Consider the following 141580-nt stretch of genomic DNA (forward strand, 5'->3'; position numbering starts at 1 on the left):
TGCTCATGTATGTGTGGGAAACCCCCAACATGCGTGGACAGCAGTGTCCATGCATGCCCACACCATCACTCCACGTGTCTGCATACACACTAATGGCCAGGAGGAAAGTGCTCAGCACATTTGATCATACATCTCAGATTGAGGGAGGCCATTCAGGAGAAAGAAAAGGAAGATTATGAGGCAGAAAGAGAAATGAAACCTAGAGGTTCTGCCCTGTCAGCATTAACTGGAATGTAAGAAATAGAATTTGGACAGACAGACAAACTCCTGACATCTGCCAACAGCTAAAATGTTCAAAGGGCTTCTAATTCTCTAGCTGGTGATTGAACTTGGGTGGGTTTACCTGAGTAAGAGTTCTCAGTCTTTCCATCCAGGAGTCCCAGGAGGCTTGGCACCCTGTGATGAATTTTCATGGCTGATCTGTAAAGCCAAAGTCCATGCATTCCTGCATCCACTCAGCTTCTCTTCTTGGAGGGTCTCTCCCTTTATTTGTGATACACTGTTTATCCCGAGACTGGTTTGGATGTTTTAGGGTGGGGATATTTATGTTTATACCAGAAATGATAATCGAAGACACAGAGACATGGACTCGGATAACATGGGAAAAAGAAATTGCCTTTGCAGGTGTTGCTAGCACTGCCAGAACAAGGGAAATTTGTTCTGCTGAGAGCTCTTATTATAATTCTTATTTTTCTCTTTTTTTAGGAGTTTTTGCTTGCTTCTTGGTTCATTTTATTTTGCTGGGGGTCAGGCATCAAGGTGAAGTTTACCTTTTCCGCACATCATTTCCAGGCTTTGGAAGATGCAAATGTACACACTCAGTGTGGGCCAGAATAGACCGTCACATGCTGATGCTATAGGGTGAGATGCTCTGAACTGAGCTGCAGTCACATCTTGGTTATTATCTTTTGACACTGACATCTATGGCCCTTCCAGATAAGAAAAGAGGAACATGGATAGGGCCAGTTTTAATAATCCATGACTCTAGGATGAGACAGTACCTAATGCCCTTTGCAGTTTTAACAGTTCATAATTCCTGCACATGAATCTTTCAGATGTGCTGCATGAGAAAACACCTGTATTCCAAAAAACAAGCCCTTGTCCTGCTGCTCTCTGTTCCTTTCTGTCCTCTGTGACTCCATGCATCCTCAGGTCTCCATGTAAGCCAGGCTTTTCCGGTCCACCTACAGCTGCCAAACTAGTCTGCATGTGTCTACTGTCTTCCCTGGAGGTCCCCCATCAGAGAACTTGTCACCCTGAGGTAATTATTCATTGAACTGCTTCTCTCCCCAGATACCCTGTGGTAGCTAATGGAATGAAAGCAGTTCCTGTCACTTTCTCATCTTTTTCCCTGGTCTATATATTCTCCTATGGGCTGGAGGTGTGGGGAAAGGTTTGGTGATGGCTGGACACTGAGCGGGCTTCTCCAACCCTCCTTGAAGAAGGCTGTGCCTGGTGGCTAATCTGTTTGCTTTGCTTTTGTGCCTTTTCTGAAGGTAGTGACTGCTCGGGCTTATCAAAGATCAGAGCTAAATGTGCTCTTAAAAGTTGCAAAATCAAACTCTTCACTATGTAGATGACGAAATTGAGACCCAGATTGGGGAAAGGCCTTGGTTAAGTTCACCAGCTAAAGAAGGAACCCAGCTGGCCCCAGAACCCAGGTTGTACCCACCATTCTGGGTAATTCCTGAAAAGAGAAATTGATTTAGCACCATTGATTCCTGCACTCCAGGATAATTTTGCAGCTGAAAAGAAGAGTTTCTTTTCTATTTCTAAATTCTGATATGCTTGGTGATTTGTACTAATAGCTTATTTGTTTCATGTGGCCTTTAATGCTCTACCTCATGTGAACCTGAGAACTATTTCTGAGGTGAACATGATCTCTCCCCTTTCCTGCATAATGAGGTCAGGATTATTGTGGCTTTCCTCCAGAGAACACAAAAGCAGTGACTGACAGAATGAGGTTTTCATTGTAAGCATAATGGTTTTTTTCCTGCCACACTTGCTTCCTTTTTTAATGTTGATTTTTAATCAAATGAGTAATACAGAAACACCCTTGGTATAACAATTAAAATGTTATAAAGCTAAAATCCTCTTTGACTACTACCCTCAAGCCCAGTCTGTTTCCTCTGATCAAGGAGATGCTGACACAGTGAGTTGAGTGTATGTCCTGTCAGGCACTTTTCTATACATTTACTTTTATATGTCTGTGCCCGCAAATCCTGAAAACTAGTTTATTTTTCTCTTAATGGTTTTGTATTTTAGGTGAAGTTTTGAAGTCTCCCTCTCTATGTGATGTTTTGAAGTCTCCTGTTTTCAGTAAGGCTTGGAGTTTTCACACAAATGGATACAAATCTGTCTAATTCTCTTATCCTTGTCCATGCGGTTCCTTGGAAGAACTGTGCCATAGGTAAGCCACTCCCCATATACACATATTCATTCCATCCCCACACATATGACACTGCTGGTAACATTTGCAAATATGTTTCCTTGTGCACGTGTGCTTTTCTAGAACAGATAACAAACCATAAAATTGCTCTGGCTTAGCTAGGTCATGTGCATGTCAATTAACCAAAACTGCCAAATTGCCCCAGAGTGTGGCTGTACTAATTCATACCCCATTTCACTCCAGGAGGCCCAGTCATTTCCTAGGCCTCTGCCAGGCCAATACTTGCTATATCAGTGTTCTAAATTTTTTCCAGTCTAGTAGGTTAAATTTACTGGCTGCTCATTTTTCCTTATCTATGAATGGGGGACTTAAATAGATACTCCTCCAAAGAAGATACACAAATGACCAATAAACAGATGAGAATAGGATCAACATCATTAGCCATTAGTGAAATACAAATCAAAACCAAGAGATATCACTTCACACCGACTAGAATGGCTATTTTTTTTTTTTTAAGGAGAGTAACAAGTGTTGGTGGGGATGTAGAACAACTGGAACCCTTGTACATTGGTGGTGGGAATATAAAATGGTGCATCCACGGAGGAAAATTACATGGTAGTTCCTCAAAAAGCTAAACATAGGATACCCCATGACCCGACAATTTCATCTCTGGTATAAAACTCCAAAATTCTTAAGCAGGGACTTTAACAGATACTGTACACCAGTGTTCATTGAAGCATTATCCACAATACCCAAACAGTGGGAAAAAAACCAAGTGTTATTCAACAGATGAATGGATAAATAAAACATGCTGTGTACATATAAAGCAATGTTATTCATCCAAAGAAAGGAATGGAGTTTTGATACATGCTACAACATGCATGAAACTTAAAACATTACAGTATGTGAAATAAGTCATATGTAAAAGGACAAATATTATATGATTTCATTTATATAAAATATCTAGAATAGGCAAATTCAGAGAGACAGAAGGTAGAATGGTGGTTGCCAGGGGCTGAGGGAAGAGGGAATGGGGAGTTATTGCCTAACAGTTACCAAGTTTCTGTTTGGGATGATGAAAAGAGTTTGGAAATAGATAATGTACATATTGTTGTACAATACTGTGAATGTAATTATACCATTGAATTATACAATAACATGGATAAAATGGAAAATTTTATGTTATATATATATTATGGCATTTTTTTTTAAGTTAGAATCCAGGTAGAAACCAGAGCATTTTTCATAGAGGCTTCATCATTTGGTGGAGGTGGAAAGCCCCCACTATAAACTAAGATATACAAGATGGATTTAAAATTCAAATAGAAAATAGCCCAGTTAATATTAACATAAACATTCAATGCATTGTCTACATTGCACATTCCTGATGTTCTAAAATCATGATTCAGGTTCAAAATGGTGCCCTTACCATGGTCCAAGATTCTCCATCATACTGGAAATCCAAAGAGGTGACTGGTACCAAAGACATAAATGAAAGGCAGGAAAGGACAGAAGATGATAACCATCAGCAGATGCACAGAAGCCACAGAGTGCCAGCATCACCTCAGAGTAATTTATGATGAAAAACAGAATGAAGCCAAAAGCCAAATCTCAGAGGTGTTCCAAGAAAATTGCCTGTGAACCAGGAGTGAGAGCTGAGAGTAAGAACCACAGACAAAGTGGGCAACGCCCTGGAGTTGACCATGGTAAACCACAGAAGAGCAAAATCAGGGCCAAGCACCGGGCCCAAAGATAAACAAAGGTAAAGCAGGGTCAGAGTTCAGAAGAGGCTGGTGATGCAGAGGGGTCAGGAGCTGGGATGGGTAATAGGAGAACTGTGGAACATGGGCATCGCAGCCACCCTAGAGTGTCTGTTGCCCCCTGCTTCAGAACTCCACCTGGGGAGGTTATAAAAAACACAGGTAACAGGACCCAATTCCATATTCATACACTCAGCATCTCCTGGAGGTTGGAACCAGGTATATGCATTTTTAATATGTTCTCAGATGGTTCTGAAGCTCCTTAGAGTATGAGAAATGTAGATAAGGGGACATTCCCACAGCCTCTTAGATAGACCACCAGTCCCTAGGTTCAACATTAGCTCACAGGATCAATCTTCATCGGGGGCATGCAGGTCCTGCCAGCAAGCTTTGATAAACACAGACTCTGAGCTTGTAGGGCTGGAGAGGGAGCTATGACAGCAGTGCCTCCTAGCGCCTACTAGTCATGGAGCACCCACCCCATGCCATGCTTTCCTGGCATTGCTACATTTAATGCTTACTTATGAGGAGAGTCCCATGATCAGTCCCACTTTATAGATGATGAAGCTGAGACTAACAGAAGCAAAGCAGTGTATCCTGGGCCTCCTGGAGCAGCTTCAGGTTCTGGGCCGGTTTGACTCCAAGACTCTTTGCATACACCGAGGTGTTACAAAATGTTTCAGACATCGTTTTAAAAAGTTGGGGGAAGAAAAATGTGGAAGATCAAAGAGGAGGTTGCAGTATTAGTTGATGGTGAGTCTTTGGTTAATGTAAAAAAATGTTTTTCACAGCAAGCCTAAGGCATTAATGGGGAAGCAAGACTCTGCTGTCTTTTCTTGATCCTCCAGCCAGAGGTATTATTAAGTTACATAATCTCTCTTTTTTTTTTAATCTCAGTGAAGAAGCGTCTGAGATTAAGTTTGGGAAGAGATTGAAAATCAAAGTTCAGAGGAATAGATTAAAATGATGCAAAGGCATCCTGAATCACGAGGGGAAAAAATGACAGGACTTTGTTGATGGAGCTGCTGAAGGAAGATAAGACACTGAAGGCATCTCAGAGGGAAAAGGGGCCTGGGTTGGGAAAGAGAACCGAGCAGAAGGAAGAGATAACCGGGTGGAGAGCAGAGATAAGAGGCAGGGTGAGGCAAGGCCAGGGAGGAAGACCAGACTGGATTTTCTAGTCTGGAGTCTGTCCAGGACTCTGCCTTTCTCTTTCTTGTTTGTCTCTCAGAATATATCTTAAAAGGGAGGAAGGAGGCCATCTTTGTAGTATATTTGTACTATATCTTAAATGTTCAATTCTGATACTCGGTCTCTGTGCCTGAAAACATAGTCACATTTGCTGGTAAATCTAACCTCTCATCTCTTCAAGACCGTGAGACCCAGGACCCGAGACCCTCTGGCATCATGTCCTTTACATGCCCCCCTACTCCCATTTCCAGCAAATTTGGAAAACTTAGCATTAGTCACAGAACTGGAAAAGATCAGTTTTCATACCACTCCTAAAGAAGGGCAATGCCAAAGGATGTTCAAACTACCACACATTTGCACTAATTTCACATGCTAGCAAGGTAATATTCAAAATCCTCCAAGCTTGGCTTCAATAGTACATGAACGGAGGACTTCCAGATGTTCAAGCTGGATTTAGAAAAGGCAGAGAAAGCAGAGATCAAATTGCCAACATCCATTGGATCTCAGAAAAGCAAGAGAATTCCAGAAAAACATCTACTTCTTCATTGGTTACACCAAAGCTTTTGACTGTGTAGATCACAACAAACTGGAAAATTCTTAAAGTGATGGGAATACCAGACCACCTTACCTGCCTCCTGAGAAACCTGTATGCAGGTCAAGAAGCAACAGTTAGAACCAGACATGGGACAACAGACTGGTTCAAAACTGGGAAAGGAGTATGTCAAGGCTGTATATTGATACCCTGCTTATTTAACTTATATGCAGAGTACATCCTTTGAAATGCCAGGCTAGATGAAACATAAGGTAGAATCAAGATTGCTGGGAGAAATATCAACAACCTCAGATATGCAGATGACACCACCCTTATGGCAGAAAGTGAAGAAGAACTAAAGAGCCTCTTGATGAAGATGAAAGTGGAGAGTGAAAAAGCTAGTTTAAATCTCAACATTCAAAAAATGAAAATCATGGCATCCCGTCCCATCACTTCATGGCAAATAGATGGGGAAACAATGGAAACAGTGGCAGACTTTACTTTCTTGGGCTCCAAAATTACTGCAGATGGTGACTGCAGCCATGAAATTAAAAGACACTTGCTCCTTGGAAGAAAAGCTATGACCAACCTAGAGAGCATATTAAAAAGCAGAGACATTACTTGAAATTGTGAGTACCAGATTGTTGGATGACATCCCTGACTGAATGGACATGAGTTTGAGCAAGCTCTGGGAGATGGTGATGGACAAGGAAGCCTGGTGTGCTGCAGTCCAATGGTGCCTCAAAGAGTTGGACACTACTGAACAACTGAACAGCAACAACTACAACAACAACCCATTTCCAGGTTGGTTTCAGACAGATGTAAGCAGAAAGAACACCTGATTTTACTGAGGTTATTAGGGGGAGACCTACGACTCCCAGCTGACTATCCTTCCCACCTCACACACTAGCATAATCCCTTGGAGGTCACCCCAGCACTTTGTGTGCCTGAAGGGGCCAGAGCACAGCACAGAACCTTCGGCTTTGGAGCTGCTCCACAGCTTGAGTCTCAGCTCGACTGCAGATGAGTTACCCTGTGTATCTGAGCTCCCATTTCCTCATCTCTCAAACAGGGATAAGACTGGAAGCTCCCTCACAGAGAGATTGATATAGTGAAACAAAATAATGCACGTACAGTGCTTAGGGCAGTGCCTGGCACACAGAAGTGCTCAAATCGTGTTCGTCTGACTGCTGGTCCTGTTAGTAGGTCCAAGCGCAAAGCTGGGTGCTCATGGCAGGAACCCCATGAAGATGATATTGACCCCCTGGGTTGAGGATGCTTGATTCTAGTTATATTTCATTCAACGTAGAGGGAACCAGGGGTGTCACTGGACCCCTCTGTGCTTTCCTTTCTCTCCTTTATAAAATGGAGCTATGCCCTTCCTCTGACAGACTGCTGTGTGTTTAAAAATGCTCGGGACAGTGTGAGACAGCATAGAAATACAGAAGTGGTCATTTCCATTACTCTGTCACTGCACTTTTACCAAGCTGACCACTGACTACTGAGCTTATCAAACTTCCTGTAGCTAAGAATTATTCAGTTCAGTTCAGTTCAGTAGCTCAGTTGTGTCTGGCTCTTTGCGACCCCAGGAAGCACGCCAGGCCTTCCTGTCCATCACCAACTCCTGGAGTTCACTCAAACTCAAGTCCATCGAGTCGGTGATGCCATCCAGCCATCTCATCCTCTGTCGTCCCCTTCTCTTCCTGCCCCCAATCCTTCCCAGCATCAGAGTCTTTTCCAATGAGTCAACTCTTCGCATGAGGTGGCCAAAGTACTGGAGTTTCAGCTTTAGCATCATTTCTTCCAAAGAAATCCCAGGGCTGATCTCCTTTAGGATGGACTGGTTGGATCTCCTTGCAGTCCAAGGGACTCTCAAGAGTCTTCTCCAACACCACAGTTCAAAAGCATCAATTCTTTGGTGCTCAGCTTTCTTCACAGTCCAACTCTCACGTCCATACATGACTACTGGAAAAACTAGTAAAAAGAGTTATTAGTTGCTATAATTTGCCTTCACCTTCTAAGGTGGAATGTTTGCTCCTTCCTGCATTGACCTGGATACTGACATCAAAGGCAGAGCTGCAAGGATGTGTGCAGGCAGAATTCCAAACTTTCATTCTTTTTTCTCTCATCATTCTTTTTGCTTCTCAGGTACATTAGAAATGATTCAAGTCTCTATATTATGCATTTAGCCTAATAAAGACAGAAATGGCTTTATAGACTATAAGCTGTCTGGAAATGAGGACTAGTTCATTCTTAGACCCCAGTACACAGTAGGGCCCTTGGCACGTAGGAGACATCCAGCATACTTTTGTCAGATGAATGAATGTGGTTGAAATCAAGATTGTTTACCCAACAGCCATTCCCAGTTTCTTCCATACAGACTGATCCTAAGTTTTGGCTGAATGGCAATGTGCACAGCCTGTAATGATTCTTGTAAAATAGTTCCAGGCAGCTCAGTCCCCCATGCTAAAGAATGGGTCTGTGACCCAATGAAATGAATGGGCAGTGAAATATATGGGGAAGTCTTATGGTTGATTCTAGGAAGTATTTCTCTTTTGGATAAAAGGTAAGTGTCATATTAGGGGAAAAGTCCCATTTCCCATCTTCTTTTTCCTTCCTGCTTGGGATGCTTTTGTGGATGCGTATACTAGAGCTGTGGCAGCCATCTTGGGACCAAGGAAAGTCAGAGAGACTCTAACACCTCATTGTCAACTAAAGAATGTCACTCCCCATCTGGCTCAATGAGGATTGAGTAACTGCTCCTCCAGCTTCTGTCCTTCAGCATAGCCAAAGGAAGTTCAGGGTGGAGATCAGGAATGAGGTGCTCTGTGTCTGGGGAAAAGGGCAGAACAGGCCTTCAGAGGGATATGTTCAGGAGAAAATTTTTGAACCAAGATTCTTGCATTTTCACATACTTAGAAAAGCACTAAAACCATTAACTAAGGTGTCTGTTCCCTGTGACTAGCAGTGACCTTCTACAGAGATGTGTGCTTGGTTGACAAATTCTTTCACCAAATTCACACATACATGGGACTCCCATTATGTTTAGGTACCAGAGGGCACAGGGTTGCCCTTTGACCAAGCTCCTTGTTCTGCACAAAGGTTTCCACTGAACCCTTCCTCCATGTTTGTCTTATCTTAGTGCTATCTCCTCATTGTCCCTCTCATATCTCTGAACAGATTAATGGCACCACCTTGTCCCCGCAGACATTCCTTCTCTGTTGATCTTTGAAGTTTTCTCATTATCACTTTCCACAGATCAAATATTATATCTTGGTTTTTAATTACTTTAATGGGTCTCATCCACAGCAGTTGGGACATTGAAGTCATTACCTTGTCTCCTCAGATCTTCCTGAGCAATCTTATTGATCATTTCTTGGAGCAAAATCACCTGGGGGTACTAGACCCATGTAAACTTGTAACTTAGCCAAGAGTTATCCTGATTAATTAGCAACATTGCTTTCTGGTGCAAAGCTGCCCTGCCTGTAGACTGTGCTGTGCTGCGTTTAGTCGCTCAGTTGTGTCCAACTCTTTGCAATCCCATGGACTATAGTCTGCCAGGCTCATCTGTCCATGAGGATTCTCCAGGCAAGAATACTGGAGTGGGTTGCCATGCCCTTCTCCAGGGCCCTATAGACTAGTGCTTTGCAAACATGGCTATATAGCAGAATTACCTGAGGTGTTTTCAAAACTCCTGAGGCCCAGGTCTCCTCCATGTCAATTAAACCAAGAGAGCAGAGGGAAATCCAGCTTCAGGATTTCTTTAAGTTCCCCACAAGATTCCAGTATACAGTCACATTTGAATATCAGTGCTTTAGACAAGTACTTCTTGATCTTTAATGTGCATGTGAAACAAGTACTCAAATCTGCACTTGTTTAAATGCAGATTCTGAGGGTCTGGGATTCCACTGATATTCTGCATTCCTGGTGAGCTCCAAGGTGATGACAATAGTTGTCTGAGGCCCACATTTTGCAGAGAAAGGGTCTTGAACCTAGATTTAGTAGTCTATACTAATGCTGGATCTGAAATTAAATTCCCCTTAGGTCCAACTGCAAAGTCACAGGAAAAAAGAAAATATATTGCCTGCAATAAAGCCAAGAGCAGGGGCACTGAATTGAAAAAGTCAGAAGAGTGTTGTTGATCTCCAATTTAGTTATGGACTTGGGTTGACAAATTAGCCCACTTTATGGGGGACTGAGGGAGGTTTTCAAATGCCAGGATTTTGAGTCTTAAAACTGGAACATGTTGGTCACCATAGTTAGAAGCAGCATTCCAAAGAGCAACAGCCAAGTTTTGCACTTCAGCGTCTGGTTCCTCTTTCTGGGAGGAGGAGGGAGTGCAATAGGGTCAAGTGTTGTTAGGAAAGACCGCTTAAGGAAAAGAAATGAGAGTTGCAGGCCCAACAAGAACTTAAAGAATGTGACTTCAAAAGAGTAAAGAATCACGCAGACCCAGATGGAATTAGAAAATTTCAAGGACAATATTATCACATGGCTGTAGAGATAAGTCTAGGGTACAAGGTTTAGGTTTCTGCTCTAGCATTCCTTTCCTGTGTTTTCTGGGGTAACTTATTCCCTGTCTCTGGGCCTCAACTTCAGGAGCTAAGAAATGGGTGTTGAGTCGAAGGATGTGAAGGGTCTTTCCTGCTCCCATACCCCCTAGCTCCTTATGCAACATGGATAATACTACCACTGCAGAAGTACATCTTTAGTGCAATTAGAAAATGAACCTTCTGATTTGGGAGCAACCATCTCCAGGGCTCCCCAGGCACCTCCACAACAGCATTAACATTTATCATATTCAGGAACACTTCCCTTTTCTGGCCTCTGATGTTCAGAGAGCCAAGAACTCATAGTGCTTTTTTCCCTTAAGACTGTAACATGTATACAAATCTAAATGAAACTCTATCTCAGATACAACTTTTTGGTTACAAGTGGCTTCTTCTTTCTGTTCTTGCTTCCACAACAGGGACCCACTTCTCAACATTTTTTCTTTAAATGGACAAAGAGTCTCCCCAGCTACCCATTGCAGGATTCCTGTTAACCTTTCATTAAGCTTGCTAACAGCTGGCTTCAGCTCTTTATAACTTAGTTCAGTACATTCCCATTTCAATGGGTCTCACCTGGCTTCATTAAGGTTACTGCCAGCTTCTCCACTAGCAGCTTCCTCCACAAATGCAAATAGACTCTGAGTAAATAATATGGGAGCAGGGGAAGACTAAATTATAAAGGGATTGGCATTGGAGAACCAGGGCCTCCCCTGTGGCTCAGTGGTAAAGAATCTGCCTGCCAATGCAGGACCTGGGCTCTATCCCTGGGTCTGGAAGATCTCCTGGAGAAGAATAATGTCATCCCAGTCGAGTATTCTTGCCTGGGAAAACCCATGGACAATGGTGCCTGGCAGGCTACAGTCCATGGGGCCACAAGAGTCAGACAGGCTTTAGCAACTAAACCACCACCACAGGGAAGTGATTCTCTCTTCTGGTCCCCCAACACAGTGGATACTAGGGAGTTGTTTATGCTGCTGCTGCTAAGTCGCTTCAGTCGTGTCCAACTCTGTGTGACCCCATAGACAGCAGCCCACTAGGCTCCTCTGTCCCGGGATTCTCCAGGCAAGAATACTGGAGTGGGTTGCCATTTTCTTCTCCAATGCATGAAAGTGAAAAGTGGAAGTGAAGTCTCTCAGTCGTGTCCGACTCTTAGCGACCCCATGGACTACAGCCTACCAGGCTCCTCCCAGGGAGTTGTTTATAGATGCTACCAATTCATCCTGATGGCACAGAGAGGGAAAGAAGAACCAGTACCCCAACTGCCTGCTCTGATCAAGGAGTCTCAGGGTAAGAATTCTGGATGTATTCATTCTTTATCCTGTGACTCCCACCCTCCACCCCCCTAGACCTTTGAATCTCACACTGGCTGCCTTGTTTCAGTTTGTGGCCATCCAGTTCGAGGATGTTATTTACTAAGTGTGGTGTGAGTGCCTGTAAGTAGACACACAACATTCCATGTCAGTTTAGGCCACTTCATTCCCACGTCTTCATTCCTCCATATCAGCTGCCTGGCCTCTGAGTTCCCCACTGCAGCCTGGGGCAGAGCCTAAGGGTGTTTCCTCTAAGTCCCCTTGTGTGGAAAATAGGAGACAGGAATCTCATATCTGCATTTGGAAGATTCCTCTGCCACAGCATGGAGGACAAATTGGAGAGGGAAAGGAGCTTAGTTGGTGAGTGTAGTTAGAAGCTACCCTAAGAATCCAGCAGAAAGTAATGTTAGCTTGACTGAGAGCTGATGACTCCACTGGAACCTTGGGCACCAGTTGCTGGAAACTCTGCCCCTACTCCCCACTCCACCTCTGTGGTCACGCCAATCATCCTGGGGCCCTGGTTACAGAAGAGTCTTTTCTTAACATTTCTACCCTCCTCTTAGGGATTATATGCAGCCAGAGTTCTCAAACTCTAAGACTCATCTTAATCACTTGTTAAAATACAGATCACTGGGCTCCAACCTGGGGTTTCTGAGTCAGTAGGTATGGATGGGCTTCTCAGGTGACTCAATGGTAAAGAACCTGCCTGCCAATGCAGAAGACATAAGAGACATGGGTTCAATCCCTGGGTCGGGAAGATCCCCTAAAGGAGGGTATGGCAACCCACTCCAGTATTCTTGTCTGGAGAATCCCATGGACAGAGGAGCCTAGCTGGCTACAATCATAGGGTCACAAAGAGTTGGACATGACTGAAGTGACTTGGCAGCAAACAAGGTGTGAGGTGGGGACAAGAATGTGTGCCTAACAAGTTCCATGTGATGCTCAGGCTGCTGGTCTGAAGTGCCCTGTTTGAGAACCACAGAGTGACAGCAGTGGTTCTCAGCCCTGGTTGCATGTTAGAACCACCTGGAGCATTAAAAATAAACAAATAAAATAAAATCAGATGTCCCGGCTACATTCAGACCAATCACAAAAGAATCTCCTAAAGGGTGGGACTCAGGAATTGACATTTAAAAAAAATTCTCTGGGTAATTACAGTGTTCAGCTAAGGTTGAGAGCTACTAGGCTGGAGGCTACTAGGAGGTTATTACTAGTTGTAAAACACTATGATTATGCATTTAAATGTTTATAAATCTGACCAAGGCATTTTAGAAACATACTTAGTAAAGACTGAAGATGGCCTCTTGCAAAGATACTCATTGAGCTGAGATGTTCAGTTTAGGGGGTATGATATTTGCTGTCATCTCTTCTAGTCAGACCCAAGTCGGTGGTGGTATTGGTGGCGGTTTGGGAAGGTGGGTCGGGAGCATGAGCTAAGTTAGGAATGGGGTTGTCTCATTAACCCACAAAATATTAAAACCTGACTGTCTGTACAAGGTCATCTAGTCCCACCCCATTTTCCAGATGGGGACACTGAAGCCCTGTACCTGATTCTAGATCCATAGCCCCCCAACCACCCATCCCCAGGTTCTAAATCTCAACTGAGCCTGCTGGTCATTTCCAGTATTTTGAGTTAACACAGAGCAGAAAGCCAAGCCTAATAAAGAAGCAACCCATGTGCTGCTAGTTATTTCCTTCACTTAGTCCAACCCTGCCTCTCCTGTTGGCACCAGGTGAGTGAGGCAGAAGGCTGGCTGCCCTGGGCAGGTGGTTCTCCAAGTGCTTGGGTGAGCGGGGGTGCTTTTATTAACTGCTCTATTTGTGTGAACTAACAATGGAAAAACTTAGAGGCTGTTGTGGATGGGTCATAAAACTGGTATTTTTTCCCCTCTCTTGAAGTAATGTCAAGAGAGTCAAAATATAAAGCATGGCTACCTGGAAAGACTGTGCGCCTATTTCATGAGTGTGTCTACTGCCCAAACATACCAGGAAGTATTTCTGGCAAATTTCTTTCAGCCCCAGCTGACTTTCCACATTTCTTCCTAGCCAGAGGCCTCTCACTGAGGTGCACATTCTTTCCTTCAGTCAATGACTGCTTGTTTTAACCTCTCTCCATGGTTCCTCATGCTACCGGCTCTGAAAGTGTTCAGTTCCCATGGACTGTACTTAGCGAAACTGATCTGGACTGCCTCACAGTCATAACCACGGCCGGCTCTCTATGAACATCCACATCATTCACCTTAGTGTACTCTGATGAACTCTTAGCTATTTCCAAAATTAAATTTCTCAAGCAAGAATTAAGTTGTGACAAAATATGAATGGAAAAATAATAGAAAATCGGGACCTTTTAGAGGTCAGTCAAAATGATGGTGTGATTCCTTTTTGTTTCATTCATTGCTGAGGACAGTCAATAACCCAGGGATGCTCACACCATACCCAGAGTGAGGCACTGAATTCTTAATGCTGGACATAAACAGAGATATAAAAGCAATATAAAGCAAAGTTAACAAGGGTAGGGAAGGGACCATAAATCATGTCCCATAAACAAGGCAGTTTGGAGAAACATGAGGTTTTCCTCTAGGTACCGGAAGCACTGCTACCAGGCAGTAGAGAGTTTAGACCTGTTCTTTGTAATCACAGAGTTCAAACAGGGCCAACAGGCAGATGCTATCTGGACACAGACCTTGTTTTAAATATTTCTAAGTCTCAAAAGCGCCCCGAGATTGAATAGACTTCCTTAGGTGTGGTAGTGGGTCCACTGTCACTAAAGGCATTCAAGTATACTGTGGAAGATAACTCAGCAGTGATGCTACATATATTAAACCATGAGACAGACAAAGTGTAGTCTCTAAAGTAACTTTCACTTGGGAAATTAAAGCATGACTGGATTCAGTTCAGTTCAGTTCAGTCAGTCGCTCAGTCGTGTCCGACTCTTTGCGACCCCGTGAATCGCAGCACGCCAGGCCTCCCTGTCCATCACCAACTCCCGGAGCTCACTCAGACTCACATCACACCAATGTGATAGGTGGGTGTTTGTTTTTTAAACAAAATCTTCCAAGATATATTTTGATGATTCACATGTCATACCCTCATCATCAATCCTAAGAAAAAGAGGTACATTACAGTGTGAAAAGACGATCTTCATCTTCTGTTCCACTGAGGACATTTTTTACTTTCTCCAACATTGTCTAGCCTGTAAAGAGAGAAGAGAGCCTGCTGATGAGAACACCAAGACCAGTAACCAATGGATGCTGCTAAATTACAAAATGACTAACCAAGGGCTGTTTGAGTTAAAATGGCCCAGAGTCCATCCAGTCCAAGCTTCTTATTTCACAGATGGCAAAACTGAGGCCACAGGAGATAAAGGGCATTTGCCAATCTAGTATAATAAGGGGATTTAAAGTTTCTGTATTAGCAAAACATAAAACCATGATCTTAATGTGTTTCTTTACCAGGAGAATCTCCAAGTATGACTTTGAAAAGTTACCTTGCTAACCCTCAATTTCCTTACTTATTAATATTTACTTGCTAATAGATACTGTGATATTGGTTAATTATTAAGAAAGCAAGGTCTTTATCACAGTTTATACCAAATCCTTTAATTTCTTTTATAAAAGGCTATGTAGCAGAACAGGTATGCAAAATCCCTTTCCAGAGAGTGTTCAAATTATTTTTTAAAAAAAGACAAAACAAAAAATCTGCTCCCATTGCCTAATTTGGTAGAGGAATTAAAACCCAGGAATGATACTGTACATGTTTTTTCATGTTCGATACCGTTAATGCTCCTTCAATGAACTCCAGTTTAACAATGACCTTTTGAAGTGAGTCACCCAGAGTTGAGCAAATAATGGGTAGAATGACACATCACCTTCCTTCTTTTGTGTGTCATACTTCTGTCAATAGAACCTGCCACTATATTTGCATTTTGGGCAAATACCACAGTGTTAACCAAGACAGGTTAATGTGAGCTGAATCCCCACATCTTTTTTTTTAACCTCTAAGACCACCTCTCCAACTCTGTATTTAATCAGAATGCAAGCCCAAGGCATTAAACCACTGAGTAGTGCTTAATCATTTGTACCAGCTTGTACAGTCATCACAGCAATCAGTCATGCAAGATGAATTACCTGGGTGTTTATGGAAACAATTGGTTTTCATGAATTTCCCTGAAAAGACAAGGCCATGTTGAAAGCAGAGTAGCTGTGCTTGTGTGAACGAAATGCTGGGGAAGCACAGAGCAACCTTATGAAGAGCAGAAGTGGTCCAAAGATGGGAACTTAAGAACTGGATTTGGCAGAGAAAGCCACTCCTTTCCAAGATCAGATGATTGCTTCTTTTGGCCCCTTAGTTCAGTTCAGTTCAGTTCAGTGGCTCAGTCATGTCCGACTCTTTGCGACCCCATGAATTACAGCACACCAGGCCTCCCTGTCCCTCACCAACTCCCAGAGTTCACTGAGGCTCACGTCCATCGAGTCAGTGATGCCATCCAGCCATCTCATCCTCTGTCGTCCCCTTCTCCTCCTGCCCCCAACCCCTCCCAGCATCAGAGTCTTTTCCAATGAGTCAACTCTTCACATGAGGTGGCCAAAGTACTGGAGTTTCATCTTTAGCATCATTCCTTCCAAAGAAATCCCTGGGCTGATCTCCTTCAGAATGGACTGGTTGGATCACCTTGCAGTCCAAGGGACTCTAAAAGTCTTCTCCAACACCACAGTACTGCCCATCAATTACAAAGTTGTCTCAATATTATAGACACTGGTGTTAAGCTGCTTTGGGGTAGCAGTCAGAATCTTAGTTCCCTGACAGGGATTGAATCCATGTCACCTGCAATGGGAGTGCAAGTCTTAATCACTGTACTATCAGGGAATATTCTTGATTTATTTGAATTCAAGTACTCACATGGGTTTTAGAACACTTCCTTTGCACATGTACCCAGAATTTCCCAAACTGTAACATGTGTTTGTATTGAGGGTTAATGGCAAATTTCCACTATGCTCCAAATTTCCCTCTACAATATTCACTAGGGACAAGTGTGGAGACAAGTTTCACTACTGTTGTTCAAACAGACTGAGATGGTTACTAGTAGTCAGAACTGCTCACTTACTACCAGCTTCTGTTAGTGACTACAGAACAATTTTTGCCCTCGTTTTTAAAGCACCATTTCACATGTTCAGAGATGTGGAGTGATTTGCTTAAGATCACATATCAGTGCAGAGAGAGCTGGGACTCACCCACAGGTTTCAGGAATATTATTAAACTGTGTCCATCCTGGGCTTCCCCAGTGGTGTCAGTTCAGTTCAGTCCCTCAGTCGTGTCCGACTCTCTGCGACCTCATGAATCGCAGCACACCAGGCCTCCCTGTCCATCACCAACTCCTGGAGTTCACCCAGATTCATGTCCGTTGAGTCACTGATGCCATCCAGCCATCTCATCCTCTGTCGTCCCCTTCTCCTCCTGCCCCCAACCCCTCCCAGCATCACAGTCTTTTCCAATGAGTCAACTCTTCGCATGAGGTGGCCAAAGTACTGGAGTTTCAGTTTTAGCATCATTCCTTCCAAAGAAATCCCAGGGCTGATCTCCTTCAGAATGGACTGGTTGGATCTCCTTGCAGTCCAAGGGACTCTCAAGAGTCTTCTCCAACACCACAGTTCAAAAGCATCAATTCTTTGGTGCTCAGCCTTCTTCACAGGCCAACTCTCACATCCATACAGGACCACAGGAAAAAACATAGCCTTGACTAGACGGACCTTTGTTGGCAAAGTAATGTCTCTGCTTTTGAATATGCTGTCTAGATTGATCATAACTTTCCTTCCAAGGAGTAAGCATCTTTTAATGTCGTGGTTGCAGTCACCATCTGCAGTGATTTTGGAGCCCCAAAAAATAAAGTCTGACACTGTTTCCACTGTTTCCCCATCTATTTCCCATGAAGTGATGGGACCAGATGCCATGATCTTTGTTTTCTGAATGTTGAGCTTTAAGCCAACTTTTTCACTCTCCACTTCCACTTTCATCAAGAGGCTTTTTAGTTCCTCTTCACTTTCTGCCATAAGGGTGGTATCATCTGCATATCTGAGGTTATTGATATTTCTCTCAGCAATCTTGATTCCAGCTTGTGCTTCTTCCAGCCCAGCGTTTCTCATGATGTACTCTGCATAGAAGTTAAATAAGCAGGGTTACAATATATAGCCTTGACATAGTCCTTTTCCTATTTGGAACCAGTCTGTTGTTCCATGTCCAGTTCTAACTGTTGCTTCCTGACCTGCATATAGATTTCTCAAAAGGCAGATCAGGTGGTCTGGTATCCCATCTCTTTCAAAATTTTCCACAGTTTATTGTGATCCACACATTCAAAGGCTTTGGTATAGTCAATAAAGCAGAAATAGATGTTTTTCTGGAACTCTCTTGCTTTTTCAATGATCCTGCAGATGTTGGCAATTTGATCTCTGGTTCCTCTGCCTTTTCTAAAACCAGCTTGAACATCAGGAAGTTCATGGTTCACATATTGCTGAAGCCTGGCTTGGAGAATTTTGAGCATTACTTTACTAGCGTGTGAGATGACTGCAATTGTGCCGTAGTTTGAGCATTCTTTGGCATTGCCTTTCTTTGGGATTGAAATGAAAACTGACCTTTTCCAGTCCTGTGGCCACTGATGAGTTTTCCAAATTTGCTGGCATATTGAGTGCAGCACTTTCACAGCATCATCATTCAGGATTTGAAAGAGCTCAATTGGAATTCCATCACCTCCTCGAGCTTTGTTCGTAGTGATGCTTTCTCAGGCCCACTTGACTTCACATTCCAGGATGTCTGGCTCTAGGTCAGTGATCACACCATCGTGATTATCTGGGTCGTGAAGATCTTTTTTGTACAGTTCTTCTGTGTATTCTTGCCATCTCTTCTTAATATCTTCTAGTGGTGTAGTAGTAACAAATCAGCCTGTTAATGCCAGAATCAAAAGACCCTGGGATTCAATTCCCAGGTCAAAAAGATTCACTGGACTAGGCAATGGCAACCCACTATAGTATTCTTGTTTGGAAAATCCCATGGACAGTGAAGCTTGGCTGGCTACTCTTCATGGGGCCAAGATGGAGTTTTCAGTGGATAAACTCAGGGGGGAATGCAAGAACCACCTGAAATTATATATGTGTGTGTATTACACACACACACACACACACACATACACATATATATATATATATATACACATACATATACATATACTATATATGTATATAGTGTGTATGTATCCACACATTTTTCTGTGGAAAAAGTCTAGAACTTCTGTTAGATTCTCTAAGATTTCTGCAAAGCCCCAAATAAGGAACCATAATTCAAACACAAACAACAGGAACAACCACAATTACAATTCTCATAGGTTTCCTACCCCCAGGTAAAGGCAGTCTGTTAGGGGAAAACGAACTCTTGTCCCTCTAAGTAGCTGGGAATTCAGATCATTCTGTCGAGCCTGTGGATTAATTTCATTTCTCACTAGGCTACAGGAATGTGTGGAATGGCCCCAAATTGCTCCTTATAGTCCTAGCTTCTCTCTTGGGTCCAAACCCTGAAGATAGCACGAGGAAACCCATCTCACTAAGTCATTTCCTAAATAAAATCCAGTGACATGAGATTAACTCCCTTATGATTATGCCTTATCCTCATTTTTACTGCCTCAATAACATCCCAAATCCTTTTTGTCTAGTCCTTTGCCCTCCCAGTCTTCTGGGTAGCAGTAGGTGGAGGTTAAAAGACCTCAGCTGGCAAGTGTAAGACTCATGGTTATGTACCAGCTCCACCATTGTATGCTTTATTTTTTTTTTTTAATTTTAGAATCTCAGGTTCTTGTTCTAGCCTTTTCTAAGTCTATTTCCTCAAAATCAACAATGGAGATGACAGTACATTTCTCACAGGGCTGTGACTTAGGAAATGCATGAGGACAATGCCTGGTCTGTACTTCCTGGTGGTGAATCAGAGCCCTCAGGCGGGACTCCCATCCCCTCTCCTCACTGCATCTCTGTTGATCTTCCTACTCACATACCTTAATTCTCAGGCCATGCTGGCTGGGGAGCAAGAGGCCACATCTACCAGCTCCCAGCTGAGTTGGTTCCTTCCAGGTTCAGTTCAGCCGCTCAGTCGTGTCCGACTCTTTGCAACCCCATGGACTGCAGCACACCAGGCCTACCTATTCATCACCAACTCCCTGGGAGCTTACTCAAACTCATGCCCATTGAGTTGGTGATGCCATCCAACCATCTCATCCTCTGTCATTCCCTTCTCCTCCCGCTTTCAATCTTTCCCAGCATCAGGGTCTTTTCCAATGAGTCAGCTCTTCACATCATGTACCAAACTATTGGAGTTTCAGCTTCAGCCTCAGTCCTTCCAATGAATATTCAGCACTGATTTCCTTTAGGATGGACTTGTTGGATCTCCTTGATGTTCAAGGGACTCTCAAGAGTGTCTTCCAAGACCATAGTTCAAAAGCATCAATTCTTCGGTGCTCAGCTTTCTTTATAGTCCAACTCTCATATCCATACATGACTACTGGAAAAACCATAGCTTTGACTAGAGCTTCCTTCCAAGTACAGAGACATTTTTTTGGTTTTATGGCTTTTTGTTTGTTTGTTTGTTTGTTTGTTTGTTTTACTGCTGATCACATCAGGGGAAAAATCAGTGATGAGTGGCAAACTTACTTTCACTTAGGGAAGTGAAAAAACCTTTTTAAAAAACATCATGGTAGTCATTCTTGACTCACTATTAGAATAAACTTGAGGTTCTGAAAGGTTTTAACTGACTCCTTTTTGCATGGCTCTACAGAACTCTCATTTACAGGTTTTGTTTCTCTGAGCGGACATCTTTAATCCTCTGATAGCCCTCAGATTTTTTTGTAATATTCACATCACTCAATGTAGAGGGCCTATACTCTATAATTTGGGCTTCCCAGGTAGTTCTAGTGGTAAGAACCTGCCTGCAGGAGACATTAAGAGACGCGGGTTCAATCCCTGGGTCAGGAATATCCCCTGGAGTAGGAAATGCCAACCCCACTCCAGTATTCTTGCATGGAGAATCCCATGGACAGAGAAGTCCATAGGGTCTCAGATTTGGACAGGACTGAAGCAAGTTAGCACACAGGCAGATTACCATTCTATAATTTAGGCTCAGAAATCAAGTTTTGCTTGAAAAAGAGCTGTGGTCAAATGTGTCATGCAAGGGCTTCCTGATGTGTATTATTTATTTTATAAGATATCTCCAAGTATAGATCGCCTGCTCCAGTGTCTTCCTCTGCTTTGAAGGTGTTTGGTCTGCAGACATCATCTGAAGAAACCCTACCTAGGCTGGCAAATCCTCACCTCCACTCTGTGGCTGCCTAAATGGAGCTCAGAGATGTGGAGTGACTTTCCCAAGATCACACAGCAAAGCAGAGGGAGAGCTGAGACTCATACTCATGTTTCAGAGGCTTTAAATTTGAGTCTATGGACTCCTGGGAGTGGTGTTGTCAGTGGGAAACTGATGCTAAATTGAGGCTCAGAAAAGGCCACCAAGTTCAGAGAGGGCTTACAGTTGGGGAGATTGCTGATCAGAGGCCAGTTCTCTTATTCCACATAGTTAACCTTTGTCCCAGGACTAGCAGCCTCTCTCTCTCTCAATAGAGCTCCCTGAGGGCAGATTTTCCTATTTGCTCCTCAAATATCAGCCTTCAGTTTTTCTCAGACCCAAGTTGGCTTATTATGCTCACCAACAGCAAGAAGTCCAGGCGGTAAATCATTTCAAATCCCACACATTCAAATACGCGTGAGGACTTGGCTGTCCACCGAGGAAAACTGGAAAAAAGTGAAACCTGCTCTGGTAATCATCAAATTTTCCTTTCTTGGTAATTGTTACAGTAGTTTTTTCTTGGTCCCAGGGTTGGATGGTGGGGGAGTGGAAATGGGGGACTTTTAGGAGCATTTGTTCCCTTACTATGTCTCTCTGTTTTATAAAACCAGCCCAAGCTTCACTCACGGTCCAGAGCAAGCTGGTTTTTCCAGCAAATCGAAGGATTCTCAGAGGGAAAAGTGGTTGGAGATGAGATTTTTATATCTTTATCTTGGCATTTCATTTGGATACATAGAAATAGGTTGCATGATACTTGGTAAAGGCCTTTCAAATCTATGATTCATTAAACATGGCTTAACTGGTTGCTTCTCTGTGCAGGGCCCAGACACACGAAAATGAGGAAGTCTTGACATCTCTCCTTAAAGGGGTTGAAGAGACAGGCTTGTCTACAGCAAACAACCATCCTGTGGGATTTATTTTGGGGTAGAGTTATGAAAAAGTGCCCTGGGGACCCCAAAAAAGGAGAGAAGGATTCTAAGTGGGAAAGGAGGGCCAGGATGTTTCTCTCAGAGATCCTTGAACTGATTCTTCATGGATGAGAACATTTCATTGAGCAGAGAGAACAAATAGGGAGAACAGCCTGAAAAGAAATAAAGGGACGGATAAGAGTGTAAAATCTTTGGTGATTGATTAAGAGCCTGGTTTAATCTAAGGGTGACTGGGGAGCTCGGAGTGGCCTCAGTTCTTAAAGGACTTCATTGATAGGCAGAAGAATTTAGATTTCATTCCAGGGTCTTAAGGAACCATTCATGTGTGTGGATTAGGAAATGGTATTTTCAGCTCTGTTTTAGGAAAAATTGCTCCTGTAAAGTCTATGGAAGGTACGTTGGAGGGGAGAGGATGGTAAACAATCTGCTTGCAATGCGGAAGACCCGGGTTGGAACCCTGGGTCGGGAAGATCTCCTGGAGAAGGGAATGGCTACCCACTCCAGTATTCTTGCTGGCAGAATACTATGGACAGAGGAGCCTGCTGGGCTTCAGCCCATGGAGTCCCAAGGAATTGGATAAGACTAAGTGACTAACACTTTCACTTTCCACAAGCCTCTATGCAGAGAGGCTCCCCAGGAGGTTCCTGCTATAATTCAGACAGGAGAGGAGTGTCTCAGCTAGAGTGACAGCAGCGGTAACAGCAGAGAAGGGACAGAGTCAGAGCCATTTAGGACTTGGAATTGTGAGGACCTGGTGGCTGGAGTAAGAAGGAAGAATGACTGAGTCTCTGTACTTGGGAGATTAGCTGATGTGATGGGTTCACTGGTAAAAGAACCCTGGGAGAAGAAGTGAAAATCATTTGGATGATCTTGAGTTTGAAGTGCTCCTGGATGATGTTTAGCAGGCAGTTGGAAATGTGGGGCTGAGTGGACTTTTGGATGCCTAAGTGGGGATTAGTGTCTGATGATCGGTACTTCCCTCTGATCAAATAATCATTACTATGATGATACAGTGTAAGTGTTGAATAGGGACTTGCCACTATACCAAAGCTTTCATAGTTATTACCTCATAGGGGAGAGTTCTGGGCTATCTATGTAATTGTGGGAGTCACTGATAATAAAAAACAATCACCGAGTGCTTTTTATAGGAAAGGCCTGGGCTTGATGCTTTTGAGGGCATTATCTTGTTGTGAGGCCTCATCCAAATGTTTGAGGAAGATTCTATTATTACATTCATAATAAAGGAGAAGAAACTGAGGTTTGCAGAAATTAAGACATTTGCCAGAATTAGAAAGGTGGCATTTCAAAGTGAACTCTCTTGATTGTACTGAGACCTGAAATAAGTTTTCCATACTGCCATGCCGGTCCTGGACGCACCATATAGGGTAAAAACTCTCTCTCCTTCACGTAGGAGGAGTTTGTGATGGAAGACTCAAAGAATAAAGAAGGTGGTCTTCTTCCCTCCTTTGATTATAAAAATGTCACCCATTAAGTACTTGGTGCAGCACAACACTCATCTGTCAGCTTATGAGTCTCACAAGCGTCCTATTCTTATAAATCACTTCTGATTTATCCCTTTTCCGCCTTTGGCTGAATTCTTTCTGTGCTATTTAGGGAACTGGAGCTCCTCAGAGCTCCCAGATCGCCACCTAGTGGTTTCAACTGGCAACCACATCTGACAGTAGATAAGGAGGTCGATGATGGGTCCTAGTAGGGCCAAGGGACTGCTGCTGCTGCTAAGTCACGTCAGTCGTATCCAACTCTGTGTGACCCCATAGACGGCAGCCCACCAGGCTCCCATCCCTGGGATTCTCCAAGCAAGAACACTGGAGTGGGTTGCCATTTCCTTCTCCGATGCATGAAAGTGAAAAGTGAAAGGGAAGTCGCTCAGTCGTGTCCGACTCTTCGCGACCCCATGGACTGTAGCCTACCAGGCTCCTCCGTCCATGGGATTTTCCAGGCAAGAGTACTGGAGTGGGGTGCCATTCCGGAGTCCAAAAGTTCTGGGAAGGACACTCTACCCTTGCTGCCAGTATTAAGCAGGCCGATCATCCCTGAATGATTTGGGACTCTGGGTACCTAAGTACAGACTATAGAAATGATTACTGGATGTGTAAAGACAGGGAACCAGGGGAACGGTGGCAATCAACGTGGGTTTCCACAGAAAGGTAGTATGGATATTTGGAGATGTAAAAGGGATCTTATGGTTGGCACATGTGACAAGGAGTGTGATATGTAAAGAGGAAGAAATTTTACCTTTTGGGCTGCTTCTGACAGGATTTGGCAATCTATACTCATCTTCCTAATTCTGCGAGTTTTCTTCTACATTTTGTGTGTATCCCTGTTAAAACTCAAGTCTGTAAACTTACATTTTTTAATTAATGCAGACATATTTTTAGCATCATCAACCTTAAGCATAATACTTTATCGTACCTGGGTTTTCTAAAAGTTAGTAAGTTAACTTTATATTTGTTGTAAAATTTGTCAGCAAGAAAATTAACCCCTTATTGTCAGACTTTTGCCAGTCTGATGTCCTTGAAGCACAACTATTGTCTGCTCCTAAATGGGAAAAACTAAGATAGATTTTTAAAAAGCTGTAAATTAAACAGTCAGGAATATGGGAAATCCAAGATGACCACTTGGCTTTTCCTGGCTCCCTGGCAAACCCCATTCTTCATTTAATGGGTTGAAGCCTTTTTTGGCTACAAGACTGGTATCCTCACAGTGAAAAGAGAATGATTAAAAATGTGTTTTTCACTTGAGGTATACTTTTGTATTTTTAGTAACCAAGGTACCTACCTTATTGGAAAAATTATACAGGCCTATGTGATCGATCTGGCAGTCTTATTTTGTGAACAGATTAATCTTAATTTGGCTATATTTGATAAAAATGAGAGTAATTTTAGAGAAAAAGATTGTTTTAATAGGTATAAAATTTTAGTTTTGCTACTTGAGGTATGTATCTACTGTCTAAAACTTACTTTTCAAATAGTTCTTTGTTACTATGTTATATTATTATAAAGCTTAAATGAGTTACTAAGAAGGTACTCTAAGCTTGTTTCTGAAGCTGGTCACTGATTCTAAGCTTGTTTCTGAAGCTGGTCTTTGGATTGTGACTAGATGCCCATAATCTATTCCCGGGGGATTATACATACTATCATTTAGAGGACTATGGCCAACCTAGATGAAAGGCCTCTTATCAGTTTTCTTAAGTATATGATATACAAGGAAACTGATGGGAATCATCTTCCAAGACTTACGGTCCTGCCTGCCTGCTAAGTCGCTTCAGTCGTGTCCAAATCTGTGCAATCCTGGGGACCATAGCCCAACAGGCTCCTCTGTCCATGGGGATTCTCCAGGCAAGAATACTGGTGTGGGTTGCCATGCCTTGCAGAGGATCTTCCCAACCCAGGGATCGAAACCAGGTCTCCCACATTGCAGGCAGATGCTTTACCAGCTGACCCACCAGGGAAGCTCAAGACTTAAGGTACTTCCTCCTAAGTACTTGAAGTGCCCAGCAGAGGATTTCCCAGTCTTCCCCTCCCTCCAACCCTTATAATTGCTGATCCTTTATTTTCAATTTTCAGCAAGACCAGTGTCTACTCACTGTCAACACCACTGGAACACCTTCTCTACTATTCCTTAGCAGCAATTTCTCAGGCAGTAACACCTGCTTGGGAGACCACTTTGGAAGGAACAACATCTAAAGTTGTAAGTACAAATCTTGATTAAATTACACAGGGGATTTTGACATGGGAAGGAAACTTGGATAGCTAACTACTGCTCGAGTGCACCCCGCTGCTGCAACAGGAGCTATCTTACAGGCGGAGCCCTTGCTCTAGCAGAGGCTATTATCCCAGGGGAAAACACACCCAAGGCTGAGGAACGACCTCCACTATCAGGAGCTCCTAGGTACCCCAAGTTACCCAAGGGACCCAATCCCAGCCTAGCTGGCTGAGAGCATACCAGAGTATGTTACCAACCAACTGCTCCTATGGTTCTTCCTCTGAGAGGACTTTCTCATAAAAATTAAGAAACAAATGTGTTTTCTTTGATGTCTGATCTAAGTCTGGCAGAGGATAAATTGAGAGGTGTTTCTGAGGACTCTGAAATTTTCACAAAGAAGCTTACCTGGGGGGAATCTCACCTGGGGGTATTTACAGATTTTATCCCACCGCTACTCTCCTAAGAAAGAACAGCACTCAGTACTGGCAGCCAGAGCCCATGCTGACCGAGTAGCAGCCCAAGCCCAAGAAGGCCATGCAGTGCATCAGGTGGAAAACAATGCTTTCCCTGAGGCAGATCCGCATTGGAGTCTCCAGATGAATTGTAATGATAGAAATAAGTAGGACCATAGGAGTAATTATTTATTAGTGGGTATGAAAAAGCTTATAGTGAAACCCATCAACTATGAAAAAAGTGAAAGAAGTCCAACAGGAACCAGAGGGAAATCCTGCAGTCTTTCAAGAGAGATTAGTGGAAGCTTTTAAATAGCACCCAAATGTGGATCCCTCCTCTCCTGAGGGACAGATCCTTTTGGCTATACATTTCATAACCCAGTCTGCCCCAGACTTCAGACGCAAAATTCAAAAAGCAACTGCTGGAAGGAGGAGGTCCTCAGACCTTTTGAGTGATTTGCTCCAGTTCTTATTTGGTTTTCAATAATAGGGATATGGCTGAAAAGGCTGAATGCATCCAGAGAAATACACAAAAGGCCCAAATGATGGCGGTGGTCCTGTCCACTCACGGACCATGAAAGGGAGGCCAGACTTCCTGGGTCATTTGACTGTGCAAGACCCATGGGTATCCAAAATCAGTGTGCCAGGTGTGAACAGAAGGGACACTCGAAGGAAGATTGTGATCAATGAGCTTTTAGAAAACATCCAGGACATTGAAAGAGAGAATGCCCCAGATGCCAGTGAGTGACAGGGGGCCCTTGGCTATTGACAGTTTCATAATCAGAAGACTGAGGTGGCCTGAAGCCAAAGGTGACTTTGCCTAGAGAGGCCATCTACATACCTAATGCCAAACTTCAGGTGGTCATTGATGCAGAAGGCCACTTAGTAGAATTTCTTAGAGATATTGGTGCCAACCTCCTTCTTAACCCAGAAGGTTAGAAATCTTAACAAACATAAGAAATATGTAATGGAAGTTTTCCTGAAACCCCTTTTGTACAACATCAATGGCCAGTTGTTTTTATATTCCTTTCTGTTTGCGCCTGATTGTCCTCTCTTTAATGGAAGGTGGTATGCTGGTTTAATTGCTAAGTTGTGTTTTACTCTTGCAACCCCATGACCCTTGCCGGATTCCTCTGTCCATGGGGTTTCCCAGGCAAGAATACTGGAGTGGGATGCCATTTCCTTCTCCAGGGGATCTTCCCAACCCAGGGATCAAACTCAGGTCTGCATTACAGGCGGATTCCTTAATGTCTGAGCCACCAGGCAAGTCCTATCTCTGTAGTGGAAGGGACTTAACTAAATTAGGGGCCACTCTGTTTCCTGAGGGACAAGGAAGCAACTCTATCACCAATTGATATTCATAGAAAATAAAGAACAGATTAACAGAGATAGAAGACTTAATAAACTCTGAAGTATAAAATATTAAGATAATGGGCCTAATCAAAAACAAACAGATTAAGGACTTAAATGACCCTTTTCCAGATTTAGAAATTTTTTTGGAAAAATGTTTTGGATCGCCAAATCATGGTTATAATCTCTTTTAATGCTAATTTCTTTTCATTTTTGTCTTTTGTAAATCCATCCTCCAAAGCTTAACGTCTAAGAGAGCTAAAAGGATGATACTAATTGGTTTATAATTCTTACCGCAGAAAAGAGACAGCCAGCCAGACATTTCACTCCTTCCTCAGGCAGGCCTACATCCCATCTCAGACAGAAGCAGTTAAAGACTCACTGTTAAAGACTCACTGTTACTTCTTACCCACTTTTAAGCATAAAATGGTAAACACTTGGAGTAGGAAATTATAGGGACAAAGTAAAGGGACATGATAGTGATTTAATAGTTAATCCCATGAGGTAATTATATGTAAAGAAAAAAGTAAGAGAGATCCCTGTAAGTTGATGATCATCCAAGAACAAAATGGAAAAATCCTGAAACAATGTGGGCTTGCTTGTCTCATAAAGCAGAGCAAGTCACTTAGCATCAAAGCCAGATCTGCTTGCCAAACAACAAATCCAAGCTAACTTGCTTAGCCATAAAACCATTTAACAGAAGCGTGAGACATGCCCTCAAACTGTAAAACAATAGTGGAAAATAGGGCTAAAACCTGCCCAGTGACATGAACAAGGTAATGACCCCTAGGACATGCTCTCTGCACACACACACACACACACACAAATAATTTATGGAAGGGTACATTTCAAAGTGAATGACCCTCACTGTTCTGAGACCTGAAATAATTTCTCCATAGTTCCATGACAGTCCCAGATGCACCATATAGGGCCAAAAACTCCCCTACCCAACTTGTAGGAGGAGTTAGTGATGGAAGACTCAAAGAAAGACAAAGAAGGTGGTTTTCTCCCCTCCTCTATCCTCCTTTGATGATAAAAATGTAACTCACTGAGTACTTGGGGTAGCACAACACTCACCTGCTGGATCTGATGTCTCACAAGCATTCTATTCTAATAAATCTCTTCTTTATCACTTTGCCTCTGGCTAATCCTTTCTTGGCAGAGAAGGCAATGGCACCCCACGCCAGTACTCCTGCCTGGAAGATCCCATGGACCGAGGATCGTGGTAGGCTGCAGTCCATGGGGTTGCTGAGGGTCGGACACGACTGAGCGACTTCACTTTCAATTTTCACTTTCATGCATTGGAGAAGGAAATGGCAACCCACTCCAGTGTTCTTGCCTGGAGAATCCCAGGGATGGGGGAGCCTGGTGGGCTGCCGTCTATGTGGTCACACAGAGTCGGACACAGCTGAAGTGACTTAGCAGCAGCAGCAGCAATCCTTTCTTGGAGCCCCCAAAACATCACCTAACTGTTTTGATTCTGATACGATATGGTTGGAAGACACACTAACCACTTTGCTTTCTCTTTCCTTCAGGACAACAGCGCCATGCATCCTTGGGTAGCCATCCTGGGCTTCCTACTCCTTCTGGCAGGTAAGTGAACAGGTGGGCTGTGCTTTGGAAGCCTGAGGATGGGGAGTGTAGGGGCTGTGTGAGTGATGAGGCAGAGTAGGTGTGCTAGGGCTTTGTCAGAAGGTAATGGGGTCAACAAATGAGCAAAGAACCAGGCTGAAGGCTAAAGCCAAAGAAAGTGCTTAAATGCTAAGAATTACAAAATCTGTGAGTGGGTTACAAGGCATGATGCTGTACAGTGTGGTTTATGCATTGCTTGTATTTAAACAACAACAACAAAATAAATGGAGGGGTGGGTAGGTAGATGGTTGTATATGCATGAACTGCTCATGTGTAGGTAGGAAACAGTAACAGCTGTTATCAGCGTGTAGAAGGGGATGAGAAGAAGAAATGGGGGTGAGTGGGGAAGGAAAGAGTCCTTTACTGTACCATTCTGTGCTTTTTGATTCCTTCAACTGTGGGCAACTATTTCTGTTAAAAATAAAATATTTTAATTTCCCTGCTTTTCCAGTTGTTAAGACTTTGTGTTTGCAATTCAGGGTTCCATCCCTGAATGGGTAACTAAGGTCCCACAGACCATGTCGTGTGGCCAAAATTTTTTTTTTAATAAATAAAATATTTTAATTAAAAATATTCTATGAGACAGGGGGAAATTTAGGAATACACATATCCTAAATTTTAAAACAATCTCTAGAATTGGGAATCTGAAGAAAGTATGTTTTAAAATTATACTTCTAGAACAAATTTTTATAGTGATACTGTATTACCTTTGTAATCCAAAAATGATACTAAGCAAAACTAAATATTACCAGAATTCCAATGAAAAAACTAGACTCTTATTTTATGTATCAATGAGTGTTTTATTCCCAGAGCATTTCCCAGACTTACAGCCCAGCCCCATGATTAGTCACTGAGTCTCAGATTCTTTTACAGACCACTCGGACTGCATTTGACAATGTAGGGATTTTTAAGTTGCTGACTCAGGAGAGAGGTGTTTTTGTTTGTTTGTTTTTTAAGAGGCAACATTTAGTATTTGACTGAATATTCTCCAATTTTTTGGTTTCACCTAGGTAAGTGAACTGTGCTCCATTGTACATTGCTCAAGAAGGGATCCTAGCTTGAATTTATCTGGTTGATCCTTAAGCCCATGATAAAGCCTCAGTTTCTCCTGAATGTATTATAAACTCATTTTCCTAAGAACTGATTTCTAAACAGCTTACAAGGCTTTGGCCTTCTAACCAATGATGCTTTAAGTAAAACTTTAACTCTGCTTTTTTTTAAAAATTTAATTAAGAGCAGGGTTATGAGGTGATTTAATTTGAAAGAGCTATTTAAAAACTTGAAGTAAAGACTTAAAATCAAAACTAAAAATGCAAAAGAGTTTTTAAAAGAGATTTCAACTGAAACAGTGACAATCAGGGGAGAAGAAAAGCTACATGTATGTATTACCTATTTAATAAGCAGATACATGTCAAAAATAGAAAGAAATACACACATATTCATGTATTACTGTAATACCATTTATTTCAAACCTTTTGGAGAGAAATTTGGTCTTATTACCAAGAGATTGAACATATTTCTGCCCTTTATAATGAAACTTTCTCTCAGAAATCTATCCTATTAGGAAGTAATTCTGAATACAGGAAAACATTTATATGATGTTTCATCTAGAAATATATCTAGTAAATGATAATGCTGCTAAAGAATATGTGAATGTAAAAAAATGCTCATACTAAGTTTTAAAAACTCAAGATGTTAGTCAGATGATTTCAAACCAAATAAGCTATATAAAGAAAAAAATGAAAGTAAAGTTAAAATATTGAGACCTCATGCTTTGGTTTCTCTTTATTTACAGATGGTGTAACATCTTACCGAGAAGTGATTGGAGTGGTAGGCCAGTCAGTCACGCTACCCTGCTTCTATGAAGGAAAAGTCACATCCATGTGCTGGGGCCAAGGGAAATGTTCTTGGATAGACTGCAGAAATACCATTATCAGTACTGATGGATACAAAATCACTGAACAGAAGAATGAACGTTATAAGCTCAAGGGAGATATTGGTAAAAGGGATGTTTCTTTGACCATAGAGAATGCAGTCCCTTCTGACAGTGGCTTGTATTGTTGCCGTATTCAGAAATGGCTTTTCAATGATAAACAAAGCATCATAAAGTTGACTATAAAGCCAGGTGAGCTTGTCTTCCTACTTACTTTGATCACTTGCTGTGAGTTTCCCTAGATAAAGAGGTTTCTATTTGATATTAACCTTTTTTTCCTTGATTAGGGAAAGAAGAGGCTCCTATAATCTTGTTTTCTAATAACTCTTCATAGGATAACTTGTATTTGTGTAGAATGAAGTGTTAACATTAACCTTGATTTAAGACCATAGGCTAGAGGAACTTCCCAGTCAGCAAAATATGACTTCTAAGGCATGCTTTAGGAGTGCTAATTGATTAATGAAAAAGCATTCACTGTTCCACACTGAGATATAGTGAACATTTTTATGGAGCTGAATTTATTCCAATTAAAAAACTTCCCTTTCCTCTGAGATTATTTCTTAGAAGATTTTTTAAATGTCCTTTCCTAACATTTTAGGAGTTATTGAGAATTTCACACGTATAAAATAGGTAATATAACGTCTGGTCAAGTATTTGTATGATTTGGCTTTCAGTTCAGTTCAGTTCAGTCACTCAGTCGTGTCCGACTCTTTGCGACCCCATGAATCGCAGCACGCCAGGCCTCCCTGTCCATCACCAACTCCAGGAGTTCACTCAGACTCATGTCCATCGAGTTGGTGATGCCATCCAGCCATCTCATCCTCTGTCGTCCCCTTTCCCTCCTGCCTCCAATCCCTTCCAGCTCAGAGTCTTTTCCAATGAGTCAGCTCTTCACATGAGGTGGCCAAAGTACTGGACTTTCAGTGTTAGCATCATTCCTTCCAAAGAACACCCAGGATTGATCTCCTTCAGAATGGACTGGTTGGATATCCTTGCAGTCCAAGGGATTCTCAAGAGTCTTCTCCAGCACCACAGTTCAAAAGCATCAATTCTTCAGCGCTCAGTCTGTTTCTTAGGAGCTACTATCTAGGTCCTAGTCATATACCACTGAAAAGACAAATGCAGCTTCAGGATCTAGACACCTTCCCCTTACTCACAGATGTTTATTTAGATACATAAGTATAATATACATGACTAGTTTTTATAAATTGTATGTCCATACCTCCCCAAATTTTGTCCTTTCAATGCAGCTGTTTTCTTGTTGTGACCATGTCTTCACTCACTCCTCAGTCAGAGATTCTAGTTGACCAATGATGTGAAGTCTGGGTTCATGGGAGATAAATGTTCATTTCTGCCTGAAGACAATTTCCTTGGTTGTATTGATTCACAGGCTCTTCTTTCCTGCAGTATGATGAACCCTTGCTTTCATGTTGATTTCTAGCTCCACCTATGACAACAGTGAGCCCCTATATCACTTCTGAAAGCACAAGCACCAGTACTACCAATATTCCAAGGACAACCTACACCACTCCTCCAACAATGAACACCACCATTCCAGAAGGGAACAGCACTACCACAGTAGTCATGGATACTCATATGACAACGGGGGCCTCTACCTCTGCTCTTCCAAAGCCAACACCCACAGACGACGTCAAGCCAGGTAAACAGTTGTGCTTCTGAGCCCAGAAGCCCTTAAAGGATTGGATATAGACCATCCTGGGCACAATGTTAAGGCTGAGGTATAGTCTAGAGTAAGGATTCTTCACAGGCTTCCATATCTGACTTTAGAGTTTGTGAACTCCTATCCCTGATAGCTCAGTTGGTAAAGAATCTGCCTGCAATGCAGGAGACCCTGGTTCGATTCCTTGGTTGGGAAGATCTGATGGAGAAGGGCTAGGCTTGCCACTCCAGTTTTCTTGGGCTTCCCTTATGGGTCAGCTGTGAAGAATCCGCCTGCATTGCAGGAGACCTGGGTTCGATCTCTGGCTTGGGAAGATGCCCTGGAGAAGGGAAAGGCTACCCACCCCAGTATTCTGGCCTGGAGAATTCCATGAACTGTATAGTCCATAGGGTCACTAAGAGTCAGACACGACTCAGCAACTCTCACTTTCAGTATACCTTGTTACGTTCATCTTTTGGAAGTACAAGCATATCAGAATGAAGGGGACTTGTGACTATCTCATTCTCAAAGGAATTCATTAATACAAAACAAGTCAGACCACTGATCTTGGACATCTAAGGAAAGGCAGACTTGGCTGAGTTGACATGTTGTTATGAAGGAAAAGTAGAAATGCCAAAACAAGGTCAGGTAAATGAGAATCTGTCCTTACAATGAGCTGTGAATAGAGATCACTTAATCCATTCTGAGGCCCAATTCAACACTTGAGGAGAAAGTTTCAGTGAAGATAATATTTATTCTGTTTCCTGAGTCAGGAACCAGCCTAACCACTTCTGAAGTATTAATCCACTGAATTCTTATGATAACCCTATGCACTGTAGGTGTGACTCAGGCCTACTTTATATTTGTGAAGACTGAGACACAGTGTCTAAGTTCATCATTGGGAATCACATGAATAGAAAATGGTTGAGTCTAGATTGTCCCATTAATTTGAATTTGGAGCCTCTCTGCATTCTATCCTGATCATAGAGCATGTATTTGAATGAATTTGGCCTGATCTGACATCTTCACTGGAAGCCCCTTTATACAATTGCCCTGTCTTTCCAGGGTGTCAAGGACTTACACAGTTTTGCTTCTAGCACTCTTTAATATATTTATGTAGCAGGAACTGTACTCATACTGTAATAAAGTAAACATCAGATTTAAGGACTGAAGAGATTTAAAATGCACACGTTTGTTTTTTCAATTCAGGGTCCAGAGTTTATACTTCAGATTTCTGTTAGATGAAAGTTTAGGTTTAATACAAATGGAGAATAATTTGACTTACGGGTGGGGAAATAGCTTGCCATTCAGAGGACCCGTTTATGATCAAATTTTCTATCTTTTGGATTAAAAAGATAGCTTTTACCTTTGGAGATTCCCAAAGCCTCCCCAACTCTTTGACACTTTGAAGTGACTCTGGAATCTGAGAAGTAACAGAAATATCACAACCTCTTAGCCAAAAACGTCTGATGGAACACAATGATTTCAATTCACTCACATTGAACCGTGTGTGTATTCAACTAGGAAGGATCTGAAGGACTGGACTTTGATCTGAGTTTGGAAGAGAGGACTTTAGGTTAAAACTGTGAATTTAGAGTCATGGAAGTTTATTAAAAAAAAAAAAAAGTTTTCTTCCGGGCAGCAAACACATTAGAGCATCTGTTGACTTTCTCAATATTGATTTACTTCTTAATAGTTTGTGTCTGCTGAGGTGCATGGATTAGTGCTCCTGGTTTGGGGAACACGTGTAAGTTATGGCCCTTGTTTAAAGCAGAGGTTCAGAAAGAAAGTCTTGGTGTATTTGTCCATAGGACCTCTGTGTGAATAGAACTCACTGAATATTACATGTATCCTGATAATTTCCCTCAAAGTCTGAGATTACAGTTGAACTTTACAGGGTAGAAAGGAGGAGAACACGGAAGAAGACCCACTGCAGGGGTATTTGTCCTTACATCCATTTCCTCTCTATGCTCTGCGACCCTGTCCATGCTGGTCACCTAAAATACTCCTGCACTGATTGGATGTAAAATCACACGAGCCCACCTGCTTCTTCCCCCCACTGTGTCCACAAATCTCTTCTCTATGTCTGTGTCTCTATTGCTGGCCTACAAATAGGTTCATCAGAGCCATTTTTCTACATTATCTTCTGATTAAAAAGAAATGTATTTTTTTAAATAAATAAACAAAAATTAAGTCATAGGAGCAGTGGAGAAAAGAAAGATGCCCACAAAGACCCAAACTAGAGAAAGAAGTTAAGCAAAAAAGGTCTTTCGCAGATTTAAGTTGAATACTCTGATCACCTGACTTTCTTCTTGCCCTGTTTTAGTTCCTAAAGTGAGCCACATCCTGTTGTAGATTTGAGCATTGGGGGGATCAAAACAAACAAAAGAGAAAACCAAAATGCTACTACCAGAAGCAGTGACTAAACAAAGCAATGAAAAATTCCACAAAAAACAAAGACTCCTAAGAACAAGAGTTAAAGGTGATTTTGAAATATGAAGTCCACAGTGAACTAGTGAATAGAAGACCAATTAGAAGCCATAAGGAAAGTCTAGGTGCTGGGAGCCGGCAAGAGGCAGTCCACTCATGGCAAAGGTCATGAGGAAGGAGGCTTGGCATACGAAAAGGCGGGATCGAGCCTCAGGAGTGCCCCTGGATATTCTCGAGCATCTACCCCCAAAAAACCAGAGTCTGCCTACTTAACTGCTTTCTGCTCTCACCTCTGACTTTACTGGGGGCTGTCCCCCACCACCATCTCACTCTCTCTGACAAAAAGTTAACTTACAGCTCCAATTAATAAAGTTCCTAGGCATTGGGAGTGTTTAAATACAAATCCCTCAGATAGCTCTCTAACTCGCCTGACAAGTTTACCCAGACTCCTACAGCTATGCATACGATTGTTTACAGTCTCCCAGCCTTGAGAGGCACCAGAAGCTTAAGATATTCAAATAGCTTAGAGCCTCTCAGAGAGTTAGAAACTGTCAGAATAAAACTAGTAAAAGATTTCGTTGATGAGCCAATGCTTGCTGCCAAGTTTCCACATCCCCTGTATTGTATCCTTGAATGTGTATTAATTAATATACTTGGTATGTAGAAAAAATAAGTAGTGGCCTTGGTGTTAGCAACTTTAGACCCTTAAGGTAATAAATTCTTTCCTTTGTTGTAAACCCACTGCACCTCTGCCCTATAGGAATGCAACTTTATCTAACACCTTCAGAGGATGGCACCAAACCTTAAAATAATTACTCTTAGAGAAAATAAGTCTTACGGTTGACAAATCTTTGTCAAGAGTCATAAAATGTTAATAGGCCTTCTGGCTAGAAGATGATGTAAATCACCTAAACCATTTGTATACGGTAAATTTGCAGGAAAGAAACCCTGGTTTTTGATAAGGATTAAAGACTGCTGACTTTGCATGATTTCACATCCCCTATTATCCTCTATGTGTAACTTAGGGTATAAAAGCCCCTGTTGAAAATAAAGCTATGGGCCTTGCTCACCAAAGCTTGGTCTCCCCATGTCATTCTTTCTTTTCACATTCCGGCTGAGTCTCCATCTGGAGCGTGGAGGTCCTCTGCGACTATTTATTTGCCTGGGCTTCTAAGACCCACTTGAGAAGGTGTCTAAGGTGGGGCACCTTCCGCTATTCGAGAGGGCACCTGCGACCTCCGTGGTCAGAGCTAACCTGGTGTCACAGGTTATATTGATTTTCCGCGTAAACCAAGCTACTCAGCCTCTTTTCTCCACTGAATTTTCCTACTGAGCTATCCTCATGCTATTACTCTTTATATCTCTAATTAATATTTAAATAAATCGCCAACGCCGTCTCTCCTTTGAATACCCTGGATCAGCCGGGGCTGGACCTCAGCATCCAGGTTTGGGAACTCTTGTTCAGGCAGCACCACTAACTTTCCTGGAAATTCTGCGGTGCTCTCAGAGGAAGGGATATAAGAATCTTATTAAGAGACAAATGGTCAACTTTGCAGATCAGATGAGATGTCTGATAGAAAATAAAGGAGAGATTTCAAGGAAGGAAAAAGGAAACATAGCCCTGAGAAATCCCAGTGAAGTTTTTTGGTGAGAAATGAAAGATGAGTTAAATAACACAGGATATCAGTGCTATGAACGGAGTGACCGGAGCACAACTGCAGAAGGAACCAGGGTGCCAGGAACATTGGTTTGTGACTCTTTACCAAGACTCAGACTTTGGACAGTACTTTGCCTTAATGTAACCTCAAGAACTTGGATATTCTCAGTTTATTTTCTGTGCTGGTTAATATGTGCATCTCTCTGGAAAGATGTGTAGATGGATAATTAGGAACTTGAATAAGGTCAGGAAATCCAGATTGGGGTTCTTGTGAAGGGAGTGTATTAGTGCCAGCTCCAAGGCCCTGCTCCACAAACATGAAATAGCACTGGTATGAACCCAAGTTTAACTGGGTGTCCTTCTTAACATGCATGATTGTAGGCTTTAGGGGACTTCTCAGAGTATAAAAAGTGAAATAATTCTGTCTATTGTTAAGCTCTCCACATCATCATTTAGAGCAGATTTATTAATAATAATAAAAGATCTATATGGCAGGGTAATGCATCATGGCCATCCTTGAATTTTTCTCTAAGAAAGTGTCAAAGAGTAATTCCTGATTTTTGTTTTGTTATTTTTGTTGGCAGTGGAAATTTTCCTATGCAAATTACACATGAATCTTCCTTTCTTGTCCCTCATTATGCCCCAAACTTTTCTTGTTCCAAACATTATGAGCTAAAAGGAAATATTTGTGAAATTAATGTTTCTTTGAGCACAGAGAGTGCAGTTCCTCTTGACAGTGGCTTGCATTGCTGCCGTTTTGAGAAGAAAGGGTAGTTCAATGACATCCTAGAGTTGTGTATTAAGACACGTGAGCTTGTATTTCTACTTACTTTGATCACTTGCTGGGAGCTTCCATGGTTTTTTGTTTGATATAACTTCTTCATTCATTAATAAGGAAAGAAGAGGTTCCTATAATCTTGTTTTCTAATCACTCTTGGGATAAAATAACTTTATCTACACAAATAACTGTATTTGTGTAGAATGAGGTGTTAACACTAAACTTGATTCAAGACCTTAAGCTAGAGGAACTTCCCAGCCAGAAAAGACTGCTATCTCCTAAAGCAGTCCTTCAGTAGTGCTAGCTGGTTCATGAAAAAACATTCACTGTTCCACACTGAGATATAGTAAACATTTTTATGGAGCTGAATTTATTCCACTTGAAGAACTGTCCTTTTCTCTGAGATTATTTCTTAATAGAAATTTTAAATATCCTTTCCTAACATTTTAGGACTTACAGAGAATTTCACATGTATAAAATAGGCAATATAATGTCTGGTCAAGTATTTGTATACTTTGGCTTTAACAGGGGCCAGTTCAGTCTTGTTGCAAATACACTGTATGGGCCTTTATACTATATAGTTTCACCTCTTCCATCTGCCTTGTCTTGGATTTTTTGAAGCACATTTCACACCATATCACTAAATTACTTCTTTAAAAATTAAAATGTGCTTATTGCAATATGAAAACACTTGCATATCAATAAATGTTCACTGGTACTTTTTAAGAATACTGTGAAATAAAAAAATCAGGGAAGTTTACATTTTTCTATCTTGATGTAGACATCCTACTTTTTCTTACCTCTTGATGAAAGGACAAGGTTCTTCAGGATTTCCTGGTTTCTGGTACTCTTTCCTAATGAATGTTCTCCCGCAAAAGTCTTCCATTGAAAATAGAACACTGTACCCAGGACGTCATAAGTTATGTCTCTTTTTTGCTTTCAATGAATTTGATATTGCAGTCTTCCAACTTTGTACTCTGTGTCCTTGATGAAGGCAAGTAAAATAAGGTCAATTCAGATGCAGAAGACACTGACTCTAGGGAAACTGCCTCTAGGAGTCAATTAATGGAAGCCAAAGAGGCTGACCATAGAGACGTGGAAAAGAGACAGCTTGTGAAGAGATCATTTTGGAGTTGTGATATTATATGATTGGTTTGTGAAGAGATCATTTTGGAGTTGTGATATTATATGATTGGTTTGTGAAGAGATCATTTTGGAGTTGTGATATTATATGATTGGTCTAGCTGAATATATTTTTAAATGACATAGAAGGAAATTAGGGAAATTTTGTAGTGCTCAGAAATCTTTAATACATGAATATTTACAAATTCACTGCCCCTGTCCAGAGGGAAACCAGTCTATAACTGAGCCAAAGTGACTTTCTGCCTCCAATCCAATTCTTTGCTTAAGTTTTCTTGCACTTTTGACAGGATGAACTTACTTTTCAACCTTCTGTTAAGGCTCTTCCTCAGCATCTTCTTCTACCCTTAGCTTCCTAGCTTCTTCCTCAGGAAATATTTACCACCAAGGAAGACAGTTAGTTAAAAAAGCCAAGTAGACTTCTTCCTTGTTATAGTCCTTTGGTCGGATTTTTTTTTGCTTGCTTCCTCTTTTTGTCTAGATTTTATTTCAAAAAGAATGGAGGGGATTTGGGTGTGCTTTTCATCAAAACCTCTGACTAAACTTTTAGACTTGGGTAGGCACGACAGAGGATGAGATGGCTGGATGGCATCACTGACTCGATGGATGTGAGTCTGGGTGAACTCTGGGAATTGGTGATGGACAGGGAGGCCTGGCATGCTTCGATTCATGGGGTCACAAAGTGTCAGACACGACTGAGCGACTGAACTGAACTGAGGCAAATTGTAGCTCTAGGACCAGATCAGATTGTAAAACAGGCTCACCAAAAGATTGATAAAGTTTTATTGAAACACAGACTCAGCTATTCACGTATATACTATTAATGGATATTTTCACACTGACAGATCAGAGCAGTTATCACTGAGATCACAGGACTCCCAAATACTAAAATATTTACTAATACCTTGTACATAAATACTTGTTGAAAAAAATTTTTGTTCTTGAGGGCAAAATTGGCTAGTTTCCAAATTAAGCTGCTTGAATTCCTCAAATGAGTGTTCACAGCAGTTGTCTCGTATTAAAGAGACTTGATGTTCTAATTTACATTTTGTAGAGTTGAAAACTGAGAATACCGCTTGTGGGCAAAATAGATGTCCCTTGAGGAAAAAAGTCCCCATTCTTGAGTCTACCCTATAACTTTGGCTCTTGTGCCAGGCACTGTGTTTTGACTCACTTCTAATTTCAGTTCTTCCTCTGGGTATCTCTGAGGACTTCAATAAGTAGTTTGGAATCCCACAGGATTTCTGATTCTGGAAAGCGCCAAAGTTATTACCTGTGGTTATTATCTCTCATGTAGAAAGGAACCTTAAAACATCTAGTCCACTTTCTAACCAAGTGCATAATGCATGTGTTATCTAGCATATGCTCTTGGTGTGACTTAATCTGCATTTAGGATGCAGGTCTTTTGGAAGGGTACTCATAACACTGACTGACTGAATGGCATTTCTTTGGTAAATAGTCTGTTTCTTAGGAGCTACTATTTAGGTCCTACCACTGAAAAGACAAATGCAGCTTCAGGATCTAGACATCTTCCCCTTACTCACAGATGTTTATTTAGATACATAAGCATAATATACATGACTAGTTTTTACAAATTGTTCAGCACAAATCCCAGGTATCATTGTTTTTATGTCCATACCTCCCCAAATTTTGTCCTTTCAATGCAGCTGTTTTCTTGTTGTGACCATGTCTTCACTCACTGCTCAGTCAGAGATTCTAGTTGACCAATGATGTGAAATCTGGGTTCATGGGAGATAAATGTTCATTTCTGCCTGAAGACAATTTCCTTGGTTGTATTGATTCACAGGCTCTTCTTTCCTGCAGTATGATGAACCCTTGCTTTCATGTTGATTTCTAGCTCCACCTATGACAACAGTGAGCCCCTATATCACTTCTGAAAGCACAAGCACCAGTACTACCAATATTCCAAGGACAACCTACACCACTCCTCCAACAATGAACACCACCATTCCAGAAGGGAACAGCACTACCACAGTAGTCACGGATACTCATATGACAACGGGGGCCTCTACCTCTGCTCTTCCAAAGCCAACACCCACAGACGACGTCAAGCCAGGTAAACAGTTGTGCTTCTGAGCCCAGAAGCCCTTAAAGGATTGGATATAGACCATCCTGGGCACAGTGTTAAGGCTGAGGTATAGTTTAGGGTAAGGATTCTTCACAGGCTTCCATATCTGACTTTAGAGTTTGTGAACTCCTATCCCTGATAGCTCAGTTGGTAAAGAATCTGCCTGCAATGCAGGAGACCCTGGTTCAATTCCTTGGTTGGGAAGATCTGATGGAGAAGGGCTAGGCTTGCCACTCCAGTTTTCTTGGGTTTGCCTTATGGGTCAGCTGTGAAGAATCCGCCTGCATTGCAGGAGACCTGGGTTCGATCTCTGGTTTGGGAAGATGCCCTGGAGAATGGACAGGCTACCCACCCCACTATTCTGGCCTGGAGAATTCCATGAACTGTATAGTCCATAGGGTCACAAAGAGTCAGTATGATTTAGCGACTCTCACTTTCAGTATACCTTGTTACATTCACCTTTTGGAAGTACAAGCATATCAGAATGAAGGGGACTTGTGACTCTTTATCTCATTCTCAAAGGAATTCATTAATACAAAACAAGTCAGACCACTGATCTTGGACATCTAAGGAAAGGCAGACTTGGCTGAGTTGACACGTTGTTATGAGGGAAAAGTACAAACAGCAAAACAAGGTCAGGTAAATGAGAATCTGTCCTTACAATGAGCTGTGAATAGAGATCACTTAATCCATTCTGAGGCCTAATCCAACACCTGAGGAGAAAATTTCAGTGAAGATAATATTTATTCTGTTTCCTGAGTCAGGAACCAGCCTAACCACTTCTGAAGTATTAATCCACTGAATTCTTATGATAACCCTATGCACTGTAGGTGTGACTCAGGCCTACTTTATATTTGTGAAGACTGAGACACAGTGTCTAAGTTCATCATTGGGAATCACATGAATAGAAAATGGTTGAGTCTAGATTGTCCCATTAATTTGAATTTGGAGCCTCTCTGCATTCTATCCTGATCATAGAGCATGTATTTGGATGAGTTTGGCCTGATCTGACATCTTCACTGGAAGCCCCTTTATACAATTGCCCTGTCTTTTCAGGGTGTCAAGGACTTACACAGTTTTGCTTCTAGCACTCTTTAATATATTTATGTAGCAGCAAATGTACTCATACTGTAATAAAGTAAACATCAGATTTAAAGACTGAAGAGATTTAAAATGCACACGTTTGTTTTTTCAATTCAGGGTCCAGAGTTTATACTTGAGATTTCTGTTAGATGAAAGTTTAGGTTTAATACAAATGGAGAATAATTTGACTTACGGGTGGGGAAATAGCTTGCCATTCAGAGGACCCGTTTATGATCAAATTTTCTATCTTTTGGATTAAAAAGATAGCTTTTACCTTTGGAGATTCCCAAAGCCTCCCCAACTCTTTGACACTTTGAAGTGACTCTGGAATCTGAGAAGTAACAGAAATATCACAACCTCTTAGCCAAAAACGTCTGATGGAACACAATGATTTCAATTCACTCACATTGAACCATGTGTGTATTCAACTAGGAAGGATCTGAAGGACTGGACTTTGATCTGAGTTTGGAAGAGAGGACTTTAGGTTAAAACTGTGGATTTAGAGTCATGAAAGTTTATTAAAAAAAAAAAAAAAAGTTTTCTTCCAGGCAGCAAACACATTAGAGCATCTGTTGACTTTCTCAATATTGATTTACTTCTTAATAGTTGGTGTCTGCTGAGGTGCATGGATTAGTGCTCCTGGTTTGGGGAACACGTGTAAGTTATGGCCCTTGTTCAAAGCAGAGGTTCAGAAAGAAAGTCTTGGTGTATTTGTCCATAGGACCTCTGTGTGAATAGAACTCACTGAATATTACATGTATCCTGATAATTTCCCTCAAAGTCTGAGATTACAGTTGAGCTTTACAGGGTAGAAAGGAGGAGAACACGGAAGAAGACCCACTGCAGGGGTATTTGTCCTTACATCCATTTCCTCTCTATGCTCTGCGACCCTGTCCATGCTGGTCACCTAAAATACTCCTGCACTGGTTGGATGTAAAATCATACGAGCCCACCTGCTCCTTCCCCCTGATGTCTCCACAAATCTCTTCTCTATGTCTGTGTTTCTATTCAGTTCAGTTCAGTTCAGTCACTCAGTCGTGTCTGACTCTGCGACCCCATGAATCGCAGCACACCACACCTCCCTGTCCATCACCAACTCCCGGAGTTCACTGAGATTCACGTCCATCCAGTCAGTGATGCCATCCAGCCATCTCATCCTCTGTCGTCCCCTTCTCCTCCTGCCCCCAATCCCTCCCAGCATCAGAGTCTTTTCCAATGAGTCAACTCTTCGCATGAGGTGGCCAAAGTGCTGGAGTTTCAGCTTTAGCACTATTCCTTCCAAAGAAATCCCAGGGCTGATCTCCTTCAGAATGGACTGGTTGGATCTCCTTGCAGTCCAAAAGACTCTCATGAGTCTTCTCCAACACCACAGTTCAAAAGCATCAATTCTTCGGCGCTCAGCCTTCTTCACAGTCCAACTCCCACATCCGTACATGACCACTGGAAAAACCATTGCTGGCCTACAAATAGGTTCATCAGAGCCATTTTTCTACATTATCTTCTGATTAAAAAGAGATGTAGTTTTTAAATAAATGAACAAAAATTAAGTCATAGGAGCAGTGGAGAAAAGAAAGATGCCCACAAAGGCCCAAACTAGAGAAAGAAGTTAAGCAAAAAAAGGTCTTTCGCAGATTTAAGTTGAATAAAGACTCTGATCACCTGACTTTCTCTTGCCCTGTTTTAGTTCCTAAAGTGAGCCACATCCTGTTGTAGAGTTGAGCACTGGGGGAAGCAAAACAAACAAAAGAGAAAACCAAAATGCTACTACCAGAAGCAATGACTAAACAAAGAAATAAAAAATTGCACAAAAAACAAAGACTGCTAAGAACAAGAGTAAAGGTGTTGAAATGTGAAGTCCATGGTGAGCAAGTGAAAAGAAGACCAATGAGAGGCAATAAGGAAAGTCCAGGTTTGGGAACTCTTGTTCAAGCAGCACCACTAACTTGCCTGGCAATGCTGCATTGCTCTCATAGGAAGGGATATAACAATCTTATTAAGAGACAGATGGTCAACTCTGCAGATCAGATGAGATGTCTGATAGAAAATAAAGGAGAGATTTCAAGGAAGGAAAAAGGAAACATAGCCCTGAGAAATCCCAGTGAAGTTTTTTGGTGAGAAATGAAAGATGAGTTAATAACACCGGATACCAGTCCTATGAAAGGGGTGACCAGAGCACAACTGCAGAAGGAACCAGGGTGCCAGGAACATTGGTTTGTGACTCTTTACCAAGACTCAGACTTTGGACAGTACTTTGCCTTAATGTAACCTCAAGAACTTGGATATTCTTAGTTTATTTTCTGTGCTGGTTAATATGTGCATCTCCCTGGAAGGATGTGTAGATGGATAATTAGGAACTTGAATAAGGTCAGGAAATCCAGACTGAGGTTCTTGTGAAGGTACTGGCTTAATGCCCGCTCCAAGGCCCTGCTCCACAAACTTTTAATAGCACTGGATGAATCCAAGATAACTGGGTGTCCTTCTTAACATGCACGATTGTAGGCTTTAGGGGAATTTTAAGTGTATAGAAAATGAAGTAATTCTGTCTCTTGTTAAGTTCCCTAGATCATCATCTAGAACAGATTTCTCCATGATAATGAAATATCTATATGTCAGGGCAATCACTCATGGCCATCCTTGAATTTTTCTCTAAGAAAGTGTAAAAGGGTAATTCCTGATTTTAGTTCTGTTATTTTTCTTGGTGGTGGAAATTTTCCTCCATAAAATTGAATCTCATTTTCCTGTTCCTGTCATTCCTGTAGCTTCTTCATCTTCTCCCACGCAGACTACAGGAACCCAGTCTACCTGCTCACATAAAACAAATGTAACGCACTCACCATGGTGCTCTTCCACAACAGGTAACTTCAGTTTCTTTTCAGAACAGCTGGGAGCTTTTAAATTTTGATAGATATTAGCACATATTCTGAATTAAGACAAGTCTGAATTGAGTGCCAGTACTGATTACTCCAATTAGCTATGCAACTAGAACAAATATCTTACCATCTTTGAATCTGTGTTTACCCTTTTGGAAAATGGATTGAATGTTACTTACTCTTACAAGGATTAACTGAAAAAAAAATCTTAGGGCACAGTTAAAATGTAAGTGATAGAGTGGCAATTATGATTATTACTTAGAATGTCTAGAAGTATGTTTAACTGAGTACATAGGAAACTTGTCTGACCTGAAAATATTCACAGGCATATCCATATTTTTCTAAATTAAATGAACCAGCTTTGTTTTCAACTTATTACTTGGCTCACTTCCCTGGACAGAGCCTTAAAAGTATTAAATCCAAAGTAAGCTGGTCCAGACCAAACTAGTCACCTGTTTATGTTTCCTCCAGAAACTACACAGAGCCATGAGGCTCCTCTGCTGCCTTGTCGAGCTTTCATTCCATGTGGGCCCTTTGAGATGGGTTGAGGACATGGACACCAGCATCACAGAGGCATGCCCCACTGAGATTCTGCTATTCCACCCCTTAAGTATTCCCTATTCTCCCTAGTTTGGGCAGGTCTATATTCTTTGGGATGTAAGATTTGTCTGTCTTTCCTGTGATGGAGAAAGGTAATGCTGAGTCCTGTCATCTTTCCCAGCTAACTCTGTTACCCATAGTGGTAAATTTGGGGAGTGCCACATGTGAACCCCTTTGTAATGCAGCATTGGCTTATGTGTCCTTGCACCTGTGAAGCATCCAAGCAAGGTTAGGCTTTGCAAGACTCCTCATGCATATGACTCATCAAGAGTTGCTAATTTGTAGCAGACACCAAGTATGGCCTACCTTTTGCCAATCATTCAAGGAAACTCTTAATTGAAAATGAACATGCAGTGGGATTCAGAATGCTGCTGCTGCCGCCAAGTCGCTTCAGTCATGTCCAACTCTATGTGACCCCATAGACGGCAACCCACCAGGCTCCACCGTCCCTGGGATTCTACAGGCAAGAACACTGGAGTAGGTTGCCATTTCCTTCTCCAGTGCATGAAAGTGAAAAGAGAAAGTGAAGTTGCTCAGTCGTGTCCGACTCCTAGTGACCCCATGGAGTGCAGCCTTCTAGGCTCCTCCGTCCATGGGATTTTCCAGGCAAGAGTACTAGAGTGGGTTGCCATTGCCTTCTCCAGGGACTCAGAATGGGACCAATTTAAATTGGGATTAGCTAATAGTTACATTTGGTTTTGAAAGTGGAATCCTTGGTGTGAACTCAAAATCAAAAAGAAAGCAGATTAAAATACAGGTAAGAGCAGTTGGAGCAATTGCAGCCAACACTTTTAGGCTAAGAGGAAGAACAAAGTAAGAAATGGGAAATCATTCTCTAAAATATGGCACTAAAACCTGGTCAAGTAGACTTGGCAGCATGGAACAGACATTGCAGCAGCTGTGTCCCCACGACTTCTGTGACTGCTGCCGTCTTGACAGCATCTCTGAGGCCCTTCAGGCAAATCCTCACAGTGCCCGAGTCACACTTCAGTGAATTAAAGCCTCCCAAAGCAAGCAGTGTTAGTCTGGAAGGAATTTTGGTCACCATATGGCCTGACACCTACCTTTTCAGACAAATGTGCCAATAAACTGTTGTACGTTATCTCACTTAATTCTTTCAGGGCAGGTTTACTTCTTGCCATTGCCAGACTGGGAAGGACCTTTAGTTCTGCTTTGGAGCCAAGCAGCTTCCAGTTCAACTGCCCGCCCATGGCAGATTCAAGTTGCACACCCATGGGCAAGTTATTTCATTCCTCACTGCAAGTTTGTAAGGAATGAAGGACAGGATATTTGAAAGTCCATTGCATGGTGTCCCCCCACTCCATTGCTCCTATTTTTCTAATATGCTATTAAGCACCTTACATGCATCATCTAATGTGACTACTTTCTGAAACAGGTACTATCAACAGCTTGCAGTTCAAGGTTACCCAAGTTAGAAAATTATACATTTACATGCATACATATGTAATGTACATGTAAAGGACCTTAATCAAGGTCATACTGGTAAGGGACATTGTCAACACTGAAGTCAAATTTTATCTGACTCAAATCCTTAGTGTTTTAAAACCACCCATTCTGTAGAGTGCTTAATATAGAACAGATACTCAGTAAAGAGAGAATTCTGTATTTGACCTATAGTTGCTTAGGAGGGTCAACAGTATATGTTCTGTGTGACAAAAGAGATATTTCAAAACACTATTAAAATCTGAATATTCAAAACTTTAAGACATAATATGTATATGGATACTACTTAAAACTTTAATATAAAAACACATTATATTACAGGATATTGTTATATTTATGATATATGTTATCTCAGCCCCAAGGCCAACATAGGATAACTATATACATATACATATAGTATATATATAAATATATACACACTATATACACTATATTTGTCTTGGGGGCTGACATAACATGTTTTTTATAGCACTTTTGGATCAATATCTGGGCACACTGGCGCATAATGGAGGAGCTGGATGCCACCTGTTTGGGATATCTTAGTGCATTTCACTCATATTTTAAATGTAAAACCAATGTAACATACATTTTGCACAGGGTAGTTCTGCTCTTTGGTACGCAATGGCTTCTGAGCACTCATTGGCAGTTTCTTAGCTGTTGTGAAAAATCTGACCACCTCCCTTAAATGGTAATTTTTAACCTAGCTCTGAGAATGGGCCACTATGACTCCTTGAAATTGTAGGTAAACTTTCTGTGAACCTGCACCTTTTTCCATAGAGACAAAAAAAGGTTTCATTATCTCCGCATGATAAAATGTGGAGAAGGCAATGGCACCCCACTCCAATACTCTTGCCTGGAAAATCCCATGGACGGAGGAGCCTGATGGGCTGCCGTCTATGGGGTCACACAGAGTTGGACACAACTGAAGCGACTTAGCATCAGCAGAAGCAGCATGATAAAATGGTTAAGACACACAGGTTGCAGGTTAAATTAATAAAAGTCATTGACTTGGTATAATTCCTGCAATGCCTACAGTATCTGGCCATATGATTATTCAACTTTTCTCATTCATACCAGATGACAATGTGAATACATTGGTGTTTGCAGTGAAAACTTAATATTTCTTTATAATTCTAATTAATTTTCCTTCTTGTTTAGCAGGTGGGAATCACACTGTGATAAAGTTTCCAAGTGCTGTTTGTTGTAGCATTCAAACTGTAAGCATATTCCTTTTTATTTTTTTATCTCTGTTCACTTGTATGTCTCCCTGGAAGCAAGTTACATTTAGAGATTATTATTTGTAAAGCTAGACTAGTCCACAGATTGATTCTTTGTAATCCATAAAACAAAGGAAGAAATGAATCTGACTCTTAAATAGGGATACTTTGTGTTCAGTCACTGGGTCATGTCTGACTCTTTGCAACCCTATGGACTATAACTTTCCAGGCTCCTCTGTCAATAGGATTATTCAGGCAAGAATACCGGAGTGGGTTGCCATTTCCTCCTCGAGGGGATTTTTCTGACCCAGAGATTAAACCCGCATCTTTTGAGTCTCCCGCACTGGCAGGCAGGTTCTTTAGCACTGATCCACCTGGGAAGCCCAGAGATGCTTTAATTAATTTAAAAAGTTTTATATAGATGCACTAGTTTGTTAGAAACACCTGAAAAATGGTGTACTCTACACACACACACACGACACAAACACATAAACACACCCACTACAGACTTTCTCCTGGCCAGAAAATTGGGGAAAAAAGAATGAATTAATTCAAGGATAGTGAGTAACATTACTACCAAGGAAGACTGTGATCCTTGTTAGAGAAATAACATGCCCTGAAGTGATGTGGTGGAATGGGAGCAATCCCAACTCAAAATTTTATGCCAGTGAAAGTGTGCTTGCTTAAATATATGCCCCTAAAATCTTTTTCCAAGTTAATTGTCCTTCTAGAGAGAAATTTTGAGGCCACTGCTAAGTCTTTCTATGTATAATCCTCCCCGTATGATGACTTATTCAGGTCCTAAGGTCTTGAACAACTTTGTGATTCTGTAGGATGTTCTCATACATTTTCACAGTTAGCTTGAGAGAAAAATCTAAGGAGTTCTAATCTCATGAAGTTCATCAAAGCCTCATCTTTGAAGAATTCTTTGAAGAATTTATTAATAGGTTGTTTTCTTTTGGCTCCCTTGGGTGAAACAACTTTCCTTTTATTGTGTGCAAATAACTCTTAGAAGCAATAAACAAAAAGAGTTTAGGTATGAAGTAATCCTGATCATAAGTGGTGAGTAATTGCAGCATGGCCATTGTAAAAGTCCAGCTCAAGAAAATGGGGTTATTTAGTATGAGGTCAAATGGCCTATGCTGCATACCTTAGTGACAATGCGAACACCACCACAAGATTTTAATCACTTTCACGGTATGGGCACTGACTGATCTGATGGATATGGACAGAATTTGTTTATGCCTGTTAAATAGCAGAACTGCCACCATGTAAGTGACTGTTGTATTGTTACATAGTCAGATTATGCTGGATTTAAAAAAGAAACAAATATACTAAATTATGAGATTCTTTCTACCTGCCAGACAGGTATGTGTAGCAGAAAGTAAAAGCTATATCTGGGCTTCCCTGGTGGCTCAGTGGTAAAGAATCCATCTGCCAATGTGGGAGACATGGGTTTGATGTGGGAAGATGTGCTGGAGAAGGAAAAGGCAACCCACTCCAGTATTCTTGCCTGGGAAATCCCTTGGACAGAAGAGCCTGGCGGGTATACTCCATGAGGTTGCAAAAGAGTTGGACTCGACTTAGTAACTAAACCACAACAACAACCAACAAGCAATATAGAAGCAAGTTCACAATAGGCTGTAGCAAAATCATGGGCTTTTTGGTGTCTTGACTTGAAGGTGTTGCAGTGTCTCCCAGGTGTCCTGAAAACCACACAGCATATATTCTGTCCCAGTACTAAATCAGTTTCCTGAACTCTACCTTAAGGAGAGAACTGAGCAAATATGTGAAGATGTATAAGAAAAGATGTTCATTGCTGCTATTTATAATCATGGAATGTTATAAACAACCTAAATATTCAATAATGAGATTAATTACTTAGTCAATTAAGCATGCCCTCTTATGCCCATTAACAATGTTGTCACCGCAGTGTATTTACTGACATGAGAAAATAGTATCAATTGTTAAGTGAAAAAACTAACTTTTAAAATAGTGTAGGGTTCTTTGACGGTCCAGTGGTTAAGACTGCACACTTTTTATATAGACGTCACAGGTTTGATCCCTGGTTGGGGTACTTAAATCCCACATGCTGTGTGATATGGCCAAATATATATATATATATATATATATATATACACACAAAAATAAATGAAATACTGTATATGCTGTAGTATATATTGAATATGGTCACTGTTTCTGTTAGTAGAAATATTGGAGAAATAAAATTCTAGAGGAGTATATTTAATGAAAAATGGTGATAGTGGCTTTTCTAGATGTTGGAATTATGATTGATTTTTGTTTTTCTCTCTGAGCCGCATATTCTAAAATGAACCTGAAAAGTTTATGTAACATATTTTTTTTAAATGAAGCAAAGCCTGCTTCCTGTCATCCCATATTCCATCCAACCACTTTACCACCAACAAGTAAGGTGATAACACAGCTTTTTCCTCCCAAGACACTGGCTATTCCCCCCTTTAAGCAAGGATAGCTCAGAGGCTAAGTCACCCTCCTCTGTATTCCTCATTTTGTTCATCAGGAACTACATAATGTACCTTTCCCAAGAACCTTATTTAATCTGCTAATGACAGAGAAACAGAGGTTCAAAGGGGTTAAATAGCTTTAGCAACTAAGTAAAAGTTAAGCTGAAATTCTGGCTCCAGAGTTTAAACTCTAACGCAGGAAGAGACTTCGGACTTAATCTTTTTCTCTGGTCTTCCACTCTTCTTCTGTTAAGATACCTTCCCTGCAGGACATCTTTAGGATTAGGATTAAGTTATATAAAGGGTCGAACATGATGCCTGGTGTATTTTGGGGTTTACCACAAGAGGTGATTCCTTATAAGCCACACCAGGAGGCTGAAATAAAACTGTATTTTTTCCAGTTGTGCAGAATTTTAATTGCTAAGCAGCACCATGTATATGAGCAGCTACTTCAAGTCTACTTATAAAGAAATATATAGAATCTTGAATTCTAGGTTAAAAAAAAAAGAATTCTCTAACAAAAGGCCAAATTCAATAACTGAGCACATAAATGTAATACCACCATATTAACTTATATATGAACAAAAATTGTTTTCTTTTCTTATATCATAAGAGGATTATATATGAAAATACCTTATTAATTTTTAAAAATATGTGTAATTTACATATAGTAAAGCAGACTCATTTGAAGATTATAGTTTGAATTTTGTCAAATGTATACACATCTGTAAATACTACACCAAGAAAGATATACAACATTTCTACCATTTCCAAATACATTTTGAATTTTAAATTGTCTTAGAATTTCCCCATATGGTTATAAATTCAGATCATTTGGTCTCACCCCTCATGATCCAGAACTAACCAAATATTAATAAAGATAAATGTGTCTGGGTACATCACTTTCAGAAATGTTTTCTATCCATAATTCTAACAAGATTTTTTTTTTTTTATCTGCTGATGTTTCATTACCCTGTGATGCTGGCACGTGATCCATGGATGATCGCCAACAAGGGAATCTACATTGGAATCTCTGTTATTGTCGTGGTATTATTGCTCATGCTTTTGGTGTTCATGATTAGCAAAAGTAAGTCACTCAGGACTGTGCCTACAGGGGTATTTTTGAGATAAGCTGCCTGTAGTCCTACATCTCACATGATTTCAATTTCACACAACTTACTTGATTATTTCCTTGTTCCTTTTTAATCTTAAAACTATTTTCCCATAAAGAGAAACATTATATTTGAATTCTCCATAGAAGAAATTAAATATGGAGAGTTAGCACTGGTTGGGTAGAGTTGGGATTTGGAAGTCAATAAACCAGTATAATATATAAGATCTTTTCACTCCTCTTTTTCTCATTCTCTCTAGAACCAACTTCTGTCCTTATAGGAGGTAAAATTGTTGAGGGTTTTACAGCACCCACTTAACAGAAGAAGCTCATGAGACTTTGGGAGAGTACATGATTTCAGAGCCAGGAGGAGAGCAAAGGATTTCACAAGAGTCCTCCGGTGCCTCCTGGTCTCCTTCCACCAGTTGTGTGTGTGTGTGTGTATAAAACCTGTCATCTGTGAGAGAAAACAATGACCCATTTTTATTACACTGAAATATGATCATATTAAAGTAAGCTAGGGCATATGGATGAATATACTAATCATAATAAACACAAGATACTTTACACCAAGGGGCTTATTTGACTCCTAGAGATTCAAGAAAAGTTAACCTGGAGTTATAAGAGAATGGTCCAGATTGATTTGTTTCTCCTTCTGTTTTAAAACATTCTTTCTGTTAAGTTAACTTTTTAAGGCTCTGATGTCCATATAGATTTTGTTCATATTAAAGTAATAACAGAAATAATATGCTTGTTTGATTAAAAAAAGAAATCTCATGAACTCTTTGGCTTACAAGCTTAATTTTCTCTTAATTTTCCCACAATTTAGGATCTCTTTGCCTGGGTAACAAGACGAGGCTACTATGGTAAGATTGAAAGATTTTTTGTCAATGCTTTTTGATATTCTTACTCTGATAAAAATGTGGGAAATTTCTTTGTTCCTATCCTCTTTTTCTTTTGAGCTCTCCATTTTATACTCTAGGATTCTGAAAAATCTAGTTTATTGAGCACCTCCACAGCTGTCCGACCTTCCAGTAATGATTTTAGCATCTCTATTTCCCTGAAATTGTGCCAGAATTGCTACAGAAAAGCACTTCTCACCGTACCTGTTAAAACAAGAGACTACGTTGCATTTTGTTTGATGCACCATTTGAATGAGTTGTTGGTTTGTTATTTGACTTCATTCAGTGCTTTGTTTATTGAATTCTTATTATATTCTCTGAAGAGATGAGAAGAATAGACAGAAACATATAAATGAATAAGCAGGGAACTTCCAGAACTTCCAGAGAAATACCATGGGGAATACAGAGACAGACAAGAGACTATGTGAGTGAGCCCCAAGGGAGCAGAAGGCAGCTCTGCAAAGATCTGGAGGAGGACAGCTCCAGGCTGAAGATGCACAAAGGCAGCGGCCTCCAATCCTCCATAGTGCGCAGCCTTGCCCTTTGTTCCACACCCAGCCTGCTCTGCTCTGCTAATTACATTAGCTGTGTGGCCTCATAGGCATTTGAATTTACAGTTGTGCAAATCTATCCCTCTGGCCAATGAAAAGTTAAATCCTCTTTGTATACATCCCTGTAGTCATTTTCCCAAACACCTGTAAAGGTGGGAACCCACTACCTACTTCCAAATCCAAATAGCCTGCTACGTCTGGTCCAGTTTAGGCTTTAAGCAAGGTCTTTCTTTGATAAAATCCATCCCTCTTAGGCTGCCATCCATTACTCCTAGTTTTCCTTCTTTGGATGTTTGTACACAGCCTTCCTTATGTATGAGTTAATCACATGATCCAGTCCACAGAACATGCCTTGAACAGTCCCCAGCATATTGCAAGTGTCCCATAAATGCTGACTTTTTATTGCAGGCATGCCCTTCACAGCAATAAACCTGTGAGACAGGCACTTGTATTAATCTCAGGTTTCAAATTGGAAAACAAGTTTAGAGATGTTAAGTGGCATCCAAGGTCACATCACACAGCAGGTAGAAGATTCCATCTTAGGTCTTTTAGAGTCCAAAACCCAGACTTTTAGGAGTTTTTGACTATCTGCTTCCAAGAATGGAAGAAAAGAAATACTCCCTATGGACCTAAAAGTATGAAAAATAGCATCCTGTTAGTTCATTTTTGTCCTTTCACTGTTAAGGTTTTTTTTAAGGTTCACTTTTTATCTCATAATTAGAAAAGAAAATATTTATTGAAGAAAATAATATATAATATAGACAAGCAACACAAAACAAAAAGGAAAATTTCCTAATAATTTTATTTTTGGAGGAGCTATATCACATTGACTTATTTTGAGCTACCAACACTTAAACTGCTTCCACAAATGTATAAGTAATTCATTTAAAGATCAGAGTTTAATGAAAATTCAGTGCCTTACATATTATTTCTGGGAAGGCTTAGGTAATTAAAATTGTGACTATATATACATCCTAAAAATGCAGCAATATCAAAACTCCACAAATGACCTTTTCATATACTTGATATGTGAGTGTACATGTTACAAAATCAAGTAACCCATGACTTTCTAATTTTCCACGTAAGACATGGTAAGATTTTTGACTCCATGATCCAGTGCAGATTTATGTGGAACAGTACTGTTTTATTATATCCAGTAGCTCTAATATTTTGTATACTTAGATATATATATTCACCTTAAGTACAAGATATAGACGACTAAATAGATTTAATTTAACCCTCACTAGTCTCAGTCCGCAGTTGGAAAAACACCAGCCAAACCAGTTCCTGACCATCTTTGAGAATGTGCATCCTAGTTTAATACTTTAATTTGAGGCCTGATACTAGTCTTCTTAGATTTTTCATTTTTTTATTCTGTTATATGAGTCTCTTGACAGATACCAATTTCAGGGTGTTTTTTTTTTTTTTTTTAATGACTGCTGAGGTTTTCCACCTCATTATTAAGACTTTCCTGCAACTTCATATTCACAACTCTGAAAGCTTTCATTCCATAGGCTGTGGAATTGGCATCTGGGAAATGCAAATACCTAGTCTTGCCTGAACATAAACAACTGTGCAGCTCATGCTTGAGGAGTGGTGCTTTTCTCTTACTTGTGTTATTCTTTCTGCAGTATGATTCCATTGAAAGATTCTCACATTGGAGCTTTGAAAAATGCAGCCATGAAGCCTGTCCGAGCAGAAGACAACATCTACGTTATGGATGAAGCTCTCTAAGTCACAGGTTGAGATCTGGTGGCCTTCTAAGGTCTTATGTCCTTCACTGTAGAAGACAGTGACCAGATATCACCATGTCAGAGTCCTTTCAAGCAGCAGGACAGTTTTTTGGTCAGGGTTTCCCATGGCATTCCAAGGAGTCAGGGATATTGGGTAGAGTGAGTCTAGCTCATCTGTGCACAGTCAACCTCTGTCACACAGTCCTAATTTTTTATACTAAAAGTGGCTCAATCTTTCTGGTCATTGGAGATCCCTCTCCAAAACATGAAATGTACTCTTTAGAACTGTACATTCTCTTTAGACCCTATGAATCCTGTTATCCCATCAAGAATTCTCATTGAGAAGACAGATAACACACTTCTACCTTGGTTAACAAACTGTCAAGAAATGAATACAGCTTAAAATCAGCAAACCCAGCTTGGGACTAAAGGACTTAACATGAAAGCATCTCATGATTCTTTTTTCTATTTAAGTGACTCCAAATGTTAGATTCCTGAGGACCTCAAGGGTTTCAAATCATGGGATTGTACTGATTTTTATTTACCCATTGGGAAAATAGAAATGAGTGTGATTTTGCCATTATAGGTAGATCTTGTTTCTCAGGGATCTGGAAATAGAAGGCATTAAGTGCTTTCCCTGGGACCAGAATGGTATTTTAGCAGTTAGAAGAAGATAAGGAAGTGAGTGGTCCACGGAGACACCAGGGGAAGAAACTCCATTGCCATGTGATTTACGCTGTTTCTGCTACATTGGTACTACAGTTCTAGGTGTTTATGTAGACAACTGGCAGGCTCTGATGGAATCTTAAGAATGTGGCAGGGCAGAAATAAATATAAGGGAAAAGGAGAGGGGCAGAGTAGCAAAAAAGGCTTTCTGCCTTAGAAAAGTGAGTTTGCAAATATAGTAGTGTTGTTTGAGAGTGTTAACCAGTTTCCACCAAAAGGCTAAATTGTCCTCAGACCACTTTTATTCTTAAAATTCTTTTGGAAGGATAAGGGGTCTTTTCTGTATTGAATCAATTCCCATGTTGTATCTTTTTCACATCTCAATTAAATTTTTGTTTTTTCCAGAAAAGTTAGCTGAAGACTAAAAGTAAGGATATTTTAGTCACTATGAAGCATTTCTACATGAACAGTTAAGAAGGCTGGAAAAGAATTTCGCTTTGAATAAACCCTGACATAACTCATGCTTGAGTTATTTAGGGGGTGTTCAGAGTTACTGACACCAAAGTGGTCCATGAGGGCTGGATGGTTGTTTTTGAAGGCAATGTCTTTCACACTTCTGTGGAATTCTCAGAAATTAATATGACTCTGAATAAACATTGTTTGGGCAAAGAAGATTGATAAACATTGTATACTAGCTTTCACAAATGGGACAGGACTGATAGAGTTTAAAAAATTATGTTCCAACTATGATGTTTGTTTCTTTAATTCAAGAGAATATGCATAACCATAGAGATCTGAAACTGATGCCCCAAATTGTAACTTGTCAGGAAAGCCCTAGCAACAGTGGGTGACATCCCTATGCGGCCAGGGCCCTGTTAGATGCTCAGCATCCTTCAGCCCTTGCCCTACCTACAGCCTCATGTTTATACCCGCTTTGTGTCTTGTGGACCTTTGAATTTACGATTCATGCTCTATTCTCCCTTTCCTTTCTGGAGTTTTATGATGGCACTTTACGGATTTGGAAATCTTCTTAGTGTTGTTTAATCCAGCATTTCCAAAATTTGTTTGAAACCCCTGAGCACAGTGACTCCGGGCATACCCAGTAGCGTTCTGTGGAACAAGACCTGGGGCGTGGGAGAAAGCAGGTGGTACTCAGAATTAGAGACAGAACTTGAGTTCTAATCCTAACTCACACCAGTAATATTTGGGTGACATTATGGTAAATCCTTCCTTATGCCTAAATTTTTAATATATTTTTAAACAAAGTGTAGTTAATTTACAATGTTGTGCTGATTTTTTTTTTTACACATATTAGAATTATTTCCACACACACATTGGTGTTCAGTGGTAATTCCAATGACATTTCTTTTTGGGAGAAAGATAAAAGTGAAAAACACTACAGAAATGCAAAGTTTTGTGTGTGTTTGTGTGAAGTCTGTAGTGATAGGAAGGAGATCTACGATCAGTGTTCAGAAAATAATTTCAATGGTGTTGCAAATCTCTTGGTATATGGTCCCTTTTTATTATTTTTTGAATTACATTTCTCTTTTGGAAAAGTCTATACTGGGTAATTTGGCTATTATCTTATACTGTAGAAAAATTTGTTTATAACTAAGGGGAAGAATGATTTATAAGGAGGGAAAGGGGGTATTTAGTTAATACTAAATTATTTTCTGTATATATACCAATCATATAGAAAATATTGACTTGCTTTTGATCTTTTGAGATGATGAGCTTACATTTTATACAGTTGATCTTGGGGCACTAGGAAACTGGTATATTAATAATTAAAATCATATATTTGAACTTAGAAAATTTTGTGCATCTTTAAAAAGTATTTTCACTAATGGCTATGAAGATAATTTTATGAGTACATGAAAGTGTGAGAGATTCCTCATTATGACTTTCATTCATATGTACACTCGTTAATTAAACACACTTTTGTTTTCATTTTGGAAACTGACTTGTTTTCTTATTTTCATCATTTACTTGAGGCCAGGCATCTTCAACTCCCTGTGAAGCTCTGGGCTTCACAGGACAAGGGCAAGTGGGACCAGAGTTGAGAGTCAAGGTGCTTGAACTCCTCTAGGTGCTGGGGATGGAGCAGGGAACAACCCTGACCTCCAGTTCCCAAGAAACTCCATTCAGTAGGAGGGAAACTGCAGCACGCTCAGTTCTGGTGCCGACGATGCTAAGGGAAGAACAGGTACACTGACCGAGCGGAACTCTTCAAACATGGCATTTGGGGCCAGCTAACCATTTGTGGGGGATTGCCAATTGCCTGGAGAATCCCAGGGATGGCGGAGCCTGGTGGGCTGCCATCTGTGGGGTTGCACAGAGTCGGACATGACTGAAATGACTAGCAGCAGCAGCAGCAGCAGCAGCCAAGTGGTGCTAGTGGTGAAAAATCTGCCTGCCAATGCAGGAGATTCAAGAGACATGGATTCAATCCCTGGGTTGGGAAGATCCCCTGGAGTAGGTAATGGCAACCCATTACAGTATTCTTTTTTTTTTTTTTTGTATAAGCTTTTTATTGAAGTATAATATGCAGAAAAGTACACAAGTCACAGGTGTAGTCTTATGAATTTTCAAAGAGCACACCCCATGTGACCAGCGCCCAGATGAAGAATCAAAACATTCTATGACATCAGAACTTTCCCCTGAACATCCTATGACATCAGAACTGCCCCATATGACCACTATGCTGATCCCTTTTTCTACAGATCCATTTTGCATCTATTTTACACTTAGGGAATCATACAAAAAGTATTCTTTCATGTAGAGCACCCCCCTGAAGTATTATATTTTTGTGAGATATATCCATGTTCAGTGTGGCTACAGTTTGTTCATTCTTCTTGCGGTACAGTACATCCATATGGCTGCAGGCCCTGTGAGAGACAGGCTGCCTGGGTGTCCTTCACCCTGACATTGGAAGGTGGCTGGGGGGATGAAGAGGATTTCTTCGGGTCCAGAAGGCCAGAGCCCCTGGCCTTGCTCTCTGTGGGGCCCTTAGAGGCTGCAGGAGGGCCCATGGGGCCTCAAGCACCAGGTGACTGATTGCAAGGAGCAACTCTGTGAAAGCCGGCGGAGCCACGGGCAGGACTGTTAGCACTGAGGTCCCCACGGTGACATTCTCATACAAGCTGACATTGTACAGTGGCTGGCTGAAGATGGGCCGGTTGTCATTCTCATTGATGAGGGTGATCTTCACCTTGGCATAGCCCACGTGGTCAGGCACACTCTCATTGGCAAAGAGGTCAAAGTCGTAGCGGTCCACAGTCTCATAGTCCAGGGGGATTGCCACTCGGATGCGAATGTCTGCTTTCCCTTGGACGGATGTCGGGGAGATGATGAAGTGGTGGGAGTTATTCCCCACCAGGTACACCTCGAACATGCTGTTCAGGCTCAGGTTCCTGTGCGAGCTTCTTCCCGAGGGCCACATGATGGACGTGAAGGAACACTGGAGCTTCGGAACGCCTCCAGAAGAAATGGAACTCACAGAGGTGGGCAGCAGAGTGAGGATAAGAAGAGCCCGGTGCGCAGGCCCGGGTGCCTTCCAGACCAAGGGAAGCAGAATTGGGGCCTGACATGGGCATCCCCCAAATGCAGCTCCTGGGTGTAGAGGGGCATGTACTGGCATTTCAGCCAGCAGTATGAGTCGACTGAGCAAACCGAGATGGCATTGCTGAGCATTCCAGGGCCGAATCTAAGAGAACACCAGCGGAAGTGGGCTGCCCCGAGAGAGGTTGTCTTAGGAATGAAGGGAAAATCCCATTACAGTATTCTTGCCTGGAAAATTCTACGGACGGAGGTGCCTGGCGAGCTACAGTCCATGGGGCCACAGAGAGTCAGACACAACTGAGCGACTAAGCACACACACACACAACCCATAGTGGGAGGGCTGTGCTGTGCACATTGGACTATTGTTAGCACTCCTGACCTCCACCCACTAGGGGGCACTCGTGTCGCCCCAGGTAGTGACAACTGCAAACGTCTGCAGACCTTCCCAACGTCTCCTGTGAGGCAGTGTCACCCTTGGTTAAAAAATGCTGGACAGAGGATGCCTGGAGGGTGTGGGGGTGTGGGGAACTGGTGTAGCTTTAGCTGGGTTGGTCAGGAGCTGCCTCTCAGAAAGTAGGGACTTTGAGTGAAACCCAAGGAATGTGTAGCTGGCCCCTGAGGGAAGAAATCCAGCAAGTGCAAAGGTGCTGAGGTAGGAAGAGCTTGTTTATTCAGAGGGAGAAAGTGAGGTGCGTTCTAGTGTGGCTGAGGCAGAGTAAATGAGGAAGATTGAAAAGAAATGAAGCTGGAGAATCATGTGCCATTTCAGGCGCTGATGCAAAGGGCTGTATGAATGTATCTGTTTGAGGAGAACCCCATTCTTGGAAATCAAAGCCTTTTGCTGTCAAGAGTTAAACCTGCAGATTACATTTTAACATTTACTAACCTGCTTGGTGATACTGTTCTAAGTTCAGATATAAAAATCCAGTTTGGTTGGGGTCACAGGAGAGGGTACCTAGGGTAAGGAAGGGGGTGGATCCTGGCATCGAGGGGCTTTTCAAAGCGCTGTGTGAGGGTGCCCAGGCCTAGGAAGAAGGCTCCTGAAAGAAGAGGTCCAAAGTTTGAATCACATGGGCCTGAAAGCAGCTGAACTCATTCTTTCTAGACTTACAGCTTGGAATCCGTGGAATGGAGCCGTTGCTGCCTTCAGCTAGTCCACGATGGATTTTTAAAATAGTTATGTGTTCTAAAAAAAATAAATAAATAAAATAGTTATGTGTTCTAATGTACATTTTTAGAAAATGATGCATCAAAACTATAATTTAGTGGTTTTTATAGTTTTTAGGATGACTAAAATTTTAAAGTTAACCTAAAACTACTTGAGTGAACAATGGCGAAAGGACAATGTGAGTATGGCAAAGGTTATGCAAATGTCTGAAGCCAGAGAGGCAATGAGTTAGATGAGGTGTCCCTACCTCCTGGGCTGTGAACCAGTTTGGTCCAAGGCCTCTTAGGAACAGGGCCACAGAGCAGGAGATGAGAGAGAAAAACTTCATCTGCTACTCCCCATTACTCCTCATAGATCACATTACAGCATGAACAATCCTTCCCACCCCATCCCTGGAAAATTTGTCTTCCAGGAAACAGGACCCTGGTGCCAAAACGGTTGGGGATTGCTAAATTAGATCAACCGGGAATTCATTAGAATACAGATTCCCAGGCTCTGCTCCTAGAGATTCTGATTCAGTAAGAAAGGAATTTATTTCATGTTTGTTTAAATTACAGAAGGTGACTTTAGAAGTAAAAATTTGACAGCAAAGGGTCTGAAAGAAAAGCTTTCTTTAGCAATGCATCTCCTTTCCCCCTTTTTCTCTTCTTTTCCCAAACTAGAAAATTCTTAACATGCATGGGCCCTGTTGAAAAGAACTTCAGTAGTAGAGTGGGTGTAGAGCTGATGACAGGGAAGGAGCCAGTTCAGTAACCAACCACAATGACAGCGATAAAAATAATCACATTCCTCTCCCAAAGAGTCTTCTCAAATTGAGTCTTCTCAATCCCCAACCTTTTTGGCACCAGGGTCCTGTTTCCTGGAAGACGAATTTTTCAGGGATGGGATGGGAAGGATTGTTCATGCACAAACTGTCTTTGTACAGTTGTATGTACTAAACTTATTCCTCTTGAGTTCCCACAAAAAGTAACCCTTCTCAAAGCCTCTTTGCTAGAAAAGCCAATAGAACTGGAAAGTCAGTGGAGGAGATTAATTTACACTTAAAATTATTTTTTCATTTCCACTCTTTCATTTTCTAAAAGGAATATTTTCAGAGCCCTTAGGTAGAAGGAAATTTAGTTATCATTTAGTACAGTCTCGTCATTTTATGGATGAGAAAGTAGGTGGAGAATATACTGTGTAGGTTTCATTCTAATCTTCGTTTTCTTTTTTGCTCTTGAGTTTAGATTGTTCCTTCTTGTATTATATAACTGTTCTTAAAAGGGTTGTTGCCTTAGTAACTCTGACTCACAATGACTTTCCTGGGGTTTTTCTAACAGAAACGTATCTTCTTTCTTAAAGACATGAGGTTCAAACCCATCAGGATTATTTCTATTTGAGAAATGAACTGTTCAACTCCCCTCACTTCATCCACTGCATTTTCCTGTAATTTTCGTCTTTTTTGTGTCACTATTCCTATTATAGAGGAAGAAATAGCCCTACTTCTACAGAGGCAAATTTTCCACTTGTGTTCCTTTCCGCATTTTGCTTCATAAATTTTAAAACATTAATCTATGTTAACTGAGTACAAAAGAGAAAGTACCAAGGATTCCCTGGCAATCAAGTGGTTAGAATTCAGTGCCTTCAGCATGCTGGCCAGGATTCAATCCATGCTGGGGAAAGATGACCCTGCAAGACAATCAGCAAGGCCAAAAATAAAAAAAAAAAAAGTAGCTAAGATGTGAACAGCAATTGCTAGCAATAATTGTCTAGAAAATATACAATATAAATTACATTAGCTATAGGAAGGTGGTGCTAGAGGTAAAGAATCCACCTGCCAATGCAGGAGACTCCAGAAACATGGGTTCAATCCCTGAGTTGGAAAATGGCAACACACTCCAGTATCACTGCCTGGAGAATTCCATGGAGAGAGGAGCCTGGTAGGCTACAGTCTGTGGGGCCGCAAGAGTCAGACACAAATAAGCGTCTGAGCACAGAGGAAGTATAAGGTAGTTATTAACCTAATTAAGGTTAAAATTACTCTCTTAGCAACTTTCAGATGTATGATACAATACTGTGAGCCTTTGTCACCATGTTGTACATTATATCCTCAGAACTGATTTATCTTACACCTGAAGTTTGGATCATCTGACCGCCTTTACCCATTTTGCACCCCCATCTTAACAGCATCTTTTTAAGTACTCAACAACTAAATCTAGAATTTTCGTGAAAGCTTAAAGTATAAAATAGTTTTAAACTTTTTTAAAGAAGACCAAAGTAAGTTGGAGAGTTTAGAGTTACCCTTCTTTATATTAAGTCCTGACACAAAGCTGTTATAATGAAGAATATATAAAAAAAAAAACAAAGACGAAGCCCCAGTGATTCAGAGTAAAGAGCATAGAACACACACACATTCACACACATTTACTTACCTGTCTAGTAATCTATATATTATATGATAAATTTTCATCACCAATCATTGAAGAAAGAATAGACACATCAGAAATTAGTGATAAAAATTGCTTCAGTTCAGTTCAGTTCAGTCACTCAGTCATGTCCGACTCTTTGCAACCCCATTAATTGCAGCACTCCAGGCCTCCCTGTCCATCACCAACTCCTGGAGTTCACCCAGACTCATGTCCATCGAGTCAGTGATGCCATCCAGCCATCTCATCCTCTGTCGTTCCCTTCTCCTCCTGCCTCCAATCCCTCCCAGCATCACAGTCTTTTCCAATGAGTCAACTCTTCACATGAGGTGGCCAAAGTACTGGAGTTTCAGCTTTAGCATCATTCCTTCCAAAGAACACCCAGGACAGATCTCCTTTAGAACGGACTGGTTGGATCTCCTTGCAGTCCAAGGGACTCTCAAGAGTCTTCTCCAACACCACAGTTCAAAAGCATCAATTCTTCAGAACTCAGCTTTCTTCACAGTCCAACTCTCACATCCATACATGGCTACTGGAAAAACCATAGCCTTGACTAGATGGACCTTTGTTGGAGAAAGTAATGTCTCTGCTTTTTAATATGCTATCTAGGTTGGTCATAACTTTCCTTCCAAGGAGTAAGCATCTTTTAATTTCATGGCTGCAGTCACCATTTGCAGTGATTCTGGAGCCCAAAAAAATAAAGTCTGACACTGTTTCCACTCTTTCCCCATCTATTTCCCATGAAGTGATGGGACCAGATGCCATGATCTTCGTTTTCTGAATGTTGAGCTTTAAGCCAACTTTTTCACTCTCCACTTTCACTTTGATCAAGAGGCTTTTTAGTTCCTCTTCACTTTCTGCCATAAGGGTGGTGTCATCTGCACATCTGAGGTTATTGATATTTCTCCCGGCAATCTTGATTCCAGTTTGTGCTTCTTCCAGCACAGTGTTTCCCTTGATGTACTCTGCATACAAGTTCAACAAGCATGGTGACAATATACAGCCTTGACGTACTCCTTTTCCTATTTGGAACCAGTCTGTTGTTCCATGTCCAGTTCTAACTGTTGCTTCCTGACCTGCATATAGGTTTCTCAGGAGGCAGGTCAGGTGGTCTGGTATTTCCATCTCTTTCAGAATTTTCCACAGTTTGTTGTGATCCACACAGTCAAAGACTTTGGCATAGTCAATAAAGCAGAAATAGATGTTTTTCTGAAACTCTCTTGCTTTTTCCATGATCCAGTGGATGTTGGCAATTTGATCTCTGGTTCCTCTGCCTTTTTTAAAAGCATCTTGAACTCTGGAAGTTCATAATTTACGTACTGCTGAAGCCTGGCTTGGAGAATTTTGAGCATTACTTTACTAGTGTGTGAGATGAGTGCAATTGTGCAGTAGTTTGAGCTTTCTTTGCATTGCCTTTCTTTGGGATTGAAAATTGACCTTTTCTAGTCCTGTGGCCACTGCTGAGTTTTCCAAATTTGCTGGCATATTGAGTGCAGCACTTTCACAGCATCATCTTTCAGGATTTGAACGAGCTCTACTGAAATTCCATCACCTCCACTAGCTTTGTTTGTAGTGATGCTTTCTAACGCCCACTTGACTTCACATTCCAGGATGTCTGGCTCTAGGTGAGTGATCACACCATCATGATTATCTGGGTCATTAATATGATACATTAAAGAAACTTTGTGGTAAGTGTGGAGATATAAAGAAAAATCTGAGAAGGCTTAAGGTAATATTGTGCCTTAAACTGCAAAATGAACTCGACTCTGCACCTGTGAAAAAATACACACATTCACACACAGAAAGAACATTTATTCATTCAACAAATACTCATTGAGCTCTTGCATGAAGACAAGAAAAAAAAAAATCACCAAAACCTCACCACATAGAAAGAACCATTTTTGACATTTTGTATACCTATGCTGTTTTCTCTACCTCCTTCTCATATTTCTGAATCTTTAACAAAATTTTACTTTTCTGCCAAAACACATTTTCCCTTTTGAATAATACCATTCCTAGTGCTATAAAACTGGCTTTTTCCCGTCCTAAAAATGACCCATTCTCTTCATCATCATTTGCCTTGTATTTCTTGTGTCAAGTCATCATCTTCAAATAATTTACTTTCACATTCACCTCTAAACTTAGGATGGTCATAATTTCTTCCAAGCTTCCATTTATTTTCTCAGAGGTCACCATCGGTTACTTAATTATAATCAACGGTTGTTTTCTCTGTTTAAAAAATCAGCATTTATTGTGTGTATGCCTTGATATGTAGCATGATGCCAAGATCTAGGTGCTAAGAATACAAGAAGATTTTAGTACAGTCCTTGTGTTCTGGGAGATCACACTCTGGTTGGAAAGTAGATGTGGAAATGGAAAATCTTATGTGATGTTCTAATTACAGAGATCAGATATGACCAGATTGCTACTGGAGCTCACGTGGGAACTTTGGGTGCAGGAGAACATTTTGGAGAAGATTCAGTCTGAGTGTTGAAGGGTGAAGCAGCTAAATAACGTTACGGAATTCTAGACAAGTAGCTCTCAAACATAGCTGCACATTTGGCTTGAAAAGTGCTAATGTGTAGGCTCCACCCCAGACCAATGAAATCACAATGTCTGGGGTAGAAGCTGGGCATGTATTTGAGGTTCCTCTTGTGATGTGAAGGTGTAGCCAGATCTGAGAACCACAGATCTAAGCTGATAGAGGAACACGAGCAAGGCTAAAGGACACAGAGTGGCAGGACATGTGGACAGTAAGTGTCAGAGCCTCTAATCCTGGACTGTCTTACTTCAGAGAATGTTTTAACCCCTCCTATTGCTGCTTCCACATGACCGCAGTGATGTTAGGACATGTGACATTATGCTGCAGTGAAACAGTTTAGTGGTTTAGGATAATACAGTTGTGTTTGTATTGCTGTTTGCTTCCATGGAGGATCATAGTGGAGGGGTTCCTGCTTGACCTCATTCTTGTCCTGGGGCCCAAGCTTGTGAAGCTTTCACAGTTTCTAACCAGTTTCTCTGTCAGGGGAGGGAAAATAGTGAGTTGTACGCCAGTTTTCACAGACTTCTATTGTCTATTAGGAATACTGGGGTAGCTTCAAGGGGTGCACACGCATGGTCTCTTGTCTTTGAGGACTGCTCTACTAAACAAGGTGTTATTTGTTGCTCAACTAACATCTTTTTTTTCTCCTATTAGAACTCTAATACTTATTCAGAAAGCTAGCGTATTCCATCCCTTGATCAGAGACCCTAAGTTCCTATCCCAGTTTCAGGGGATGTCCCTGCTTGGTCTAAACCTGTCATAGACATCTCATAGGTTGGATTAGAGAATGGACTGGTAAACTTGTTCTAGATAAGAAGTGACAGAGGAAACCTGCTTAGAAGGTCTTCCTCTCCCCAATGGAAGTCACAAAACAATGATGGGAAACTGCTCTGACTCTCCTTTCCCCTTCCAAACGATGAACTTGATGTCCAGAAGTACCTCAGCCCTGTTGTAACAATATGGTAGCAAATCAATAGAGTGGAACATAAGGAAAAGAGCCTGGGTCCTTGGTATTTTTTAATCTATAGGTTGCCTGTATCCAGATCTCTTGTTGTGAGAGGAAAACCCCCTGTGTGTTTAGGCTTCTGTGAATTGGATTCTCTGTTGCTCACATTTGAATGGATCCTTAAGTGACTTGACTGACTATTTTGGTGACAGACATAAATAAATTCATATTTGTGGTAGAGTTCTTAGTCATTGCTGGTTGACCTCAACCACTTCTGAAGAACTACACCCCATTCATAGCCCTCATTGCTCAAAATACAAATGGAATGATTGTATTCTACCCAGTGGGGTCTTTCTTCTCATGGTCATGAATGACCCTGAGGTTCTAACCACAGAGCTGCCAATGAACTATAACCTGAGGTCTGCCATGGGAAATAAGTACTGGAGAGACTGGGGTCCTCATTAAGGGCTATGGCATTTGTAATTGAGAGAATGGGTCACTGAGCTCAGATTGCTGAGGTGAGGGTCTCAGAGAGGACTTGGGGGCTGGGATGTGTGATGTGGACCAGGAGCAAGCTGAGACTATGAGAAAACTGATGATGAGGAGTGGTTCAGAGAGGAGCAGGAAGAAAAGAGCAGAGCAAATGATGCCTTGAAGATTCCTGATGGGGTAGTGATTCCTGATAATGAGGGCCCTCGTCAGGAGTCACCTTTTTCCTGGGACAGTATGAGTGAACCACTGTCCTTGTCCTCAAGTAAGCTGTAACTAATACACTAGAGAGCAAAAGCTATTTGTGAGTTAAACTTTTAACTTATCCAATCCCTCTTTCTTTGCATACATAGTATAAAAGGTAATAATACTTCTTACAGGTTTGTAGTTGGGATTATTTGTGAACAACACAGTACTTGGCACATAGTGGCAGCTGGGTGAATATTACTTCCTTTCCATTTCCCTAATAATTATGGCTGTATGGAGCTAGAAAGGACCACTTGGAAGAAAGACACAAGCAGAGGCTTGACCACATGTATCAGGTTTTGGATGGATGGTAAATTAGTGATCTTTCCCTTGACTTTCATTTCCAAGATTCATGATTCTCCATGCCTCTGAACTAGCCTCTCCTAGTCAACCAGTGTATTTTTTTACCGTATACTAGTCTCTACAAAAGAATGTTTGTAAAGTTAAAAAAAAAATTAAATTAAAAAAAAAGAAAAAAAAGAATGGATTATTGATTGTACTCAGATGCTGGACTGGATAATTCCACAAAGGAAAGGCTTTTGAGCAGGCAGTGACAAGATACACACTGCAACAGGTCACTCTGTTTTCTGTGCTCTTCCAACATTATTAGAATAGCAGCTACTTGAATAATAATTACCACTTGTGAGGTATTCACTATTTGCCTGGTAATCTGTCAAATGCTTTTCAAGGACCTTGTCATTTAGTACGCATAGCAATCCAAGATGTAGCTACTATTATCTGCATTTTGTAGAGGGGTTATTGTGCACAGAGAGGTTAAGTAATTTGCTCATATCCACACAGCTCATGTGTGGTCAAGATGGAATCCAGGCAGACTGATTTTTCACCCCATAGGAAATCACAGAAAGTACAGAAGCGATGCAAGGGTCACAGATAAAAGGAAGCTTGCCGAGGGGATCCTCATGGTTGATGATAAGCAGGAGAGGATACTCTTCTCCTCTTATTAAAAGAGCCCATAAAAACAGGCCCCTTCTCAGGTTAAAGTCATTTCCTGATCTCAAGAGTCATAGACTGTATAAGTTGGAAGATATTTAGAGATCTTACAACTAGTCAGTTATTAAAAATTCTCCTAAATGTGAGATTCTCTTTTTTTTTTAAATAAGATATACTCTCAGGTTCAATTATAATATTCAAAATATAGAAATCAATAATACTTCAATTAAAGGAAAAAATGATGAGTTCCTCTATGCTCCCCCGACACTGTCCATACCACTTCATAGGGCTTTTCAGGCCTTGGTGTCCTGACCCTAGCCTGTGTTCCAGTCTCCTCACTTGGCACTTCCACTTCTTCTGATTTCAAGTCCAACCATAGTGACAAACGCACACCCATCACTTGTAATACTTGGACCGCTACATGATCTCATTATTGGCCTACCTGTATCTCTGTTTTATATTTTTAGCTCTTTTTTTTTGTAGAAAACATTTAAGTTCTACTTTTATTTTTAAATAGTATAGTACAGGTATTGAATGGTTTAAATAATATTACAAACACCTGAAAATCTGAAATTCTTTAGTTAGTCTGAGGTGCCTTGCAGCTATTACCACTGATAAGCTCCTCCTTCTACCTCAATTTTTTTCTACCCCACCCAAGTCCTCTCCAATGTCCTTTTGGTCTAGACTTAGGAAGTGTTCTTGACTCTCTCCTTCACCTTTAAGACTAGGCTAGGATTCTTTCCTACCACCCCCAGTGTTCTTTCCTTTCCCCGTCTCATCTTATCACAACGTGCTCTGTTGTTAACTTGCTTGTCTCCCACTAGGAAGCACTAGTCTGTGAGCTTATTGAAGACAGGAATGGCTAGGGTAACTCTGCAGCCTGGCACAAAGCAGGAACTCAATATATGGTTCAGAGGTTGAGAATTCTTTACTGTTGAGACAAGATAGTAAATATTTTCAGCTGTGCAGGCCATGTTTTATATGTTGAATTTACTCAACTGTGTGCACAGGCTTAGATGCATCACGACATGTGGGATCTTCCCGGCCTAGGGATCAAACCTGTCTCCTGCATTGGCAGGTGGATTGTTTACCACTCAGTCACCAAGGGAAACCCTGGACCTTCTTCATCTTTGATGACCTTGAATGTTTTCAGAAACATTTATCAGATGCTTTGTAGAACACCCCTCAATTTGGTGGTGTCTGATGGTGTGTTCTAGGGAGAGACTGCAGAAATAAAGCTCCATTTACCTCACATCTCTCAAATGTCAACATGACTTACCTCTGTTGACATTGATCTTGACCATCTGCCTCTGGCAGTGTTTGCCAGGTTTCTCCACTTAAAAGTTAGTGTGTTTTTCTCCCTCTTCTTGAAGCACTTTTTGGGAAGAAAATCACTGTACCCAGCCCACATTTGAGGAGGAGGGGAGTTTTGCTTCACGTCTTGAGGAGGGAGTCTTTACATCAATTATTTGGTACTCTTCTGTGTAGAAGATTCGTCTCTTCTCCCCCACATATGCATTGATTCAATTATTTATCAATATGGACTCATAGTACACATTGCCTACTTTGGGTTATAATGCAGTACTACTTTATTTTGTTGTTCAGATTAGTCCAGTTCTGGTCACTGGGAACTCTTCCTGTTGTCTCCTTTGTCCCTTTAATAATCCTATTGTTAAATTATGGATTTTTTTTTTTTTTTAACATTTCCTACTTCCTAGTGCTGCAAGATGCTCTGGAAACTTTTAATATTTTTTTTCCTTATGTCTGAAATTCTTACATTTCATGATAACATACTATTCTTGTGCAGTTCTTTTTATTCATCCAGGCTTCCCTCATAGCTCAGTTGGTAAAAATCCACCTGCAATGCAGGAGACCCTGGTTTAATTTCTGGGTTGGGAAGACCCACTGGAGAAGGGATAGGCTACCCACTCCAGTATTCTGGCCTGGAGAATTCCATGGACTATACAGTCCATGGGGTCGCAAAGAGTCAGACTTGACTGAGTGACTTTCACTTTCACCTTTTATTCATGAAATTTAGCATTTGGTTGGCCATCCCAGTCTATAGGCTCATGTCTTTTGGGTATTAGAATTAGGAAAAATATTTCTTTAACAATTTCCTCTTCTGTATTTTCTATTTTAATATTTGGAACACCCCTAGCCATTTGGCTTTATAGATGGGTTATATTTTCTAGAAAATTTCCTTTATTTTTCAAACGTTCCATAAAATTTGGGGATAGGTATAAACTTTTTAATTTCTAAGAGTTCTTTCTTTTTCTAAGTTAATTTTTTCTTTTTTCTTTTTAAAATTTACTTTTAATTGGATGACAACTGCTTTATAATGTTGTGTTGGCCTCTGCCATATACCAGTGTTAATCAGTCATATACACACATGCTCCTCCCTCTTGAGCCTCTTCCCCACTTGCCATCCCACCCTTCTAGGTTGTCACCGAAGACAGGTTTGACTTCCCTGTGTTATACATCGTTTTCCCACTAGCAATCTATTTTACATATGGTGTTGAACACGTCTACTCTCTCAATTTATCCCACTCTCTCTTTCTCTTGAAGTGTTCACAAGACTGTTCTTTATATCTGGATCTCTATTCCTGCCCCTCAGATAGGTTCCTCAGTACCATTTTTCTAGGTTCTGTGCATTTGCATTAATATACGCTATTTGTTTTTCTTTTTCTGACTTAATTTCAGTCTGTATAACTGGCTCTAGTTTACAGTCTCTCTGCTCCTTCTCTTTTTCTCTTGGATGAGACTAGTTTTGGGTTGTTTATTTGTCTGCTTGGTTTCTTCTACTCCCTCTGTTATTTTTTAATCTTTTCCATACTGAGTATTTTCCTGAAAAGTCTGGAGACCCTTGGTTGTCTGTTCGTATCTTAAAGTGACAAACACTAATTAGGATGGATGCATGCATGGCTGAGATTCGTGCTCTGATGACTTTATTGAAGTGAAATTGGATGATATTGTTGGGGGACACAGAAATCTCAGTATCTTTGAGTGTTTTATTCAAACCATTCAGTTTATTCAGAGAATACATTCCACAGGTTCCTGGAAATGGGGTGGGAAAGGATACCACAGTTTAGTGAGCATTCAGCGGAAAGGTTTTCTCGGAATCACTCTATTACCATCCTTTCCTCCCTGTTCTGGCTTCTCTGAGTCTAAACTTCACCCAAGATTTATATTTTCACTAATCTTTCGGTGTGAGAAATTTCAAGAGTTAAGGTTCATTTGTTTGGTTACAATCAAAAGAGATTTTTTTTAAAAACCCTGGAACTTTTGTGCATTTTTATCCAATAACAAAGAAAAGCAATGTGAAAGAATGCTCAAACTACCATACAATTGTAGTCATTTCGTGTGCTAGCAAAGTAATACTGAAAATCCTTCAAGTTATGCTTCAACAGTACATGACCGAGAACTTCCAGATGTCCAAGCTGGATTTCAAAAAAGCAGAGGAACTAGAAATGAAATTGACAACATCCATTGGATCATAGAAAAAACAAGGGAAATTGAGAAAACCATATACTTCTGCTTCATTGACTACACTAAAGCCTATGACTGTCTGGATCACAAACTGGGAAAAATTCTTAAAGAGATGGGAATACCAGATCACCTTACCTGCTTTCTGAGAAACCTGTATGCAGGTCAAGAAGCAACAGTTAGAACCATACATGGAACAACAGACTGGACCAAAATTGGGAAAGGAATACATCAAGGCTGTATATTGTCACCCTGCTTATTTAACTTACATGCAGAGTACATCGTGTGAAATGTTGGGCTGGATTAAGCACAAGCTGCAATCAAGATTGCCAGGAGAAATATCAACAACCATATATATGCAGATGTTACCACTCTAATGGCAGAAAGTGAAGAGGAACAAAAGAGCCTCCGTTCAAATCAGTTCAGTTCAGTCACTCAGTCGTGTCTGACTCTTTGCAACCCCATGAAAGGCAGCACGCCAGGCCTCCCTGTCCATCACCAACACCTGGAGTTCACCCAAACTCATGCGCATTGAGTCGGTGATGCCATCCAGCCATCTCATCCTCTGTCGTTCCCTTCTCCTCCTGCCCTCAATCCTTCCCCGCATCAGGGTCTTTTCAAATGAGTCAGCTCTTTGCATCAGGTGGCCAAAGTATTGGAGTTTCAGCTTCAACATCAGTCCTTCCAATGAACACCCAGGACTGATCTCCTTTAGAATGGACTGATTGGATCTCCTTGCAGTCCAAGGGACTCTCAAGAGTCTTCTCCAACACCATAGTTCCAAAGCATCAATTCTTCGTCACTCAGCTTTCTTTATAGTCCAACTCTCACATCCATACATGACTACTGGAAAAACCATAGACTTAACTAGATGGACCTTTGTTGGCAAAGTAATGTCTCTGCTTTTTAATATGCTGTCTAGCTTGGTCAACACTTTCCTTCCAAGGAAAGAGCCTCTTGATGAGCGTGAAAGAGGAGAGTGAAAAACTTGGCTTAAAACTCAACATTCAAAACATGAAGATCATGGCATCCCATCCCATCACTTCATGGCAAATAAATGCGGGAAAAGTGGTAGATTTTCTTTTGGGGGGCTCCAAAAACCACTGCAGATGGTGACTGCAGCCATGAATATAAAGACACTAGCTCCTTGGAAGAAGCTATGACAAAAGTAGCCAGTGTATTAAAAAGCAGAGACATAATTTTGCCAACAAAGATTCATATAGTCAAAGCTATGGTTTTTCTAGTAGTTATGTACAGATGTAAGAGTTGGACCATAAAGAAGCCTGAGCACCGAAGAATGGATGCTTTCAAATTCTGGTGCTGGAGAAGACTGGTTTGCTGTTGCTAGACAAAAAAGATATCAAACCTGTCAATCCTAGAGGAAATCAACCTTGAAAATTTATTAGAAGGACTAACACTGAAGCTGAATCTCCAATACTTTGGCTACCTAATGTAAGAGCTGACTCATTAGAAAAGACCCTGATGCCAGGAAAGACTGAGGGCAGGAGGAGAAGGGAATGACAAAGGATGAGCTAGTTGATTGGTATTACTAATTCAATGGACATGAGTTTGAGCAAACTCTGGGTGATAGTGAAGGACAGGAAAGCCTGGCATGCTGCAGTCCATGGGATCACAAAGAGTCTGACATGACTTAGCAGCTGAACAAATTCCTTCTCTATAGCTAGATAGGAGCTGCCACTGATACACTTGGTCTCATGGTGCATTGCCCTAAGGGTCACAGATCAAAGGAATGTATAGTGATTAAAATAAGGAGCTTTGGGATCAGAAAGTCTTGGCTTGAGTTCTGTTTCTGAAATTTTTGCTATGAATGCCAATTACTTGGATCTCTTAAGCATTAGCTTCTGCATCTGTTAAATGAGAAAACAGTATTATCTCTTTCTTAGGGTTGTGAGAATTAAATAATACTTCTATATCATGTATTAGAGTGCCAGGCATGTAATTAAGCATTCAATAACTAATGATGATGAGATAAATATGCTTTAGAAAACACATCTGGTTGGTGAGCATTGATTTGATTCTTCATCTAACTGATGCTGTGGTCCTGGATATATTGTTGAATCCACAGAATCCAGAGGGTTAGAAATATCATGAGATTTAAGCCCTGAAATCTGGTTCATGAATTATATTGTGTGCTCTTCCCCATCAAGCTGTTTCACTAAGAAATGGTGGAAATGGGCCCAGACCTTGGGCTTATTTGTTACCTGAGGCTGCCTGGTAGCTATCACCACATGCTTCGTCTATTGAACCTCTTCTTTCTTTGCTCAAAAAACTCTTATGGTGTTTTTGGCTTATGGGATGGTTGATGGCAGCTGTGCTTTTATTTCTCTATTAGCAGGTCAAAGGGCCCAAGGGCCTGGGTAAGGGAGAACTCAGGATGATAGCAGACCCAAATTCCCAACTAGCTTCCTTTTGGTTGTCGTGAGGAGTCTGTGTGTGAACTCCTGCTACTGGGGAGAGTTAATTGCATTTGAGTGTGAATTGCATAGTAGCCAGGAAGACCATGGCTGATGCAGTTTACGAGTGTGCACATACACAGCTCAGATTCTCATGTACATGTGGAAACCCACTACATGAGTGGACAAGTGCATGTCCACACCACCACTCCACGTGTCTGTTACACATAATAATAATCAGAAGAAAATTGCTTAGCACATTTCATCATATATCCCAGATTGAGGAAGGCCATTCAGGATGGGGAAAGGGAAGATAATGAGGCAAAAAGAGAAATGAAACTTCAAGGACCTGCCCTGTCAGCATTAACAGGGGTGTAAGAAATGGAATCTGGACAGACAAACAGACTCCTGGGGCCTGCCAACAGCCAAAATGTTCAAAAGGCCTCGGATTCTCTGGCTGGTAATTGAACTCAGGCAGCTTTGTCTGAGTAAGAGTTCTCAGTCCTCCCATCAGGAGTCCCTGGAGGTTTGGCTCCCTGTGATGAATTTCCATGGATGATCTGTACAGCAGAAGCTCAGTGCACTCCTGTATCCACTCACTTTCTGTACTTTGGAGCCACTCCCTCTCTTTGTGACACAGGGTTTTTCCTGAGACTTGCTGGAAATTTTCAGTTCAGTTCAGTTAAGTCACTCAGTCATGTCTGACTCTTTGCCAACCCCATGGACTACAGCATTCCAGGCCTCTCTGTCCACCACCAACTACAGGAGTTTAATCAGACTCATGTCCATTAAGTCAGTGATGCCATCCACCATCTCATCCTTTGTCGTCCCCTTCTCCTCACACCTTCAATCTTCCCCAGCATCAAGATCTTTTCCAACGAGTCAGCTCTTCACATCAGGCGGCCAAAGTATTGGAGTTTGAGCTTCAGCATCAGTCCTTCCAATGAATATTCAAGACTGACTTCCTTTAGGATGGACTGGCTGGATCTCCTTGCAGTCCAAGGGACTCTCAAGAGTCTTCTCCAACACCACAGTTCAAAAGCATCAATTCTTCGGTGCTCAGCTTTCTTTATAGTCCAACTCTCACACCCATACATGACTACTGGAAAAACCATAGCTTTGACTAGATGGACCTTTGTTGGCAAAATGATGTCTCTGCTTTTTAATATGCTTTCTTGGTTGGTCATAAATTTTCTTCCAAGGAGCAAGCATCTTTAAATTTCATGGTTGCAGTCACCATCTGCAGTGATTTTGGAGCCCCCCAAAATAAAGTCTGTCACTGCTTCCACTTTTTCTCCATCTATTTACCATGAAGTGATGGGACCAGATGCCATGATCTTAGTTTTCTGACTGTTGAGTTTTAAGCCAACTTTTTCACTCTCCTCTTTCACTTTCATCAAGAGGCTTTTAGTTCTTCTTAACTTTGTGCCATAATGTTGGTGTTATCTGCATATCTGAGGTTATTAATATTTCCCCCGGCAATCTTGATTCCAGCTTGTGCTTCATCCAGCCCAGTGTTTCTCATGATGTACTATGCATATAAGTTAAATAAGCAGGGTGACAACATACAGCCTTGACGTACTCCTTTTCCTATTTGGAACCAGTCTGTTGTTCCATGTCCAGTTCTAACTGTTGCTTCCTGACCTGCATACAGAATTCTCAGGAGGCAGGTCAGGTGGTCTGGAATTCCCATCTCATTAAGAATTTTCTACAGTTTGCTGTGATCCACGGAGTCAAAGGATTTAGCATAGTCAATAAAGCAGAAGTAGATGTTTTTCTGAAACTCTCTTGCTTTTTTGATGATCCAGCAGATGTTGGCAGTTTGATCTCTGGTTCCTCTGTCTTTTCTAAATCCAGCTTGAACATCTGGAAGTTCATGCTTCATGTACTGTTGAAACCTGGCTTGGAGAATTTTGAGAATTACTTTGCTAGCATGTGAGATCAGTGCAACTGTGTGGCAGTTTGAGCATTCTTTGGCATTGCCTTTCTTGGGATTGGAATGAAAACTGACCTTACAGTCCTGGGGCACTGTTGAGTTTTCCAAATTTGCTGGCATATTGAGTGCAGCACTTTCACAGCTTCATCTTTTAGGATTTGAATGAGCTCTACTGGAATTCCATCACCTCCACTAGCTTTGTTTGTAATGATGCTTCCTAAGGCCCACTTGACTTCACATTCCAGGATGTCTGGCTCTAGGTGAGTGATCACACCATCACAATTATCTGGGTTATGCCCAGATAAATTTATCTGGGAATTTTAGGGTGGTGATATTTATGTTCATACCAGAAATGGTAATTTAAGACACAGGGATAAGGGGTCAGATAACATGGAGAAAAGACATGTCTTTTGCAGGTATTACTAGCAGAGTGTTCTAGCAGAGGAATTTGTTCTGCTAAGAGCTCTTACTATAATCTTTATTTTCTCTTTATTTATAGGAATTTTTGTTTGCTTCTTGGTTTGTTTTATTTTCCCAGAGGTCAGGATTCAAGGTGAGCTTTATGTTTTCTTTTGGACAACACAAATGTACACACTCAGTGTGGACCGGTACAGACCCTCACATCCTGATGCTATAGGGCAGGATACTCTGAGCTGAGCTGAAGTCACATCTTGGTTATTGTCCTTTGATGACTATGGCCCTTCCAGGTAAGAAAGGAGGGACCTGGATAGGACCAGTTTTAACAATCCATGATCCTAGGACTAGACAGTATCTAATGTCTCTTGCGGTTTAAGCAGTTCATAGTTTCTGCATATGAATCTTTCAGATGTGCTGTGTGAGAAAACACCTGTATTCCAAGAAAAATTAGCCTTTGTCCTACTGTTCTCTCTGCCTTTCTTTCCTCTATAACTCTATGCATCCTGAGGTTTCCACCTAAGTCAGGCTTTTCCTGACCACCCATAGTCTCCAGACTGGTTTAAATGTTTCTGCTGTAAGTTTCTGTCCTCCCTGGAGTATCCCACTTTAAAGAACTTGTTGCCCCATAGTAATTACTCCTTTAACTACCTCTCTTCCAAGACACCCTATGGGAGTTAATAGAATGAAAGAAGTTCTTGTCACTTTCTTTACCATTGTTTTTCCTGGTCTATATACTGTTCTTGAGCTGGAGGCGTGAAGGATTTGGTGATGCAGATAGTTGCTATGGCCGCCTTTCCCGCTATTGGCTGGATACTGATTAAATGGGAGTCTCCAACCCTACCTGAAGAAGGCAGCACCTAGTTGATGACTGTTTTTATTTGGTGCCTTTTCTAAAAGATGGGTTTTGCCAGTGACTACTCGGACTCATCAAGCATCAGAGGTGAGAGTGCTCTTTAATGATGTCAAGTTAGCCAGCACCAGGGACTGAGGATTCTTGGTCTCTCTCCCTAATGGGACTGGCATCTCAGGAGGCAAGGTCTTGCTAGCCATATGTGTAATAAGCTTCTCAGGTGAGTCTCATACACTCTAAAATTTAAGAAGAACTGATGTGAATGCTTTCAGTAAGAGAACTTTCATAAGCATTAGTGTACTTTTCCCTCAAAGCAACTTTGTGAGATAGAAGGTATTATTTGGATTCAATGAAGATAAATGATGCCAATCCAAGTCTTTGCTTTTCATGCCTGATATAACCAGCTACTAATATTATTTTATAAAATATTGGTTGACTTCAATACTCTATGACATCTTCAATACTCTATGAGTTCTAAGCTCAGTTGAAACTAATGATAAGTTTCTGGTCCATTAGAGTTAATGGAGATTTGGCATATTTAAGAAAGAGTGGTATATGTAGTGATGCTAATTCAGATGTTTAGGGAGTGAGTGGTTTTGACATGAATCAATCTTTAATATCTGAAAGAGACTACATTTTCACCGTATATTATATAGTCTTTGAGCTTGCTTTTTTTAGATTTTGATTTTTATTGTTGAAAGAACACCAAGAATAAGTTCAACTGTCTTCACACGTTATCAACTATAAAATAAACTATGGTAACTATGGGTACAATATGTGCAGCAAATTACTAGAGCTTATTCATCTTGCTTAACTTAAATATTATGTTTAGACTCACTTTGGAGAAGGCAATGGCACCCCACTCCAGTACTCTTGCCTGGAGAACCCCATGGACGGAGTAGCCTGGTAGGCTGCAGTCCATGGGGTTGTTAAGAGTCAGACAGGACTGAGTGACTTCACTTTCACTTTTCACTTTCATGCATTGGAGAAGGAAATGGCAACCCACTCCAGTGTTCTTGCCTGGAGAATCCCAGGGCTGGCAGAGCATGGTGGGCTGCTGTCTATAGGGTCGTACAGAGTCAGACACTACTGAAGCGACTTAGCAGCAGCAGCAGACTCACTTTTAATGGGCTTGCTCATTTACTCATTATTGTTGTGTTTAATACTTACTATCTACAGGACACTGTGGTAGGTATTAAATTAGTAGCAGAGAACAACATAAATTCCAGCTTTTTGCTCATGGAGCTTACAGTGTAGTAGGAGAAACAGACATTACATAATAACTTGTCACTTTCAAAGATTACTCTAGCCACTCTGTGAAGAATCAGTTGGATAGGCCAAGACTAGAATTAAGAAACCCAATTTTCATGAACATTTAAAGGTCCAAGTTGTGGACCAGATGAGGCAGCTAAAACACAGAGAAATGGAGGGTTGTCAGCTATATCTGTGGTGTTTCCCTCTTCCTCCTTTTCCACTTGGTACTGGACATATCTTCTATTGGTTACAGCCCCTACAATCACTCACACAACAACCACCCACTGCCCAACCGCCACTACCACCACTGCTGAGATGATGCCCACAGCTGTGTTTCCAACAACATACATGACTACACCTGACCTCACAACCACAAAACCACTTCAGATGAGAGCTGCACTCGCAGCCATGGCCTCCACATGCTTTCTGACAAGCTCCCTTCCTGAGGAAGACATGACACTGCTGACCCTTGAGCCTTCCACCGAAGGGCCCCTTCTCCCCGGAGGTACCTGGCTCACCTGGCCGTTTGTTTCCTTCTGCTGTTCAGATGTACCTTGAATCCCTTGGAAGAAGTTTCTCCTACTGAATGGGGCAGCTCAGCAACTTGCTCTAGGGTCTATGCGTGTACGTATATGTGTACGGGTTTGCCAGGGCTGTCATAACAAACACCACGGGCTGGGCAGCTTAAACAACAAAAGTTTACTTCCCACAATTCTGGAAGCAGGAAGTCTGAAACCAAGGGGTCAGCAGGGTTGGTTTCTTCAGAGGCCTTTCTCCTTGATGTCTGCCTTCTCCCTGTGTCTTCACGTAATCTTTCTCCTTTGTGTGTCTTTGTTCTAATTTCCTTTTTTGTGAGAACATCAGTCATATTCAAGTAGAGCCCATCCATATAATATCATTTTTACCTTAGTTATCCCTTTTAATGTGCAGTCTCCAAATATAGTCACATCCAAGGTCCTAGGTGTCAGGGCTTGAACAAATGAATTTGTGGGTGGGGGCCACACAATTCATCCTGCAACTCTGTGTGTCTGTATGTGCGTAATTTAAATTAAATTGTTGTCATTAAATTGTTCTTTTACATTACTCTATGGTTTCCTTTTGTTTGTTGCTATTTATTTTTAACCTTTGTACTTTTGAAAAGTCAGCATTTTGGGTTCTCCAATTGACCTCCCTCCAGGAGACTTGGAGACACTTAGTAAAGAACCAGGAAATGTTACCCTGGGTCAGAAGAGTTCCATCCTGCCAGGGCTCAACTGTTTACTTAGGCATTAGAGGAAAGACCTCTAGATGCCTTAAAATATCCCTTGATGAACTGATTCTACTTGTCTTTTTTCTTCCTTCTTTTCTTTCTCTCCCTCCCCTTCTCTCCCTCTGTCTCTCTCTGTTCTTCCTCTGTCCCTCCCTTCCTCCTGAAACCTTCTTAATACTGTATCTTGGAACTCTCACTGAGTCACTAGCTCCATTAATCATAGGGACTTATCAGAGTTCCCACCATCTTTCAACCTCTGATTCTGAGGTAAGATTTTCAGAAAAGAATCATGAGACAGCTTGAAGCCTTAGGCATTTTGGCTGCCTCAATAAGGCCTGGATTAATTTAAACAACTTTATAGTATTGAATTGGCTAATTCCATTATACTATGAGTAGTGACCTAAGGTCCATGAACCCTAAGACAATTTTTATATGTAAATTTTATTCCTTTGGTCTTTAAAAGCATCATCTTAGAATACAACATTTGTAGTTTTTCACCTAGATTCTAAAAATTACTTAAAATCATTGGAAAAAAAAAAGTAAACATAGAAGAGTAAAAAGACAACAATAAAAATAGTTCCAAATCCTACCACTCAGCACAAATACTTCTTTTTAACTGCCTAGCCATGAAATTAAAAGACGCTTACTCCTTGGAAGGAAAGTTATGACCAACCTCGATAGCATATTCAAAAGCAGAGACATTACTTTGCCAACAAAGGTTCGTCTAGTCAAGGCTATGGTTTTTCCTATGGTCATGTATGGATGTGAGAGTTGGACTGTGAAGAAGGCTGAGCACCGAATAATTGATGCTTTTGAACTGTGGTGTTGGAGAAGACTCTTGAGAGTCCCGTGGACTGTAAGGAGATCCAACCAGTCCATTCTGAAGGAGATCAGCCCTGGGATTTCTTTGGAAGGAATGATGCTGAAGCTGAAACTCCAGTACTTTGGCCACCTCATGCAAAGAGTTCACTCATTGGAATAGACTGTGATGCTGGGAGGGATTGGAGGCAGGAGGAGAAGGGGACGACAGAGGATGAGATGGCTGGATGGCATCACTGACTCGATGGACATGAGTCTGGGTGAACTCCGGGAGTTGGTGATGGACAGGGAGGCCTGGCGTGCTGCGATTCATGGGGTCGCAAAGAGTCGGACGTGACTGAGCAACTGATCTGATCAAACTTTTCTCTCATCCAGAATCAGAACGTGTCCTCCCTAGGACCTCTCAGAGAAGCACAGAGGCGATTTCAGGAGACACTGCCTTGCTCACATCCAAGATACGGGTAGGTGGTTCTCTTTCTTTCCTCTCCCCGTAGATTGAGGGGGAAACACTGAACAGAGTGTTATCAAATCAGATGACTAGAGATGACTGTTGGGTCCTGTGAGGTGAAGCCCACCTGGGACACACCGGTGTCAAGACTGTGTTTGCGGCTTATTCCTCCCTGTGGATTTTAGAGGGTAAGAGAGACCACTGACCTTGATTTCTTTGTGCAGTTCTCCATGGTAGATCATCTTTAGAATACTTGCCTGTCCACTCTAGGCTGGATGGAGCTCGGCTATCTCATCCCATTTCCAGATACGCTGGTCTTCTTCCTTGAAGTCCCAGAGGGTGACCTCACTAGGCCCCTTGACTCCGTACAGTGGAGGCAGTGTTCTTTCATTCATTTGTCCTCTCCTCCCTCTACCAGACTTCTTTAGGTGTATACTAGGGCCCAGGGGCAGAGAATATCCAAATACTTTACATCCTTGGAGGTGCTAGAGGGCTGCCTGGGTTTGATTATCAGCTGCTACTGCTTTTCCCTCGGGGTCTCTGGCCTCTGTTGCGTAACCTCAAGCACGTAAAATTTAGATGAGTGCCTGGCTAGCTAGTAGACACACAAAAGGTAATTGCTACCTTAGTGAAGTTTATAATTAAGAAGAGGAAAACAGACTTCTATGAGGTAAATAAATCAATGCTTGTGAGAGTAGAATGTAGGGGACAGTAAAATAGAATGGTTCATGCGTGTGTTCCAGTGTCCACTTCATGATGCCTCGTCTCTGCTGTGTGATTTTGGCAAAGTTCCTTAATCTCTCTGGGCCTTGGCTTCCTCACTGGTCAAACGGGAATAATGAAACCCCAATCCTTATCTCTTTCTGGGGATTAAATGAGACAGTGCATGTAGATCACATAGAACAGTGTCTGCCATGTACTAAATAAAAGGTTTACTCAGTAAACCTTTGCTCTTCTTCTTCTTCTTCTTTTTTTTTTTTAATGACAGAAATCAGTTTAGGGCAATTGTGGGGCCCCCCAGATAGGAATACAGGCATTTACCTAAGTTTGTTTTCTCCTTTTCTTTTTTTCCCCCCAGTGTCTAAAGTTTGGGTTCTTCAGTTGAAATCCCAGACTTTGATGCAGGAAGTGTAGGACTTGGTGATTTTTGAGTCAGGAGTTAGGGGGACTGTGCTGCTGTGAGGGATTTGCCTTTGGCCATGGGAACAGTCTGTCATCTGCCTGCTTGTCTAGAATTCTGCTCTTTGGGGAGCACTGTGGTCACGGCCTACATCCCCCTGCAAGCTGGGATGAGATTGAAACAGGCTAAAAGCATCAGTGCTGGTTCCTTCCCGTCTCTGCTCATTTCTGAAACCAGTCTTGGGATCTAAAGCTAGGACTGCTAGTAGGAAAAACCCACATTCGTCTTTCAAAATGTTAGTAATTTATTTTAAATTATACAGACAGTTCAAAAATGTATTTTTGTTAGAGATAAAGTTTTTTTAATGTAGAAATAGTGTGCTATTTGATTCCCTTCTTTAATCTCAGTTCCTCCCCAGATTAATGATTGATATTAGTTGAAGGTGATCACTGTTCAGATCTTTTCCTAGTCTCTTATGTATGGAGTTATAGAAATATACAGCATTATGTATAAAGTTTTGAAATATACTGTCAGCCTTCTGCATGTTTGTTCACCTAACATTATACACTGGACCACTTTCTTTACTGGCCCATGTAGATCTTCATCACTATGTTAAATTGTTGTGTAGTCTTTTGTGCTTCCCTGGTGGCTCAGCAATAAGGAATCCACCTGCAATGCAGGAAACACAGGAGACACAGTTTCGATCCCTGGGTCAGGAAGATCCCCTGGAGGAGAAAATGGGTTGCCATTTCCAGTATTCTTGCTGGGAAAAATCCCATGGATAGAGGAGCCTGGCGGGCTACAGTCCAAGGGGTCGCAAAGAGTCAGACAGGACTGAGCAACTGGGCAGGCATGCTGCCTCACCCAAGCCATATATATATATTTTTTTTTTTTTTACTATGAATACTTATAGTATCCATTGCCCATTGAGGGGCACTTAGTTGTTCCAAAGCTTCATTCTTAAACAATCTGCACTGAGCATCCTTGTAGGTATCTCTTTAAGTGATTAAGCAAGTGTCTCTCTAGCTAGAGCAATGACAAAGAAGGAGAAATGCTAGGTTCAAAGAAATGTGTGCTTTTAAATTTAGTATCTTTTATAAAATTTTTCTCCTGATAATTTCATTTCACTTGATAAACCCTGGGAGAGAAAACACTTGTGACCATACCCGTAGGTGGCACTGTTGAAGAGGAGGTGTCTTGGTCCCTTTGTGACATCTACTCAACCAGGGTTTACTGAGCACAGATCATGTGCTGGTGTGGGGTCAACTGTTCTTAGGGGCCATGCCATTCAATCCCTCTTAGCAATGCTTCTATCTCTCTTTGACATCTTTCTCAAGGTTGCATAGCTCTTGGTTGCCAGACCCAGGAAGTCTTGCTCTGATTCCATACTTTTAGATATTATTTTATTTTCCCTTATCTTCCAGTCTGAAATAAAACATCATGTTTTTGTCATTGACCTTCTTTACCCTATGGTATTTGTAATGAAACATTTATAATCCATACTGAGGATTTAGGTAGATGTTAGAATGGCACCCTACTCCAGTACCCTTGCCTGGAAAATCCCATGGATGGAGGAGCCTGGAAGGCTGCAGTCCATGGGGTCACTGAGAGTCGGACACGACTGAGCAACTTCACTTTCACTTTTCACTTTCATGCATTGGAGAAGGAAATGGCAACCCACTCCAGTATTCTTGCCTGGAGAATCCCAGGGACGGGGGAGCCTGGTGGGCTGCCGTCTATGGGGTCACACAGAGTCGGACACGACTGAAGTGACTTAGCAGCAGTAGCAGTAGCTGTTGTATAAGGGTTTTAACATGTATTCTCTTATTTACATCTCACAAAGACCTTCTCATTTCAGTTCAGTTCAGTTCAGTCACTCAGTCGTGTCTGACTCTTTGTGACCCCATGAATCGCAGCACACCAGGCCTCCCTGTCCATCACCAGCTCCCGGAGTTCACTCAAACTCACGTCCATCGTCATGCCATCCAGCCATCTCATTCTCTGTCGTCCCCTTCTCCTCCTGCCCCCAATCCCTCCCAGCATCAGTCTTTTCCAGTGAGTCAACTCTTCGCATGAAGTAGCCAAAGTACTGGAGTTTCAGCTTTAGCATCATTCCTTCCAAACAACACCCAGGGCTGATCTCCTTTGGAATGGACTGGTTGGATCTCCTTGCAGTCCAAGGGACTCTCAAGACCTTCTAGCCAGGTACAAATATTATTCCCACTTTACAAGTAAAGATATGGAGGATCAAAGAGTTTATTAGAGAAGCTAACACATACTGAAGTCTGTCTTTGTTTCAACATTATACATTTTATGTGTATTAGCTCATTTGGTTTTTCACAAAATATTATGAGATATATATCATTATCACTTACATTTTAGAATCCATAAGGGTTATACAACTTGTCTGGTAGATAACAGACCTTGATTTAACTCTGTCTGCTCAATTCTGGTGCCATTCTGACATCATGCCACAGGGCCCCTGCCCCATCTACCTGCTGGAACCACTTATTGAATAAAACTTCTTCATTTGCATAAAAATGCTTTCAACCTATTCAGAGAACCTGCATGCCTCTGTGGGATTTTTCTTACCTTGGCTAAATATTCCCAATTCCTTCCTAGTTTCTTCCTTTAGTTTTTGGGTGGCAAGTGGATGGTTGAAGGCCACTTTAAACATAAACACACACACACACACACACACACACACACAATTGTGTAAGTATAAAAGTCTAGAACTCTTATTAGATTCTCCAAGAATTCTGCAAAGCCCCAAATGATTAGGAACTGAGTTCAAACACAAACAGCAATAACAACAACACAATTAACATTCTCATAGGTTTCCTAGACCCAGGTAAATGCAGTCTGTTAGGGGAATATGAACTGTTACACCTCAGTTAGATGGGAACTCAGATCATTCCATTGAGCCTGAGGATTAATTTCATTTCTCATTTGGCCACAGGAATGTGTGAAATGGTCCCAAATTGTTTCCTACAGACCCAACATCTCTACTGAGTCAGGAGCCTGAAGCCAGCATGAGGAGACGCACACGACTAAGTCATTTCCTAAACAAAATCCAGTGGCCTGAGATTAAATTCCCTGTGTTTATGCCTCAGGCTCACTTTTACTACCTCAATAACATCCCAAATCCTTTTTTTCTTGTCCTTTTCCCTCCCAGTCTTCTGGTAACACTGCTGCTGCTGCTGCTGCTAAGTCACTTCAGTTGTGTCTGACTCTATGTGACCCCAGAGACGGCAGCCCACCAGGCTCCCCCGTCCCTGGGATTCTCCAGGCAAGAACACTGGAGTGGGTTGCCATTTCCTTCCCCAATGCATGAAAGTGAAAAGTGAAAGTGAAGTCGCTCAGTCGTGTCCAACTCCTAGCAACCCCATGGACTGCAGCCTACCAGGCTCCTCCATCCGTGGGATTTTCCAGGCAGGAGTACTGGAGTGGGGTGCCATTGCTTTCTTTGTCTGGTAGCACTAGGCAGAGGTTAAAATACCTTTGCTGGGAAATATAAGTCTCAGCTCCACCATTGTATGCCTTATTTTTTCTTTTAAAATCTCAAGTTCTTGTTCTAAACTTTTCTAAATTTCTTTCCTCAAAATGTACCATGGAGATGACAGTACATGTTTCACAGGGCTGTTGACTTAAGAAACACATGAGGACGGTCCTGGTCCATAATTCCTGGTGGTGAATCAGAGCCCTCATGCGGGACTCCCATCCCCTCTCCTCACTGCATCTCTGCTGCTCTTCCTATGCACACACCTTCATTCTCAGGCCAGGCTGGCTGGGGAGCAAGAGGCCACATCTACCAGCTCCCAGCTGACTTGGTTCCTTCCAAGTATAGAGACATTTTTTGGTTTTATGATTTTTTTTTTCACTGTTCATCACACCAGGGGAACAGCTGATGAGTGGCAAAATTACAAACTTGGAAAAGTGACAAAAATTAAAAACAAAAAAATCTCATGGTAGTCTTACTTGACTCACTATTAGAATAAGTCTGAGATTATGAAAGCTCCACTGACTCCTTTTTACATGGCTCTACAGAACTCTCAGTTTCGTTTCTTTCTAGGTTTTTTCCCTCCGGATGGACATCTTTAATATTCTGATGCCTCTCAGTTGTTTTTTCCTGCTCATATCACTCAGTAGAGAGGCTCCATTCTATGATTTAGGCTCAAAAGTTGTGTGTGTGTGTGTGTTTTAAAGAGCTGTGGTCACGTATGCCATGCAAGGGCTTCCTGACTTGTATTATTTATTTTATAAGACATCTCCAAGTATGGATCTCCTGCTGCAGGGCCCTCCTCTACTCTGAATGTGTTTGGTCTGCAGACACCATCTGAAGAAACTCTACCTAGGTAGGCAAATCCTTACCTCCACTCTGTGGCTGCCTAGAAAGGGAGCTCAGAGACATGGTGTGACTTTCCCAAGATCACACAGCAAAGCAGAGGGAGAGCTGAGACTTGTTCCTCGGTTTCAGATGCTTTAAATTTGGGCCCATAGACCCCTGAGGGTGATGTTTTCAGTAAAAAACTGATATTAAATTGAGGCCCAGAAAAGGCCAGTGGGGTGAGAGAGGGCTTGCAGCGAGTCAGGGAGATTGCTGAGCCCAGAGGCCAGTGCTTCTGATCCCATGTGCAGTTACTGTTGTCCCATGACTGGCAGCAACTATCTCTCAGGAGAGCTCCCGGAGGGCAGGTTTTCCTATTTGATCCTCAAGTATCAGGATTCACTTCTTCTCAGCCCTGAATTGGATCATAATTCTCACCAACAATATGAAGTCCAAGCAGTTTTTAATGTACCCCAAATGTGCATGAGGACTTGGCTGTCAACCCAGGAACACTGAAAATAAAGTGAACACGGAAATGAAGTGAACATTGTTCTGATAATAATCACATTTTTCTTTCCTTGAGGTTCTTCAGTTCAGTTTAGTTAAGTTGCTCAGTCATGTCCGACTCTTTGCCACCCCATGAACTGCAGCACACCAGGCCTCCCTGTCCATCACCAACTCCCCGAGTCCACCCAAACTCATGTCCATTGAATCATTGATGCCATCCAACCATCTCATCCTCTGTTGTCCCCTTCTCCTCCTGTCCTCAATCTTTCCCAGCATCAGAGTCTTTTCAAATGAGTCAGCTCTTCGCATCAGGTGGCCAAAGTAATGGGGTTTCAGCTTCAACATCAGTCCTACCAATGAACACCTAGGACTGATCTGCTTTAGAATGGACTGGTTGGATCTCCTAGAATTCCAAGGGACTCTCAAGAGTCTTGTCCAACACCACAGTGCAAAAGCAACAATTCTCCAGCACTCAGCTTTCTTTATAGTCCAACTCTCACATCCATACATGACCACTGGAATAACCATAGCCTTGACTAGGTGGACCTTTCTTGACAAAGCAACGTCTCTGCTTTTTAATATGCAATCTAGGTTGGTCATAACTTTCCTTTCAAGGAGTAAGCGTCTTTTAATTTCATGGCTGCAGTCACCATCTGCAGTGATTTTGGAGCCCAGAAAAATATAGTCAGCCACTGTTTTCACTGTTTCCCCATCTATTTGCCATAAAGTGATGGGACCGGATGCCATGATCTTCGTTTTCTGAATGTTGAGCTTTAAGCCAACTTTTTCACTCTCCTCTTTCACTTTCATCAAGACATTCTTTAGTTCTTCTTCACTTTCTGCCATAAGGTTGGTGTCATCTGTATATCTGAGGTTATTGATATTTCTCCCGGAAATCTTGATTCCAACTTATGGTTCCTCCAGCCCAGCATTTCTCATGATGTACTCTGCATATAAGTTAAATAAGCAGGGTGACAATATACAGCCTTGATGTACTCCTTTTCCTATTTGGAATCAGTCTGTTTTTCCATGTCCAGTTCTAATTGTTGCTTCCTGACCTGCATACAGGTTTCTCAAGAGGCAGGTCAGGTGGTCTGGTATTCCCATCTCATTAAGAATTTTCCACAGTTTGTTGTGATCCACATAGTCAAAGGCTTTGGCATAGTCAATAAAGCAGAAATAGATGTTTTTCTGGAACTTCTTGCTTTTTCGATGATCCAGCGGATGTTGGCAATTTGATCTCTTGTTCCTCTGCCTTTTCTAAAACCAGCTTGAACATCTGAAAGTCCACAATTCATGTATTGCTAAAGCCTGGCTTGGAGAATTTTGAGCATTACTTTCTAGTGTGTGAGATGAGTGCAATTGTGCAATAATTTGAGCATTCTTTGGCATTGTCTTTCTTTGGGATTGGAGTGAAAACTGACCTTTTCCAATCCTGTGGCCACTGTTGAGTTTTCCAAATTTGCTGGCATATTGAGTGCAATACTTTCAAAGCATCATCTTCCAGGATTTGAAATAGCTCACCTGGAATTCCATCACCTCCACTAGCTTTGTTTGTAATGATGCTTCCTAAGGCCCACTTGACTTCACATTCCAGGATGTCTGGCTCTAGGTCAGTGATCACACCATCGTGATTATCTGGGTCATGAAGATCTTTTTGTACAGTTCTTCTGTGTATTCTTGCCACCTCTTCTTAATATCTTCTGCTTCTGTAAGGTTCATACCATTTCTGTCCTTTATCGAGCCCATCTTTGCATGAAATGTTCCCTTGGTATCTCTGATTATCTTGAAGTGATCTCTAGTCTTTTCCATTCTATTGTTTGCTTCTGTTTCTTTGCATTGATTGCTGAGGAAGGCTTTCTTATCTCTCCTTGCTATTCACTGGAACTCTGCATTCAAATGGGTATATCTTTCCTTTTCTCCTTTCCTTTTCACTTCCCTTCTTTTCACAGCTATTTGTAAGGCCTCCTCAGGTACCCATTTTGCTTTTTTGCATTTCTTTTTCTTGGGGATGGTCTTGATTCCTGTCTCCTGTACAATGTCACAAACCTCCATTCATAGTTCATCAGGCACTCTGTTACAATAGGTTTTTCTTGGTCTCAGGGTTGGATGGTGGAAAAGTGGGCATGGGGAACTTTTAGGAACATTTGTTCTCTTACCGTATCTCTCTGTTTTACAAAATCAGATGAAGCTCCATGGTCTGAGCAAGCTGGCCTTTCCCTCAAATCAAGGGATTCTTAGAGGGAAAAGTGGTTGGAGATGAGATTTTATATCTTTTTCTTGGGACTTCATTTGGATACATAGAAATATGTAACATGATACTTGGTAAATGCCTTCTGAATCTATGATTCATTAAGCATGGCTTACCTGGTTGCTTCTCTATTCAGGGACCACAACATATCAAAATGAGGAAATCTTAACCTCTGTCCATAAAGGTGTGGGATACACAGGCTTGGGTTGAGCAAATAACCACTCAGTGGGCTTTGTTTTGAGGTAGAAGTGTGAAGAAGTGCCCTGGGGACCCAAAGGAAGGAGAGAAGGATTCTAACTGGGAAAGGAGGGCCAGGATGATTTATCTCAAAGATCCTTGAATTGGCTCTTCATGGATGAGAGCATTTCATTGAGCAGAGTGAACAGGCAGGGATAACAGTCTGAACAGGGATAGGGTGACTTATAGGAGCATGGAATCTCTGTGATTGTTTAAGAGTCTAGTTTAATCTAATGGAGATAGGAAGCTAGAAGTAGCCTAGGTTCTTAAAGGCTTTGATTGATGGAATGAGGAATTTAGATTTGACCCCAGGGTCCTAAGAAACTGTTCATGTGTTTGGAGAAGGGAATGGCACTTTCATCTCTGTTTTTTGGAAATATTGTGCTGGCAAGACTGTGGAAGCTGTATTGGAGGGGAGTACACCTGGAGGCAGAGAGGCTCCCCAGGAGGCTCCTGCTGTTGTTATTCAGACAGGAGAGGAGTGTGTCAGCTAGAATGATGGCAGCAGTAACAGTGAGAAGGGACAGAGTCAGAGCCATTTAGGACTTGGAATTGAGAGGAGCTGGTGACTGGGGTAAGAAGGAAGTATGACTGATTCTCTGTACTTGGGATTGTAGGTGATGTGATGGGTTCACTGGTAAAGGAACCCCAGAAGGAAGAATGAAAATTATCTGGGTGATCTTGAGTTTGAAGTAAGTGCCCCTGGGTGATGTCTAACAGGAAGTTGGAAATGTGGGGCTGGGTGGACCTACAGATGCCTCGGTGGGGATTGGTGTCTGATCACTGGCACCTCCCTCTGATTAAAATAATCATTACTGTGATGATACAGTGTAAGTGCTGAATAAGGACTTGCCACTATACCAAAGCTTTCATATGTATCATCTCATAGGGGAGCATTTTGGGCTATTGATATTATTCTTGGAGTCATTGATAATAAACAATAGTTACTGAGTGTTTATTATAGGAAAGGGCTTGGTTTGATGCTTTCAGAGCATTATCTTATTGTGAACCCTTGTCCAAATGTTTGGGGTGATTCTATTATTACGTTCATTATAAAGGAGAAGAAACTGATATTTGTGAGATTAAAACATTTGCCGGAGTTGGATATGTGACATTTCAGACTGAACAACCCTCATTGTCCTGAGACCTGGACTAATTTTTCCGTAATCCCATGACAGTGCCGGATGCACCATACAGGATCAAATATCCTCCCATCCAAGAAGACTAACAGTGAAAAAGAAGGTGGTCTTCTCCCCTCTCCTTCTTCCTTTGATTATACAAATGTAACCCACTAAGTACTTGAGGCAGCACAATGCTCACCTGTCTCCTTGTAAGTCTTACAAGCATCCTATTTTAATGGATCACTTCTCATCTATCACTCCTCAGGCTCTGGCTCAATTTTTTCTGCACTGAGGCATAAGGAACCTGAGGTATTTGGAACCCCTGGAAAGCCATCTAGTGGTGTCCAACCTGATACCATCTGCCTGGGAGCATACAAACCAGTCAACCTTCACTTTCCTTCAGGCCAGTAGCATCATGCACCCTTGGGTAGCTATCCTGGGCCTCCTACTCCTTCTGACAGGTAGGTGCACAGGTGGGCTGTGCTTTGGAAGCCCTGAGGATGGGGGAATATAATGGGTATGTAGGTATGGTCGAGCAGGGTAGATTTCTAGGGCATTGTTTAAAAATAATGGGGTCAAGTAGTGAGCAAGAACAAGGCTGAAACCTTAAGCCAAAGAAATTGCTTAAACACTAAGAATTATAAAATCAATAGCTAGAGGAACAAGGCATGATACAGCACACATGCATCTGCTGCCATTTGTGTTGTTCATGTGTATGCATGAACTTCTCACGTGTATGTAGTAAACAGCAACCATTGTTATCATGGCATGGAAGGGAAGGGAAGAAGGAATGGGGACGGATGGGAAGGAGACGAGTCTTTTATTGTACCATTCTGTGCTTTTTGACTTTTTTTTAACCATATTCAACAATTTCTTTAAAAAGAAAATATTTTACCTTCTCTCTTTTCTAGTTTTCCAGGCTTAAGACTCCATGCTTCCAATGTAGTGGGTGTGGGTTCCATCCCTCTTTGGGGAACTAAGATTCCCCATCTGTGCTGTATGGGAAATTTTTTTCTTAATAGATAAAATATTTTAATTCAAAACATTCTATGAGAGAGGGGAGAAAATTAGTGATAGATATATCCTAAAATTTAAAAACAATCTTTACAGGTGGAATATGAGTAAAAGTACAATTTAAAATTATATTTCTATAACAAATTTTTAAAATTAATATGTATTAGCTTTGTGATCCCAAAATGATATTAAGCACAATTAAATATTATCAGAATTCCAGTGAAGAAAATACTCTTATACTATGTAACAATGAGTGTCTTATTCCCAAAGTACTTCCCAGACTCATAGCCCAGTCCTAACTATGAAAAGTGAAAGTGAAAGTGAAGTTGCTCAGTGGTGTCAGACTCTTTGCGACTCCATGGACTGTAGCCTACCAGGATCCTCCATCCGTCCATGGGATTTTCCAGGCAAGAGTACTGAAGTGGGTTGCCACTTCCTTCTCCAGGGGATCTTCCTGACCCAGGGATCAAACCCATGTCTCCCACATTGTAGGCAGACTCTTTTTACCGTCTGAGCCACCAGGGAAGTCCTGACTATGATTAGCTGTTAAGTCTCATATTTCTTTTAGGAACTTTTTGCCAATGCACGGTTTTTAAGCCAGTGCCACAGGTAAGAGTTTTCCTGCCTGTTTGTTCCTAAGAGGCAAAATTTAGTATTTTACTGAATATTCTCTAATTTTTTGGTTTTGTCTGGGTAAGTGGACTGTGATTAATTGCACATAGCTCTAGAAAGGATCCTTGCTTGATTTTTTTGGAATGACCCTAAAGCCCATAAGACTCGATTTCTCCTAAAAGTATTATAAACTCATTTTCCTAAAAACTGACTTCTAAAGAGTTTACAAGACTTCTGCCTTCTAGTCAATGATGTTTAATAAAATATTAGACCTGTTTTTTAAAATTTAAATAAGAAAGGGTATTATGAAGTGACTATGTTCAATGGCCACTGGAAAATTCAAATAAAAATTGAAAATCAAAACTTTGAATGCAATAGAGTTTTTAAACCAGATTTCAGTTAAGGCAGTGATTGAATCTAGGAGAAAGGAAAAGACACCAGTGTGTTTTATATATTTAATAAATGGATACCTGTCAAATACAGGATGAATATCCACATACTCATGCATTACTAGATGTCATTTGTTTCAATCAAATCTTTTGGAGAAAAGTTTGATCATATTCACCAAAAAGGCTGAACATAGATCTGACCTTTGTCCTGATATTTTCTCTAGAAAAATCTGTCCTATTGGGAAGCATAGGACATTTTCATCAATCGAGAAAAATGTTTATATGATCTTTCATCTTCAATCATATCTAGTAAATAGTGATGCTGCTGAAGAACATGTTAACATGGAAATTTGCTTATACTAAATTCTAAAAACTCAAGATACAGTCATATAGTTTCAAACCAAATAAGCTATATGAAAAAAATTAAAATTATTAAAATTAGAATATTGAGACCTCATATTCTCACGCTCTGGTTTCTCTTTATTTACAGATGGTGTAACCTCTTACCATCAAGTGACTGGAGTAGCGGGTCAGTCTGTCAGGCTACCCTTCTCATATACTGGAGAAATCACAACTGCATGCTGGGGCCCAGGGGCATGTTCTTTGCTGAGCTGCGGAAGTAACATTATCTGAACTGATGGATACAAAGTCATAGTTCAGACAGACAGACGTTACCAGCTAAAAGGAAATATTGGTGAAAGGGATTTGTCTTTGACCATAGAGAATACTGTCCCATCTGACAGTGGCTTGTATTGCTGCCGTATTGAGAAAAGAGGGTGGTTCAATGATATAAAAATCATTCAAGAGTTGAATATAAGGCCAGGTGAGTTTGTCTTCCTACTTTTTTTAATCACTTACTCTAGGTTCCCAGAGATAAGACTTTCTGTTTGGTATTAACTTCCTCTTCCTTTAATAGGGAAACAGGAGGTTCTTATAGTTTTGTTTTCTAATAACTCTTCAGTAGAATAACTTGTATTTGTGTAGAGTAGAATATTAAAACTAATTTTGATTCAGGGTCATAGGCTAGAGGATCTTTCCAGTCAGCATCTCCTAAAGCAGTGCTTCAGGAGTTCTAGTTGCTTAATGAAAATGCACTCTGAGGTATAGTGAACATTGCTATGGAGCTAAATTTATTCCACTTGAAGAACTGCTCTTTTCTCTAGATCATATCTTAAAATAATTTTTAAATGTTCTTTCTAAACCTTTTAAGACTTATAAAGAATTTCACATGTATAAAATAGATACTTTGACAACAGTCAACATAGTCTTGTTGTGTATACATTGTTCAGTTCAATTCAGTAGCTCAGTCATGTTCAACTCTTTGCCACCCCATGGACTGCAACACACCAGGCCCCCCTGTCTATCACCAACTCCAGGAGTTTATGCAAACTCATTTTCATTGAGTCGGTGATGCCATCCAACCATCTCATCCTCTGTTGTCCCCTTTTCCTCCCACCTTCAATACTTCCCAGCATCAGGGTCTTTTCAAATGAGTTAACTTTTCACATCAGGTGGCCAAAGTATTAGAGTTTCAGCTTCAGCATCAGTCCTTCCAATGAATATTCAGGATTGATTTCCTTTAGGATGGACTGGTTGGATCCCCTTGAAGTCCAAGAGATTCTCAAGAGTCTTTTCCAACACCACAGTTCAAAAGCATCAGTTCTTCAGTGCTCAGCTTTCTTTACAGTCCAACTCACATCCATACATGACTACTGGAAAAACCATAGCTTTGACTAGATGGACCTTTGCTGGCAAAGTAATGTCTCTGCTTTTTAATATGCTGTCTCAATTGGTCATACATTTTCTTCCAAAGAGCAAGTGTCTTATAATTTCATGCATGACTGCAGTCACCATCTGCAGTGATTTTGGAGCCCAAAAAAATAAAGTCTGTCATTGTTTCCACTATTTCCCCATCTATTTGCCATAAAGTGATGGGACCAGATGCCTTGATCTTAGTTTTCTGAATGTTGAGTTTTAAGACAACTTTTTCACTCTCCTCTTTTACTTTCATCAAGAGGCTCTTTAGTTCTTCTTGGCTTTCTGCCGTAAGGGTGGTGTCATCTGCATTTCTGAGGTTATTGATATTTCTCCTGGCAATCTTGATTCTAGCTTGTGCTTCCTCCAGTCCAGCATTTCTGATGATGTATTCTGCATATAAGTTAAATAAGCAGGGTAACAATATATAGCCTTGATGTACTCCTTTTCCTATTTGGAACCAGTCTGTTGTTCCATGTCCAGTTCTAACTGTTGCTTCCTGACTTGAATACAGATTTCTATTGTTTGCCTCTATTTCTTTGCATTGATCGCTGAGGAAGGCTTTCTTATCTCTCCTTGCTATTCTTTGGAATTCTGCATCCAAGTGGGTATATCTTTCCATTACTCCTTTGCTTTTTGCTTCTCTTCTTTTCTCAGCTATTTGTAAGGTCTCCTCAGACAACCATTTTGCCTTTTTGAATTTTTTTTCCCTTGGGGATGTCTTGATCCCTGCCTCCTGTATAATGTTACAAACTTCCATCCATAGTTCTTCAGGCACTCTGTCTATCAGATCTAATCCCTTGAATCTATTTCTCACTGCCATTTATAATCATAAGGGATTTGATTTAGGTCATACCTGAATGGTCTAGTGGTTTTCCTTACTTTCTTCAATTTAAGTCTGAATTTGGCACTAAGGAGTTCATGATCTGAGCCACAGTCAGCTCCCAGTCTTGTTTTTGCTGACTGTATAGAGCTTCTCCATTTTTGGCTGCAAAGAATATAATCAATCTGATTTCAGTATTGACCGTCTGGTGATGTCCATGTGTAGAGTGTTGTTGGAAGAGGGTGTTTGCTATGATCAGTGTGTTCTCTTGGCAAAACTCAATTAGCCTTTGCCCTGCTTTATTCTGTACTCCAAGGCCAAATTTGCCTGTTACTCCAGGTATTTCTTGACTTCCTACTTTTGCATTCCAATCCCCTATAATGAAAAGGACATCTTTTTGGGGTGTTAGTTCTAGAAGGTCTTGTCAGTATTCATAGAACCGTTCAGCTTCAGCTTCTTCAGCATTACTGGTCAGGGTATAGACTTGGATTACTGTGGTATTGAATGGTTTGCCTTGGAAATTAACAGAGATCATTCTGTTGTTTTTGAGATTGCATCCAAGTACTGCATTTTGGACTCTGTTGTTGACTATGATGGGTACTCTATTTCTTCTAAGGGATGCCTGCCCGCAGTAGTAGATATAATGGTCATCTGAGTTAAATTCACCCATTCCAGTCCATTTCAGTTTGCTGATTCCTAAAGTGTTGACGTTCACTTGTGCCATCTCCTGTTTGACCACTTCCAATTTGCCGATTCATGGACCTATCATTCCAGGTTCCTATGCAATATTGCTCTTTACAGAGTCATAGTTTACTTCCATCACCAGTCATATCCACAATGGATGTTGTTTTTGCTTTGGCTCCATCTCTTCATTTTTTCTGGAGTTATTTCTCCACTTTCTCCAGTAGCATATTGAGCACCTACTGACCTTGGGAGTTCTTTCAGTGTCCTTCTTTTTGCCTTTTCATTTTGTTCATGGGGTTCTCATGGAAAGAATATTGAAGTGGTTTGCCATCCCCTTCTCCACTGGACCACGTTTTGTCAGAACTCTCCACCATGACCCGTCCGTCTTGGGTGGCCCTACATGGCATGGCTCATAGTTTCATTGAATTAGACAAGGTTGTGGTCCATGTGATCAGATTGGTTAGTTTTCTGTGACTGTGGTTTCCAGTTTGTCTGCCGTCTGATGGAGAAGGATAAGAGGCTTATGGAAGCTTCCTGATGGGAGAGACTGACTGAGGCAAAACTGGGTCTTGTTCTGATGGGCGGGGCCATGTTCAGTAAATCTTTAATCCAATTTTCTGTTGATGTTGTTGGCTGTGTTCCATCTCTGTTAATTACCTGGGGCAAACTACGGTGGAGGTAATGAAGATAATGGTGACCTCCTTCAAAAGGTCCCTTGCATACACTGCTATACTCAGTGCCCCCAGCCCTGCAGCAGGCCACCACCAACCCACGCCTCTCCTGGAGACTCCTGGATACTCACTGGCAAGTCTGGGTCAGTCTCTTGTGGGTCACTGCTCCTTTCTCCTGGGTCCTGGTGTGTACAAGGTTCTGTTTGAGCCCTCAAAACAAGAGTCTATTTCCCAGTCCTGTGTAAGTCTGGCAGCTCTATGGTGGGGTTAATGGCGACCTCCTCCAAGACAGCTTATGCCAAACCCAGGTCTGCTGCCCCCAGAGTCCCTGCCCCTGCGGCAGCCCACTGCTGACCCATACCTCTACAGGAGATACTCAAACACAGTTTTGTCTCTGTCTCTGTGGGGTCTCTGGGTCCTGGTGCACACAAGGTTTGTTTGAACCCTCTGAGTGTCCCTGGTGGGTATGGGGTTTGATTCTAAATGAGATTTCACCCCCCTACCATCTTGCTCAGGCTTCTCCTTTGCCCTTGAACATGGGGTATCTCCTCAAAGTCACTCCAGTGCCATGCAGCCGCTGCTCCAGCACCTACCATCTTGATGGACTTCTCTGCCCTTGGAAGTGGGGTATCTCCCCAAAGTTGCTCCAGCACCACACAGCCTCCGCTCTACTTGAGTGGGTAGACTTTCCCTTCTCCAGGGGATCTTCCCAACCCAGGGATCAAACCCAAGTTTCCCATATTGCAGGTGGATTCTTTACCAGCTGAGCCACAATATATGAGCGTATATAGTTTCACCCCTCCCCTCTGCTCTGTCTTGGATTTTTTGAAACATGTTTCACCCCTGATCATTAAATTGCTAGTTTTAAATTTAAAATAGCCTTATCGCTCTATGAGAACATTTGCATCTCAATAGCTGTTGACCTGTGGCTTTTAAAAATTTCATGAAATTCAAAAAACTGGGAAGTTTACATTTTTCCATCTTGAGGTAGATATTCTAATTTTCCTTACTGTTTGATGAAAGGATCAAGTTCTTCAGGATTTCCTAGTTTCTGGTGCTCTTTCCTAATAAATGTTCTCCCACTAAGGTCTTCCATTGACAACAGAACCCAATGCCCCTGGCCTTCTTGAGCTATGTCTCTTGTTTAATTTAAAGGAGCTTGATATTACATTACAACCTTCCATCTTTTGTACTTGGCTTGTGTCCTTGAAGGAAAGTAAAATAAGGTCAACTTTGATACAGCAAATAGCTGACTCTGAGGAAAGTACATCTAGGAAGTAATTTAAGGAAAATAGGCTGGTGCTAGAGACATAAGTTTTGAACTGTGGTGCTGGAGAAGACTCTTGAGAGTCCCTTGGACTGCAAGGAGATCCAACCAGTCCATTCTGAAGGAGATCAGCCCTGGGATTTCTTTGGAAGGAATGATGCTAAAGCTGAAACTCCAGTACTTTGGCCACCTCATGCGAAGAGTTGACTCATTGGAAAAGACTGATGCTGGGAGGGATTGGGGGCAGGAGGAGAAGGGGACAACAGAGGATGAGATGGCTGGATGGCATCACTGACTCGATGGATGTGAGTCTGAGTGAACTCCGGGAGTTGGTGATGGACAGGGAGGTCTGGCGTGCTGCAATTCATGGGGTAGCAAAGAGTCGGACACGACTGAGTGACTGAACTGAACTGAACTGAGAGACATAGGTAAGGAGGTTGCATGTGGAGAAGAGATTTTTTTTTAGAGTTGTAAAATTGTATGATTGGTCTGGCTGAATATTTTTTCAACGATACAGAAAAAAATTAGTAGGGGACTTTTATCATGTTTAATAGATGAATATTTAAAGTCACTGCCCTGTACAGCAGGAAACTGGTCCATAACTGAGCCAAAGTGATTCCACCTCCAATTCAATTCTTTGCTTAAATTTTCTGTACTTTTCACAGAATGAGCTTACTTTCCAACCTTCTGTTAGGGCTGTTCCTCAGCATCTTCTTCTACCCTTAGCTTCCTAGCTTCTTCCTCAGGAAATATTTACAACCAAGGAAGACACACAGTTAAACAAGCCAATTCAGTTTCCTCCTTGTTATAGTCCTTTATCGGATTTTTTGCTTACTTCCTTTTTTTTTGTCTAGATTTGATTTCTGACTGAACAGAGGGGATTGAGATTGCTCTCTTTGTCAAAACCTCTGACTACACTGTTGGACCAGAGTCAGCAAACTATAGCTCCAGGGCCAGGTCAGATTATAAAACAGGCTCACCAACAGCTTTATAAATAAAGTTTTATTGGAACATAGCCACATCCATTTGTTTACATTGTGTCTACGGTTGTTTTCACACTGACAGATTAGAGCAATTACCACCAAGATCTCAGGACCCCCCAAAGCCTAAAATTTACTAATGCCTTATACATAATAGAACTCACAAATACCTGTTGAAAAACAGTTTTTCTTTTTTAAGGCAAAAATTAACTAGTATCCAAATTAAGTTGACTCAAATCCCTCAAAATAGTTTTCACACCAATTTCCCCCTATTTAAGTGACTTGAGGTTCCAATTCATAGTTAGTAGAGTTGAAATTTAAGAATACTTCTGTGCAAAAAAATGCTTGGTGAGAAAAAAAAGTACTTATTTTTTATTCAACCCTACAATTTCTGCTTTTGTGTCAGGCACTGTGTTTTGTTTTAATTTTAGTTCCAATTCTTTCTTGGGTAACTCTGAGGACTTCAGTAAGTGGTTTGGAATCCTATACCATTTCAGACTCTGGAAAGAGTCAAAGTTATTACCTGTTGTTATTATCTCTTAGGTAGAAAAGAACTTTAAAGCATCCAGTCTCTCTTCTAACCAGATTCAAAATGCATTTGTGTTATTGAGTATATGTTAATGGTTTAAATTAATCTGTGTTTAAGATGTGGTTCTGTGACTTCCCTGGTGGTTCAGATAGTAAAGCATCTGTCTACAATGTGGGAGACCCAGGTTCGATCCCTGGGTCAGGAAGTTCCCTGGAGAAGGAAATGGCAACCCACTCCAGCATGGATGGAGGAGCCTGGTGTCCATGGGGTCACAAAGAGTCGGACACGACTGAGCGACTTCACTTTCACTTTCTGTTGGGAAAGTACCTCTAGGACTGATCAAACTGAATGCTGTTTATCTGGTAAATATTTTGGTTCTTGGGAACTACTATTTAGGTCCTAGGTGTACACCACTGAGAGGGTAAAGATGGTTTCAGGTTCTAGACATTTTCTCTTTCTCACAGATGTTTTTGAAGATACATAGATTTGGTATGCATGACTAGTCTTTACAAAGTGCTTCAATACAAATCCCATATGTCAGTTTTCCTTTCAACACCTCCTAAAATTTCATCCTTTCAATGCAGCTGTTTCCTTGCTGTGACCATGTCTTCACTCCCTGCTTGTCACAGATTCTAGCTGACCAATGATGAGAATTTGGAGTTCATGGGCAATAAACACAGAGTTCTACCTGGGGACAGTCTCCTTGGTCATGTTGTTGAACAGACCCAGCACATGGCTCTTGTTACCTGCAGCTTATTGAATCCTTGCTTTCATGTTAATTTCTAGCTCCAGCTACAACAACAACAACCACTACTCCAACAACTGCCACCACTACCACTACTCAAAGAACAGGAGCCACCACTACTACTACTCAAAGAAAAGTGACCATGACTGCTACACCTCGAAGAGAAACAACCGAGGCTAGTACTCCAACAACAACAGAAACTAATCAGACAAAAACTACTACTTCAACAACCACCGTCACCAGTACTCCAACGGCAACCACCACTATTCCAAAAACGACCACCAGTACTACTCCAGTAACAACTGCCACCACTGCTTCAACAATCACGATGATCACCACTGTTCCAACGACAATGAAGGCTTCTACCTCTGCTCTTCCGATGGCAACACCCACAGAGGACTTCCAGCCAGGTAAACAGATGTGCTTCTGATCCTTTAGGCTTTAAAGGAGAGGGTATTGACTATGCAAAGCACTGTGTTAAGTCAGATGTACAATCTACAGTAAGGATTCTTAACAGGCCTCCAAACCTAGCTCTACAGAGTCTGTGAATCCCCTGTCCCCTGTTATATTCATCTTTTATATCTATAAGCATTTACAGAGTGAAGGAGACCTAAGGCTTTTTATCAGACTCTCAAGAAATTCATTAATACAAAAAAAAAAAAAACAACCCAGATCACTGATCTTGGACATCTAAGGAGAATGGCTCATTTGAACACAGAATTGTGAGGGAAAAATAAGGATGCCAGAACAGAGCCTGGTGAATGAGATTCTGCCCTTTCAAGGAGCTCTGAATAGAGATCATTTATTCATTTTAAAGCCTAACCCAACACATGAGGATAAGATTTCAGTGAAGTTAATGCTTACTCTGTTTCCTGTGTCAGGAAATGTGCTAACTGCTTTACAACTATTAAGCCACTTAATTTTTATGACAACCCTACCCATTGTCAGTGTGAGTCAATCCTACTTTATATTCCTGAGGACTGAGGCACGGAGTCTGAGTTCATCGTTGTTTCTGTTCATTCATATGAATGGAAAACGGTTGGGTCTAGATTGTGCCCTTAATTTGAATGTTGGCCTTTGCTGCATTCTATACTGAACATAGAGTTTCTGTTCGGATGAGTTTGTTCTGATCTGACATCCTCACTGGAAAAGCTTTCATACAATTACCCTGCTTTTTCAGGGTGTCAGTGACTGACACATTTTTCTTCTAACCTCCTTTGTTCATGTATCAGAGGAATGCCATTTATACTGATGACAAAGTAAATATCAGATTTAAGTATTATGCAATTTAGAATGCAGACATTTGTTTTTTTCCAATTCAGGCTACAGTGTTCATACTTCAAATTTCTGTTAGATAATAGTTTAGGTTTAATATAAATGGAGAATATTTTTGAATTATAGGTGGGGAAATAACTTCTCATTTTGTGGACATGTTTGGGTTCAAACTTTCTCTCTTTAGGATTAAAAAGATAACTTTTATGTGGAGATTCTCAAAGCCTCCACAACCCTTTGGCACTTTGAAGTGGCTCTGGAACTGAAGAGAAACAGAAATATCACAAACTCTCAGCCAAAATGTCTGAGGGAACACATTGATTTCCCTTCACGCCTGTTGATCCATGTGTGTATTCAGTGAGGAGGGATCTGAAGGATTTTCTTCAAGTTGAATTTGGAAGGAGGTCTTTAGGTTGAAAGTGGGATTTTTACAGCCATAAAAGTTTGCAAGAAAAATGCACTAGAGCAACTGTTGACTTTTTCAATATTGATTTAGCTTAATAGTTTGTGCCTGCTGAGGTGGATGGATTAGAGCTCCTGTTTTGAGGGACATGTGTAAGTTATGGCCTTTGTTTAAAGCAGAAGTTCAGAAGGAAAGTGTTGGTGCATATGATCGTGTGACCTCCTAGGGGTAGTATTAGTTGAGTCTTATACATGTCCTGATAGTTTCCTAGTGAGTTTGAGTTTAGAGTTGAACTTTACAATACAGAAAGGATGTTAGCACTGGAACAGATCTATAGCACGGGCATTTGTATTTACACTCATTCCCTCTCTGTGTTCTGTGCCCCTGTCCATGCTAGTCACCTAGAGTACTCCTGAACTGCTTGGAAGTAAAGTCCTAGGAGAACAGGAGAACAGAAAAATGCCCACAAAGACCAAAACTACAGATAGAAGTTAAGATCAATAGGTCTTCTGCACAGATTTAAGTTGAATAAAGACTGTGATCTTTTGATTTTCTTTTATTGTCCTGTTCTTAATTCCTAAAGAGAGCCATATCCTGCTACAAATTTGAGCATTAGACAAAAGCAAAACCAAAAAAAAGAAAATAAATACACCACCAACAACAATGACCAAAAATCTCCCATAAAAACAAAAATTTTCACAGAAAACAAAAGATAGCTCAGAACAAGAGAACAGGTAATGTTGAAATGTGAAGTCCATGGTGAGAAAGTGGAAAGAAGACTAATGAGAGGCAATAGGGAAAGCCTAGGTTTGGGAACTCTTGTTCAGTCAGCACCACTGCCTTGCTCTAAAATTCTGTGATGCTCTCAGAGGAGGGGATATAAAAAAATCTTATTAAGAGGCAACTGGTCAACTCTGCAGGTCAGATGAGATGTTTGATAGAAAGTAAAGGAGAGATTTCAAGAAAGGAAAAAGGAAACATAGACCCAAGAATTCTCAGTAAAGCTTTCTGGTGAGAAATAGAAGATGAGTCAGATAACATCTGAAATCAGTCTTATGAAAGGAGTGATCAAAACACAACTGCATAAGGAGCCAGGGTACCAGGAACATTGCTTTGAGGCTTATTACCAAGACTCAGACAGTGGACAGTACTGACTCCATAAAGTGACTTCAAGAAATTGAATAATCTCAGTATGTTTTCTGTGCTGGTCAATGTGTACATCTCCCTGGAAAGATGTAGATGGGTAATTAGGAACTTGAATAAAGTCAGGAAATCAAGATCGGGGTTCTTGTGAACAAGGTGGGTTAGTGCCAGCCCCAAAGCCATGCTCCGCAGAATTGAAATGTCATTGGTATGAATAAAAGTTTGGTATGAATAAAGACTTAATTGAGTGTCCTATATAAGATGGCCTGTTGATAGGTTTTAAGAAGATACTAAGAGTATAAAAGAAGAAATGATTCTGTCTATTGATAAGCGCTTCAGATCATTATCTAGGTAATATTTATTCATGATAATGAAATACATATATGGCAGGGTAATGTCTCAAGGCCATCCTTGAATACTTCTCTAAGAAAGAGTCAAAGGGTAATTCCAAATTTTAGTTTTGTTTGCTATTTTTTTCTGGAGTTGGAAAATTTCCTCCACGAATTGAACAACATTCTTTCATTCTTATCATTTCAGTACCTTCTCCAACGCAGGCTGCAGAAACCAAGCCTACCATACCATATGAAACAAATAAAACTTGCTCACCATCATACTCTTGCTCAACAGGTAACTTTGTTTTCTTTCCTGAAAGCCTGGGAGCTTTCAAATTTTGATAAATGTTAGCACACTGTTAAGAGCACATATTCTGTAATAACACAGGTCTGACTTGAGTACCTACAAAGGCTACTCCAATTAGCTATACGACTTAAACAAATGTCTTACCCTCTTTGAATCTGTGTTTATCTTTTGTAAAATGGATGGAATTTTACTGATGTAGAATTCTTTCAAGGATTAAATTAGCTAAAGATTGGAACATAGTTAAATGGTAGTGATACATAGAGTGGCACCTATGACTGTCACTTAGCATGTCCAGAAATATGCACACCTGAGCCACATAGCTAGCTTGTAAGATTTGGGAACATCCACATGTGTATCTGCATTTCTCTAAATTAAATGAACCAGCCTTTTCTTTAAACTTATTAGTAGGTTTAATCCCCTGGACAGAGCCTTAAAAAGCTTAAATCCAAATTAACCTGGCCCAGACCAGACTAGTCACTTGTTTATGTTTCTCCTAAACTCCAGAAACTACATAGAAAGAACCACAAGGCCCTCCCGCTGCCTTGTTAAGCTTTCATTTCACATGGATACTTTGAGATGGGTTGAGAACATGGACAGGAGAACCAAAGAGTCATGCCCTCCTAGGATTGGGCTATTCCACCAGAAAAGTCTCCCTGCTCTCCCCAATTTTGGAAAATCCATATTCTTTCCAGATGTAAGATTTGTCTTGTCTTTCCTGTGATAGCGAAAGGTGATGCTGAATCCTGTCATCTTTCCCAGCTAACTTGCTACCTGTGGTGGTAACTTTGGGGATGTGGCACATGCTGAACTCCTTTGCAATGCAGAGCTGGCTTATGTGTCCTTGTGCCTGTGAAGCATTCAAACAAGGTCAGGCTTTTCAAGACTCCTTGTGCATATGACTCATCATGCTCAGGAGCTGCCAATCTGTAGCAGACCCCCAGTATGGCCTACCTTTTGCCAATCATCCCTGGAAGCTGGTTAATAGAAAATGGACCTGCAGTAGGATGCACAGAGGGACAAATTCCACTGGGAATCAATCTTTAAAATATGTCATTAAAACCTGGTCAAGGTAGAGATTTTCAGAATGGATCAGACATTGGAACAGCTGTGTCCCCACAATTTCTGTGACTGCTGCCATCTTGGCAGTGTCTCTGAGGTTCTCCAGCCAAATCCTCACAATGCCCAAGTCAGACTTCAGTGGGTTAAAGCCTCACAAAACAAAGAATTTTAGTATGGAAGGAATTTTGGTCATCATATGGCCTGCCACCCACCTTTTGACAGACAGATGTACCAGCAAACTGTCACTTGTTGTGGTTGTTCATTAGCTACGTCATGTCTGATTCTTTGTGGCCCCATAGTCTGCAACATGCCAGGTTTCCCTGCCCTTCACTGTCTCTTGGAGTTTGCTCAAATTCATGTTCATTGAGTTAGTGATGCCATCCAACCATCTCATCCTTTATCACCTGCTTTTCCTTTTGCCTTCAGTCTTTATCAGCATCAGGGGCTTTTCCAGTGAGCTGGCTCTTCACATCAGGTGGCCAAAGTCCTTCCAATTGGAAGGAGCTTTAGTCCTTCCAATGAATAGTCAAGATTGATTTCCTTTAGGATTGTCTGGTTTGACCTCCTTGTAATCCAAGGGACTCTCAAGAGTCTTCTCCAGCACCACAGTTCAAAAGCATCAATTCTTCAGTGCTAGTTTTATGGTCCAATTGTCACATGCATACATGACTACTGAAAAAAAACCATAGCTTTGACTCTACTCACCTTTGTCAGCAAAGAGATGTTCTGCTTTTTAATCTGCTGTCTAGGTTGGTCATAGCTTTTCTTCCAAGGAGCAAATATCTTTTAATTTCATGGCTGCAGTGACCATCCACAGTGATTTTGCAGCCCAAGAAAATAAAATCTGTCATTACTTCCCTTTTTTCCCCTTCTATTTGCCATGAGGTAATGGAACTGTATGCCATGAGCTTAGTTTTTCAAGTGTTGAATATCAAGCCACCTTTTCGATCTCCTCCTTCACCATTATCAAGAGGTTCTTTAGTTCCTTTTCACTTTCTGCCATTAGAGTGGTATCATCTACATATCCAAGGTTGTTGCATTTCCCCTGGCAATCTTGATTCCAGCTTGTGATTCATCCAGTCTGGCAGTTTACATGATTTACTCTGCACACAAGTTAAATAAGCAGGATGACAATATGTAGCCTTGTCATACTCCTTGTCCAGTTCTAACTGTTGCTTCTTGACCAGCATACACATTTCTCAGGAGACAGATAAGGTAGTCTAGTACTCCTGTGTCTTTAAGAATTTTCCACAATTTGTTGTGATCTATACAATCAAATAAGTCAAGAAGATCAAACCAATCAATCCTAAAGGAAATCAAACCTGAATATTCATTGGAAGGACTGATGCTAAAGCTGAAACTCCAATACTTTCGCCACCTGATGTGAAAAGCTGATTCACTGGAAAAGACCCTGATGCTGTGAAAGATTGAGGGCAAGATGAGAAGGAGACAGCAGAGGGCGAGATGGTTGGATAACATCACTGACTCGATGGACATGCGTTTGAGCAAACTTTGGGAAATAGTGAAGGACAGGGAAGCCTGACATGCTGCAGTCCATGGGGTCACAAAGAGTCAGATATGACTTAGTGACTGAACAATAACAACATAATCAAAAGCTTAGCATAGTCAATGAAGCAGAAATAGATGTTTTTCTGGAATTACTTTGTTTTATCCATGATCTACCTAATGTTGGCAATTTGATCTCTGGTTCCTCTGTCTTTTCTAAACCTAGCTTGAACGTCTGGAAGTTCTCAGTTCATGTACTGCTGAAGCCTAGCTTAAGGATTTTGAACATAACCTTGTTAGCGTATGGAAGGGTTATCCAAGTCATTAAGACCTTTTTGTATCATTCTTCTTTTGTATCATTCATCATTCTTGCCAACTCTTTTTAATCTCTTATGCTTCTGTCAGGTCCTTACCATTTCTGTCCTTTATCATGCGCATTCTTGAATGAAATGGAGAAAGGGAAGACATACCCAACTGAAAGGAAAAGATATATCCAACTAATTATAGAGTTCCAGGAGAGATAAGAAGGCCTTCTTAAACGAACAATGCAAAGAAAACTGTCATACATTATCTCATTTAATTCTTTTGGGGCACATTTATTTCTTGCCTTTGCCAGACTAAGGAGCCTGTTTAGTACTGTTTTGGAGACAGACAGTCTTCAGTTCAACTGCTAGTTACTAGCTGTGCACCCATGGGCAAGATGTTGCATTCCTCACTGCAAGTTTGTGAGGAATGAAAAATAAGATGTTTGGAAAGTCCATTGCATGGTGTCTCTCCCCACATTGTTCCTATTTTTATATAATAACAATAGTAATAGCTGATATTTGTCTAACATGGTGTTAAGCACCTTATAAGCATCATCTAATACGACTGCTTTATGAGATGGGTGCTATCAACAGCTTGTAGTTCTAATGCTTACCTTAGCTAGAAACATAAATATATACATTTATGTGTATGCAAAGGACCTTGATCAAGGTCACATTGTTGAGGGACATTGTCAACATTGAAGTCAAGTTTTATCTTGCTCAAGTCCATGCTGCTTTTACAAAATTACCCATTCTATACCTGAAACACTTACCTAAGGTTATAATACAAGTCATGCACAAAGCCTAGACTATAGCTATTGTCTTTGGCTCTCCAAGAAGTACTGTCAGAATAATTAAAATGTAAACACAATATGTAAAGTGTAAAACTTTAGAGGGGATACGATGGATTCATTTTCACTGCCATTGCAAAATGACATGACAAAAGTTTTGTCAGTAGTTAAGGACTTTCTAAGACCTTCAGTGTTTTCATTGGATGAGAAAGTAACTTGTGTAGAGGTTATGAACTGAAGCTCTTGTCCTGTTCTGTAGTTGGAAACTTAGAACCATTTCAGGACTACTTCCTCAGCTGTAAAATAGGATTAAGAAAATTGGTATAAGAATATAAAGGTCTTGGTATATAATAGATACTCAGTAAAGAAAGAATCCTGTGTCTGACCTATATGTCAGATAGATTGCTTAGAAAGGTCAACAGTATATGTTCTGTGTAACAAAAGGCATATTTCAAAACACTATTAAAATTTGAACATTCAAAACTTTAAAGCATAATATTCTTTTATATCAAGATTTCAGGTACATAGCATCCTTGTGTGTGTGTGTGTGTGTGTGTATGTCTGTATGTCTGTATGTGTTAGTTGCTCAGTTGTGTCCAGCTGTTTGTGACCCCATGGACTGTCCCACCAGGTTCCTGTGTCTGTGGAATTCTCCAGGCAAGAATACTGGAGTGGGTTGCCATTCCCTTCTCCCAGGGATTATCCTGACCTGGGAGTTGAATCCAGGTCTCCTGCATTGCAGGCAGATTCTTTATTATCTGAGCCATCAGGGAAGCCCATATAGTATCCTTAGAAATTCTGCATATATCCTCATATTACATTAGCTTTGGGGCTGATGTAACATATTTTCTAAAGCTGTTTTGGATCAATATCTGGGCATACTGGCACATAATGTATGAGTTGGATGCCACCTGTTTGGGATATCTTAATGCATTTCACTCACATTTTAAATGTAAAGCCAATGTAACATCTGTTTTGAAAAGGGTGGTTCTGCTGTTTGGTGTGCAGTGGCCTCTGAGCACTCACTGGCAGTTTCATAGCTGTTATAAAAAAAACTGATTACCTACCTTAAGTGGTCATCTTTAACCTAGTTCTGAGAATGGGCCACTATAACTTCTTGAAAATTGTAGGTAAACATTCTGTGAACATATACTTGTTTCCACAGATAGAAAAAAAAAGGGGGTCCATTTTGGAAGGGTGGGTGATGAAAATGGTTAAGAAGTGTAGGTTACAGGTTAAATTAAATAATGTTAGTTATTTGATTTAACTCCTGCAGTGCCTACAGCATTTGGGCATATGATTATTCAAGTTTTTATTCATTACCAGAAAGCAATGTGAATGTATTTGGTGTTTGCAATGAAAAGTCAGTATTTTTATAATTCTAATAAATTTTCCTTCTTGTGGAACAGATGGAATGACACTGTGACAGAGTCTCCAGATCCCCTTTGGCGTAGCTATCAAGTTGTAAGCATACTCCTTCCTACTTCATTAGCCTGATTCACTTATATGTTTCCTTGGAAATAAGTTACATTAGAGAGTATTATTATAAGTCTTGTTCACAGTTGATTATTTCTAATTCATAAAATAAAGGAAGAAAAGAATTTGACTCTTAAATAGGGATGTTTTCATTAATTTAAAAAAATTATATAGATGCAATATTTTGTTAGAAATATCCAAAAAGTGATATTATACTCCACACAAACACTCTACAAAATGTCTCCTGGCCATAAAATTAGAAAAAAAAAGAGTGAATTAATTCAAAGAGTGAATTAACATTACATATCAAGAAAGACTTTGATAATCATTAGAGAAATAGCATGCCTTGGATTGACGTGGTGGAATGGGGGCCATCCCAACCAAAACTATTACGGAAATCAAAGTGTGCTTGCTTAAACTTAGGCCCCCTAAGATCTTTTTCCAACCCAACTGTCCTCCTATTGAGAAATTTTGAGGCCACTGCTGAGTCTTTGTATATGTAATCCTCCCCATTTGTTGCTGGTGTTTAGTCACTAAGTTTTGTCCGATTCTTTGCAACCCCATGGATGGTAACCTGCAGGCTCCTCTGTCCATGAAATTTTCCAAGCCAGAATATTGGGGTGGGTTGCCATTTCCTTCTCTGGAGAATCTTCCACACCCAGAGATCAAACCCATGTCTTCTGTTTGGCAGGCGGATTCTTTACTAATGAGCCACTTATGAAGCCCTGATCCTCCCCATATGATGACTTTTTAAGGTCCTAAGGTCTTGAACAACTTTGTGATTCTGTAGGATATTCTCATACATAGTTTGAGAAAAAATATAAGGAGCTGTAGTCTCATGATGTTCATTAAAGTCTGATCTTTGTAAGTTAGAAGAATTTATCAATAGACTCTTTTCTTTTGTCTCACTTGGTTAAAAAACTTTTCTTTTTACTATGTGCAAGTAACTCTTAGAAGCAACAAACAAAAAGAGTTTAGGCATGAGAGTAATCCTGATTGCAAGTGGTGAGAGAGTGTAACATGGCCATTGTAAGAGAAAGTCAAGCTCAGAAAAAGTGGAGTTATTTAGTGTTATTTAGTATCAATAGCTTTATGTTGCATACCTTAGTGACAATGATGACACTACCATACAGGAATGATATGAAAGATTTTAGCCACTCTCACCAATCAGCTATGGGCACTGATTGATCTGATGAATATGGATAGAATTTGTTTATATCTATTAAATAGCAGGACTGCCACTGTGTAAATGACTGTAACATTGTTATACAGTTAGATTTATGCTGGATTAAAAAAAAAATAAATATTCTGAATGGTGGGATTTTTTTTTTACCTTTAGGACAGGTATGTTTAGCAACAAGTAGAATCATTACAGAAGCAAGTCCACAATAGGCAGTAGCAAAATCGTGGGCTTTTTGTGTCTTGACTCTGAAGATGTCACAGTGTCTCCCAGGTATCCTGAAAACCAAGGAGCATATATTTTGTCCTAGTAGTAAGTCATTCTCCTGAACTCCACTTTAAAGAGAGAATTGAACAAATACATGAAGATGTATAAGAAAAGATGTTCTTTGCTGCTCTGCATAATCATAAAAATGTTTCAAATAATCTTAATACTCAATAATAGGGATTAATTAGTCAATTAAACATGCCCATATATTGCCATTAACAATGTTGGCACCGCAGTGTACTTACTGACATGAAAAGAAAATGTCAATTGATAAGTGAAAAACTAACTTTTAAAATAATGTAAGGACTTCCCTGGAAGCCCAGTGGGTAAGACTCCACACTTCCAATGCGGGGGTTCACAGGTTCCATCCCTGGCTGAGGAACTAAGATCCCACAGATGGTGCAGTACAGCCAAACAAATGTGTGTGTGTATATATATATGTATATATATATGTGTGTGTGTGTATATATATATATAAATAAATATATAAATATCAGAACTAAAAAAATGTGTCAAACTTACATGAGAAAAAACATTTTTTGTTTTAATATCATAAGAATAGTATATACAGAAATACCTTATTCATTTTTAAAAGTATTTGTAATTTACATATTATAAAACAGGCTCATTTGAAATGAAATGTACAGTTTGAGTTTTGACAAATGTATACACCTTTATAAATACCATCACAAGCAAGATATACATTTCCACCACCCCAAATGTATTTGAATTTTAAATTGTCTTAGAATTTCACCATATGATTATAACTTCAGATCATTTGGTCTCAACCCCTCATGATAACAAACTAGCCAAATGTTAATAAATATATCTGGGTAATTTATTTTAGGAAGTGTGTTCTATGCATAATTCTAATAATATGGTTTTATTTTGTTGTTTTTTATTTTGTTTTTGATCTGCTGATGCTTCTTTAGGGGCTGGTACAAGGTCCATGGATGAGCACCGACAAGGGAGTCTCCATTGGAATCTCTGTTGCTGTCTTGGTAGTATTGCTCATATTTGTGGTATTCTGGATTAACAAAAGTAAGTCACCTCAGGACTGTGCCCACAGGAGTATTCTTGAGCCAAACGACCTGTAGCCCTATATTCCATATGATTTTGGTTTCACGTAACTTCCTTGGTTCTTACCTTGTTCTTTTTTATTTTTGTTTATCTTAAAATTATCTTCCCAATGAAGAGAAACATGATACTTAAGTTCTCCATGGAAGAAATTAAATATGGAGAATTAAACATTGGTTAGGTAGAGTTGGGATTTGGATATCAACAAACCAGTGTAATATACAAGATTTGTTCACTCCTACTTTTCCCCTTCCTTCAATAACTAATTTTTGTTCCTATAGGGGGTGAAATTGCTGAGAGTTTTACAATACCCACTTAACAGAGGAACCAAATGAGCCATTGGGAGGATACATGATTTCAGGGCTAAGAAGAGAACAAAGGGTTTCACAAGGCAGCCACCCAGGGCCTCCTGGTGTCCTTCCACCAGTGTGTGTGTGTGTGTGTGTGTGTGTAAAACCTGTCATCTATAGGAGAAACACAACCTCCCATTTTTTTACAGTGAAATGTGATTATATTAAAGTAAGCTAGGGCATGTGGGTGAATGCATTAACCCTAATAATCATAAGACACTTTCCACTAAGGGGTTTATTTGGCTCCTAGAGATTCAAGAAAAGTTATCTGAAGTTATTAGGGAAGAGCCCAGATTGATTTGTTTCCCCTTCATTTTAAAAATATTCTTTCCTCTTAATTAATTTTTTCAGTGTCTGATATCTGTACCTATTTTTCTCATATTAAGGTAATAACAGTAATAATATACTTATTGGGGAAAAAAATCTCATGAACTCTTTAGCTTATATGTTTAATTTTCTCTTCATTTCTTTTCCAGTTTAGAATATCTTTGCCTGGGTAACAAGATGGAGCTACTATGGTAAGTTTGAAAGAGTTTGTGTCAATGCCTTTTGGTATTCTTATTAAAAATAAGGAAAATGTCTCTGTCCCTCTCTTTTCCTTCTGACTTCTCCATTTTATACTCTCGATTCTGAAAAATCTAGTATATAGAGAATCTCCATTGCTGTCTAACCTTCCAGTAATGATTTCAGTGATGTGATGAGAATACATCTCTGTGTTTTCTGCACATGTGCCAGAACAGTACAGAAACGGCACCTGAAACGAGACCTTTTAGAGCAAGAGAACTAAACTGCAGATTTTGTTTCACGGGCCATTTGAGTGGGTTGTTTGGTTTGTTATTTGATTTAATTCATTGCTCTGTTTATTGCATGTCTATTGAGTCCCTATTATATTCCAAAGAGATGAGCAGAACAGACTGAAAACATGTAAATGAATAAGAAGGGCACTTACAGGACTTCCAGAGACATACCATGGGGAATTAAGAGCAGGGCAGTAGGCTATGTGAGTGAGCCCCAAGGGAGCAGGAGGCAGCTCTGCAAAGATCTGGAGGAGGACACCTCCAGGCTGAAGACCCACAAAGCTGGGACTTGCCTCCAGCTGTCCAAGGTCTCACTATCCCCTATTGTTCCATACCCAGCCTGCTGTGCTCAACTACATTAGTTGTGTGGCCTGAAAACCATTTGACTTTACAGTTGTGTAAATCTACCCCACGGCCCAATAAAAAGTTAAATCCTCTTTGTATACATCCCTGTAGTCATTTGCCCAAACATCTGTAAAGGTGGGAAACCACTGCTGCTGCCGCTAAGACGCTTCAGTCGTGTCTGACTCTGTGCGACCCCATAGACGGCAGCCCACCAGGCTCCCCTGTCCCTGGGATTCTCCAGCAAGAACACTGGAGTGGGTTGCCATTTCCTTCTCCAATGCATGAAAGTGAGAAGTGAAAGTGAAGTCGCTCAGTCGTGTCGGACTCTTCGAGACCCCATGGACTGCAGCCTACCAGGCTCCTCTGTCCATGGGATTTTCCAGGCAAGAGTACTGGAGTGGGGTGCCACTGCCTTCTCCGCCTACTTCCAAATCCAAACAGCCTGCTTTATCTGGTCCAGCTTGGGCTTTAGGCAAAGTCTTTCTTTGAGAAAATCCATCCCTCTTAAGCCACCAGCCATTATTCCTAGTTTCTCTTTCATTATTCCTAGTTCTCTTTCATGTTTGTACAGTCTTTCCTATACCTAAGTTAATCACATGAGCCAGTCCACAGAACATGCCTTGAACAATGACCAACACATTGCAACTGTTCCATAAATGTTGACTTTTATTATTGCAGACATGCCCTTCACATCAATAAACCTGTGAGACAGGCACTAGTATTAGTCTTAGTTTACAGTTTGGAAAACAGGTTTAGAGATGTTGAGTAATATCAAAAGTCACATCACACAGCAGTTAAAAGGCTCCAGTATAGGTCTCCTAGAGTCCAAAACCCAGACTTATAGAAGTTTTTGACTGTCTGCTTCCAAAAATGGAAGAAAAATAAATACTCCCTATAGGCAGAAAAGAATGGAAAATAGCATCCTTTTAGTCCTTTCACTGTTTAGATTTTTAAAATTTTCAATTTTTATCCCCTAATTAGAAAAGAAAATATTTATTGTAGAAAATACCTTACAAAAACAAAACAAAACAAAACAAAGCTGAGGGTTTCCTCATCATGTTATTTTGGGGGCAGCTATTAATTTATCACATTGACTTATTTTGAGCCACAGACACCTACACTGTTTCTACATATATGTGACTAATCTGTTTAAAGATCAGAGCTGAGTGAAGATTCAGTGCATTTCATATCATTTATGGGCAGGCTTAGGTAATGAAAATAGTGACTGCGTACAAGTTCTAAGAAAGTAGCTGTATCAAAGCCCCATAGATTACCTTTTTGTACCCTTGATGTGTGAGCATACAAGCTATAAAAGTCATCTAACTCATAGCTTTCCAATTTTGACCATTAAGACACAGTAAGAATTTTGGCTGCATGATCTAGTACACACTTAGATGAAGCAATGGTATTTTATTGTATCCAGTATGCTTTGATATTTTGTATGCTGATATATATTTATCTTAAATATAGGATATAGACCACTAAATAGATTTAATTTAGCCTTCTCTAAAGGGTCACAGTCCCCATTCAGAAAAACACCAACCAAACCATTCCCTGGCCATCTTTGTGAATGAGCATCCTGGCTTAGTACTTCATCTTGATGTCTGGTATTTGTCTTCTTACATTTTCAATTTTTGTTTTCTGTTACATAAGTCTCTTAAAGGAGACAAGTCTGAGATTTTGAAATGACTGCTGAGGACTTCTATCACTTTATTAAACAGACTTTCCTAAAACTTCATATTCATGAAATCTGGAAGCTTCTTTTGACTTCATAGGCTGTCTGAATGATGCCCTAGGAAATGCAAATACCCAGTATTGCCTGAACATAAAGAACTGTGCTCCTCATCCTCGAGAAGTGTTTCTCTCTTAATCTTGTTATTCTTTCTACAGTGTGATTCCCTTGAAGGAGTCTCATATTGGAGCTTTGAAACATGCAGCTCTGAAGCCTATCCAAGCAGAAGATAATGCCTACATTATTGATGACTCTCATTAAGTCGTGGGCCCAGATTCTAAGGCATTATGTAGAAGACAGTGCCAAGATATCACTATGTCAGAATCCTTCAAGCAGCAGGACAAATTTTTGGTCAGTTTCTGATGACATTCCACAGAGTCAAGAACATTGGGTAGAGTGGGTCTAGATCATCTGTGCACAATCAACCTCTATCACACAGTCCTAATTTTTTGTATTAAAACCGAGTCAGTCATTCTGGTCATTGCAGAAATCTCTGCAAAACATGAAAGGTACACTTTAGAATTGTACATTCTCTTTAGACCCTATGAATCCTGTTATCCATCAAGAATTCTCATTGGGGAGGCAGAAAACACACTTGGACCTTGGTTAAGAAAGCTGTGGAGAGGAGCTGACCACAACTTAAAATCAGCAAATTTAATTTGGTACTTAAAGGACTTAACATGGAAGCATTTCATGATTTTTTTTTAATTGACTCCAAATGTTATATTCCTTAGGACATCAAGGGTTTCAAATCATGGGAGTGTACAGGTTTCTATTTACCCATTGGGAATATAGAAGTGAATGTGATTTTGCCATTAGAGGTAGATCCGGTTTCTCAGGGCTCTGGAAATAGAAGGCGTTAAGTGCTTTCCCTGGGACAAGAATGGTATTTTTGCAGTTAGAAGAAGGTAGAGTAGTGAGTGATCCATGGAGACACCAGGGTAAGAAAATCAATTGCCGTGTGATTTATGCTGTTTCTGCTGCATTGGTGCTACAGTTCTAGGTGTTTATGTAGACAATTGGTAAGCTCTGATAGAATTTTTAGAATGAGGCAAGGCAGAAATAAATACAAGGAAAGAAAAGAAAAGAGGGAGGGAGTAACAAAAGAGGCTTCCTGTTTTGGAAAAGCCAGTTTGCAAATATAATAGTCTTCTTTGATCATGTTACCAGTTTCCACCAAAAGGCTAAATCATCCTCAAACCACTTCAGTTCTTAAAATTATATTGGAAAGATAAAGGGTCTTTTCCATATGTAATCAATTCCTGTGTTATATCTTTTTCACAACTCAATTAAATTTTTGTTTTTTTCCAGAAAAGTTAGTCAAAGACAAAAAGTAAAGCTGGTTTTAGTCACTTTGAAGTATTTTTGCATGAACAGCTAAGAAGGCTGGAAATTAATTTCACTTCACTTCACCTGAAATAACTCATTCTTGAGTTTTTTGTTTTTGTTTTTGGTGGGGGGAAGGGTAGTGGTATTCAGAGCTGCTCACACCAAAGTGGTCCATGAGGGCTGGATGGTTGTTTGGATGGTTGTTTTTGAAGGCAACGTTTTTTAAACTTCTGCAGAGTTGTAGAAAATTAATAGGACCTCTGAATAAAGGTTATGTGGGCAATGAAGAGGTGGTGCTAGTGGTAAAGAACTTATCTGCCAATGCAGAAGACATAAGAGATGTGGGTTCAGTCCCTGGGTTGGGAACATACTCTGGAGGAAGGCATGGCAATCAACTCCAGTATTCTTGCCTGGAGAATCCCATGGACAGAGGAGACTGGTGGGCTAGAGTCCATAGCGTTGCAAAGAGTTAGACATGACTGAAGTAACTTAACAACATGTATGCATGGCAATGAAGATGGCTAAACATTGCATACTAATTTTCATAAATGGAACCACACTGATCTGTTTTTAAAAATTATGTTCCAACAATGATGTTTGTTTTTTTTTAATTCAAGACAACGTGCACAAAGATGGAGATGTCGAATTAAAGCCCAGATTTGTAACTTGTCAGGAAAGCCCTAACAACGTTGCGCAACATCCCTACGCAGCCAGGGCCCCGTTAGATGGCACCACACCCCTCAGCCCTTGCCTTGCCTGCAGCCTCATGTTTGTTACCTGCTTTGTTACTTGTGGGGCTTTGAATTTATGATTTGTGCTATCTTCTGCAAGTCCTTCCTAAAGTTTGTGATGGCACATTACAAGTTCTGGAAATCTGCTCAACTTTGTTTAATCCAGCATTTCCAAAATTTGTTGGAATCCCCTGAGCACAGTGACTACTGGCATACCCAGTAGCATTCTGTGAAACAAGACATGGAGCATGGGAGAAAGCAAGCAGTACTCAGAATTAGAGACAGGCCCTGAGCTCTAATCCCAAATTGCACCAAGAACATTGGATGACTTTAGAGTAGATCATTCTTTATGCTTTATTTATAATATATTTTTAAATGAAGTGTAGTTGATTGAAAATGTTGTGTTGATTTTTTCTTTTTGCACCTATGAAAGTTATTCCCACACTTACATTGGTGTATAGTGGTAATTTCAATGACATGATATTTGTGAAAAAATGAAACTGAAAATCATTTCAGAAATACAACGGGTTTCTGTTTATAGAGTTTCTCATAGATAGGAGATCTAGCATCAGTGCTCAATAAAGAATTTCAGTGGTATTGCGTTCACAGGTTTCTCATTATATGGTCCCTTTTATTATTTTTCTGAATAACAGTTCTGTTCTAGAAGAATTTATATGGGTAATTTGGCTATCATTTTATGCTATAGAAAAATTTGTCAATAACTGAGGGGGGAGAATGGATTAGAGGGAAGGAAGAGGAGGTATTTAACATTAAGTTAACATTAAATTCTTTCCTTTAAAAGTGCCGATCAAATAGAATGTATTGATTTTTTTTTTTTTTTTTTTTGAGATCATTGAGATTCCATTTTCTCCTGTTGGTCTAGGGATATTAAGATACTGGTATAATTAAAACCATATATTTGAACTTAGGAAATTTTGCTCTTCTTTAAAAGCAGAAGAACCAGTCTTTCACTGATGGCTGCGAAGATAATTTTGTCAGTCCTTGAAATCATGAGGGACTCCTCATCACAAATTTCATTTGTACGCACACTCATTAATTGAACACATTTTTGTTTTCATTTTCTAAAGTGACATATTTTCTTATCCTCACCATTTACTGAGTCCAGGCATCTTCAACTTGCTGTGGGCTCTCAGGACAAGGGCAAATGAGGCCAGATTTGAGAGTCAAGGTGCCTGACACTCCTCTAGGTGCTGAGGTGGAGCAAGGAACAACCCTGAACTCCAGTTCCCAAGGAGCTCCATTCAATAGGAAGGAAACCCCTACACCATCTGCTCTGGTGCTGATGATGATAAGGAAAAAGCATAACACACTGACAGAGCTGAATTTCTCAAACACGGCATTTGGGTCCAAACAATGCACTGTGGGAGGGCGCTGTGCAAGCATTATAGGAGTGCTTATCAACATACCTGGCCTCTATTTGCTAGAGGGTATTTGTGTGCCCCCCTCACCAACCCCCCCACATAGTGACAACTGCAAATGTCTGTAGACATTACCAGTGTCTCCTTAGAGGAAATAACACCCTTGGTTAAAAACTGATGACAGAGGATCCCTGGAGGGCATGGGAATGTGGGGAATTGGTGTAACTTTACTGGGTTGGTCAGGAGCTGCCTCTCAGAAAGTAGGGATTTTGAGTTGAAACCCAAGTAATGTGTAGGTGGCAGACATGTGGAAGAAATCCAGCAAGTGCAAAGGCCCTGAGGTAGGAAGAGCTTGTATATTAAGAGGAAGAAAGTAAGGTATGCTCCAGTGTGGCTGAGGCAGAGTGAGTGAGGAAGATTGAAAAGAAATGAAGCTGCAGAAATGTGTGCTGTTTCAGGGGCTGATGCAAAGAGCTGTGTGAATGTTTATGAGGAGAATTCCATTCTTGAAAATCAAAGCATTTTTGCTGTCATGGGTTAAACCTACAAATTATATTTCAACATTTATTAACATGCTTTAGTGATACTGTCCTAAGTTCAGATATAAAAATCCAGTTTGGTTGGGGTGACGGGAGAGAGTACGTGTGGAAAGACAGGGTAGGGTCCTGGCAGTGAGGCACTTTCCGTAGAGCCGTGTGAGGGCACCAGGCCTAGGAAGGTAGGTCCTGAAATAAGAAGGCCAAAGTTTGGATCACAGGAACCCAGAAGCAGCTAAACCACTCTTCCCAAACTTACAGCTTTGAATGAGTGGAGTGGACCATGTACTACCTTCAGTTAGTCCAAAATGGATTTTTAAAATAGTTGTGTGTTTTAACAAGCATTTTTGGAAAACAATGCTTCAAAACTATGATTTGGTGGACATCACTTAGGATGACTACAATTTTAAAGTTAACCTAAAACAACTTGAGTGAACAAAGGCAAATGGACAATGTGAGTATGGCAAAAGTTAGGTAGATGTCTGAAGTCAGAGAGGCAGTGAGTTAGATCAACTGGGAGCTCATTGATATACAGATTCCTGGTCTCTGCTCCTAGAGATTCTGATTCAATAAGAGAGATAAGACCTAGGAATTTGTTTTTTGTTTGTTTAAATCACAGAATATAAGTGTCTACAAATTATTTTACATTTTTACAAAAACATTCAGATTTCATGAAAGAATATACAGAAGTAGAGCATGCAATAATCCTTTATTTCTACTTTATTTGAACCGTAAATTTCAGGAAATGGATATGAACCCTTTATATTTAGACTGAGTGGGTATTCTGATGGATTTTAGAAGGTAAAAGAAATTGCTCCGAGTCCCTAAAATTTAGGAACACCCTAACAATGTGGGGGAAGCATATTTTCTATCTGGCTTTCATAGCCTAGCTTTGCAGAATTATTTCTTCTAGGTTCCTAGTACTCTCTAGAAGGAATAACTGTTTATCCTTTGTTCTCTGTTTGATCAAAGTCTTTTTGCAGTTGGTTGTGGACAGCTTTGAGGGAGGAAGTCTTAGGATACAAAGCTTCTCTAGACTGTTTCTTCTTTGATTCTTGATTACATCAGATGATCTGAAGAAGTAAGACAAAGTCATTGCGGCACCTACTGCAAAGGTAGTGACAGCTGAGAAAAATTCAGAGAGTGCTTTTAGTAGCATTGGTGTAGAATGTGAGCAGGGTGGACATGGGGCTGCAAGAGGAATAATCTAACACTAGAATTCCCAAGGATCTAACTGTAAACTTCCCTTGGCACTTCTCAAAGAACCTAACAGCTTTGCAACTCTGTTGGTGTTTTGGGTGATCCCAATAGTCCCTAAATTTTTTTCCACCCAGGCACCAGTGTAATCGAAGGAACCAGGATCTGATTGTGCTATGGGAGTTGAAAATCCTCCCACTGCTCCCCAGTGGGTACAAGTCCCTACTCCATCATAAGCCCCTCACAGGTTCTCCCTTGTCCACTTCATGCAGCCCCTCCATGTGGTGCTCTGGCAGATAGACATGCCTCACATACCCACTCTCCACTCTGTAGGTCAGCATGTCTTGGGGAGATACTTGTCACCTGTCTCTCCAACAGACATGCCATCCCTCAAGGTTCATCTCAGCCTTAGCCTCTTCACACTTTCTCACCTCATCCTTGTAGACAGAATGCATCCCCTCCTCCGAACACTTCTGTGCAGCCCATTTTAGTCTCTCTGTGAATAATATGGAGCACCTCCCATGTGCCAGGCATGGTGCCAGTGCCTAGCTCAGGTCCCTCTGCAGGAGGCCAGCACCCCACCTAGCTTGTGTGGCACATAGGGGTGTATTACGGAGAGGCCTCCTCCTCCTTCTGCCCGATAGAGTGCTGGAGCCAAGGCAGAGAGACCTGTCAAATAGAGTCTCTACAAACTGTGACCGTAAGTAGTGACCCTGTAACCTAGTTCTGTGCATGAGAGGTGTTCAGATTGATGATGCTTTATATATTGAGCTTTTTGAGAGAAATGTATGTAGTTTCCCAGCATCCAGTTTACACAATCCTTATTCATGACAATTAGTGAATAGAATAGAATAGACTGAAATAATGTTCCCTAGAACCTTCTTGTGTGTGCTGGGGCTGGGATGAGAGTGGAAGTGCGTCTCAAAATTAGAAACTACCCCTCTTTATGACTGACTGGAGTGTAGGAGTTTGTGTGAATTCCACTGGACTCAGACTAGTAATTTTCAACCTTGATTGCACATCAGAATCACCTGGGAAGCCATGCCCTGACCAAACAAATTAGGATCTCAGCAGGTGGGGCCCAGGTTGTATTAGTCTTTTCAGTCTCCCCAGATGATTTCAATGTGTAGTTGAGGTTGACTGGAAAAGGGAGATGACAGCATATTTTCTTATTGTGTGTGTCAAGCACCCTAGAAAAGCCTGAAAGATACAAACTAAACAGGAGTGCATCAACACTGGTCCGGTCCAGGACAGGCGAGCCATCAAGCAGGGAAAGGGCAGGACACTTTGCCACAGCAGATGTGTCCTCCATGCGGCTTCCTTGGCAATGGCTTGATGCTGGTGCAGCCGTGGAATCAAAAGTCTGGATGCTGCCATGCTTTTGTAAGGCTTCTCAGGAAGCTGGCCCACAGCTGTCTCCTTTGACCATCCCTGGGCCTCCGAAGAACTAAATGTTTTCTCCCACTAGTTGTAAAAAACAAGCAAAGAAGAAAGTCCCCTTTGGCCTGTGAGGAAGTGCTCTAAGGTAACCTTCTGTGTTTTGTGCTGTCGACTGCTGAGATGGGGAGTGCTCTGTCTGGCAGTTTCTGCACCTGCTGGAACCTAAAAACACTTGGGTGATGAATGATTCACATATTTCTCAATAGACTTTATTTTTTACAGCAGTTTCAAGGTCACAGCAAAACTGAGCGGGAAGTCTGGGGAGTTCCCATATGTCTGCCTCCCTCTCCCCAAAATACATAGTCTCCCCACCATCTGCATCTCTCCCAAGCCTTGTACATTTGGTACAATTGATGAACCAATATTGACCCATCACTATCAACTGAAGTCCATAGTTTGCATTGGGGTTCACTTTGTGAGATGCAGGGTTTGGACAAGTGTATCATTACATGTATCCACCATTACAATATCATGCAGAATAGTTTTACTGCCCTAAAAATCCTCTAGGCTCCACCCATTCATTTGTTCCTCACCACAAACCTGTGATAATTACTGAGCTTTTAATTGTCTCTGTTGTTTTACCTTTCCAAGATTCTGTGTAGTTGGAATTATAGAGTATAAAGGCTTTTCAGATTGACTTATTTCACTTAGCAATATGCATTTCTGTTTCCTTTGTTTCTTTTTGTGGCTTCATAGCACATTTCTTTTTATTGTGAATAATATTTTATAGTTTAAATATACTGCAGTTTGTTCTTTGACCTATTGAAGGATATTTTGTTGGCTTCCAATTTTGGTCACTATGAATAAAGCTGCTATAAACATTCATGTTCAGGTTAATGAGCATGTTTGATGGACTGTATGGTAAGTGTTTAGTTTTGTGAGAAATTACAAAAGTGTCTTCCAAAATCGCTAAATAGCAAAATAGCATTTTTTCTTCCTGTGAACAATGAATGAGAGCTCCTGTTACTTCACATCCTTGACAGCAATTGGTGGTGGATTATAATGATTCTAATAGGTTTGGCCACCTGATATGAAGAGGCTACTCATAGGAAAAGACCCTGACGCTGGGATAGACTGAAGGCAGGAAGAGAAGGGAGCAACAGAGGATGAGATGGTTGGACAGCCTCACGGACTCACTGGACATGAGTTTGAGCAAACTCTGTGAGATAGTGAAGGACAGGGAAATGTGGCATGCTGCAGTCCATGTGATCACAAAAAGTCGGACATGACTTGGTGACTGAATAATAGCAATAGGTATGTAGTGGTGTCTCGTTTTTGTTGTTTTGTTTGTTTGTGTTTATTTATTAGCTGTGCTGGGTCTTTGTTGCTGTGTGCAGGCTTTCCCTATTTGCAGCGAGTGGGGGCTATGCTCTAGCTGCAGTTCATGAACTTATCGTGGTGACTTGTTGCAGAGCATGCCTCTACAGCATGCAGACTTCAGTAGTTGTGGACATGAGTTTAGTTGCCCCATGGCTTGTGGAATCTTTCTGGACCAGGGATCAAACCTGTGTCTCTACACTGGCAGGTGGGTTCTAACCACTGCACCCCCAGGGTTGTCCTCTCGTTGTTTTAATTAGCATTCCCAATAACACATGATATTAAACATGTTTCTCTATGTTTATTTGCCTTCTTTTTATCTTCTTTGGTGACATGTCTATTTTGATCTTTTGACCATTTTTTAATGAGGTTGTTCATTTTCTTTTTGTTAAGTTTTAAGCATTCTTGTATATTTTACATTACAGAGATAGAGATGTGTGTGCTCAGTCATGTCTAATTCTTTGCAGCCCCATGGACTATAGAGCTTGCTAGGCTTCTCTGTGGAATTTTCCAGGCAATAATAATTGAGTGGGGTGCCATGGCATACTCCAAGGGATCTTCTTGACCCAGAGATCAAAACCAAAGTCTCTTGTATCTTGGAAATTGGCAGGTGGATTCTTTACCACTGGCACTGCCTGGGAAGCCCAATATTTTACATTATAGTCCTTTATCAGATATGTTTTTTGCAAGTGTTTTATCCTAATCTCTGGCTTGTCTTCTCATTCTCTTGACAGTGTCTTTCACAGAGTAGAAGTCTTTAATTTTAATGAAGTCCAGCTTACCATTTTTTCTTTCATTGGTCATGTCTTTGGTGTTGTACCTAAAAAGCCATTGTCATATACAAGATCATCTAGATTTTCTCCTGTGTTATAATCTAGGTTTTACATTTGGGAGTATGATCCATGTCAGGTGTAGGGTCTGCATCTAGATTCTTTTTTTTTCAATGTAGAGATCCAGTTATTCCAGCACCATTATTGAAAAAACAGTCATTTGTCCATTGAATTCCCTTTGCTCCTTTGTCAAAGATAATTTGACTTTATTTGTGTTTTTCTCTTTCTTGGCTCTCTATTCTATCCCAATGATGTATTTTTCTATTCTCTGGCCAGCAGCATACTGTCTTGATTCCTGTAGCTTTATAATACATCTTAAAGTTGGGTAAGTCCAATCTTCTGACTTTGTTCTTCAATATTGTGTTATCATAATAAAGGACATAAATGGTATAGACCTAACAGAGGCAGAGATATTAAGAAGAGATGGCAACAGTACACAGAACTATATGAAAAAGATCTTCATGACCCAGATAACCACGATGGTGTGATCACTCACCTAGAGACAGACATCCTGGAATGTGAAGTCAAGTGGGCCTTAGAAAGCATCACTACAAACAAAGCTAGTGGAGGTGATGGAATTCCAGTTGAGCTATTTCATATCCTAAAAGATGATACTGTGAAAGTGCTACACTCAATATGCCAGCAAATTTGGAAAACTCAACAGTGGCCACAGGACTGGAAAAGGTCAGTTTTCATTTCAATCCCAAAGTAAAGCAATGCCAAAGATTGCTCAAACTACCACACAATTGCACTCATCTCACACGCTAACAAAGAAATGCTCAAAATTCTCCAAGCTAGGCTTCAACAGTAGATGAACCATGACTTCCAGATGTTCAAGCTGGATTTAAAAAAGCCAGAGGAACCAGAGATCAAATTGCCAACATCCACTGGATCATCAAAAAAGTAAGAGAGTTTCAGAAAAGCATCTATTTCTGTTTTATTGACTCTGTCAAAGCCTTTGACTGTGTAGATCACAACAAACTGTGGAAAACTCTTCAAGAGATGGGCATACCAGACCACCTTACCTGCATCCTGGGAAATCTGTACGCAGGTCAAGAAGCAACAGTTAGAACCGGGCATGGAACAACAGACTGGTTCCAAATTGGGAAAGGAGTACATAAAGGCTGTATATTATCACCCTCTTATTTAACTTATACACAGAATACATCATGAGAAATGCTGGACTGGATGAAGTACAAGGTGGAATCAAGATTGTTGGGAGAAATATCAGAAACCTCAGATATGCAGATGACACCACTCTTAGGGCAGAAAGCGAAGAACTAAAGAGCCTCTTGATGAAAGTGAAAGAGGAGAGTGAAAAAGTTGGCTTGAAACTCAACATTCAAAAAAACTAAGATCATGGCATCCAGTCCCATCACTTCATGGCAAATAGATGGGGAAACAGTGGAAACTGTGGCAGACTTTATTTTGGGGGGCTCCAAAATCACTGCAGATGGTGACGGCAACCGTGAAGTTAAAAGACATTTACTCCTTGGAAGGAAAGTTATGACCAAACTAGCATACTAAAAAGCAGAGACATTACTTTGCCAACAAAGGTCTGTCTAATCAAGGCTATGATTTTTCCAGTGGTCATGTATGGATGTGAGAGTTAGACTGTGAAGAAAGCTGAGCACTGAAGAATTGATGCTTTTGAACTGTGGTGTTGGAGAAGACTCTTGAGAGTCCCTTGGACTGCAAGGAGATCCAACCAGTCCATCCTAAAGGAAATCAGTCCTGGGTGTTCATTGTAAGGACTGATGCTGAAGCTGAAACTCCAATACTTTGGCCACCTGATGTGAAGAGCTGACTCATTGGAAAAGACCCCGATGCTGGGAGGGATTGGGGGCAGGAGGAGAAGAGGACGACAGAGAATGAGATAGTTGGATGGCATCACTGACTCAATGGACATGAGTTTGAGTGAGCTCCAGGAGTTGGTGATGGACAGGGAAGCCAGGTGTGCTGCAGTCCATGGGATCACAGTCAGAGATGACTGAGCAACTGAACTGAACTGATTCTGAGTCTTTTACATTTCCATATACACTTTGGATTCAGTTTGTTATTATCAATAAAATAACTTTCTGGGATTTGTGTTGAAATTGCATTGAGTCTAAAGCAAGTTGAGAGGAACTGACATCTTAACAGTATTGGGCTTCCTGATCCATGAACATGGAACAGATCTCTGTTTATATAATTCTTTGATTTCTTTTCAGAGTATCGTAGCCTTCCTCATGTTGATCTTATACATATTTTGTTAGGTTTATGCCTAAGTGTTTCTGTGTTTGTTAATATAAGTGGTGTTGTATTTTTTATTTCAATTCTTAATTTTTCATTGCAGTTATGTAGGAAAGCAACAGACTTCGGACGTTAATGTTGTATCCTATAACCTTGATTTAATTGCTTATTAGTTTCAGGAATTATTTGATCACTTCTTTGGAATTTTCTATATGGGCTATCATATTATATGTGAACAGAGAGAGATTTGCTTTTCTTTTGAATCTGTATACCCTTTATTTTATCTTTTTGTCTTTCTGCATTAGTGTGAATATCCAGTATGATGTTGAAAAGAAGAGCGGATAACTTTACCTTGTTTCTTAACTTAATGGAAAAGCACCTTGTTCAGGTTTTGAACAAAAGCCATGACTATGAGAACTTTATAAGATATCTTCATATGTGCACAATCCAGTCTCATGTGTATCTCTAGCCTTCTGCTTTTTATTGGAATCATCCCCTCTGCCTGTGAGCATGACAAAGGCTCTTAACAATTTTCCCTTGACCATTCGATGCTTTAACCATATCTAGCTACCCCCCTTCCTCTTTCCTTTATATCTGAGCCAACTTTTCTGTTCCAAATGTCCACTTTCCTGCCTCCCATTTACTTTTAAGCTAATGCACCTGGCTTCTGGCTCTACTCCTCCACTGAAGCCATCAAGCACAAGTTCAGTGTAAGTGCAGTGGTTATGTCTCAATTCTTCCCATTTCTGACCTCTTTGTAGCATTTGACTCCACTGACCAAGCCATGCTTCTCACATGTTTCTCCTCCCTTTTGCTTTCAGGAAGTGGTGCCATTTATCCTGATTTTCTTCCTACCCTTATGCATTTGGTGTTACTACCTGTGGCTGGATCCTCTTTCTCTAATTCGGAAAGTGTTAGTATCCCCAGAACTCAATCCATTGCTTGCTTCTTTCTTGTTATCATCTCCCTCTTTACTGGAGATCTCTGAATCTCCATTACAGTCATATCTCTCTCCTGAGCTTTAGGCCCGCTTGTGAACTGCTGACTGGTCTTTTCCAGCTCTATTGGGCTTATCCGTGTGTGTCTATTTCTAGGTCTTCTATTTTTTAATTGAGATAATGTTAACTTATCATTATATTAACTCCAGGTGTACAAGACAATGACTTAATATTTCTATATATTGCAAAATGGCATACACAGTTAGAAAAGATTTTTTTCTTGTGATGAGGACTTTTAGGATCTACTCTCTTAACAGTTTTCAAATATGCTGTACAATATTATTAACTGTAACCACTATGCTTTACTTTATATCCCCATAGCTTAATTATTTTGCAACTGGAAGTTTATATTGTATCTTTTTCACTTTTACCCATTTCTTCTGTCCCCTATCCCCCATATCTGGTAACCACCAATCTTCTCTGTATCTATGAGCTTTCCTGTTGTTTAATTTGATGTTGTTTAATTTGTTGTTTAATTTGAGATCATACTTTGTCTTTCTCTGTCTGACTTATTTCACTTATCATAATACCTCTAAGTTCTATCCATATTGTTCTAAATGTCAAGATTTATTTATTTTTTATGGTTGAATACTATTCCAGTGTGTTTCTGTGTGTATGTGTGTGTAGTATAAATCACATAGATAGATAGATAGATCACTTATTTTTTAGGTGACTTTATTTATCTAATATTTATTTATTTGGTTGCACCTGGTCTTAGTTGTGGCATATGGAATCTTTGATCTTCATTGCAGCACGAAGGTTCTTTTAGTTGTGGCATGAGAATTCAAAGTTGCTGCATGTGGAATCTAGTTCCTGTACCAGGGATCTAGTTCTTGGACCAGGGATCTCCCCCTACCTTGGGAGCATGGATTCTTAGCCACTGGATCATATCTTTTTATATATTCTTCCACAGATAGACTCTTAGGTTGTTCCATACTTTAGCTATTGAAAATGATGCTGCAGTGAATACTGGGCTGCATATATCTTTTCAAATTGGTGTTTTAATTTTCTTCAAATAATTTCCCAGAGTGGAATTGCTGGATCATATGGTAGTTTTATTATTTTTAATTTTTTTGAGGAACCTCCACAGTGTTTTCCATAGTGGCTACACCAATTTACATTCCCACCAATGATACTCAAGATTTTCCTTTTCTCCACATCCTCTCCAAGACTTGTTATTTCTTATCTTTTCCATAATAAGGTGTGATGAGATATCTCACTGTGGTTTTGACTTGCATTACTCTGATAATCAGTAATGTTAATCCTCTTTGCTCTGCTTGTTGGCCATTTGGGTGTTTTTGAAAAAAATGTCAAGATCCTCTGCTGTTTTAAAATGTTTTTTTGCTATTGAGTTTTATGTGTCCTTTATCTGTTTTGGATATTAACCCCTTATCAGATATCTGAGGCCTCTGTTTGTCCCAGTGGTCTGTGTTTCAATAGAAACACATTGATCAACATTGCACAATCTTGATCACTGTAGCTTTGTAATTAATCCTGAGATTGGATAGACTGATTCCACCCACTTTGTTCTACTTTTCCAAAATTGTTTCAACTGTTCTAGTTGAGCATTACTTTCCTAGCATGTGAGATGAGTGCAATTGTGCAGTAGTTTGAGCATTCTTTGGCATTGCCTTTCTTTGGGATTGGAATGAAAACTGACCTTTTCCAGTCCTGTGGCCACTGCTGAGTTTTCCAAATTTGCTGGCATATTGAGTGCAGCACTTCCACAGCATCATCTTTCAGGATTTGAAATAGCTCAACTGGAATTCCATCACCTCCACTAGCTTTGTTCGTAGTGATGCTTTCTAAGGCCCGCTTAACTTCACATTCCAGGATGTCTGGCTCTAGATGAGTGAGTTATTCTTAGTATTTTCGCATTATCATTTTGGTGGTTGTAGGGTCTATAGTGACATCCCTGGTTTCGTTTGTGTTATTGGTAATTTGTCTTTTCTGTTATTTATTTATTTATTTTGGTTAGTCTTACTAGAAGTTTATCAACTTTGTTGATCTTTCAAAAAAACAACTCTTTCTTTCCCTGATTTCCTATATTGTTTTTCTGTTTTAAATTTCATTGATTTCAACTCCTATCTTTATTATTTTCTTCCTTCTTTTGGCGTGGTTTCTGTCTGCTTCCTTTGGGTTTCTTTTCTCAACTTTTTCAAAGGTTCTTGAGGTTAGAGTTTAGATTACTAATATGAGTATTTTTCCTCTTTTCTAATGTATGCATAAAATTCCTATAAATTTCCATCTCCGTGTAGTTTTAGCTGTGTTCCACAAATTCTGATATAATTTTTATTCAGCTCAATATATTTTTAATATCTTTGATCCATGAATTATTTAGAAATGTATTGTTCAGTTTCTGTGTTTGAAGATTTTCCTGTTATTTTTGTCTTGGGCATTGTCTGTCTTGATATGTGTTTTGTGGTAACTTGATGAGAATGTATTCTGTATGTGTTTTATAAATGTTGATTACATCCTCTTGGATGATAGTGTTGTTGAATTCTCCTATATCCTTAATGACTTTATGTCTAGATATCCTTTCAGTTATTGAGAGGAGGTGTTGAAGTTTTCAACTAGAATTGTGAGATTTTCTTTTTCTTTTTTTTCAGTCAGTTTTTGCTTCACGTATTTTGCAGCTGTTATTTGATGCTTATGCATTTATGATTTTTATGTCTTGCTGGGCTGGTCTTCTCATCTTTATATAGGGCCCTTTTTGTGTGTCTGGTAATATTCTTTGAAAGTCTGCTTATATAATGGTAATATAGGCATTTGTGCTTTCTCTCTTGATTAACATTTAGATTGGTGTTTGCTTGATACATATCATTATTTATTTGCTACAGCTATCATAACAAAATGCCATAGGCTGGGTGGCTTAAAAAATATAAATTTATTTATTTTTTCACAATTCTGGAGTCTAGAAGTCTAGGACAAGACATCACCAGCTTTGTTTTTTCTGAGGTCTCTACTGATTATAGATGACTGCCAAATCTCACTGCGTCTTCACTCCATCTCCCCTCTGTGAATTTTTGCGTCCTAATTCCTCCTTTTGGGATAGCAGCCATATTGAGTGAGGGTCAATCCTGCTGCTGCTGCTGCTGCTGCTGCTAAGTCACTTCAATCATGTCGGACTCCTAGCGACCCCATGGACTGCAGCCAACCAGGCTCCTCCATCCATGGGATTTTCCAGGCAAGAGTACCGGAGTGCGATGCCATTGCCTTCAATCCTAAAGATCCTCTTAACTTAGTTTTCTTCTTTAATGGCCTTATCTCCAAATACTGTTACATTCTGAGATTCTGGGGATTAAAACATCAACATTAACTTGGGTGGTAATACAATGTAGCAAATAACAGTGTATTTTTCTTATCCTTTTATTTTCAACCTGCTTATATTTGTATATTTGAAGTATAGACAGCATATAAAAAGAAAATCTTTCTTTTTGGCGGGGGTCAGGGCTATGTTGGGTTGTATCATGTGGGATCTTTTCATTTTGGTGCATGGACTCTAATCGTGGCACATGGGCTCAGTAGTTGTGGTGCTCAGGCTTAGCTGTTCCTCGGCATGCGGTGTCCTAGCTCCCTGACCAGGGATCTCACCCATGTCCCTTGCATTGCAAGGCAGATTCTTAACCCCTAGACCACCAGGGAAGTCTCCAAACTGGTCTTGCTTTTTAAATCTACTCTCTTCTCATCTTTCTTTTTTAAAATACATATTTAGGCCATTTTTACTTAGTGTTATTATTGATATGTTAAAGCCTAAATCTCCCATTTTGTATTTGTTTTCCTTCTCTTCTCTTTTTTTCTTTCTATTTTCTTTTTTTGCCTTCTTGTGGATTACTTGAACGTGGTCTAGAATTGATTTTTCTATAGCATTTTTGAGTGCATCTCTTTGTATAAAGCTTTACTGGTTTCTCTATGTATTGCATTATGCATGCATAACTTATGGCAGTCTACTCTTGTCATTATTTTATCAATTTGAGTGAAGTATAGAAACCTGAACTTCCTTAACCTTCTATTTCTAATATGGTTGTCTGAAATATTTCCTTTACATTAACTAAGAGCCTCAGCAGATAGTGTTATAAATTTGATTCAATAAATTGTAAAACAACAGAATATTCATCAATATTTTTGGTTAATATCTTTCTTCTCTCTGGTTTTCCTTCATTTGTTATTTCCTTTTTGATAGATAACTTCCTAAGTCATTCTGTTAAAGTAGATCTGCTATCAACAGATTTTCTTTCATTTTAGAGTGTATTTCTTTTCCCTTTTGTTCCTTTAAGTATTTTTGCCAGATACAGAATTCATGTTTGACAGTTGCTTTTTTATCACTTCAAAATGTCTCATTTTTTTTGGTCTGCATGATATCAGATGAGAAATTCACTGCCACTAAAATTTGGGTTTCCCCATAAATAAACATCATATCTCTTTAGCTGCTTTCAAGATCTTTTCTTCATAATTTTAGAAATTTGAGTTGATTTTTCTTGGTGTTGAATTATTTATTTCTCTCCTTTGAGGCTTTCTCAGTTACTGGAATCTGCAAGGTTATGTTCTCGCCCAGTTGGACCATTACTTTATTTTTGGCTGCTCTAGGTGTTTGTTGCAGCACACAGGCTTCTCTAGCTGTGGCCCTCAGTCTCTAGAGTGCACAGGCTTAGTAACTGCAGCACACAGGCTTCTCTAGTTGCAGCAAGTGGGCCTAGTTCCCTAGGCATAGAGGATCCTAGCTCCTGGACCAGGGATAGAACCCTTGCACTGGAAGACAGATTCTTAACTGCTGGACCACCAGGGAAGTGACTGGGTCCTTACTTCAGTCCATTATTTCAGTTCCACTCTTTCTGTCCTATCCTTTTGAAATTCCACAGAAGTGATTGTTGTGATCAATCAAGTCATTGCTGCTGCTGCTGCTAGGTCGCTTCAGTCATGCCCGACTCTGTGCGACCCCATAGACGGCAGCCCACCAGGCTCCCCTGTCCCTGGGATTCTCCAGGCAAGAACACTGGAGTGGGCTGCCATTTCCTTCTCCAATGCATGAAAGTGAAAAGTAAAAGTGAAGTCACTCAGTCGCATCCAACTCTCAGCGACCCCATGGACTGCAGCCTACCAGGCTCCTCCATCCATGGATTGTCCAGGCAAGAGTACTGGAGTGGGTTGCCATTGCCTTCTCCACGAGTCATTGAGTCTCTGTTATTTTTTTTTTTTTTTTCTCTGTGTTACTTGGACTGGGTAAATTAATCTCTTCTCAAGTTCTCTGCTTCTCTCCTCTATTATCTCCATTCTAATATTGGGTTCATTCACATGGCTTTTATTTCAGCTATTTTGTCATATTTTTCAATCCCATGGTTGTCATTTGGTTCAATTATGTAATTTCCATTTATTTGTTCTTAATTCTAGACATTTTTAGGGACAAGGATACTTCTTTAAATGATGGCATTTACTTATTATTGGTATTTCAGTACACACCTCTAAAATATTAAATAAAATTTGTGTGCAGTTACCACTACTGCACCTAAAATATTAGTGGTAACAGTTTAATATCAGCCCATATTTCTTTAATTTTTTCTCCCAAGTATCTGTTTATGATTGAGTGATTCAAATCAGTATTCAAATAAGACCCTCAGATTGCATGTTGTTTAATCTTTTAAGTGTCTTGTCATCGAGAGCAGTGACTCTCCCCTTTTTTATGCCTCTGATCTGTTGAAAAACTAGATGAGTTCTGTAAAATGTCCTACCTTGTGGGCTCTTCAGATTGTTTCATTCCCTTTAAATTGTAAGTTAGAGCTAAATGCTTGATTAGATCCAATTTCAATATTTTTGTTAAAAGTATTTCAAAAGTGGTGTTATTAAAATGTTATATCTAATAACTAAAAATTTGAAGGCATTGACTAACTATCCAGTAAATAAGGCTTATTTGTTATTTAAATAAGTTATAACATATCCTTACAGTGTGCAACTAATCCTGAAGATATTAAAAACATGAAGTAAAAGATGATTTAAAATTAAAAGTTCAGACTATGAAACATGTAATTTAAAAAGCTGGTCACTAGAGCATAGGTACTGGTTATGAGTGGCAGGAGCTGCATCACAACACTATCAGTTAGTGGTGGGATCATTGGCTATTTGTCCTGTATTACTTTGTAGGAAATAAAAAGAGAGACATAATGATCATACATTACTTTATAATAATCCTAATATTAAACCAATGCAAATTATGTTTAAACAGCATCCCCAGAAACAGAATGGTATAAAAAGAGTATAAACCTTGGCTTCCTGCAGGTTCCTCAGCTCCTGCAGAATAACTTCTTCAAATGCAGAATGTCTGGCTAGCTTTAGGCTGTTCTAACATTAGGAGCCCAGAAACCTGGGAAAGGAGACAAAAGATGAATGAGAAATGACATGTAAAACAACACGTAACTTCTCCTTTTAACCCAGAGATTTAGGGAGCCTTCAGCACACAAATGCCCACCTCTCCCCACCATGATTGAGACACGCTGGGCTGTCACCACACGCTAGGCACAGTTCAGACTGTGTCACATGGGCACCCCCCTCATGCCTAGGTTAAGGGACACGCACGGCCAGCCAAGACACAGCTGTGAAAGGAGGACCTGACTGCTGGAGCCTTGCCATTTGCCCTCTGGGCTACTTTTCCCTGTGTGGCAATCCCACCTTTCCAACTTCTTATTTCCAAAGAACTTCCTCCTCACCGTCCCCTCTTTGGTTCTTTGTCGTTGTTGTTGTTCAGTCACTAAGCTGTGTCTGACTCTTTGCGACCCTATGAACTGCTGCCTGCCGGCTTCCTCTGTCCTCCACTATTTCCCAGAGTTTGCTCACATTCATGTCCATTGAGTTGGTGATGACATCCAACCCTCTCATCTTCTGTCACCCTCTTCTCCTCCTACTCTCAATCTTTCCCCACATCAGGGTCTTTTCCAACACGTCAGCTCTTTGCATCAGGTGGTCAAACTATTGGAGCTTCAGTTTCAGCATGAGTTCTTCCAATGAATACTGGAGGTTTTCATTACAAAGGTTGATTTCCTTTGTGATTGACTAATTTGATTTCCTTGCAGTCCAAGAGATTCCCAAGAGTCTTCTCCAGCACCACAATTTGAAAAGTATCAATTCTTTGATGCTCAGCCTTCTTTATGGTCCAACTTTCACATCTATACATGACTACAGCAAAAACCATGGCTTTGATGGCAGAGTGATAGCTCTGCTTTTTAATTTGGTCTCTAGGTTTGTCATAGTTTTCCTTCCAAGCAGCAAGTGTTTTTTAATTTCATGGCTGCAGTCACTGTTCACAGTGATTTTGGAGCCCAGGAAAATAAAATCTGCCACTGTTTCTACTTTATCCCCATCTAGTTGCCATAAAGTAGTAGGACCAGATGACATGATCTTAGTTTTTGAATGTTGGTTTTTAAACCAGCTTTTTCACTCTCCTCTTTCGCCCTCAACAAGGCTCTCTTTAATTACTCTTCACTTTCTGCTTACATTAGAGTGGTATCATTTGCATATCTGAGGTTGTTGATATTTCTCCTGGCAATCTTGATTCCAGCTATTTCATCCAGCCCAACATTTCACATAATGTACTCTGCATTGAAGCTAAATAAGCAGGGTGACAATATACAACCTTGAGGTACCCCTTTCCCAATTTTGAACTAGTCATTTGTTCCATGTCTGGTTCTGTTGCTTCTTGATCTGCTGTTTTTCAAGAGACAGGTAAGGTGGTGTGGTACTCTCATCTCTTTAAGGATTTTCCACAATTTGTTGTGAACCACATAGTCAGAGGCTTTAGTGGAGCCAATGAAGCAGAAGTAGATGTTTCTCCGGAATTCCCTTGATTTCTCCATGATCCAAGGAAAGTTGGCAGTTTGATCTCTGGTTCCTCTGACTCTTCTGCCTCTTTGAAACCCAGCTTGTACATCTGGAAGTTCTCAGTTCATGTACTGCTAAAGCCTAGCTTGAAGGATTTTGAACATGACCTTAATAGCATGTGAAATGACTGCAACTGTATGGTAGTTTGAGCATTCTTTGGCATTGCCTTTCTTTGAGATTGGAATGAAAACTGACATTTTCTACTCCCGTGGCCATTACTGAGCTTTCCAAATTTGCTGGCATATTGAGTGCAGCACTTTAACAGCATCATCTTTTAGGATTTAGCTAAATCCTCAAATAGCTCAGATGGAGTTTCATCATCTCCACTAGCTTTGCTCATAGTGATGCTTCCTAAGGCTCACTTGACTTCACTCTCCGGGATGTCTGGCTCTAGGTAAGTGATCACATCATTGTGGTTATCTGGGTCATTAAGATCTTTCTTGTATAGTTTTTCTTTATATCCTTGCCACCTCTTTTTGATATCTTCTGCTTCTATTAGGTCTGTACCACTTCTTTCCTTTATTGTGCCCATCTGTGGCTCAGCTGGTAAAGAATCCACCTGCAATGCAGGAGACCTGGGTTCGATCCCTGGGTTGGGAAGATCCCCTAGAGAAAGGGAAGGCTACCCACTCCAGTATTCTGGCCTGGAAAATTCCATGGACTGTATAGTCCATGGGGTTGCAAAGAGTTGGACATGACTGAGTGACTTGCACTTCACTTCACTTAGCTTGAAATATTCCCTTGATATCTCCAATTTACTTGGAGAGATCACCAGTCTTTCTAAAAATATTGTTGTTTCCCTCTAGTTCTTTGCATTGTTCATTTAAAAAGACTGTCATGTGGCTACCCTCCCCCATGCTCATGGTAAAGGGCACCCAAGGCTAGTCATGACACAGCTGTGAAAGGAGGACCTGACTTCTGGCACCTTGCCTTTTGCCATTCGAGTCCTTCTCCTTGTGTGGCTATCCCACCTTTCCCATTTCTTACTTCCGAAGGACGTCCTCCTCAAGGTCCCCTCGTTGGTTCTAACTGTATATTTACTTGGCGCATTGTTTGAGGGGGAATGCGGTAGTGACCAAGTGCCCAGGCTAAAGCCAGACGGTAAAGTCTAGCTCCATCACTTGTTGGCATGTGTCTTAAGGCAAATAATTAATTCTCAGACCCAGTTTCTCCAAAGTATCATTAGAAATGGAAAATGTGGACTTAAAAGCTTTCTAAATATTTAATATGCTAGTTTCCAATGGTAGGATTTGGGGCTGAAACTGATGAATTTTGTTCTCCTCTCCTTTCTCCTCTCTACTCTCCAAGAATTTAACAGAGAACTGTATTAGAGTAATTTAGAAGGTATATGTTTTCCTTAAACTGCTAGGTAAAGTTTAACACAGCTAAAAGAAATCAAAGAATAAATAGCAATTCTTTTTGTCTTTGCTTACACCCAATCCCCAATTTATCCAAGGGATAAATTGCTGAATAAATAAATAAATTGTCATTAGCTGAATGCATTCCAAAGCTGTTTCTTTGTACTTTGTTTCATTTTAAAAGAAATATTTCTTACATTCTATAGAGCTTTACATTTTAAAATATATTTTCACATACTTTATTAGACAGTGATTTTTTTAAGTTTGCTGTTTGCTTTATTGGGGTAAAATTTACACACAATAAGATTCACCAATTTGAAGCATTGGTCATATTGGCAAAATGCATACAATTATGTAAATACCGCAAAATGCAGACATGCCCAGTGCTCCAGCAAGTTCCCTTGTCCCTCTATGCAGACAATCCCCACCCCCTCCCCTTACTTCCCTCCTCAACCAAGCCACTACTGATCTAATAATCTTCTGTCTCTGCTGTCACACGATTTTGCAATCTGGTTTTTCACCCAGCATAATATTTTTGAGATTCAAGTTGCACATACTGGTAATATGTTCTCTTTTATTTTTTTGCTGATTAGAATTTTAGAATATGTGAACAGTCCAGTTTTTGGCTACTGAGAATAATGGTACAGACATTGATGTATTCATGGACATGTTTGTGGACATGTTTGTGGACATGTTTTCATTTCTGTTGGGTAAATACCTAAGAGTGAAATTGCTGAACCTCACAGCAAGGGTATGTTTAACTTATTACTAACTGTTCATGGGAGAATGTTTTGATATTATGAAAACTCTGTGCCAGAGGAAAGCAGCTCTTCCAATTTTACAGAAAAGGAAACTGAGGCATGAAAAAAAGAATGGGGATTTACTCAAACTTTTCCACTCAGAATTGTGACATCCTAAGACTGGGCCATTTGAAAGACATACCCATTTGAATGCAGAGTTCCAAAGAATAGCAAGAAGAGATAAGAAAGCCTTCCTCAGGGATCAATCTAAAGAAATAGAGGAAAGAAATAGAATGGATAAGACCAGAGATCTCTTCAAGAAAATTAGAGATACCAAGGGAACACTTCATGCAAAGATGGGCACAATAAAGGACAGAAATGGTAGGGACCTAACAGAAGCAGAAGATATTAAGAAGTGGTGGCAAGAATACACAGAACTATATGAAAAAGATCTTCATGACCCAGATAACAACGATGGTGTGATTACTCACCTAGAGACAGACATCTTGGAATGTGAAGTCAAGTGGGCCTTAGGAAGCATCACTATGAACAAAGTTAGTGGAGGTGATGGAATTCCAGGTGCGCTATGTCAGATCCTAAAAAACAATGCTGTTAAAGTGCTGCACTCAATATGCCAGCAAATTTGGAAAACTCAGCAGTGGCCACAGGACTGGAAAAGGTCAGTTTTCATTCCAATCCCAAAGAAAGGCAATGCCAAAGAATGTTTAAACTACCGTACAATTGCACTCATCTCACATGCTAGCAAAGTAATGCTCAACATTCTCCAAACCAGGCTTCAAGAGTATGTGAACCATGAACTTCCAGATGTTCAAGTTGGATTTAGAAAAGCCAGAGGAACCAGAGATCAAATTGCCAACATCCACTGGATCATTGAAAAGGCAAGAGAGTTCCAGAAAAACATTTACTTCTGCTTTATTGACTACACCAAAGCCTTTGACTGTGTGGATCACAACAAACTGTGGGAAATTCTTCAAAAGATGGGAATACCAGACCACCTTACCTGCCTTTTCTGAGAAATCTGTATGTAGGTCAAGAAGCAACAGTTAGAACTGAACATGGAACAACAGACTGGTTCCAAATCAGGAAAGGAGTACATCAAGGCTGTATATTGTCACCCTGCTTATTTAACTTATATGCAGAGTACATCATGAGAAATGCCAGGCTGGATGAAGTACAAGGTGGAATCAACATTGCCGGGAGGAAATATCAGTAACTTCAGATATGCAGATGACACCACTCTTATGGCAGAAAGTAAAGAAGAACTAAGGAGTCTCTTGATGAAAGTGAAAGAAGAGAGTGAAAAAGTTGTCTTAAAACTCAATACTCATAGAAAACTAAGATCATAGCATCTGGTTCCATCACTTCATTGCAAATAGATGGGGAAACAGTGACAAACTTTATTTTCTTGGGCTCCAAAATCACTGTAGATGGTGACTGCAGCCATGAAATTAAAAGACGCGTGCACCTTGGAAGAAAAGCTATGATCAACCTAGACAGCATATTAAAAAGCAGAGACATTACTTTGCCAACAAAGGTCCATCTAGTCAAAGCTAAGGTTTTTCCAGTAGTCACGTATGGATGTGAGAGTTGGACTATAAAGAAAGCTGAGTGCCGAAGAATTGATGCTTTTGAACTGTGGTATTGGAGGAGACTCTTGAGAGTGCCTTGGATTGCAAAGAGATCCAAGCAGTCCATCCTAAAGGAAATCATTTCAGAATATTCATTGGAAGGACCCATGCTGAAGTTGAAGTTCCAATACTTTGACTATCTGATGCAAAGAACTGACTCATTGGAAGAGACCCTGATGCTGGGAAAGATTGAAGGTGGGAGAAAAAGGGGGCGACAGAGGGTGAGATGGTTGGATGGCATCACCAACTCAATGGACATGAGTTTGAGTAAGTGCCGGGAGTTGGTGATGGACAGGGAAGCCTAACCTGCTGCAGTCCATGAGGTCACAAAGAATTGTACATGACTGAGCAACTGAACTGAACAGAAGACTGGGCCATGTATTTCTAGTATTCATTTGTCTTCAGTTTATTTTCTGTTTTCTTTAAAAACTTTTGCTAATGTAAGAATATAAGCTAAATATTATAGAAAATTTTAAAATATAGATTATAAAGAAATAAGGAACCACAAATCACCTGTTTTCTCTGTTCACAGAAGGGCATTGTTAACATCTTTTATATGACATTGCCTGGGAAATCTCATGGACAGAGGAGCCTGGCAGAATACAGTCTATGGGGTTGCAAAGAGTTGGACATGACTGAACAACTAACACTTTATATGACTTCAGGCTTGTATCTGGGTGTGTGTTTTTCTTCTTACAAAATGATTGTGCACAATCATTTGTATCTTTAATGTCATACTCAATCACAAATCATTTTTCTCACTTCTTTCAAGGAAATCTTTTTACCTCAATAAGGGTACACCTGTAACATCCTTTTAAATTGTTGCTGAATCTCTATGTAGATGATTCAGTCTAACTCTTCATATCTATGGCACATGACACTCACCTTATTTTCAGTTTTGTGATATTATTAACCATAGTCTTGTATTTGTTTTTAATAATTTATTTGTATCACCACCTTTTTCTAAACCATACTTTTGTGTTTTGAAATGGTCATTTGATTGAAGAGTTGGTGTTCTTCAAAAGTGTAACTTTGGTTTCTTTCCAAGTTACCCTGGAGATGTTGGTAAGGTGTTTAGATTTGCTATTTTAGATGGAGGAATGGAAAGATGGAGCTTATTTAATTGAAAATATATTTATCTGTTATTCAAGACACTCCAGTGATGGGTTTTGTACTTGTCACAAATATTTTTTTTGTTTGGATATGAACAAAAAGTTTTGCCTCACAGAAGAGGAACTTTGAGTAAAAACTTGGCAGCCAAGTTCTGAAAGAACAAGCTTTCTTTAGCAATGCAACTCCAGAAGTTTCACTTCTTCCTCTTCCTCTTCTCTTCCCAAACTATAAAACTCTTAAAATATAAGGACCCTGTTGAAAAGACCTTCAATGTTAGAGTGAGGGTAGAGCTGATGACAGGGAAGGAGCCAGTTCAGTAGTCACAATGACAGTGATAAAAATAATCCAGTTCCTCTCCCAAAGCATCCATTCTCAATTGTCTCTGTGAGGTCATATGCACTAAACTTACTCTTCTTGAGTTCCCACAAAGAATAACTCCTCTCAAAGCCTCTTTGCTAAAAACTCAATAGAACTGGAAAGTCAATGGAAGAGATTAATTTACACTTAGAATTTTTTTTCACTCCGACTTTTTCATTTTCTAAAAGGAATATCTTCAGAGACTTGAGGTAGAAGGAAGTTTAGGTAACATTTAGTACAGTCTCCTCATTTTATAGATGAGGAAGTAGGTGGAGAATATATTATTTAGTTTCCATTATGATCTTTGTTTTCTTTTTCACTCTTAAGTTTTAGTTTTTCAGTTCTTATATTATATATCTCTTCTTGAAAGGAGTTGTTGCCCTAGTAACTCTGACTCACAATGACTGACTTGGGTTTTTCTAATAGAAAAGCATTTTCATTCTCAAGAGATGATGTTCAAACCCATCATAAATTTTCATAAAATTTTTAAATAAATGTAATCCATTTTAATTGAATACAAAATATAAGGTAGTTAAGATGCCAACAGCAATCACTCTCTCAGCAATAATTGTCGAGAAAATATGAGATAGAAATCATGTTAGCTATAGGAAACATAAAATATGTAGTAAGTAACCTAAGCAAGGAGACACAAAAGCTTTATGAAGAAAAAATTTAAAGTATGTTATAGAACAGAGGAAAACCTGATGTACTAAGTTCATAGACTGAATGACAACATTTGTAAAGATATCATTTCTTTCTTAATCCATCAGACTTAGCATTTGTAAATATATCAGCTTCCTTAATGAATCAGATCACAAAAGCTAATTTAATAGAAACATAACAGGATCTTTTTTCCTCCAATATTATTGAGAGATAATTAACTTATAATATTATATCTAGATATTTATATACATTGTAAAATGATCACCACAATAAGTCTAGCTAACCTTCATCATCTTACAGTTACAGTTTATCCTTGTGATGAGAACTTATAAAGATTTACTCCCTTATAGAAACTGTCACATATACGATATGAGATTATTAACTTTTGTCACCATGTTGTATATTATATCCTCAGAACTGATTTATCTTATAACTGAAAGTTTTGACCTTCTGACCACCTTTACAGATTTTGCCTACCATCTGTCCTAACAGGATCTTTTAAAGCACTCAAGAATTGAATCTAGAATTTTCATAAATTTATAAAATCTAAATAGCTTTAAATTTTTTAAAAAGAGAACCAAAGGAAGTGGAAGAGTTTAGAGTCACCCTTCTTAATATTAAGTCCTGATGCAAAGCTGTTATAATAAATAATGTACAAGAACAACAAGAGTCCCCAGCATACCAGAGTAAACAACATAGAACACACATACATTCACAAACTTTATCTGTCTAATATTTTACATAGCATATGTTAGAGATGGCATCACCAATGAATGAAGAAAGAACAGACTTTTAGCAAAAAGTAGTAAGAAAACTAGCTTCAGTTCACTTAAGTTCAGTTGCTCAGTCATGTCCAACTCTTTGCAACCCCATGGACTGCAGCATACCAGGCTTCCTTGCCCGTCACCAACTCCTGAAACTTGCTCAAATTCATGTCCATTGAGTCGGTGATGCCATCCAATTGTCTCATTCTCTGTCATCCCCTTCTTCTCCTGCCTTCAATCTTTCCCAACATCAGGATCTTCTCCAATAAGTCAGTTCTTTTCATCAGGTGGCCAAAGTATTGGAGCTTCAGCTTCAGCATCAGTCCTTCCAATGAATATACAGGGCTGATTTCTTTTAGGATTGACTAAATCTAGCTTACTATATATAAAAAATAAACTTTAATCCCTACCTCATACCATATATATGATGAAATCCAGAGGAATTAAAGACAAATTTCAAAAGTAAAACTATAAACTTAATAGAAAAAAAAACAGGCAAATATAGTAGTAACTTTGGAAAAGGAACTCTCAAATAAGACCTTCAAAGCAGAAGTCTTGAAGATAAAGTTTGGTGGATTTTAATACATCGTTATTAAGTATTTCAGTTCATTGAAGTAGTCAATGGACAATGCCGGCAGAGGAATGACGTAGCAGAAGAAATTACTTGTAAATTTCAGATATGACATTACAAACACACACACTCAGATTGAGAGACAGAAAGGAAACAATTTGAAAAATGGGCAAAGATAAGAGAAGTCAGTTCACTGAAAGGGAAACACAAGCAGATGCTGGTAGGTGAGGAGACTATTAAAGTCAAAAGTAGGCAGAGAAATCCAAATGGAACAAATACATTTGTCAGCTTGGCAAAAATTATAGAGGGATTATATTGCTAACAAGATAATAGAGAAACCACTTTCATACACAGCTGGTATAAGTGAAACTATGAGTCATTACAGAGAGAGCTTCATCAATACA

General features: G+C 40.4%; 1 protein-coding gene and 2 long non-coding RNA genes across 7 annotated transcripts; all 3 read left to right on the forward strand.

Moving 5' to 3' along the window:
* The first annotated feature begins 21280 nt into the window (after positions 1-21280).
* On the forward strand, positions 21281-57513 carry LOC113895109 (hepatitis A virus cellular receptor 1-like). 5 transcript variants are annotated; one of them, XM_027545847.1, is made up of 11 exons: positions 21281-21569; positions 25615-25738; positions 29091-29148; positions 30983-31312; positions 32562-32780; positions 40644-40862; positions 44717-44812; positions 48050-48108; positions 51606-51678; positions 52532-52568; positions 54787-57513. In XM_027545847.1, exons 3-11 carry the CDS (start codon positions 29103-29105, stop codon positions 54887-54889), a joined length of 1182 nt encoding a protein of 393 aa, XP_027401648.1. In that variant the 5' UTR covers positions 21281-21569; positions 25615-25738; positions 29091-29102; the 3' UTR covers positions 54890-57513. The 5 variants fall into 5 exon arrangements, with proteins under 5 accessions (XP_027401648.1, XP_027401649.1, XP_027401652.1 ...); XM_027545848.1 differs by having other exon boundaries at positions 21423-21594; positions 54787-57504; XM_027545850.1 differs by having other exon boundaries at positions 21433-21569; positions 48053-48108; positions 54787-57504.
* Positions 57514-99809: 42296 nt separating this feature from the next.
* Positions 99810-104233, forward strand: LOC113896559. Its single transcript, XR_003512052.1, has 3 exons — positions 99810-100174; positions 103120-103209; positions 103726-104233. It is a non-coding gene; the product is annotated as an uncharacterized LOC113896559 (long non-coding RNA).
* A 6508-nt stretch (positions 104234-110741) lies between these two features.
* On the forward strand, positions 110742-116763 carry LOC113895110. Its single transcript, XR_003511759.1, has 2 exons — positions 110742-111750; positions 114265-116763. It is a non-coding gene; the product is annotated as an uncharacterized LOC113895110 (long non-coding RNA).
* Positions 116764-141580: the final 24817 nt, after the last annotated feature.

Source organism: Bos indicus x Bos taurus, chromosome 7 (genome assembly GCF_003369695.1).
Source record: "Bos indicus x Bos taurus breed Angus x Brahman F1 hybrid chromosome 7, Bos_hybrid_MaternalHap_v2.0, whole genome shotgun sequence".
Lineage (NCBI taxonomy): Eukaryota > Metazoa > Chordata > Mammalia > Artiodactyla > Bovidae > Bos > Bos indicus x Bos taurus.

Coding starts and splice junctions, on each gene's coding strand:
- LOC113895109 (XM_027545847.1), top strand. CDS start 29,103: ATGCATCCTTGGGTAGCCATCCTGGGCTTCCTACTCCTTCTGGCAG. Junction 44,813..48,049: donor ATGGTGCTCTTCCACAACAG/GTAACTTCAGTT, acceptor CTTCTTGTTTAG/CAGGTGGGAATCACACTGTG. Junction 48,109..51,605: donor TTTGTTGTAGCATTCAAACT/GTAAGCATATTC, acceptor ATCGCCAACAAG/GGAATCTACATTGGAATCTC.